Source organism: Sciurus vulgaris, assembly GCF_902686455.1.
Source record: "Sciurus vulgaris genome assembly, chromosome: 11".
Lineage (NCBI taxonomy): Eukaryota > Metazoa > Chordata > Mammalia > Rodentia > Sciuridae > Sciurus > Sciurus vulgaris.
The window spans coordinates 23,475,934-23,612,861 of NC_136472.1; the positions used below are offsets into that span (position 1 = coordinate 23,475,934).

Consider the following 136,928-nt stretch of genomic DNA (forward strand, 5'->3'; position numbering starts at 1 on the left):
AGCGCTACAGCTTTAGGCATATGCTGAGAAGGAGAAAGATCTGCAGCACAATTCTGACTCCAAACTTCTCACAGTTCTTTGATTCTTCAGTGAAGGCATAGTCGGGATCACATTGGGTCTGTGGAGTGGAGTATAAAAAGATGTGTAATACATTGTTCAGTATGTTTCCTTGTAAATAAATACACAAATATTCCACAAAGGATAGAGGAAACAAACATGAATTGTAACTATATTGAAATTAAAAGAGAAGATATGGCTGTGTTTTTTCCTGTTTTTTCCCTATAATTTTTAGAAGAACAATTGATATAGAGAGGTAAATTGGTTTATTTAATGTGAAGATCAACATATAACTGATTTAGAGAACTTATCTTCTAACTAATAGAAGAGGAAACCACCTCTAATTATTTTTCATGTAGTTCATGACAACAAGGTGTCATGGATTCTCCAGGATCTGGGTCCCCAAAGTTGAGTAGTTAGATACAAAACAAGCAATTTGTTCATGGAAAACAAATCCAATGATTGTTTCTTTTCAAAGGCATTTCTATGCTCCTTTAAAATAATGTTGAACGATTGGATAAAAGTCAAGGATGGGATTCTTTACTGAATTCTATTTTACAAGACTCACTCATTGCTTTTAAAGGAATGCAAAAATTTAGAGAAATGTTGTAATTTAGAGGATGATTGTGCATCAGCTTATTAACATTACCTAGGAAGCCAGCAATTTAAAAGCATATATCAAGAAAATCTGGGGCTTGGTGAGTTGCTTCTATACTGGGCCTTTTTTATTCTTCTTGTATGGGGTATTTTAAAATTGAGAAAAAAATGTGTGATAAGAAAAACTATGTGGATCGAGGGAGAGGAAGTCTACAACGTTCAGCTACAAAAGGGGCCGAACTCTACTCTGATTTTCCTACCATCATTTTACTGGTTATAGAACTATGCCCTTTAACATGTGAGATATGAGAGGTTTTTAATGAAATATTATATGTAAACTTTGTCTTCTTTATATTAATAAATTCAGGAAAAAGAAAGTACCATGCACAAACATGACTATGCAGATAAAATGGCAAAATGTGCCAAGTATTTGATAAATAGTGTAATAACACACATGCAAAATAAATAGGAGCCAGAAAAATTTTGATATTTTGATAACTCTTAATTCAAGCCAGAAAACAAAACAAAACAAAAAAACAACAGTGAGGTTTGGATAACCAGAAATGTTTTCTTGGGAAAGCTACTTAGAGATCTTGTTATTGCAGGAGGACATGTTATAAAATACTAGAGGAAATTTGGGGCCATTTTTGAGGATTAGAGGAAATAACTATTTTTATAGAGTAAAATTTTCAAACAATAATATGATTTAAGCATTATATTTAGTGACAAATTAATATATTTAATACTTCCCGAGGATATCATAGAGACCCACATAGTACAGTATCCATTTCATGCTTTTGAGATGAAAAGCTGTCAATGACAACTAAGCTGTTGGGTTCAAGGTTAAAGTATAGCTGGGATGGATTTTCATGGGTCACAAATACCCTTGTAGCTAAATGACAGATGTTCACAATAGAAGTGAATAAGGTGAAACACTTACAAATTTCTCTGCTTTTCACTTTTTCCTGACTGAATTTACTGTAGGCACAACATGAGATCATGAATGAATGAGCAGAAAGCACTAGACATTGATTAGGAACTTTGGGAAATTAAGATTAATACATGACTGGATTGAGGAATGAGTGGACAGTTGAGGCTCAAACTGGACATCAAGTCAGTTACAACTAAAGACTACAGAATGTAAATTCTCTAGAACATTTATTTTTTCGTATATAATGCCCTAGACATAATTATATATATTATCCCAGTAATTAATATATATTATCCCAGGAATCCTTCAAGAACTCAGCTTAGTTAGCTGCAAGGAACACCTAACTGCTTTCACAGAATTATCACCATGGTGATAGTTTAGCAATGATGGTGCCCTTTGTTTTTATGTACTTGATCATTTTATAAACAAATAAATACATAGTGCACACCTTGCACTCCAAACAATTGTGAGATGACAACCTTTATGTCTTCTGGAATCCTTTCACATATTTATGCCCCTGTACTTATTAAACTAAATCACATGATTTAGACAATACAGGTATTCTTCCAAAGTAGAAATGACACAACATTTTGAAAAGGTTTCACACATTTTCAACATCATACTCGGATGTAGAACACTAGAATGATCACTTATGATCAGTAAGAATAAGGGAAACTGAAATTATAGTGAAGGATTCTGGGTAGACAGAGAGTGTCAAATTAAGGCAAGATGGGTGTCAAGTATACCTCCAGGTATAATGGAAGGCCATGCAGGCAGCAATGGGAGACCAGAGGACATTCACAAGGCACCAAATGTAATAATAATGCACAATCCTCAATTTTGACCTCAAAATTCAAAGTGTATATGCTTGGGGTTTGTGTTGTACCAGTAAATCATTGAATAATTGTGCTGTTGCAGTGAATTGAGTTAATTTCACATAATTAACCACAAGTAGTTCTAAGTCATTAGGTATATAGCAAATGACAACAGTTTCCTGATTTCAACCCATCCAGACTTGGGTAGAATGCTTCATGCTGACACCTTTTTAGGAAGGTTAATTATGCACCAAGAGTATTGAGTGAACTTATGAACAATTTTTTTTTAATCATTGTGAAAGATAAATGACAGAAAAGCATAAACAAATGTAGATGTATCCTGAGGAAATAGCAGAAGGACCATTAAAACATATAGAAAGTCTCTACTATGAAAAAGAGTGAATCAAATTTTTCTCCTTTTTTAATTTACTAGACTGAAACATAATTATTAGAGTCTAAAAACAGAAATGTCATTATTGACATTGACACATTAAGATAAATATTTAAATAGAGAATTGACTTTGATGATTAGGCACATGGTTTTCTTCAATTATAAGGTTTTGAAGAAGGATCACTAGATGTGAGCTCAAGAGCTTCTACGTAAGGAAAGGACAAAAGTAATATTGCTAAGAACATCTGCAAAAAAAATGCAGAAAGAATTAGGTTTTTTCTGCTTTTAAACTGTTCCACATCTTATTCTGATATGGGCAAATGAATTTTTGGAAAGGTCACTTAATTTAACTAAAGTCAGCATTTCACAAGTTTCCTTGCTATCTTAGTAGATTGTGTCCCCAAAGTCTTCACGTGCATAATTGTAGTGAAACAAATGTAATTTCTGTGACTAAACATAAAGACAAGCCTTTTGTGTTAACACATGAGATCAAATGAATATGGTTCACCAAGGTCCACTAGATGTTGTGTGCAATGGACGTTGTAGTGGTAGAGTTGATGATCCGCTGGGATGAGTAGCAGCAGATGCAGTGTAATAACTGAGGTTCTCAGCTATTACAGACTGGAAAAATAATTGTCAGAGTTCAGATAAGCACAAGGTAGCTCTATCATATTTTATGGTTCTCCACATTCATTTCAAAATTAACGTTTTATTTAAATTGTATCATGTGAAATTTCAAATATTCATACACCTACAGATCACAATATTTTTTCTATTTTTCAACTTTTTATGTAGTTTTTCCATGGCTACCACAACAAAGTTTGCCTTCAGGACAAAAGGACTTTTGGTTTTGTTTTGTTTTGTATGAGAGACTGATTTTTAGTAGCATCTTTTTTGTACTTTTTAGTTGCTGATAAATAGTGGATGTCTATTACTGTTTTATAGGTTATGTACTAAAAACAAACTGTGTAAGTTACGTGAAAAATTTGAAAAGGTTAATATATTCAGATGTTTCCTTAGGATATTACTTGATATATTGAATTCATGATCATATAAAAGATTATATGCTGGTGATAATTCTACTGAACATAGCTATCAGCAGAATTTGTTTATATGCAGTGCTGAGGGTGGAACCCAGGGCCTCATAGGTACCAGGGAAGTGTTCCCACTAAGCCACTTGTCAAGTCAACCAGTGGAATGTTTTTGTTGTTGTTCAGACCATTTAAAGATGCTCTTGGATGTTTTATGAACCTTTGATAATAGAATATGCCTTGAAAAAGTAAAATTTCAATGAATCAATATACAATTTTGAGTGTCTGGAAAATACATTTCATACTATTTGGTGGTTTGTTTGTTTGTATGTTTTAACTGCTGTTTGTTTCAGAAATGAGGTCTTGCTATCTTGCCATGGTAGGTCTTGCAATCATGAGCTCTAGTGATTCTCCTTCCAAACACTTCAGTTTGTCTGAGTATTCCTCTGTGATTGCTTACAAATAAGTTTTTATTTTTTAAATCCTAACTTCTTCTTCTAAAAGGATATGCCCTTCCATTACCTGATAACTGGTACAATCTGCCCAATGAGTCCCTGAGTTTGCTCTCTGCCTTTTTTCTTTTACCTAATTATATTTATATTTATCATGAACATTCTAAGAATCACATACATTTACAAATATTTGTAGGAAATAATAATGTTAATAGGTACTACAGTGTTTGGTGGAAAACTATAATGCTGAAGGATAAAACTGATTTTCTCTTATAAAGAGTCAATGAGCATTCTAATAAGAATCCCAAGCAAAGCAGAACCACTTATGAGGGTGAACTGACCACATTTGTTTACACTGGTTTATACTGAGCATGTACAGAACTTCTCCCTCTGGGAATTCTCAAGTTCTGATGCTCAATTTTATTCTCTCTCTCTCTCTCTCTCTCTCTCTCTCTCCATCTTCACAAAGGATCATGGTACACGTGGTACATGACACAGGAAACAAGAGCTCTGTGTCCACATTCATCCTGATGGGATTCTCAGAATTCCCACACTTTCAGGCACCCCTTTTCCTGCTGTTCCTCACCATCTACACAGTCACTCTGGTGGGGAACATGGGCATAATCCTAGTGAGAAGAATAAATCCCCAAATGCATACACCCATGTACTTTTTCCTCAGCCACCTCTCATTTCTGGACATTTGCTACTCCAGTGTATTTACGCCCAAGCTGTTAGAGATCTTGGTTGTGGAAGACAGAACGATCTCCTTCAATGGATGCATGACACAGTTTTTCTTCGGCTGTGCATGTGTGATTACAGAAATGTTTATGTTGGCAGTGATGGCCTATGACCGGTTTGTGGCCGTGTGTAACCCCTTGCTCTACACAGTTGCTATGTCTCACAAGCTCTGTGCCTTCCTAGTGACTGGAACTTACACATGGGGTGGCCTCTGTTCCTTGATAATCACATATTCCCTTGTGCAACTATCCTACTGTGGATCAGGCCTCATGAACCACTTTGGCTGTGAGTACTCTGCCATCATCTCTGTCTCCTGCTCTGATTCCTCCTTCAGCCAGATGGCGTGTTTAGCCATTTCTATATTTAGTGAGGCATGTAGCTTCCTGATCACCCTTGCCTCCTACGTCTTCATTGTTGCCATTGTCATCAGGATGCCTTCCAAGGGTGGTCTCCGCAAAGCCTTCTCCACCTGTACCTCTCACCTGACTGCCATCAGCATCTTCCATGGGATCATCCTGCTTCTCTACTGTGTGCCCCACTCCAGAAACTCCTGGCTCCTGGTTAAAGTGGCAACTGCACTTTATGCTGTCATGATCCCCATGCTGAATCCCCTGATCTACAGCCTCAGGAACAAAGATGTCAAAGAGACACTGAGGAGGCTGATAAACTCCAAACTGCATTCTTATCCAGTATAATTTTTAAAAAGCTTATTTATGTTCTAACCATATTAATTTTTTCATATACTTATTGATGATACTTTAACTTGAAGTTAATACATGGTTATAATTTAGGTCAATTGAATATTAAATACAGAGTGGTTTTCAGTGTGAAAATTGAGCTAGTATTTTCTCTGTTTTCACACCAATATAATGCACTCATCTCTACTTTATCTGAAGATATTCTGAACAGTCATGCTTCATCATTTCCTCACTGAACACTAGGGAAGGAAAAATGAAGATATATTTATATTGGTGTTTGCACCTTATGTCATGGCATAACTTTAAGCTGTTCTTAAAATAAAGAACAAACAGATTATAAAAGTCCTCACTTGGAGGTATTCTCCAATCCTTGAAACTCATACTTTTGACTAAAGTTTTATAAAACATGACTTTTAATTTCCTCTTATACTATTTCAACTAAGATAGGAACCCCTGGTTTATATTACGAAATGATTATCTGATTTAAGAAAACATGTAGAAAATATTAGATACTATCTATTTGTCACTCTTTTTTCTCAAGTATAAATGTAATGTATAATGTAATATATTGAGGTTCAATAAATGTTGAGGTATTGATATCAAGAAATAAGTCCAATTCACTTTTTTTTGGCTATTATTTTTTTTTATTTTTAGATATACATGACCATAGAGTGTATTTTGACATACTACACACACATGGAGCATAACTTATTCTAATTATGATCCCATTCTTGTGGTTGTACATGATGTGGGGTTTCATTGGCCATTATTCATATATGAACATAGGAAAGTTATATCTGTCTTTCCCAATTGATTGTTCTTTATCCATTTAATCACTGAACACTGATGGCCAAACAATATCTATAGGGTTTCTACATACATGTATAGGAATAACCAGAGAGGTTTCTTACCTCAGGCTTATGATGAAGTTAAAAGGATTTGCAGAAATGGTTAAAAAGTCTCTCTCTATAAAGAAAACTACATAATGATCTTTCTATAATCTATATATCTATATCTATGTCTAGGTTTAGGGCTAGGCCTAGATCTTGATGTCAGTTTCCAGTTTCTATTCTCTTAAAAATTATTGTTTTCTCCAAATTATGTGAACCTGTTCTATTTAGACCTTCTTTAAGTATTTCTTATTATTCTACTTTGGGATGAAATATTTATTTCACACAATAAGGCCATTAATACTGAGGTAACCCTAAATCAGAATAATCCATGAGGTCATCATAGTGGTCAGAGTTGGCCATGACTGATTTGTTCTCAACAGTTCTCATACAATAGACAACTATAAACTAGAAAAATAAATGAGGCAACATTGTCAGATGTTGAACAAAAAGTACTGAAATGCTGCAATCTCTGACAGAATTAAAATTGCCCAGTAAATTCCACTTGTGTCACGACTCTCTGTACAGAGACAGCTTCCTGACCACAGCATAGAGAGAAAGAGTGCAGGTGGAGTAAGGCAGTCCTTTTTTTAAAAAAACTGATAAAGACTCTGGGGAATAACTTTACGTGGATATTTTTCCTCCAGTATATGGATAGATATAGATAGATTATTAGACATAAAAACTCTCTACAAAACATTATCAAGCCAAATCCAGAAATACAGGGTATTTCAGTACCAATTCCTGTTTATCTCATGAATGCAAGGTTGGTTCAACAATCAAACATCAACATAAACTATTATATTTGAAGAATATTAGTTGAAACCATTGTAATTTAAAACTACCTTTGTAATAAAGGCCTTATTGTGTGAAATAAGCCTTCTATTCCCAATTCATTCCTAATACTATTCATATCCATTTTTCAGTAATACTAAATGATAATTTTTAAAATTCTACCTTTGATTACACATTCTCACCATCAACTCATCTACTCTTTAAATATAAATGATATCCCCATCTAATTAATTATTTAAACCATGTGAAAAATGTTAACTATCCCCTAGGGTAGTTTTGATTTGCATTTCTTTTATTAGTAGAGATGTTGAACATTTTGTCATATATCTGTTGATTGCTTGTAGATCTTCTGTGAAGTGTCAGTTCATGTCCTTAGCCCATGTATTGATTGGGTTATTTGTATTCTTGATGTAAACTTTTTGAGTTCTTTATAAATTCTGGAGATTAGTGCTTTATCTGAAGTGTGTGTGGCAAAGATTTTCTCCCACTCTGTAGGGCCTCTCTTCACATTGCTGATAGTTTCCTTTGCTGATTAAAAAAAAAAGCTTTTTAGTTTGAATCTATCCCAATTATTGATTCCTGCTTTTATTTCTTGTGCTTTGGGAGTCATGCTAAGGAAGTCTGGCCTTAAGCCCACATGGTGAATATTTGGGCCTACTTTTTCTTCTATTAGGTACAGGTTCTCTGGTTTAATCCCTAGGTCCTTGATCCATTTTGAGTTGAGTTTTGTGCAGGATGAGAGATAGGGGTTTAGTTTCATTTTGCAGCATATTGATTTTCAGCTTTCACAGCACCATTTGTTGAAGAGGCTATCTTTTCTCCATTGTATGTTTTTGGCATTTTTGTCTAGTATGAGGTAAATGTATTTATGTGGGTTTGTCTCTGTGTCTTCTATTCTGTACCATTCATTTGCATGTATACTTTGGTGCCAACACCATGCCATTTTTGCTACTATTGTCTGGTAATGTGATACCACCTGTTTTGCTCTTCCTGCTAAGAATTGCCTTAGCTATTTTGGATCTCTTATTCTTCCAAATGAATTTCAAGATCACTTTCTCTATTTCTTTAGGTACATCATTGCATTTTAATTGGAATTGCATAGAATTTGTATAGCACTTTTGGTAGTATGGTCATCTTCACAATATTAATTCTTCATATCTAACAACATAGGAGATCTTTCCATCTTCTAAGATTTTCTTTAATTTCTTTCTTTAATGTTCTGTAGTTCTCATTGTAGACATCTTTTACCTTCATCTCACCCCAATTAGAATGTCTATTATCAAGAATACACACAACAGTAAGTGTTGGTGAGGATGTGGGGAAAAAGGTACACTCATACATTGCTGGTGGGGTTGCAAATTGGTGCTGCCTTTCTGGAAAGCAGTGTGGAGATTCCTTAGAAAACTTGAAATGGAACCACCATTTGAACTAGCTATCCCGCTCCTACAGCAACACATACTACATCAACACAGCTACATCAATGTTTATAGCAGCTCAGTTCACAATAGCTAGATTGTGGAATCAACCTCGATGCCCTTCAGTACATGAATGGATAAAGAAACTGTGGTATATATACACAGTGGAACATTATTCAGCCATAAAGAAGAATAAAATTATGGCAGTTGCAGGTAAGTGGATGGAGTTAGAGTATATCATGCTAAGTGAAATAAGCCAATAAAAACCAAAGGCCAAATAATTTCTTTGATAAGTGGATGATGACACATAATGGGGGTGGGAGGGAGGAAAGAATGGAGAAAGGACAACTTGTATAGAGGAAAATGAGGGTGTGGGGAAGGAAAAATAATAGAATAAGACAAACATCATTACCCTATGTTCATGTATGATTACACAAATGGTATGACTCTACTTTGTGTACTACTAGAGACACGATAGATCATACACAATTTTTGTAAAATGATCAAAATAAAATAAATATAATAAACATCTACATAGTTATTTTAAGTATTTTAAAATAACAATATTTTAATGTGCTGTGATATTTAAAGTTTTCTAATTTTGAACACAGGTTGTGTCCATGTTTTTGCTCTTATGAATAATACTACTCCAAATGCCTTCATTCATCTTTTTGCTTTTGTTAATTCCTTGTAAACCTCCAAAATCTTGAATAAGGAATATGAGCAGTGTTATCAAAAAAAGTTTACTATTCCTACCCACCCTCTACATATCTGCCAATAAGTCATATTGTTTATATCTATAAAATTGGAAATTTCTTCACTTTTCAGTTCTCGAAACCATCATAATAATGCATTTGACTTACAGTAGTTAATATAAAACTTCCCTACCTTCCTTTTCATAATTAATCATAGATTACCCATTGTTTTGGAGAACATAGTTTGTTTATTTCATTTTCCTAAATGATTAGAATTATCTAAACTTTTTCTATTTTAAAATGAAAATCTGTCTCTTTGAAAACATGGCATTTGCCTCTCTTGTATCAGTAATTAAAATTTAATACATACAGAAGTGCATTTTTAAGGAAATATTGTGTAACTCCCAAACAGATCAGAGTAATACTATTTTCAGTGCTATAAAAATCAATGTCCAGCTATTTCTCCCCACTTGTGCATTAGCCAAAATTAAGACTTTCACAATAAAGATGCACTTGTTATAGAGATTCACTATCTAAAGATATCTCCCTCAAAATAGTAAATGATATTTCCTGTTCAAAAACTTTATAATGATATATTGTTTATTTCATGTATCATACTTTATGTACTCTATGACTTTATAAATCATTCAAGATTTTGCATATATTTCTTTTCTTTTTCTTTTTTAATTTTCTTTTTAATTATTAAAGACTGCACTTTGATTCATTGTACACAAATGGGGTAGATCTTTTCCTTTCTATGTTTGTGCACGATGTAGATTCATTCCATTCATGTAATTATGCATGTACATAGAATAATGATGTCTGTCTCATTCCACCATTTTTCATACACCCTCTCATTTCCCTCTATGTAATCTATAGTTACTCCATTCTTCTCTCCCCTCCTACCCCCCACCCCCATTATAGATCATCATTCACTTATTAGAGAAAATATTCAGCCTTTGGTTTTTGGGGTTGGCTTATTTCACTTAGTATGATATTCTCCAATTTCAGCCATTTATCTGCAAATGCCGTAATATTATTCTTCTTTGTGGTATCTATACCAGAGTTTCTTTATCCATTCATCTGTTGAAGGGCATCTAGGTTGGTTCCACAATCAAGCTATAGTGAATTGAGCTGCTATAAACATTGATGTGGCTGTTTTAACTTTTTAGCATAAAAATACTGTTTTGTTTTGTTTTTTTTTTTTCTGTAACTCGGTCTATTATGAAGTTCATTTGGGATTTTCAGTATGAGTACCGGAACACTGCTACGATGTTCAGAAATATTCATTTATTTATTCATTTATTTTTAATTTTGTATTTGTTCTAAGTAGTTGTAATATGACAGTAGAATGCATTTATACATTTGATAGATCATGCACAAATAGTGCAATCTCTCACTTTTCTGATTATACATATCGCAGGATCACATTAATCATGGGGTCATTCACGTACATGAGGTAATAATATCTTTTTCACCCTACTATCATTCCTTCCCCCACACCCCTTCCCCTCCCTTCACTTTCCTCTACCTAATGTAAAGTTACTCTATTTTTCCCTATTGCCCCCCCCCTTCTTCTTGTGATATAGTGTCTGCATATTAGAGGATATATTTGGCCTTTGGTTTTGAGGTTTGGCTTATTTCACTTAGCACGATATTCTCTAACTCCATCCATTCACCAGCAAATGCCAGAATTTCATTCTTCTGTAAAGTTGAGTAATATTCCATTGTGTATGTATATATAGCTCACATTTTCTCTATCCATTCATCTGATGATAGGCATCTAGGTTGGTTCCATCATTTATCTATTGTGAATTGAGCTGATAGAAATACTGATATGGCTACATCACTGTAGTATATTGATTTTAAGTCCTTTAGGACTTAAAACCAGGAGTGGGATAACTGGGTCAAACGGTGGTTCCATTCCAAGTTTTCTGAGGAAACTCCATGAGAATGAGATTTATAACTACAAGTATTGTGCACATATATGAAGCTCCACTTATTCAAAAAGGTTATATCAATTCATAATAAATCGCAATGTCTGAATATTCCAAAGTCATAAACTACTCCATCAGCCCTCAGTATTTTCAGACCTGTGGAAGTTTAATAACTTGCTCATTGTAGATAATGATTAAATATTTGTAATTACTGAGGTTGGGCATATTTTAATATTTCCATGGATATATTTATTTTCCAAATTGTCTTTGTATGCCATGTTACCAACCCTTTGAATTATTTTCCATTTGTCATTGTTTTATGTGTATTGTGGATATTATTTATTTTTCAGTTTATAACATTAAACATTTTCATATTTTGCTTTATTTTTCAATAATTAATATCCTTTGAAAAGGAGAAAGTTAAATTTTAACTTAAAATTAAATTTAATTAAAATTAAAATTTTAACTTAGAATTAAAAAAAAAAAAACTTGTTTTAAATAATAGTTTTATAATTGTTTAAGACCATACTCATCTTCCCTTGAAGTCCCGGAGAATTTCTACTCTACTATATTCAAGAGTGTATTAAATTCTCTATATTTTGCTCTATGAATTTTCTCACATTCATTTTGTGGCATATGTGAGGTTTGGGTACAGGAGAATGATATAGTCACCATTATTATTTGCTCTGTTGTCTGCATTCATCCTGCAGGTAGACAGAATAATTCCATATGACTCGCCCTAGACAATGTGAAGTTAGTGAATGTGTTGTAAGCTACTGCACAGAAGGGGCCTTAAATGTCTCTTCCTGGTTCTATTCTTTCCTCCTGGGGTGGATGTCTTCCACCTACAGATAAGCACAACACAAAGAATGAGCATTCCTTCAACCCAGGTTCTGGAATGAGCATTTACAGGAAGCTAACCAAGGATAGTGAACACCAACAAAGCAGAGATATAGTCAGCATCAATACTCCTTAGCTCCTTCATTTTTTCCCAGATGCATATTCCATTGTCACATGCTGTTCACTGAATAAAATATTGTTTATGTCTTGTGCTCTAAAGATGCCAAAGAATGTCATAAAGGAAGCATCTAAGTCTATGATTCTCAGGATCGCTCTAAGCTACTGCCTCAGCAACTCTTTAAAACCATTCCACAGTCAATAACTAAAGAGTCCAATTAATTATTTTTCTAGAGACTGTGGGCAACCTGATGTGGGTCTTCTGTGTGCTATGTAGTTTAGAAAAGCCTTGCTTTGTAACACATTGCTGCTGAGTATGGGTTTGCTCTGTCATCTCTCATCATCTTTAGAATAGCTGGCTATCTATGGACTGTGGTTTAGAAGTGAGGTGTCCCCCAAGAGGTCATGTGAGAGACAATGCAAGAAATTTTAGAGGTGAAATTATTGGTCTACAGGAGTCTTAATCTAATCAATGCATTAATCCCCTGATAGTGATTACCTGAGTGATAACCCTAGGCAGGTTGGGTGTGGCTGGAGGAGGTGGGTCTTTGGGGGCAATCCACATTTTTGTCCATGGTGTAGGATCTCTCCTCGCTCTCGCTCTCTCTCTCTCTCTCTCTCTCTCTCTCTCTCTCTCTCTCTCTCTCTCTCTCTCTCTCTTCTTCTTCCTATTATCCTGAGCTGCTTTCCATTGCCGTACTTCTGCCATGGATATTCTGACTCACCTTAGGCTCAGAACAATAGAGTTGGCCATTTGAGGACTGAGACCTCTGAAACTGTAAGGCCCCAAATAAACTTTTCTCCTCTAAAATTGTTCTTGTTAGGTCTTTTGGTCACAGCATTGGAAAAAGTATCTAAAAAAGTAATGGAGGTGTCAGAAAATAATAGATCAAAAGGCAATATTCATGGTCTTCTAAGCCTAAACTGTTTTCAAATGTCAGTCTCAGCAACTCAGTGAGTACATCTAAAAAAACCATTAGAAATGTGGTTCTAATGGTAGGAAAGTGCCCTTGGGTTCAAAAAAAACAAATCCTCAGCTCATATTTCAATTGTTTTTGGTAGTTTGCATGCTATGTATATTGTAGAATTTGCCATACTTCTTACTTTTTAAGTTTGAAACAGGGTCTTGCTAGGTTAATCTTGCTAGGTTAATCTTGCTGGCCTTAAACTCATAATCCTCCCACTCAGCTCCACAAATCATAGGAATTATAGGAGTGCACCACCAAATCTGGATTTGCCACCCTTCTAAAGGAGACTAATATTGCTGGGTATGGTGGGGCATTATGTGTTCCCATTTTCTCAGGAGGCTGAGGCAGGAGGAATGCAAATTTGAGGCCAGCCTCAGCAATTTAGCGAGGCCCCAAGCAACTTCGCTAGACTCTGCCTCAAATAAGAAAAAGAGACTTAGTATTTTTATATACCTGAAACATTTTTGAAGTATATGATGTAGTATGTTTTCTACCCAATTACAGCTACCATGTCCAGTCAGTAGAAAAATGAATTTATATAATTCAAGGTAGAATGTACAGTAGGCCAATTTTGACAATAAGCCAGGATCCCAGAAAGATGAGCCAGATACCTGCACCTACATTTCCCTGGAAACCAGTCACTGAACGTATGAGCTACAAGTTTTGGGTCACATGGACACATATAGGGAAAGGGTTAAATTTTAATGGTAACCAAAGTTGAAAGAGATCCAGATTGAGACCCTGAACTGATGCCACAGGTATAAATATGATCATGTGATAGACCACACTTACTGAGATGTGACTCATTTCAGTGACCAGAAAATGATAGGCCTGGAGGTTGGGTGAAAGAGTACTGCAAAGCCTGTGCTCTAAGTAACTTAGAAGGAGAGACATTTTGGTCCTGATTAGATGCTTTGAGACCTCAAGTTATCTTTACACCTGAGTTTTGAACATAATGTTCAATGCTTAATCAAAGTTTGCAAAGTACATTAAAAGGTAGGAGAAGGGCAGTCTCTACCTCTGGAGATGGCCTGCATTCTTATTTGAGTGTATTTTTTGCTTCACCCCAATAGTTTCTTTCTCTGAAGACGGCACTGGTTCTTTCTTAAATGTGTATTTCTTGTTTTACTTCAAAGATGTGTTCTCTCTTGAGAAAGCCTGCATTCTCCCTTGAATATGTATCTATCTGTGGTACATGAATATGTGTCTCTGGAAAGAGAGAGAGAGAGAGAGAGAGAGAGAGAGAGGAGAGAGAGAAATGTAAAGAAGCCTGTGAAATAATGTACAATATTATATACAAAATAGTATACAATACCTTTAGAATTCATCAAAACTTCTTCAAAACATTTCAAAGATCAACTACACATTCCATGAATAAGAACATTATTTTAGTCAACTTTTTAATCACTGTGCCCAAAAGATCTGACCAGAACAATTTTAGAGGAGGAAAAATTCATTTGAGGCTCATGGTTTCAGAGGTCTGAGTCCACAGATGGCCAACTCCTTTACTCTGGGCCTGAGGTGAGACAGATGTCATGGTGGAGAGTGTAGTAGAGGAAAGCAGCTCAGGACTTGAGAGTCTGAAAGCAGAGAGAAACTTCTGCTCACCAGAGACAAAATATATACCCAAAAGCACATCCCGGGTGAAGCACCTCATTCAGTCACACCCTAGGTGCCTATAGTTATTCCCAGCTAGTCCTTGTAGGTGGATTAATGCATTGTTAGTTTAAGGCTCTCATAACCCAATCATTTCACCTCTGAAGTTCTTGCATTATCTCACACATGAGCTTTTGAGGGAAGCCTAATATTTAAACCATAAAAAAGAAACAAAATCAAAAATTTAAAATGTTTAGGACACTATAAGCTGAGATAAATAAAAAGAGTGTTTTTCTTAAAAAAAAAAAAAAAACTAAATAGAAACAGAATAAAAATATAGTAACCAGTGTTAAAAATTCAAATGGGGGCTGGGGTTGTAGTTCAGTGGGGGAACACTTACCTAGCATGTTTGAGGCACAGGATTTGATCCTCAGCATCACATAAAAATAAATAAATACACTAAAGCTATAAAAAAGAGTTTAGTTTTGAAAAAAAGAATCCAAATGGAAATTTAAATACTGAAATAAGTAGTTGATGAGAGAAATAATCTTTGAGATTTATCAGAGAGGAAAATAGAAACAATGAAAATATTTACAAACTTTAAATCTAATGAGAGGTAAACATCCAAAATATATAAGGAATAAGGAACTCCTACAACTCAATAACAAATAATGAATTAATATCACAATTTATATTGGATTAAGAGCTTGAATATATGTGCAGAAAAGACATACAAATGGCCTAAATTTCTAAGAAAAAAAATGCTCTGTACTATTAATTATCAGGGAAATGCAAATCAAAATGGCAGTGGGATATTATTTTTAGCTATGGACAAGCGGTGAAGTCTGTTTTTTCTTCAGTGAATGAACTTTTATTATTTCATTAATTCAATACCCAAAAGCAGTTAATGGAATAAATACTGTAATATAATCATCCCTAGTGCTTCAGAAGAAAACAGCTATCACAATGATGCAAAACTGTTTCAACTAATTGTATGTTTTTGCAGCCCACTCCAATTCCTTGATGCCGCTATCTCCACAGTCTGGGGACATGAATAAGACCTGGAGTTTGGCAGAGTTTAGACTACGTGTTCCACTTTCAGGTGTTTCTTTGTAAAATGCCATTTTACTGTTATTTTACTGTCCACTTTTGTAACAAAAGTGGAGCATATTGCTCTGTGAAGTAATATTTACTCACCGTGGACAGAAATACCTGACCTTCATTAATCTTAAGAAGAAATTCTTAGTGAATTAATCAAAAACTTCAGGTTTCAGGTCAGTTCATTTATTTTTGGTCTTTCAATGCAGGTGGAAAACAGGGATGCAGTTCACATAGATTTCTATAAAATTAAACAGGTCTCTTTCTATGTCCAGGGATGCCTTGATTTTCACTCACAGTGCATAAAGTGTTTCTCAGAATTAAACTGTGTACTACAGAAACTGGCAGCAGTAGTACTACCAGGGATCAATGGAGAAAGTCACAGAAAGTTTGTGGGATGTTTGTTGATTGTGAGCTCCCCTAGATCTAGTTCTGATTTGAGTATAAGCCTAATCCTGAACCATTTATGCTTAAAAAATCCATTGGAAATTGCTAGGACTTAAGTACCAAGACTTTTTCTGAGTATCTTTTTGTTATTGACCTAAAAAATATGCTATGTATCAAGAATAGTAGTAGCAGACTTTACTAGTATATTCAAATTTTGAAGGAAAATTTATGTATTAGAACTGTCTAAAAAATAATGTATATTCCAAGTCTGCCCACCCAGGGCCACTTGCTATGGGAAAAACCTGCTCCTAATAGATGTTCTGTGTTGAGTTGCTGTCATGTAAGAGTAGGAACTCATGGGGTCAAATCTGCATTGAGATACTCATTCCATGTAAAGCCGAAAAAATGGAATACAATCTAGAGATGTATTTCTGCTGTTGCCTTCTGTCTCTATCTTTTTTCATTTTTTCTTCTTTCATATCAAGACCACTCAGTAAATTGCCCATTGCTTATACTTCATACTGTCCTCCAAGTTTGCCTCATCTTAAAGAAAGGGTTGTTTTTTTGGTTAAATACATGTGCAGTTTTTATTACACAATTTTCATTGTATCATAGAATATATTTTGTATGGAAATATTGTTGGTGACTGTAAGATGTTTCTGTTCTATGTATATTTTATAAATATACATAGATATAGAAATACAGATGTATGTATATATATTTCATTAATATTTTAAGTGAAATAACTGTTTATTAATGTGCTTTAGGTCAGTTTTTTAGGTTATCTGTATATGTATATATGTAATCAGTTATATTAAATATTAAATATATATACCTGACTTAAAGCATATTAGTAAAGTTATTGAAAATTTAATTGAAAACCTCTAATAAAATAATAAATGTTGATTCAATGTCTCAATAAAAGAAACATAAAAATACCCAAGGAGACAGCGTGCATTGATGAAGTTAGAATGGAGACAGTGTGAACATGTCATAGATGAAATTCTGTAGCAAATTCTACAAAATCAAGTAGAATGGAATCTACACTGCATCATGGAATCTATACAATCCAATGACTAAATTCTATGGTCATTTGATTTTGTGTCATGCCTAGAAAGGTATAAAATGCAAAAGCAATTAACACTAACTTATCTGGGTTGTCAATAGTGATGTTGAGCCATCTCTGTGATCCTTAGTGTCATTACTCAAATCATAACAAGGGGCTCTTTGCTACTGTTCTGCTTCTTTTGCTTCAATTTTTGTGATTACTTTGTGCCATAAGTTTATATTTTAGCTGCACAAAAACAATACTAACAAAGGTGGACTTTTAAAGAAGTTATTATCAAATATTTCTCACATTTTATTGCAGGTAGAAATCCTCTGGAGGTTTGGTAGAATCACAAAGTGTGGACACCATCCCAGGGTTTTTGAATCAGAAGGTTGATAGGGTTGGGGAATTCCTATCTCAAGAAATTGCCAGGGGCAGCTGCTACTACTGTTCATTGGGTACCAGTCTTCTTAAGTCACTATTTACACATGCCTCCTCTTTATTCCCTCCATTTTTTTCCTATTAATTCTGTTTTTCAGGAATAACTTGTGTGTTTTCTTTTTTTAAGCCAACAGAATTTATGGCATCTTCTGAAAGAAATCGAAGCAGCAGACCCACTTCCATTCTGTTGGGTTTCTCACAATACCCAGGTCTCCAGGTTCCACTCTTCCTGGTTTTCATGTCCATTTATGCAGTCACTGTAGTAGGAAATTGGGGATGATAATAATCATCAAGGTCAACCCCAAACTCCATATGATCATGTACTTTTTCCTTAGCCACCTTTCCTTTGTAGATTGCTGTTATTCCACTGTAGTTACACCTAAATTGCTGGAGAAACTGGTTGTGAAAGAGAAAAGCATCTCTTTCTCTGGTTGTATCATGCAATTTTCTTTTGCTTGCATTTTCACAGTGACAGAAACTTTCATGCTAGCAGCCATGGCCTATGACTGTTTTGTGGCAGTTTGGAACCCTTTGCTATATACCACTGTAATGTCTCAGAAGCTTTGTGTTCTTCTGGAGGCTGGGTCTTACACTTGGGGGATGGTATGCTCCCTGACACTCACATATTTTCTTTTTGCCCTGTCATATGGGGAATCTAACATCATAAATAACTTCATCTGTGACCACCCAGTAATTGTTTCTGTCTCCTGCTCAGACCCCCATATCAGCCAAATGCTATGTTTCATTATTGCAGTATTCAATGGGGTGAGCAGCCTGATCATTATCACTGTGTCCTATGTGTTCATTTTCATCACTGTTATGAGGATGCCTTCTGCAAGTGGTCATCAGAGATCCTTCTCTACCTGTGCCTCCCACCTGATCACCATCACCATCTTTCATGGAACCATCCTGTTCCTCTACTGTGCTCCTAGTCCCAAGACTTCTTGGCTCTCAGTTAAAGTAGCCTCTGTGTTTTATACAGTGGTGATTTCCATACTGAACCCATTGATCTACAGCCTTAGGAACAGAGATGTGAAGGACACTTTCAGAAAATTAGTTGTCACCAAATCTCTTTGGCACTCAATATAATATTCTTATGTTAATTATTCTATATTTGAAAAAAATAAATGACTAAAATTCAGACTCTCCAGTTAGAAAAGAACAAATAATTGAGTGCAAGTGAAATTCTACATAATAGTGAGCAACTGGAATGCTCATACATTTCAGATGAGGTTAAAAGACAAAATGACTTTGAAGACAGTTGTAAAATGCTATCTGAAGTTATAGAAAAATTTCTCAAAGAATCTAGCAATTTCTTTTCTTGGCATTTGTCCATGAGAAGTGAGATTCAATATTTCAGGATAAAATTCTTCTCCATGACTCCTTCAATAATATAGGGAAAAGAGAAGGGAGACTAGTAGGAGGAGATATTGATGAGATTTTCTTGACCCAATTCCTTTAAAAAGTGATATTCTTGGAAAATGCAACTTTTCTTTCATGAAGAACTTTTGCTGTAGACCTATTAAGAATAAATGGGCAAAAACAGAAAAAATACTGACGCATCTTATCCTTTTATCCTAGAGAAACTTATGATAGAAAGTTAGAAATTACTTATTTAATAATATATACTGCATGTAATTACATATAACTTAAGTAAGCCCATATAGATATGTATATATATATATTACAACATATCATCATAATTATGTACATTTCACATATGGTACAACATACAAGTATTTGGTATTGTGTGTAATCCTTTACCTGCACTGCGCTTTTTGTGACCTCTTCATAGTAACCACATACCTACACCTTGAAGAAATTGACTGATGAGGGATAATTGTCCTCCCATGTAATTTCCTATTGAGATTAAAGTTAAGAAGTGTAATTTGTTCATAAAGAATGGTTTGTCCATTGCTGTTAATTGTGGTAAAGATAGATTTTGTATTAGCCAATGTTTTATCAGGACAAGAAAATAACTACTTTTTTGTTGTTAAACCTAGGGGATTTAGAATAGGAATTTATCCTAAAAGTGTTGGAAACACTGCTGGAGTTAAAAAGGGAAGCGAGGTCTTCCATGGAGCACTAAGGATGCCATCAAAATAGAGGAACAAAAGTTTTCATGACTCAGTCATCCCATAATTTATTTACATGTCTTAGGGATGGCTCTCCTGGGGTTTTCACTGAGTTCTGACAGGTGTGTGCCTTCCTCAGATCTGAAAAGCTGATATAGACAGATCTCTTCTACTCATAATAACCAAGTTATTATGCCTAAATCCCCATTAATGGAAAAATAAGTAAAGAAAACATGCCTATACACAGGATGGAGTACTATTTCACCACAAAGAATAACAAAACCATGTCATTTGAAGGAAAATGCATGGAACAGGAGGTCATGTTAAGTGAAATAAGTCAGACTCAAAAAAACAAGTACTGTATTTTTTTTTTTTTTCATTTCACATGTGGAATCTAAAATATAGCAACAGTAACAAAAACATAACATGAACATACAAGGGGACTTTTTACTGAAGAGGAAAGGGGCTTTCAGGAAGGGTGGATACAATCAAAGGATGTTACATGCATGATACATGCATACCAAGGTTTTTAGCACCACAATTCACAATGCCCAAATTATGGAACCAGCCTAGGCATCCATCCATCAATGGTTGGGTGTATAAAGTAAATGTGGTATATATACACAATGGAAGAGCCCTAAAGATAAATAAAGTTATGTGATTTGCAGGAAAATGGATGGAACTAGAGATGATTGTGTTAAGTGAAGTAAGTCAAACTCAGAAGGTCCAGGGTCATATGTTTTACTTCATATGCAGAAGATAGAGAGGAAAAAGGAAAAGAAAGATGGGGAGGCAGGGATCTCATGAGAAGCAAAGGGAAGTGAGCAGAGGAAAGGGTCCAGGGTGTGTGAGGTAGGGTGGGGAGGAAGTGCTGGGGAGAGATACTGGCCAAATTATACTGCCGTACTGTTTATTATGTGCATGTATGAGTATGTAATAACAAATCCCATCATTATGTAGAACTATAATGCACCAATAAAAATGTGAAAAGAAAAAGTACACATTGTGTAATGATTACCACAGTCAAGATAATTAACATCCCCTCATATCATCACAAATTTTTGGATGGTGAGATCCCTGATATTGCTCTGCTAGCAAATATTTAAAACAAGCTGCATTCTTGAAGGAACATTGGATTGTACAGAGGGGAAGGAGGGTAGGGGAGGGAGCCGGTGGGGTTGGGAAGGATGGTAGAATGAGTCAGATATTATTACACTATATACATGTATGAAAAATCTAAAAAATATATTTATCACTGTCAAAAAAGTTAATGAAAAAAACAAACAAAAATAAGCTACATTCTTATTAACTATTGTCCCCATGTTTTACATGCAGTTCCTAGTTACCTCATAACTGAAGGCTTGTTTCAATTGACCATTTTCTACTGTTTTTCCCCTAAACCCCAGCTCTTCATAGCTATGGTTCTATTCTCCATTACAAGTTTGACTTTTAAAATTGTTTTAGATTCTACATGTAAATGAGATCATGTTATGTCTAGCTTAATTTGCTTAGCAAGATTCATGTGCTTCAGGCGTTTCCATATTGTTACAAATAGTAGGGTCTCCTTCTTTTAAAAGGGTGAATAATCATTAAGGAGAAAATTGGAGAATGTATATCGTGGCATTTCTAAATAACAAGTAGGTCTGTTACTAATTTATTCAGTAAGCACTACATGTTTTCCACAATAAATGCGTCATGTCACTTTCCCATCAAGAGTGTATGAGGGTTCCCTGCCATCCACCTCTTTAACTTTGATTCTTTGTGATAGCCAGATTGACAAGCCTGAGGTGATATCGCATTGTGGTTTTGATCTGCCTTTCCCTGGTGATTAGTTTTGTTAAGCATGTTTTCATATGCCTGTTGCCTAATTGCAAGTCTTCTTTGGAAAAATGTCAAGTTAAGGTTTTGCCTGCTTTTTTAAAATTGTCTTGTTTATTTGCTTCAAGTGATAAACTTTCACTGGATAGTATGGTTACTACTCTTAAAAGATGTATAGTTTACAAATATTTTCTCCCTTTCCACAGATTGCCTCTCCATTTTGTTGATTATTTCCTCTTATGTCAGAAATCTTTTGGTTTAATATATTCCCCATTATTTAATTATGCTTTTTGTTGCTTGTGTTTTTGATATAAAATCCAAAACATCATTACTGACTTCAACATCAAGGAGCTTATTTCCTATGTTTTCTCCTATACATTTCGCATTTTGCATTTAAGTCTTTCAAACATTTTGAATTTATTTTGTGTGTGTGGTGTAAGAAAATGGTTGCATTATTCTTAAACATGTAGGAAATATTTTCTAGTAAAAATCACAAGTTAATCCACAAAATAAGTAAAAAAATCATAAATATTGAAATATATTCATTATCTTTTCTATCCAAAAGTGTATGAAACTATATCAGTAACAGGAGAAAAAGTGTTATATCAAAACAAATGTGTGGTAATTAAATTGCACATTGCTAAACAACCAATGGATCAAAGGAGAAAGTGAAAGGGAAATTAAAAAGAAATACATTGAGTCAACGGAAATGGAAATACAACATACCAAAACTTATAGGATTCTGCAAAAGCAGTTTTAAGAGGGAAGTTTTCAAATGATAAGTACCTACCTTAAAAAAGAAGAGGTTTCAATTTAAAAACCTAAGTTTATATCTAAAGGGATGAAGGAAAGAAATAAAGGAAACAAATCAAGAAAGGAAAGAAAAGAAAGAAAGATGAGCTACATTTTGGCTCCTTAAGTTTTTATTTTATAAATATAGTTTTGTATATATTCACAATGCATTGCTGAGTTTTGTTGTTATCCTAGTCAACCCTTTGAAAGCACCAAACCAGAATTCCTGCCTGCTAAAAAAAAATCACAAAATATGTGGGATGGAGCAAAATGCTAGCCAGCTCATCAGTGAACGTCTCAAACTTATTTAGAAACTTAATTATCTATTTCTATTTGCTTCCAACTTATCTTAAAATGTGATTTTTGCAATTTTCCTTTGTACAAACTGACAAATATTAATTGTATATCCTTAAGGTGTACAATATGATGTTCAGGTGTATGCTTACACTATGAAATGATTGAATCAGACTGATTAATGTTATCATCACATCAATTACCTACCTTTGTTTTTAGTGAAGAGATTTTTCAATGCTATTTAAAGGAATTGTAATTAGTATGTGGAAGAGATATTGATTCTCCTGTGGTCTTTTCAGCATTTTTTATAATAGCCAAGGTAAAGAAACCACCTAAGTGTCCATTGAGAAATGAGACCGTGTGGTTTATGTATGTAATATCATAATATGCAGGCTGGAAAAAGAAATTGTCATGTGAGATACCATCGATGAACTGTTATCTTCCACATTCTACCTGAGTTAGAAGACTGTGGCTGACCCTCTAGTGACAGACTAGAAGGTAGAAGGCAAGGATTAACATTTTTCAGTTGGTGAAGAAAATAGGTAGAATTTCATTCCTATATCTAAGAAATAACCTTCTAAAATAAAGTTTCAGAACATAAAACTATAAAATTATGTCTTTGGTGGAATTATAGTAGAAAAAATTGTAAGTTCATCTAACAGAAGGAAAGCAGATGAATCTTGAAGATAGCTGTAGTCTATGGCAAATTCAACCAAGTAGTAGGAAGTAGTAGGTCCTAAGATGATGAATAAGGCTTAAGATATACAGCATGTAGTCATCTGAATTGACAAAATGAATGTTTTCTTAATTTTAATAGGAAATTAGAAATAGTTCACATTCCCATGAGAGAGAGAAAAAGCATTTATAAAACATTTTGCATAGGGTTATGTTAACTCCTCAGCTCTTTTTCATAAGGTAATTTGAAGACATCTGAACCACCTGAACATGACACCAACCTATTACATTGATAGCATCAGAGTCATTAAACTTGATTGAAATGGGAAGTTATTATGTTAGAGTCTTAGACACAGGATAGAACAGACTCAGGACCTGACATTTTAATGAAGTGTTCATACATGAAATCATTTAAGGCATTGAAACAATCCTTTCATGTTGGGAGGGCCTGTGGAGAGGGAGATGGAGTGAGAAGCAAAAAGAGTTTTCTTGGATCTAAAAGTGGCTGCTGACCCATGACTAGCAAGAAAAGGTGGCATTAGCTCCTGTAATAGTCAGTTGTGCATTACTACAACAAAATGCCTGAGGCAGCTCACTTTTTATGAGAAAAATTTTCATTTAATTCACATTGTTGGATGTTCAAAGGCTAAGATTAGTGACCCCATTTTCTTGGCTTCTGGTGAGTGTAGTGAATGGAGAACCATGGTGGGGGTCCATAAGCAGAAGCAAGTGGTCGCATCTCCAACAGGAACAGAAAGAAGTAGATGGGAACAAACTCAGGTTTTATAATAACCTTCTTGGAACTATCAAGGAGTCATGAGAAATGCTTCATGCCCTCAATGACTTAGGACGTCCCTCCAGGCCCCACTTCTTGACGGTCACACCACATCCCAGTGGGGCCACCCATGGGATCAGCTTTTAATTTTAATGGGCTCTGGGTGACATTCACCATATTCAAACCATAGAGGTTCAGCATCTTCAAGAACACAAACTCCGTCAATAACTCAAAGAGCATGGAAGAAGATCTTTCCCTGGTCTCACCTCTGATTCAGACTCTAGCCTCAAATACCAATACCCAGCTTAGCTGTGACATGACTTCTACCCCACAGAAGGTGTGAAATTAAACAAATGCATTAGTTAAAGCCACTGAGCAGTGAGCAGTTTGCCATGATGCATAAAAATACCTCTATACAAATGATACGGAAGGCTGTCATTGTTTTCTTTTTTGCAGAAGTCGACTTCACAGTGAATGCAGGGAGCAGAGGTGCCAGGTGCTGTTCCCTTAAGAGATAACTCTGGAACTCTGGAACAATGCTGAGTCATTCATAATAAAAAGTCTTTATGTCCTGTGATTAATAATCCCTGTTTACTTCAAACTTCTGGTATGTTTACCAACTACTTAATATTTCAAGTAACTTTTAAGAAAGTGTGGGCATGAATATATCTAACTCATTGTACTGTATAAGCTTGGAAGCATAGTGTGGTTATATTTGAAAGAAAACATAAATTCATTGTAATAATGTGAATCAGTGTTTCCAAGGACACGGATGATTATTTTATCTTAAATGAAAAAGTCAGAAGTCATATTCTGTCATGTATACATCCAAGGACACACATGACATGTAGAAAATGAGAAAAATAATATAGCAATTGCTAAGAGCAGTTAATTCTTAATCATTGTGCGGGGGCACCTGGCAACCCAACCAGTGCTTGACAAGGATCCACTGAGGGAATGATGTTTGCAAGGACTCATTGTCCCGGCAGATGCCAGATGCTTGCCTCCGGGCTCTGGTGCTTTTTCTGCATTATGTTTCTAATATTATATTACTCATCTCTTCCTTGGTAGTAATCACTGAGGGTGAAGGGAATACTACAGAATTTCCCAAGAATATTAATAAAACATTGGGGACTATAACTCCTTCTCAGCCACAAGTAGTAAAAAGTCTTTTACCACTGTGTGATGTGTCTTCTTCCTTGGGTGCTTGTTATGAACATGTAATGCAGTACATAAATTTGGCCACGGAACTGTCTGTCTTTCCAACCATGAGTATGCAAAAAGCACCTCCCACAGTAGCTACTAGATATGGACTAGCTTATTTTATCAATGGCAAGCCCTGGTACCCCCCTAAAGGCAATATCTATATCTACCTTAAAGAAGATAGATATAGATCTCCCCCTGTCTCCTACAGGGTGGTTTAATCCAGATGATGGTTTTGTTTATGTGGTAAGGTAAAAGAATAAGGTTTCACAACATTCCTTCCTTCCTACAAAGAATATGTCACCTCTATAATAAACATTGGTACACAATGCCCTGTTCTGGGAAAAAGAGCTACATAAGACAATGTAATCTATTCAGTAAGAAAACTTGGCCACCAGAACCATTGGGATCACTGCCCTCCTGTAACCCTTAACTCAGTAATTTAGATATTAACCAGAAGGACCTAGTAGAGATGGTCACATGACATTATTTGTTTATCGCTTTAACCGCAAGAATAATAATAATCTTAGGTCACATAGAGTTTAGATATTAAGGATATAAACACTGTATTAGATCATTGACTTAGTTTAAATAATTGTAATCTGAACGATTACTGTTTTCTCATAATCTTTCGGTAAAAACAATTTCTGCCTATGCTTTGGAAACTTCTTTGATTTTATTAATCACAAGCCTGTCATCATAGACTGAAGAAAAATGTATATAAACCCAGCCTTCCCCAGAATAAAGTGGGATTGATTGCACCAGAACTAGAGTCTGTGTCTTTCATTCTCCATCCATTGCCGACGCTGTCTCCCGCATCCCGTTTACCAGTGTGGAACCCGTGGACTCCTGCTAGGGCTGGACCCTGGCATTATTGCATTACCATTTATTTACATTTTCTTTTATAACTTATTATAGCTATTATTTTTTTCCAAGCCAGTTTATACATTTTCCACAGTTAAAAGTTGTAAAATAAATTATTGGAGTAGGTTTAATGAGGCATTGTCTCAAGTGACTAGAAGAAATTACATTCTTGCTCAATGCCACCTAAGACATTTAATCTAATTTATGTGTTCAAAATAATTTAGTAAAAATTCTCTATGGTCTAAATCCCTTATGTCATAGAGGTATTAGTAAGTCCTTCATTTTATTTTCTGCCTAGAAGTCAGAATAAGCTTCTAAATATCTGTTTTTTCCTGTCTCTCTTTTTTCTCCTCCTTTCTATCCCTTTTCTCCCTGAATTTTTCTGAAACATATTCCTAGAAAATTTAACTAAAATTCATTGTGGATGCCTGATGTATTTCATAAATTCTTAATATTTAAATAATATTTGAGTATTGAGTAAGAATTCCCTGGATTCCTTGCAGTCTATCAAAAAATAAGAACAAGATCTTCAGGTGAGTTGTTTTCAGATTGACCATGTGTCATTTGCTATTTTATACTATTTAGGAGTCACTGAAGTTCTGTACCTTTTAAAGCAGGGAATGCTCCTATTCCAAAGACCATCCTACCTAGTTCATCTTCTCAGGGCTCAGATATTTAAGTTCTAATCTCTGCTTCTTTCTTTTGAGTATCAATCCTGTTTTGTTTTTGTTTTGTGCTCTCAGAATATCCACCATGTGCCTAGTAGTCACACAGCAAATTTTTGAAAAAATGTCATAAAATCTAGAAATACTCTCAATATTTCAAAATCTTGTAGAAATAAGAGTATGCTCTGTGTAAGTAATAGCGAACAGACATCTCATGACATTGCATTCCCTGATGGTAACACCTGTAGGTACACTAAGAAGCTATTAGTGGAGTAAAAAGGGAACACCTCTTTGTGATAGTGATTTTCATCTAAGACCTTATGTATTATAAATGCTGCATCAGTTGACCAAGGAAATAGTATAGTTAGGTAAAAGTGAAAGAAAATTAAATAAACCAAGGAATAAACTGAGGATATTGGCATGATTAAAGAAGGTTGAACACTGGGGGATAGTTAGGTATACTCTTAAGTCAAATTAAAATGATAAATTTAAATTGAATAAACTAAGTGATAGAGAGGAATTGAAATGTTTGAAGCTGTAGCTTGTTAAGAACCACAGGAATCCAGGGATGAGGAAAGGTGCTCTCACAGGCAGGTGGAAGCACTACAGGGAGGAGACTGAGCCTCTGCTCCCATAATCCACCAGGGAACGTTGCAGTTTGGTAAATCTTCCCCAGGCAAAACCCGAGATGAGAAGTGGAGAACCAAAAAGAGTCAGATTGTCATGAGAAAACAAAGGGGAAGTCAGAAAATGTTATTTCAGGATAGTTGTGAATTAGTAGGTGAGAGAGACCCAGGAATGAGAGTTGAACAGTTGAACTTACCTTTGAAGTACTAAACTGCACCACGTGTTCATTGCTGCCCTCATTGATGTTTGCTCTGTTTCTTCAGCATTTTATAATAATATGAAGTTTGAAAAAGAGCTCATTTCATCACTGAACTAAAACTTAAAATGGGAAAGTCTGAGGGAACCTCCATTTCCTGGGGTGCATAATTGTTAGACATTAAATAAACATATTAACATCATTTCCTAATTTAACGCTTACATTCAAAATAGGTATTATCTTTCATTACTAGTCTTGCTTTATCCATAAGGAAGGAAAATCTGAGTGAGTTACAAGAGATAACACAGCAAATACCAAAGCCTAAAATTGATTTTAAATCTCCATCTCTGAAGTCTGGGCTTCTCTAGTGGTGCTGTTCTGTGTTGAGCTGTTTGCACTCTCCTGATGATTTCTTTTTCCTCATGGAAGAAGTTCATTTTGAGTGTTAAAAATAGCCCTTAGCTATAAAGGAGGTGCAAGGTCTTTTCACCTTGAGCTGGTAGTACAAAACTAAAACTAGAGTCTTCTGCTTATGGGATTCATACTAATTATCTTGTGTTCACTTGAACATTTCAGAGTTGTGCTTATTATTGGCTCAATTTGTTTTTTATATGACGATGAAATGAATAGGGAATTTTGTGATTATGAACTCCCTGCAAACAGAGCACATTTTTGCTTTCTGAAAATAACATACACAAACATAACAATGATTGCATCACTCAAAACTCTTAAGATGATCACTGATGTATCTTCAATCAAACTCTTCTTCAATATGTAGAGTGAAAATGTTCCTGTCACCAGACAGGGTGAGGGTAGTTAGTTACTATTACCATATTTTCCAGCCTATTCTGAAGAACACAGATGACTTAGGGAAAATGCATTTTATTTTTATTTCAAATTCTGAGATTCTGCAAATATTTAATAACATAATGGGACTAGTAAAGTTGTAAGATTGAAAGTTAATGAAAAGTTTAAAAAAATAAAAATGGATCTGGATGAGCACATTAGAAGCATCAGGGCCTATGAGAAAACCTGTGAGGAGGAGAACAAAAAATGGTGAAGCAATGCATGAAAAATATGTCCTCCTCTTTTTACCAGTTGCTACCTTATTCTAGAACACTGAGGCACGTGTCGTGACACAGGAGGGATCAACAAAGAGCTGGTTTTCTTTAATGTCCACCTGTTTTATGCCTCATAGTTTGCTGGGGCAACTCCTAAAGACTTAGGACCTCAGACAGGGCATCCTGGTCTGATTGGCCCCTCTCTGCTTTTCCTCTCCAATACTTCCTTTACACATTTTAGCATTAAATGTGCAGTCATTGCTGCATTCATGCTGTTAAATTTAATGAGGAACTCTGGAACATGTTTTCTATAACACCACAGAAAAGTTTTCTCTCTTCTAAAGGAAATGGCTTCACTTAACTTCTGCCACTGAGGATCTGCTCCAAAACCCAGTTCATAGGTGTTAAGCTGTCTAAATGTAAACGAGTGCCACATTTTGTATATGTCCCATCTTTCTCATATGTATGTGGAGCTACTTTTTTATAATTCATTGTTTCATTTGGAGAGCTAGATAAATGTTTTTAATGTTTTGAAACATTGCCTTTTATGTGGTAAATATTCTATGACTACTAGATCATTATCATTATTACTTTTATTCTTACTTTAGATTTTTCTTCCACAACAGTCATGCTGTTGGCTGAGGCGAATCAGACTTCTGAAGTCACCTTCATCCTCCTGGGCTTCTCGGAGTTCCCAGACCTTCAGGTGCCCCTGTTCCTGGTGTTCCTGACCATCTATACAGTCACAGTTGTAGGAAATCCGAGCATGACCCTGATCATCAGAATCGATCCCAAACTTCACACCCCTATGTACTTTTTTCTTAGCCACTTGTCCTTTATTGATTTCTGTTATTCCACTACAGTGACCCCCAAATTTCTGGAGAACCTGGTTATGGAAGACAGACCATCTCCTTTACAGGATGCATCACACAATTCTTCTTGGATTGCATATTTGTAGTGGCGGAAACCTTCATGTTGGCAGTGATGTCCTATGACTGCTTTGTGGCAGTTTGTCACCCTCTCCTCTACATAGTCATCATGTCCCAGAAGCTGTGTGCATCATTAGTGGCTGGAACCTACACATGGGGTATAGTCTCCTCCCTGACACTCACCTATTTCGTCTTGGCATTATCCTTCTGTGGGTCTAATGTCATCAATAATTTTGTCTGTGAGCACTCTGCCATTGTCTTTGTCTCCTGCTCAGACCCCTCTATCAGTCAAATGCTTTGTTTCATTATCGCCATATTTGATGAGATGAGCAGCCTCTTCATCATCCTCAGTACTTATATATCCATCTTTGTCACAGTCGTGAAAATGCCCGCCACTGGTGGACGCCAGAAAGCCTTCTCAACCTGCACCTCCCATCTGACAGTGATCACCATTTTTCATGGGACTGTCTTGTTCTTTTGTTGTGTCCCCAACTCCAAAAACTCATGGCTCATTGTCAAAGCAGGTTCTGTCTTTTACATAGTGGTCATCCCCATGCTAAACCCTTTGATCTACAGCCTCAGGAACAAAGATGTGAAGGAAAGCTTTAGGAAGCTGATGAATCACCCCACACTATTCTGTTGAAGATTTAGATTTCCAAAGGAATTTGATTTACCATTCTGAATTTTTTCAGTGGTTCTCACACTGATTTGAATGATTTATTTAGTTCACTACTCAGAGTTTCAAATCTATGTTTTAAGACAATTATTTGATCACTTGGTTTTTGTTCATTTCAATGTTTAGCAAAATAGCTCTGTGAATTAATGTGTTACAAGTTGAATAGTGTCCCCTAAAATATCCACTCAGAACCACTGAAGTGACCATATTTGGGAAATAGCATCTTTGCAGTTATAATTCAGGTAAGGATCAAAATGAGATCACAGAGGATTGGGGAACATAAATCCAGCAAGATTGTTCTTGTAAGAGATAATAAAGGAAAATACAGATACATGAGGAAGAGGGCCATGTGAAGAAGGAACCAGATTGGCATTTTAGCCACCAGCCAATGAGTAAAGAGGGATTCTTTAAATCCATTTTAGTGATGACAATGTCAGAGTTACAGTGGAAATCCACACAAACAGAGCAGTCAGAGTTGAATAGGAATGTGTATATAGAAGAATGTGTGTACTAATAAGCAGCTTGAACACATTGTCTTAAAATTCTACCAAATTCTTTCCTTTCTTTTCAACAGCCTGCTGTACTTTGTTATGCTGCAGGAAGTAATGTTAGACTTAACTTTCACTATCAACTGAAATGTTGATTTAGGCTGAGGATGAAGCTCAGTAGTAGCTTGCACTGTAAAATCAGTCAATAAATAAAATATTGAGTTTATTTGAAGTTCCTGAGAAATGACCAAGAGAGGGAAAAAGCAGAAACTATTAATCTTAAAAAGCGAGTGTCAAAGTTGATTGTGTAAATTCTAATTAATAATAGAGCAGATAGTACAATAAAGTTAAGATCTTCATGGAATGACTTTGTTTGCTAGATAATTATGGCATGATTGCAACTGTTTTTATTCAAATATCCTCTGAACCAATTATTCACAGGTTTGGTTTAAACCAGAGATTTTCTGACTCTGAAAAAAGATCAAAATTTGATCTCTCTATTCCCTTACTAATTACACTTTGTGTTGCCAAGATCTCTCAGGATATGTCCTGTGCACACATCTGATATGTTACTCTGCAGAATCTTAATGATTAAATATTAATTATATTCCTAGAGTAAACTCTATTCATGGCAAATAAAACCTTTAACTTCATTTTGCTATAAATATATATCACCAAACCTTTTATATGATAGTAGATCATTTTAAAGCATAAACCTAATAGGCACATCACTTGTATTTTAGTTGTAATGCAGAGGTCACATACACATCACCATGATTCTGGGCAATTACTGTTATACTGTGTTACACATTCTCCAGATAATGCAACTGAAGATTGGTTCACTCTGGGAAACAAAATGGAAAACTTCAGTCTTAATTCCACTACTAAACCCTGTGCTTCTGTGTGTGTGACAGAGTTGGGGGTTTGACATTTTGTTATTGAAGATTGAGAAACATGATTTTCCTCTTCTGGCACATTTATGACAGATTGAGCATTATTAATGAATATCCTTGACAATAAACTAGTTTATTAAGTCTTTGGCATGTATGTGGAGAGAGGATGAATTTCTTTGGATCTTGGGGTTGTGAATATAATAAGAAAGAAGATGATAAAGGACAACATAGAAAAAAAAGTCAGAATAAAACTGAGTGTGATTATTTATTAATAGCACAATTTCTTACCAAATCAGCAGAAAGTCTGTCAGACATAAGGTAATCAAAATCAGTAATTGTCAATTAAATTATTATATATATTAAAATATTTTCTATAGTTTGAAAGTACATAAATTAGGTAAGAGAATAACAATTTGTTAGATTTTCAGAGAAGGATTCTGTAAAAAGGCGACATTTGAATAGAAATATACAGAATTTCACAAAAAATATATTTACTCAAATCGTATGTAGTGCTAAAATGTTTTGGAGTTTACTAACTTCTGTGCAGACTATCTCAAATTTTCATACCTCTTGTTAAATGTGTGTGAATTCAACATGGGTATAAGCACTCAGAGACTCCACTGCGCCCTGGGAGGAGGTGTCTTAGGGACTGAATTGAAAATGAAAGTGAAGAAGCAATGGCTGGGAGCTTCTTTAATTCAACAAAATTGGTTCAAGTAAAAAATCTGAAGTTATTTGGATGAGGTTAACAATGTCCAAAAGGTGAAGAGAATATTTATATCAAATATATAACATGCTGGACACAAAATAGACAATGAATAAAAGAATAAATATCAGGAAACAGACCACAGGCCTAGATGTGCTGTTTGGTGTAGCATGGCAACTGTATAAGCATTTTCTTTTAATTAAACTTCTAAAAGGTAGAAGTTAGTAAATGTTAGTAAATAGAAGCACTAATCAAGACATTGATGATCCCACTAACTGCAGAGAATAAAGTAAGAACAGAAGCCAATCTAAGGTAACCTGAATGACATGAAGAGTGTCTGCTCCTACCACTCCATGACAGGATTTTAAAAATAGTTCTCCACTACTTTGTCTGACCTCCACCTGGGAAAAACATGAAGAAAGTGGAGAATGGCCTCTTGAAGAGGTGTGGAGCAAGTCCCTGTTCCTGTGAAGAGCACCAGGCGGTAGTTATGCCAGAGAGGAGTCATCAGACCATGACAGAAAACTGGCAGAGAAGTCTAATTGCTCAATTAATATCATCAATCAGAAAAAGCTTCAAACTTTGTTTGACATGTAAAATAAATATGGTTGAATATTATTCAAAGCATACAAGTAATTAAAAAATAACAGAAACAAATAGAGAGCAAGATAAGTTTTCATTGAGCAGGCAAAAAGAATTTTTTTGAGCTGCATGCAAAGTAAAATGTATTAGCTCTTGGATATATTGTGCAAATTAGATGAAAGAATAAATAACAGGGAGTTCATCTATGAAGGTAGTGATAACTAATATTGTGTTATTTTCTGATTCCACTAGGATGGAAAGGAACTATGAATGGTTCCATTACTCAAGACCCTACTAACACAAAGGGCTTGATTTGAGTTCTTTTATGTTTTGCTTGGTTTAAATACTTTCCTCTCTCTCTCTCTCTCCCTGCCTTCACAAACACGCACACACACACACACACACACACACACACACACATATCCCTGGCCAAATATTATTTATGAAAATACAACCACATCAGTACACACATTGGATGTGTTAAAGGTATAAGTTATTAGGTACTTGTTTATCTCCGTTTTATAAAATTATATCTTAGTTTTCCATAATTTTCTAATGACAAGAAATGGTTTACATAGTCTTCTTTACATTCTCATTACTGTTTCTCAGTCTGTATACTTGAATATGTAAATGTGCATGTGTGAGTGTGTGGGTACACGTGGTCATCCAATGCACTTGATGCTTTTGAAATCTGCCTCATGAACATTACTATTTTTTTAAACCAATGAATTCATTGAAATGTACCTTAGCATATATTTTAATTCTGTTTAACTTTAATGATACATTTATTCAACCTAATATTTGTAAAATATTATGTCAACATAAAATCAGAAAATAAATTTGCAACATTTTACATTACCTTTTCCTTACTAAGTTTTTGAAAGCAAGTATGCAGTGCCTGAGTTCAGAGTTGTTACATTACAAGATATCAAAAGCCACCTGTGATAAGTGGCCACTATATTGCACAGAGTAAACTTAAGATTTTCCCCCTGTGACCTCTCCTGCTTTCCTCCTTCATATCCAGTGGATGGCCTGCTTCTTTTTTTCTTTCTCTGGGGCAGTCACACTTTTGTGAAAGTCCTCTAATAAATAAATTTCAGTTATTATTTGATGAGGGGAAAAAATAAACAGAACTCAGTAACTAAAAAGTATTTCTTGCATTCCGTAAGCTGACAGGTTAGATCTTCCGCCAGCACCACTAGGACGCCTGCACACTGCTGCACTTATGGGAACACAGCCTGTGCTCACACTGTGTCACCCCAAGATGGCATCTGCTCATGTCAGGTGAACTGGTGCTGGCTGTTGGCGGTGCTGCTTCTGTTCTCTTCAGCAGCCACTTATCTGCTTGTAAGTTCCACTGGCCTCCTTATATGGCGCTCTCAGAGTTTAAAGAGAGTGAAAGTAGAAGCCACAAGACATCCTGCTGCTTCCCTCCGGAATCTGCAAGGTACTCCTACCACACTTTCTTGGTCAAGAAAGTCACAATTCTGATTTAATGCTTCCATCACTTACTGTGTTCCCAGCAGGAGCATATCCTTGGAGAGAAGAGACCTCCTAACTACTGGAATTCATGGCTTCACTCACAGGAAGCAAGTTTTCAGCAGCTGGATCATCAATAGGTAGAAGAGCCACTTCCTTTACACTCCGGGCTCATATATCCTGGTCTCATAAAATACAGAAACCACAACGCATTTTGGTGGCAGAGTCCATATGTGAGCCTGTAGAGTACATTCCAGAGAATAGTATTCCGGAGTTTTTCATTCCATCCTTCTAAAATATTGCCATGGAACTTGTCTGAGCCAAATTTGAAAAGATGATCCCCATTTTAAATTTCTGCTTCTTAAGGTAAGTATTTTTTCTTCCACTGCTGTCCTTCAGGACCATCCCAGAGCAGGATGATGGTGCTGCAGCAATCCACCTTTATGTTGCACCAGCGTATATTATGGGGAATCATCTGAAAAGCTCTCAATGCTTCATTCATGATCAAGTTGTTAAGGGAGTGAGTTCATGGACTCTTGAGCTAAGGAGTTCAGGCTGAGCAGAAGGAAGCAAGAGTATTAACCCTGGATATTGGTTCCACCTTAATTGTGACTTCAGGGAAAGGAGCTCAGTTGACTGCTGCCCATAACTAATATGATGGATTGGAAGGGTCACCAACACCCTGTACAAAATGGGAAGTGCAGGTTGCACGGTAACTTGGAGACCACTTGCAATCACTGTTTCTAGCACAATCTGTTAAAATGACAAATGCTGTTTCTATTTTTTTAAAAAAATAGGTATCTTTTATTTATTTATTTTGTGGATCAGGTTTTTTTAAATTTTTTTTTTTTTTATTTTTACAGACTGCATTTTGATTCATTGTACACAAATGGGGTACAACTTTCCGTTACTATGGTTGTGCACAATGTAGATGCATACTATTTGGGTAATCATACATATACATAGGGTATTGATGTCTGTCTCATTCCACCAAATGCTGTTTCTTAAAAGGTGACTGTCACTGTTTTGCCTTAACATTCTTAAAGTCTGATCTGTAATTGATTATGTGGCCTGTGCAACATACTGATAACATCTATCTGCCATGAACCCTTCAAGGACAATCATATACACTGGCTTATGTGGCCCAAATAACTCAACAGCCAGCATGGTGGACTGAACTTGTTACAGAGTTTTCTCTTGTTATGGGACCCACTCAAAAGGGACCACATTTTGGTGAGTTTTGTAGGTTGGTTAGAATAACCTGCCTGAATCTACTATATGCTTCCCTCCAAATCTAAAGACATACATTCATTTTTATGTTTCATCTTTATTTTAATTTGTTAATTACAGAGGGCATTTTAATTATATATAAGCAAATTATCATAGTTAACATCATGACGCAATATTTCTGTGTAATTTCAAGAAAAGTCCAGTTATTCAGGATGGTATAAGAGAGCTGACATTTACATTATTTGACTCTTTGGATACTTATATGGGATAATTTGCTGTTGATTCTCTAGAGTAACAGTCCCCAGAGTTACAGAGTTAGATATAAGATCTTTGGTGTCCCAGTTATATTCAGCCTACAGCGAAACAGGAGGGCAGTCTCATGTTTCTCTGTGGCAGGTAAATTTATAAAGGTTTCTTAGAAAATTGGGAAAATATTATTTTCCTAATATTGTAACTGGGATTTTTTTTTTTTACTTTTTCTTTTTATTCTAAGTTGATATCAATGTAATTCAATTCTGATCCATAAAAAAATGTGAAACTCATGTAAATATTTGGTTTCAGGTCCATTTACAACTATTTCAGAAAGAAAAGAAAAAACTTGCTATACTCTTCTCATATGTACCATGAGTTGGTATATAGATTTTTATAAGAATGAAAATTAGTTAATTTTGAGAGCTCTCTTACTGAATATATCTTGAGGTGTTTACAAAATACTCTTTGGTGTCTAAGCTAAAATGGAAGGTAACACCTAGGTCATAGGCCCTAATACAGCCTATTCTCCACTTGGGTCAAAAGTAGGCCATTCCTTTTGAAGATGAAAGGCTAGAGGGAGGCTGCATTCCTTGTTTCTCTATAACTTGGGTTTCCACCAGAGGAAACTCTGTTTCGCTGTGAGGCAGTCTTTGCTGCTTATGGATCCCCTACCGTTTACCCCATTTGTCCACTAAGATCACCTGCTGTCTAGCAGCATATTGCTTACTTTGTGAGTGAGTGCAGATTGCTCACCGACTGATGCCTATCATCTGCCATTGGTCCGTCTAACTGCCTCTTGCCTGCCCATTGCTTGACTTTCACCTAACCATCATCAATTACCTGAGACCCACCTGCCAATCCTCCGCCAGTAGCCTGCAGACTACAAGCAAAGCACCAGTGGATGGCCTTCTGTCCATTGTTGCCTGGAAGCCCATTGTCACATTACCAAAGGTTTTTGTTACACATGACTGCTGCCATTTTTGGACAACAGCCAGGACCTGCCAGACCCCTGGTCTGATCAACCACCCTCTGCCACCAGGACTCCCTGCCCAACCAATGGCACAGGACATCAACTCCACACCTACACCTTGCCCTGCAGCTTCTCATTGGCCAACAGATTTGGAAGCCAGTAAAGCTGTCTTGAGTTATCCTGGAAGCCAAAGCTGCCATCTTTAGGTGGAGCAAATCCCATCCTGAGAAGCCTCCTGGAGACTGGAAGCTCATTGTCAGGAACCTCTTATGCATCAAGCTACTGAAGACTGGTATGTTTGAATAGTCTATGACTGTAGATTTTTTTCTCCTTTCTGAAAATTTTGAAGTTTTTATTTCTTTTTCTTTCTTGCTCTATTTTCCTTTTGTTTACTAGTTTCCTCACAGTCTCTTTCTTTCTTTCCCCATGTTCACAACCAACTTCTTTTGATTCTGTTTTCATTCTTCCTATGATCTAGTACTTCTATAAACTCTTTGCTTATCTCATTAATAGTTACATCCTACACCCCTCTCCATTCTCTTTGTTCTCTATTAGAAACTGTAGACCTCATTGCAAACCTACTGGTTATACCGTAGATAAAAATCAAACTCTCTATATTTATTATAAAACTGTTAATGTGTTCATAGGGACGATACCAGGTGCTGCTAATATTGACCTCCCCCTTAAAAAAGAGGTTTTGGAAACCTGAAGAGTCACTATAAACCTATAGAGGGGAAACTGCAATACTCCAGACCCACACTGCTACATATGAGAACAACATGAAAAAACAAGGGAAGAAAATGTTCCAAAAAAACAAGATTCTGTATTAATTGAAACCAATGACGGCATAGTAGAAGAAACTTCAGAAAGGAGTTCAGAATACAAATAATTGAAATGATTCATGAAGCAAACGATGAGATGAGAGCAAATGCAGAAATGAACCACACTCCAATAAAGAATTGAAAGAACAACTTTATGAAGCAAAACATTGTTTCAACAAAGAGATGGAGATTCTAAATGAAGGAAACAATGAACTAAATAAAAACTCAAAGGAAAGCATCACCAACAGTCTAGATTACTTGGAAGACACAACCTTAGTCAATGAAGAGAAAACATTTAGTCTTGAAAACAAAGTTGACCAAACAGAAGATGGTAAGAAATCATGAATGGAAGCTCCAAGAACCATTGGATATCATGAAAAGATCAAATTTAAGAGTTATCGGGATTGAGGCAGGCACAGAGATACAAACCAAAGGAATGAACAACCTATTCAATGAAATAATATCAGAAAATTTCCCATATCTGAAGAATGAAATGGAAAATCAACTACAAAAGGTGTACAGAACTCAAATGTACAAAATTACAACAGAACCACATCAAGGCACATTATACTGAAAATGCCTAACATCAAAAATAAAAATAGAATTTAATGACTGTGAGAGAAAAGCATCAGATTACATATAGGGAGAAACCAATAGGGATATCAGCAGATTTCTCAGCCCAGACCCTAAAAAGTAGAAGTCTCTGGAACAACATATTTCAAGCTCTGAAAGAACATGAAAGTCAAACAGGAATCTTATACCTCACAAAAGTAAACTTCAGATTTGAAAATGAAATAACTCCTTCTATGATAAACAAAAGTTAAGAGAATTTACAAGTAGAAAGCCTGCATTAGAGAACATTCTCAGCAAAATATTCTACGAGGAGGAAATAAAAAACAACAATGTAAGTGAGCAAAGTGAGGAACTACCCTAAAGGAAAAGACAATCAAAGGAGAAACCAAATCAAGATTCAAACCAAAAAATAAGCCAAAATGACTGGGAATGAAAATCAGATCTCAATAATAACCTGAATGTTAATGGCCTAAACTCATCAATTAAAAAGATTAAACTCATTGGATTAAAAAGAAAGACCCAAGATTATGTTTCCTTCAAGAGACTTATCTCAGAGAAAAAGACATCCACAGATTAAAAGTGAAAGGATGGGAAAAAGCATTACACACATAGACTTAGTAAAAAAGCAAGGTTTTCCATCCTTATATCAGATAAAGTGGACTTCAAGCCAAAGTTAGTAAGAAAGGATAAAGAAGGACATTTCATACTGCTTAAGGAAACCATAAATCAGGAAGACATAAAAATTGTAAATATTTATGCCCCAAACAATGGGGCATAAATATTTTTGTGTGTCAAACAAATCTTCTCAATTCCAGGACCAAATGGACCAGAGAACACAATAATCCTGGGTAACTGTAACACACCACTGTCACCACTAGATAGATCTTCCAAACAAAAAATAAACAAAGAAACCATAGAACTCAAAAATATAATCAATAATTTAGATTTAATAGACATATATAGAATATTCCATCCATCAATGATTAAATATGCTTTCTTCTCAACAGCATATGAATCCTCCTCTAAAATAGACCATATTTTATACCCTAAAGAAATCTTAGTAAATATTAAAAAATAGAGACACTACCTTGTATTCTATTGATCATAATGTAATAATATTAGAAATCAATGATAAAATAAAAAACAGAAACTACTCCAACACCTGGAGATTAATAATATGCTATTGAATGAAGCATGGATGACAGAAAACATCAGGGAGGAGATAAAAAATTTTTAGAGGTAAATGAGAATGATGATACAACATATCAAAATCTCTGGGACACTATGAAAGCAGTACTAAGAGGGAAAATTTATTGCATGGAGTCCATTCAAGAAAAGAATAAAAAGTCAAGAACTAAATGACCTAACGATACATTTCAAAGCCCTAGAAAAAGAAGAAAAAGATCAACACCAAAAGTCATAGAAGACAGGAATAATTAAAATCAGAGCTGAATACAATATAATTGAAACAAAAAAAACAATTCAAAAACTGACAAAATAAAAAGTTGGTTATTTGAAAAAGTATATAAAATTGATGAACCCTTAGCCACAGTAACAAAGAGAAGGAGAGAAAAACTCAAATTTCTAAAATTTGTGATGGAAAAAGGAAATATCATGACAGACACCATTGAAATACATAACATAATTAGAAGCAACTTGAAAATCTATATTCCGACTACATAGAAAATCTAGAAGACACCGACAGGTTTCTAGAGACATATGTTCCACCCAAACTGAATCAGAAGGACATACAAAATCTAAAAAGATAATTTCAAGCAATGAAATAGAAGAAGACATCAAAGCCTACCAAACAAGAAAAGCCTGGAACCAGGTGGATTCTCAGTTGAGTTCTACAAGACCTTCAAAGAAGAACTAATATCAACTCCTCAAAATATTCCATGAAATAGAAAAGGAGGGAAACTTCCAAACTCATTCTATGAAGCTAATATCACTCTGATACCAAAGCCAGACAGACATATCAAGGAAAGAAAACTTTAGACCAATATCCCTGATGAACATAGATGCAAAAAATTCTTAACAAAATTCTGGCAAATTGCTTACAAAAACATATTAAGAAGATAGTGCACCATGATCAAGTGAGTTCGTCCAAGGATGCAAGGTTGGTTCAGTATCCAGAAATCAATAAAGGTAATTCATCACATCAATAGACTTAAGGTTAAGAATCATATGATTATTTCAATAGATGCCGAGAAAGCATTTGACAAAACAGCTCTTCATGCTCAAAACACTAGAAAAAGTAGGGATAGTAGGAACATACCTCAACATTGTAAAGGCTATTTATGCTAAGCCCAAGGCCAACATCATTTTTTTTTAAATGTAAACAATTGGGACACATCTTGTTTCTCTGTTTGTATATGAAGTAGAGGCATACCATTTGTGTAATCATACGTTTACGTAGGGTAATGGTGTTTGATTCATTCTGTTATTTTTTCCTCCCCCCTCCCACCCTTCTTTTTCCTCTATACAGTCCCTCCTTTCTTCATTCTTGCCTCCCTCCCACCTCCCATTATGTATCATCATCCGCTTATCAGGGAGATCTTTCATCCTTTGTTTTTTTGAGATTGGCTTATCTCAGGTAGCATGATATTCTCCAATTTTATCCATTTGCCTACAAATGCCATAATTTTATTATTCTTTATGGCTGAGTAATATTCCATTGTTACCCAACATCATTCTTAATGGAGAAAAACTAAAAGCATTTCCTCTAAAACTGGAACAAGACAGGGATGCCCTCTTTCACCACTTCTATTCAACATCATGCTTGAAATACTAGCCAGAGCAATTAGACAGACAAAACAAATTAAAAGAATATTAATTGGAAGAAATCAAGCTATCACTATCTGCTGATGACATGATTCTAAATTTAGAGGATCTGAAAAACTCCAGAAAACTTATAGAACAAATAAATGAATTCAGTAATGTAGCAGGATATAAAATCAACACACATAATTCTAATGCATTTCTATTCATAAGTGATAAATCCTCTGAAAGAGAAATTAGGAAAACCACTGCATTCACAATAGCATCAAAGAAAATAAAATACTTGGGAATCAATCTAACAAAAGTGGTGAAAGACTTCTACAGTGAAAACTACAGAACACTAAAGAAAGAAATTAATGAAAACCTTAGAAGATGGAAAGATCTCCCATGTTCTTGGACAGGCAAATTAATATTATCAAAATGAACATACTTTCAAAGTGCTATACAGATTTAACACAATTCCAATTAAAATCTCAATAACATTTTTCATAGATAGAGACAACAATCATGAAATTTATCCAGAGGAACAAAACACCCAGAATAGCCAAAGCAATCCTTGGCAGGAAGAATGATGCAGGAGGTATCGCAATACCGGATCTTAAACTTTACTATAGAGAAATAGTAATAAAAATGACCTGGTATTGACACCAAAATAAATAGGTAGACCAATGATAAGAATAGAAGACACAGAGACAAACCCATAAAAATAAAGTTATCTCATACTAGACAAAGGTGCCTAAAACATACAATGGAGGAAAGTTAGCCTCTTCAACAAATGGTGATGGGAAAACTGGAAATCCATATGCAGCTAAATGAAATTAAACCCCTATCTCTCACCCTGTACAAACTCAACTCAAAATCTAGGAATTAGTCCTGAGACCCTTCACCAAATAGAAGAAAAAGTAGACCCAAATCTTCATCATGTTGGCTTAGGACCAGACTTCCTTAACGAGATCCCAATAGCGCAAGAAATAAAAACAAGAATCAATAAGTGGGATGGATTCAAACTACAAAACTTTTTCTCAGCAAAAGAAACAATCAATAATGTGAAAAGAGAGCCTACAGAGTAGGAGAAATCCTTTTCTACACACACTTCAGGCAGAACATTAATCTCCAAAATTTAAAAAGAACTGGAAAAACTTTACACCAAAAATACAGAGAACTCAACCAATAAATGGGTTAAGGAACTGGGCAGGACACTTCACAGAAGACATAAAGGTGATCAATAAATATAAGAAAAGTTCTCATCATCTCTTGTAATTAGAAAAAGTTTTCTTTCACTTTGACTGGCCTGTAGAAATATTCAAAAGTTCTCTTTGTGAATTCTCTTCCTTCTGCCCTCTACTTTGCCATAGCTCTGGTAGATTTGACTCTATCCCACTTACATGAAAGTTCATATTTATTATTTAAATAATTATTCACGGTACACTTTGTGCTAGTTATGAGTCTACCAATTTATATCACTGAACTCAACAGTAAATTTCTCACTTCCCAGAAAATTTATCTAAGCAAGGGAAACAAACAATATATTAAAAATACATTACAAATAAATTTAATAAATGTATTTTTCTGTGATAAACACTTTAAATGTAATATTGGGGAATAGGGTAATCCCCTCAGGATAATAGTGTGTTCATATAGGATTTCACAAAAAATAATATATAAGCAGAAATTTAAAGACAAGAATTCTAATCAGAGGAGTATAAAGCCAATAATGAAGGAGTGTGGCTTTTTATTTTAATAAACAATGAGGAGGTCAGTATATCTGCAGGGAACATATGGTGTATTAGTTTTTAGTCACTGTCATCTGACAAAAACAACTTACAGGAGGAAAAGTTTATTATGCTGTGGTTTCAGAGGATCAGTCCATGGTTGGCCAACTCTGTAGCTGAAGCCGGAGTTAAGGCAAGAGATCATGGTGGTAGGGTATGGTGAAGGGAAGGAGCTGAGAACAAGGCACCCAGGGAACAGAGAGCTCTGCTCACCTATGACAAAATATAACTCCCAGGAACACCCCCTGACTTCTTTCCTCTTGCCACACTATACATGTTCACTCTTAATGCCCAGTGAATCCATATGGGTGAAATGAACCACCATTTTAAATCACATCTCCCCATAATCTATTCATTCCACCTTTGAAAAGTTTGGCATTGTCTTACACACGACCTTTTGCGGACACTCACATCTGAACCATAACACTTGGGGAAAGGAATAACAAACAGGGTCAAGATTTAACAAGGACTCTGATCATTTATGCATTTTGAATGTTGACCTTTGTACGAACTTCCTGGATTAACTTTCAATAAAGCATTGCAACCTGAAAAGCTGAATGTTCTCACTTTTCCAATATGAACAAATTCTTTAATATAGTAGAAAAGCATTATGCCTAGCAAATATTAGGAAATCAGTTTGATAATGATGACTCACATATTTCATACAATGAATCATATAGAGCATAAAACTTAGAATTTATGGGCCATATCGCAGTGATGAGTGGTATGGGAAAGGTGAATTTAATATATGTCACATGTGAAATGCTCCTGTTGCTGCTACATTTTACTCTCAACTTTCTCCAGATATTAGGAATTGCGTTCAAATTGAGGTGATTAATTTTAATTGTTTATGTGTGACCATCAGAGATTGAAGCAGTTGATAGTCTCTAGGGTTCTTATCTCCAAGATTAACTGTAGATAAAAGTAGTTCATCACCCCAACCAGGAGAGCTCTGCTTAGCCATCAGCAGGTTTGTTTTAACATTCAAAAGACAGATGGATTTATACATTTCATTATGGGAAACTGACCTCATAAAACTAGAAATTTCTAGTTTTAAAAAAAAACTAGAAATTTCTTGGGAAACAGCTGTGAGTGAGCCAGGAACAGTAAGTACACTCTTTCTACAAGGTTCATATTAGAGGGCCAGCTCAACTAAGCCCCTCTATAGTATCACAAAAAAAGTACCAGAGAGGGGAGAACAACCTCTGAGGATTTTGGTGTTAGGTATTATCTCATTTTTGCAAATTCTGAAGGAGCTGTTAAGATAGAATGTTTAATTAAAATGAAATAGATATGAATAGACTATTAAAAGCAACCCTATTGATTAACATTACATGAGTGTAACACTGATAGCAAAAATAACAATCTATAATTTTGAAAAAATAATAGGAGGGATATTTCAGCTATCATTTTTGCCTGGACTAAAAGTTTAAAATAAAAAAAAAATTACCAGGAATTTAATAATAGCATTTGTGATGATAGAGTAATCTGCATTAAATGTAAGAGTAGATTTAAATAAAATTTAAAATTCTTTGCATAAATAAAATGTGATAGTAAGAAAAACAGGGTAATAACTAGAATGTCTGATTTGTGGGTTGTTTGGGATTTTTCTTTAATAGGTAAATTCATAAGGATAGTAACAGATATATTCATTGAATGTCAGTGTTGCATATGATTGGACATCCTTATTGATGAACTATGTGAGAACTATTTCTTACATTGTGTGACTAGAGATAACTTTTCCTGAAATAACAGAGGAAGTTTGCAAGCATGGATAGGCATGAGAGGTTTGGGGCAGCAACAACTGAAATATGTTTTTGTTTTTCTTTACCCTCTCTCTGCCCCCCATAAAATGTCTTCATGGTACACTACTACATGGAATCGTTAGTTCTTCCCTTTCACAGGTAAAATAGGCACAGAATGAAAATACTGGATATCATAAAGAAAGAGAAAGACAGAGAAAAAGAGAGAGAGAGCATGATACCCAGGAAAGGGATGGATCTATCAGTTTTATTACAGTCAGTTACTCCTAAGAAAAGTACCTACTTCCATTCTAATATGTTTCATCTTGATACTGATTTTTGATATATTTCTGTGATATATGGATGTCACAGAATTACTTTCCATATGATTAGAATCTCCAGTTTGCTCACTAGTTGAAACCTTGACTACTAATAAAAAAAATCATGCCAGTATCTAAATCTAGAATCAGGACCAGAAACCGATATTTCAGAAATGAATCCATCATGTAGGCCTGAGGATCTGGGCTTCAGTCACAGATTAGAAGAGGGTTCTTTGTGTGCATGTAATTTGGAAAGTCAAGGATTCTTTGGCACTAGAATAAAAAGGTAAACTAAAATACTTTTATAAATTGTTCTACTTATTTGTTTTTTCCTTCATATATTGGTCAAAGATTGATAATAGAACTACTAAGTCAAAGAGAATACCCACTGAAAATTTAAGGCAGATTTATTTTGATATGACAGCTGTTACAGAGAAGCAGATTTAAGTGATGTGTGGAATTAAAAACAAATTCACAAGGTTAAGCATTAGCAAGCCACTTTGTAAATAGACATTTATAAAAATTAACTTATTTCAAAATTCCTTATTTTTTTTAACTAAAGGGCTGAGGTAATCATCATCACTTGATAATTAGTTTTATCTTGTATGAATTTACAATTTTCAATGACAGTTGAAAGTTTTATCTGAAGATTTATTAAAATGGCCATTAGTATGTTCATCTCTAATTCTTGTATTTGTAAGTATTGAAATTATGTTTTAGAACTCATAATTTAATTCAGTAATCATATGTTTTTAATATTAAAAATGTTGTGATACTTTTAAATTGTGTACATGCTGTCGGTTTCTTATAAATACCCAGATTCTGAAAGATGTACTTTATGAACTTGGAAAGGGCAGTTAAAGCCACTGCAACTATTCTCACTCATCTTAACATTTTGTTTTCAGGATTAACTCTCAGATTTCAACCGAAAGAAACATGGTATTCACAGACAGAAATAAAAGTGGGGCCACGTTCACCCTCCAGGGTTTCTCAGATTATCCAGAATTAAAAGTCCCACTGTTCATGGTTTTTTTGACTATCTACAGTGTCACGGTGGTAGGGAATATTGGGATGATGGCCATAATCAAAATTAATCCCAAACTGCACACCCCCATGTACTTTTTCCTCAGCCACCTCTCTTTTGTGGATTTCTGCTATTCCTCCACTATTGCCCCAAATATGCTGGTGAACCTTGTTGCAGAAGACAGAAGCATCTCTTTTTCTGAATGTGTGATACAATTTTTTTTCTTTTGTACCTTTGTCGTAACCGAGTCCTTTCTGCTGGCAGTGATGGCCTATGACCGCTTTGTGGCCATCTACAACCCTCTGCTCTACACAGTGGCCATGTCCCAGAAACTCTGTGCTGTGCTGGTGGCGGGATCCTATGCATGGGGGGCGGGCCTGTTCCCTGATACTAACATGCTCTGCTCTACAACTGTCTTTTCATGGCTCCAACACAATCGATCACTTCTTCTGTGAGTTCTCCTCCCTGCTCTCCCTCTCATGCTCAGATTCCCACATCAACTCTTTGCTACTCTTTGTTTTTGCCACATTCAATGAAGTCAGCACCCTGCTCATCATCCTCACGTCTTACGTGCTCATCCTGGTTACCATCCTCAAGATGCCATCAGCCAGGGGGCGTCACAAGGCCTTCTCCACCTGTGCCTCTCACCTGACGGCCATCTCCATCTTCCATGGCACCATCCTGTTCCTCTACTGTGTGCCCAACTCCAAGAACTCCAGGCACACGGTCAAAGTGGCCTCTGTGTTTTACACAGTGGTGATCCCCATGCTGAACCCCCTGATCTACAGCCTGAGAAATAAGGATGTCAAGGACACTGTCAGCAAAGTATTGGGCAGTAAAGTCTCTTCTTTTTAGCATCATACTATCATGACATTTGTTCCTAATGTTTAAATTTGTTCTTGAAGTTTGTTTTTAAGGATAATTAAAATTAATAGAATCATATTGTACAAGAGAATAGAAATGGATTTTTCTTTCAAGGAAATAAACTTAGACTCTCTTTTTGTAAAAAATCACCAATCTCTCTTCATCATTATTTCATCACAAATTTTGATAGCACAATATAGTTTCTAATCTGATTGTGAAGTTTAAAAGACAACATGCATGCCATCTCTGATACCTATGTATAATTCAATATTAGTTTCATCCCCCTTTTTATAAGATATGTATTGTATACAAGCCTATTAATAAACATAGGAATTTTACTTACAACATAGAAATAATAGTTACAATGAGGCATAGTACAGCAATGAGGTATATTATCAATGCATAATGGTGGAAATGATAAGAACCATAAAGGTTATCATGAAGAGAAAGCTAAATGCATGAAGGTTTTTAGAAGTGTGTTTTCATAAACTAGGTGTAATTTGAAACTTGACCTTGGAAAAGAGAATGGGTAGAGTTTTGCTGATTCTTTTCAGTGAAACAAGACATTTTTTAAAAATTTTCAATTAATTTTATTTAGTTTTTTAATTTTTCACAGACTGCATTCTGATTCATTGTACACAAAAGGAGTTACATAATTTCATTTCTATGGTTGTACACAATGCAGATTCATACCATTCATGTAATCATGCATGTACATAGGGCAATGATGTCTATATTAAAGGGAAAATAGCATAAATAAATTCTGGTTGGAAAAAAAATACTGAATTTATGAACCAACAAATATTTTATTGAGCTAATGTGATATAACTTGCATGTATGAGTATATGTGTGTGCATCTCCTGCGTAGTGCATACAGGTTACTGAGAATGAAATTTCAGAAAATCTGGTCTACATGCTAACTGTATTTTTGAAGATGCCACCAGTGTGGCTGTGTGACATCCATCTTACACTTCACCAGAGGTTTAAGACCCCACAGCTTGAATATGAGAAGATCTTACCTGCAAAGCAATGGTGATACACACCTGGCCAACTTGTTATTCATGGTTTCTTTCTGTGTGTGAAGATGTCAGATTTATCATCAATGCTTTGGCACTTTTTTGTTGAGAAACAGCATAATTCTTGATTCCTTCTCAACAGAATTCTCATTCACCTTGAAACAAAATTATTTGGACTTCGCTTAAATGTTGAAAGATAACTAGTATCAATATATACTTTTTCAAAATAAAATTTAAAAATCCATATCCTATTCATCATGCAGATTAAAAATACCAAATCTCTACTTTAATAAAATTACTTTTGCTAGAATAACGTGTGTACCATTTTTCTCCTCTTCACTGAATATGCTTAGATAAAATTCTGAACAATTATTAATAGGGTGAAAAAATCAATTTGCATTTATTTTAGGGAGGGAAAAATATAATTTGGTGCACAATTTTATATGGGTTGAAAAAAGTATTTCCTCTGATCATATTATTTTGGCTCTTACAATGTTTGTTTTTGATGTTTTTTAATAAAAATCACACCACAAATTAAAATATAAGAACACTATACTTTTTTTTTTTTTGAACAAATGGGATACATGTTGTTTCTCTCTTTGTACATGGAGTCAAGGCATACCATTTGTCTAATCATAAATTTACATAGGGCAATTGTTGTTTGATTCATTCTGTTATTTTTTCCCTTCCCCCCACCCCTCCCACCCCTCTTTTCCCTCTATACAGTCCTTCCTTCCTCCATTCTTACCACCCTCCTTATCCCTAACCCTAAAACCTAACCCTAACCCTAACGCTAACCCCTCCTACTCCCTATTATATGTCCTCATTCCGCTTATCAGTGAGATCATTCGTCACAAAGTGTCTTCATTATGGCTGAGTAATACTCCATTTTATATATATACCCCATTTTCTTTATCTGTTCGTCTGTCAAAGGGCACCTAGTTTGGTTCTATAGCTTGGGCTACTGTGAATTGTGATACTATAAACATTGATGTGATTGTGTCTCTGCAGTATGCTGATTTTAAATCCTTTGGAAATATACCAAAGAGTGGAATAGCTGGGTCAAAAGGTGGTCCCCTTACTAGTTTTTTTTTTTTTTTTTTTTTTGAGAAATCTTCTGCTTCCCAAAATGTTTATACTAATTGATAGTTATACCAACAACATAGAAGTGTACTTTTATCCCCAAATCCTCACCAGCATTTATTATTTGTATTCTTGATAATTGTCATTTTGCCCTGAGTGAGATGAAATCTCAATGTGGTTTTGATTTGCACTTTCCTGCTTGCTAGAAATGTTGATTTTTTTTTCATGTATTTGTTGACCATTTGTATTTTCTCTTTTGAGATGTGTGTATTTAGTACTTTTGCCCATTTATTAATTGAATTATTTTCTGGTTTTGTGTTGTTTATTTTTAGTACTTTATATATTCTATATATTAACCTCTTGCATATCGGGTGCTAAAGATTTTCTCCCATTCTACAGTTTCTCTCTTTCCATGCTCTTACTTGTTTTCTACAGTCTCTCTCTTTCCATGCTCTACTTGTTTTCCTTGCTGTGAGAAGGATTTTGGTATTCATTCCATTCCATTTATTGAGTGTTGGTTTTCTATCATGCACTTTAGGAGTCTTGTTAAAGAAGTTGATGCTTGTTTGAATATGATGGAGTGTTGAACCTACCTTTCTCTTGCAGAAATAAAAATCTACTAACTTTTACAAATGCCCCAGAAATCTTTAAGTATAAGATGAATTGAAAAGCAAATAGCTTTCTGCATGGCGTTTGCTGGATGACATTCATCATGGACAACCATGTTCTTTGCAAATACTCTTTTAGCCTTTGCTGTCATGGGATCTTCTCTTCAATAGTATTTCATCTTGGGACAAAAGTTGTATGGTTTACACCTAGCACACTGAATTAGTATTAAACAAATATGCCCATCAGTCTACTTTATATCTGATTTCAAATATTCCTCCATGGACTATAATATATGTAAAATGTTCTTTTCCATGAAAATACATTTGTATATACCAGAGAAATAAGAATTGATTGGTCTTGATGAAAAAGACTCCAGGACTCGTGGATAACATTTAAAGTTGTCCTTTTGCCATAGGTTTGGAGTGTTGGTTTTGTTTTTTTTCCTGATTAGAGTAATTCCAGAGAAAATTTGAATGGATAAGAGAAAGTCCTTGAATTCGAAGAAATGGTGAAAAGGCATGTGGGAATGCTAGTTGTAAAATGAAACCCAAGATTCCTTAAATTCAGAAACTCTTTAGATAACCTAGGAAGTTTTTTGAGAATTTAGGAATGGTTTATCTTCAACTATTTACTTCTATGAAACTTTAAATGTTTGCTGTATCTAGGGGCACACAGACTGTGGTTTGAACACTGAGTTCATGTCAAAGTTCAGTAGTCAGGAAAGGAGCAGACATGAGCAATGTTGAGACATCCCAGTACAAAGGGCTCCAGCTTTGCACAGGGACTCTGACCTCCCAGGGACCTTGCAACTATGCTCTTTCCATAGTCATGTGGTGGTGCAAACTGAAAAGCAGCATGTGTCCCACCTCCAACAGGGATTCTCTGTGTTACTTTGGGCAAATTATACCTGTCTATGCCCCAGTAACCTCATTGTAAAGGACATAAAATTATTTATATCAGTATTTTGTAAAGAGGAAATATGTTATAGTTGGATTTAGAAAAGTACATAGCACATAATAATGTGCCAATAAATGTGAGCAATGGCTATTATTCTCACTATAGGACGTTCACTGTCCCCACTCTGTGGAAAATAATGTGTCTTTAGACCCTATACTTTGCTGGAAGGAGCTGTTGCATATAAAGCAGACAAACTTAAAAGATGCATCCATATATTTTATAATGGCAATATGAGAATCCAAAGACAAACTTATTGGATGTAGCTTTCCACTGTATCAAATTCATCATAAACTCTGAATGAATGGAGTTCTAGCTTAAAATAACCTATGCATAAAAGAGAAATATAAAGTGTACCTACTGCATTATTTATTTTCCCCAGTTCATATCCCATAGTGAAGATAGTTGTTTCCCATAGTGAAAATAGTGGTTGAATCCCAAGAGTTTTCTTGATATTTTGTTGAGTGTCCCACAGAGATCAGTAATTGTTTTTGAGTAGCTTAGGGAACATAGATCCTAGAGAAACATCCACAAATATAAAGTCTATGACATTTTTCATCACAACAATTTCAGAAACAAGGAAAGGAATTGAGTACCCTACTCCATAGGTGGGTTGAAATACATGCTTATTATTTTGGGGGGGGGGAGTTTGGATATGAATAATATTTTTGGGAACTGGAAACTTGAATTCTTTCCATGTTTGAAATCTCTTGTAGTCATAAGTGAGAGAAGAATGAGTGGTGTAAAAGAGGGAAATAGTATTACAGATTAAAAAAAAATTCTGAGTAGTATTCCTCTCAGAGAATTCTTTGAGAAATGCCAAGATTTAAGCCACTGCTTTAGCAAATATACTTCTCCCTTTTGAAGTAAAGGACATTCTCAATAGGAAATGGGACAATTTTATCTGCAGAAGCACATATCTCATAAGACAATACTAGCAATGAGAGGAAAATCAACCAAGAACAATTGGGATAAATGTATTTTCAGTTCTTCTTTTACATCTCTCTCTCACAACAACTCCATCTGTGCAACCTGTCAAGCCTGCATGGAAAGCTCCGTATGGTCACCCCAATGCTGAGGGTGGCAATGAGGACACCCATGAGAATTCCATGGAGGGACCAAACATCGTGAACCATCTCTGAAGTAGAAAAGGAGGGATTGCTTTAGCTCTGTGCAAAGCACTTTAGAATGTCAATTGGAAGCAGGTTTCTCAGCAACTTACAGTATCATCCTGGTGGAGTTTGGCTCTGTTGGAGGTGAGGGTGAGGGAGAGGGATGGTAGAGTTTTAGCAGAATCCTTACTAGATGTAATAAGTAACACACCTACCATGGTGACCACCAAAAATATCACTGACAAATGTCACATAGTGGTCATATTCAACTCCTGGTAAAGGAGCAGTGCTCTGTGAACCACCTGACCACCTGATTTTTTTTTCAGACTTGAAAACAGGAAAAAAAGTTCAAAATTTGTATTACTTTGAACTCAGAGGAGGACAACTCATTTTTTCCTAGTCATTTTAGAGAAAGAAAATAATATAATTACATAAGGATACTATTTTACCTGTCCCTCAGCTTTTATTGTTCACTGTCTCATTTTATCAGCATCAATTTTAATATCTTTAAAATATTTGTCATGATATTTTAAAGAGAAGCATATTTTCCTTCATAATACTTTGAACATTTTTATCATCTTGAACTTAAAAACTAATTTTTGAACATTTCCTGTGATACTTCCATTTCTAAATTTTTTATCATAAATAATGCTGTGAAGTTAAGTGGTTATTTTTCTCAATAATATCCTATGTACATCTTTGATTAGCTTTTGAGATAGAATCAGAGAAGTAAATTAATTGTCATGTAGATCATCCAAAATTAAAAATGTTGTAAATATAGGAAGGCTGTTCTCAAGAGTACTAATTACCTAACTGTGGCAAATATTAGGCACTTTAGTAAACTGAAAAACTAGGTTAATTTTATAGAAGAAATGGTGATATGGAGTATAATAACTACTTTCCCATCTAAAATACATCAACAAAACCTAAACACTTGTGGGACAGTAATTATAAATAAGCCTATCTCAACAGTTTTCAGAATGGAAAACTCAGAAAATTTTACCATATGTTTTAAAATTTATTTCCTTTGATCACAATATTTGGAATATTGATTATAGAGTCAAGTGAGTAAAATGGCTTTGAAAGTTATACAGAAATTTTGCTACTCAAATAACATGATGACATCACGCCTCATGATTCAATGCCAAACTTGCAATTTTGAAAACCTAATCAAACATACAGAAAAGTTTTTATAAATATTAATGATTTCATGTGATCTCTGAAGTCAACTAAAGGCTTTATGCATCTCCATTATGATATGCCTTAATTTTTGGTAAATTGAATAGCACAGATAACAATTCTTTATGGATAAATTAACTAACTTATTGATTCTGTTGTTTTTTATTTATTTTTAAGTTTTTAAATTTTTTTATCCAGTAAAAACTAAATTTCATCACATAATGAAGAATAGCTTTTAATTTTTGGTCCCCCCACCCCCCAGCCACATGTAAAGTGGGTTTACATGGATGAGGAAAACTGTTCCACTCTGACTGAGTTCATTCTCCTGGGATTGTCAGATGTCGCCGAGCTGAGTCCCTCTCTTCCTGGTGTTCCTTCTCATCTATGGAGTCACTGTTCTGGCCAACCTGGGCATGGTCACACTGATCCAGCTCTCAGCTCTCACCTGCACGCTCCCATGTATTTTTTTCCTCAGCCACTTGTCCTTTGTGGACTCTGCTACTCCTCAATCATAGTGCCCAAAATGCTGGCCAACATCTTTACCAAGAACAAAGCCATCTCCCAGTCTGCATGGTACAATTCTATTTGTTTTGCACTTGTGTGATCACGGAGGTCTTCCTGCTGGCAGTGATGGCCTATGACTGCTTTGTGGCCATCTGCAACCCATTGCTGTACATGGTCATCATGTCCCAGAAGCTCTGTGCAGAGCTGGTCTCTGGTTGTTACCTTTTAGCATCAGTGTCTGCTCTCATTCATTTGTGCTTGGCCCTTGAGATCCCATTCTACAGGTCAAATGTGATCAACCACTTCTTCTGTGACCTACACCCTCTCCTAAGTCTTGGCTGCTCTGATGTCAGTGTGAATGAGGTGCTGCTGTTCATCATGGCTACTTCCAATGAATCTATGACCATTGTGATCATCCTCACTTCCTACCTGTTCATCCTCATCACCATCCTGAAGATGCGCTCTGCAGAGGGGAGGCGCAAAGTTTTTTCCACCTGTGCCTCCCACCTCATAGCCATTGTGGTCTTTCATGGAAGGATCCTTTCCATTTATTTGCAGACCCCCTTCCGGTAATGTTGGAGATGCTGACCAAAGTGGCCATGCTGTTTACACAATGTGCTCATCTCCATGCTGAACCCCTTGATCTATAACCTGAGGAACTAGATGTAAAAGAAGCTTTCAGAAAAGCTCTCAGGTTCTAAACACATTCTTAGAGAATATGTGCTTGCCAGGACTTAGGGTCGCCAAAGTTGACGCAGGTAGAGGCGTTGATAGGTGGGCCTGCAGTGTTGGAGCCACAGGAATAGGAACAAGCTAAGTAGTCATGACGTGAGCTTTTCCATTCACTTATATTTGTATCTTTTTCAATTTACAACTGTGGGATTAAACATCTTTCAAAAATATCAAACTATAATTTTAAAGTAATTTAGTGATATTTAAATGAATATGGTTAATGGTACTTCTAAGACACACATATTTGGTTTGAAATGAAACATTTGCAAGTTAAAGAAGAACATAAGGATCACATGTCATATTAGTCTCCCTGATCCTGAAAGTAAGATTCATTTTTTAAAAATTTATTTTATTGTAAACAAATGGGATACATGTTGTTTCTGTTTCTACATCGAGTAACATCATACCATTTGCGTAATCATACATTTACGTAGGGTAATGTAGTTTGATTCATTCTGTTATTTTTTCCTTCCCCCCAACCCTCCCACTCCTCTTTTCCGTCTATACATCCTCTATACAGTCCCTCCTTCCTCCTCCATTCTTGCCCCCCTCTCACCCCCCATTTTGTGTCATCATCTGCTTATCAGTGAGATCATTCACATTTTGCATTTTTGAGACTGGCTTATTTCACTTAGCATGATATTCTCCAATTTCATCCATTTGCCTGCGAATGCCATAATTTTTATTCTTTATAGCTGAGTAATATTCGATTGTATATATATACCATAGTTTCTTTATTCATTCATCAACTGAAGGACATCTAGGTTGGTTCCACAGTCTGGCTATTGTGAATTGAGCAGCTATGAACATTGATGAGACTGTATCTCTGTAGTATGCTGATTTTAAGTCCTTTGGGTATAGGCCAAGGAGTGGGATAGCTGGGTCAAATGGTGGGTCCATTCCAAGTTTCCTAAGGAATCTCCACACTGCTTTCCAGAGTGGCTGCACTAATTTGCAGCCCCACCAGCAATGTATGAGTGTACCTTTCTCCCCACATCCTCTCTAAAACCTATTGTTGCTTGTATTCTTGATAATCACCATTCTAATTAGGGTGAGATGGAATCTTAGGGTAGTTTTGATTTGCATTTCTCTTATTTCTAAAGATGGTGAACATTTTTTCATATGTTTGTTGATTGCTCGTAGATATTCTTCTGTGAAGCGTCTGTTCATATCCTTAGCCCATTTGTTGATTGGGTTATTTGTATTCTTGGTGTAGGGTTTTTGAGTTCTTTATATATTCTGGAAATTAGTCCTCTAGCTGAAGTATGAGTGGCAAAGAATTTTTCCCACTCTGTAGGCTCTCTCTTCTCATTGCTGATAGTTTTCTTTGCTGAGAGAAATCTATTTAGTTTGAATCTCTCCAAGTTGTTGATTCTTGCTTTTATTTCTTGTGCTATGGGAGTCCTGTTAAGGAAGTCTGATCCTAAGCCAATAAGGTGAAGATTTGGACCTAGTTTTTCTTCTATAAGATGCAGCATCTCTGGTCTGATTTCAAGGTCCTTGATCCAATGTGAGTTGAGTTTTGTGCAGGGTGAGATAGGGGTTTAGTTTCATTCTGTTGCATATGGATTTCAGTTTTCCCAGCACCATTTGTTGAAGATGCTATCTTTTCTCCATTGCATATTTTTGCCACCTTTGTCTAGTATGAGAAAATTGTATTTATTTGGGTTTGTGTCCGCATCCTCTATTCTGTACCATTGATCTACCTGTCTATTTTGGTGCCAATACCATGCTGTTTTTGTTACTATTGGTTTGTAGTATAGTTGAAGTTCTGGTATTGTGATACCCCCTGCTTCATTCTTCCTGCTAAGGATTATTTTAGCTATTATGGGTTTCTTATTCTTCCAAATGAATTTCATGATTCCTTGCTCTATTTCTGTAAGGTACATTATTGGGATTTTAATTGGAATTGCATTGAATCTGTATAGCACTTTTGGTAGTATGGACATTTTGATAATATTAATTCTTCCTATCCAAGAACATGAGAGATCTTTCCATCTTCTAAGGTCTTCCTCAACTTCTTTCTTCAATGTTTTGTAGTTTCCATTGTAGAGATCTTTTATCTCTTTGGTTTGATTGATGCCCAAATATTTTATTTTATTTTTTTTTGAGGCAATTGCAAATGGAGTTGTTTTCCTCATTTCACTTTCAGTTTTTCGTCGCTTGCATATAAAAATACTTTAGATTTATTCGTGTTGATTTTGTAGCCTGCTATTTTGCTGAATTCATTGATGAGGTCTAGAAGTTTTCTGGAAGAGTTTTTGGGTCTTCTGAATATAAAATCATGTCATCAGCAAATAGTCACATCTTAAGTTCCTCTTTTCCTATCCCCTTAATTTCTTTGGTCTGCCTAGTTGCTCTGGCTAGAGTTTCGAGGACAATGTTGAATAGAAGTGGTGAAAGAGGACATCCCTGTCTTGTTCCTGTTTTAAAGGGAATGGTTTCAGCTTTTCTCCATTAAGAATGATGTCGGCCATGGGCTTAGCGTAAATAGCCTTTACAATGTTCAGGTATGTTCCTACTATCCCTATTTTTTCTAGTGTTCTGAGCATGAAGGGGTGTTGTATTTTTTCAAACACTTTTTCTGCATCAATTGAAATAACCATATGATTCTTATCCTTAAGTCTATTGACATGATGGATTACGTTTATTGATTTATGGATGTTAAACCATCCTTGCATTCCAGAATGAACCCCACTTGATCCTTGTGCACGATTTTCTTAATATGCTTTTGGATACGGTTTCTCAATATTTTGTTAGGGATCTTTGCATCTATATTCATCAAGGATATTGGTCTAAATTTTTCTTTCCTTGATGTGTCTTTTCCTGGTCTGGGTATGAAGGTGATATTAGCTTCATAGAATGAGTTTGGTAGGGTACCCTCTTTTTCTATTTCCTGGAATACTTTGCGAAGTATTGGAATGAGATCTTCTTTGAAGATCTTGTAGAATGCGGCTAAGAATCCGTCTGGTCCTGGGCTTTTCTTGGATGGTGTATTTTTAATGGCTTCTTCTATTTCATTGCTTGATATTGATCTGTTTCCATAGTGTATGTTCTCCTGGTTCAGTTTGGGAGGAGCATATGTCTCCAGAAATTTGTCAATGTCTTTGGTAGATTCTATTTTGTTGGAATACAGATTTTCAAAGTAGCTTCTAATTATATTTATATCTCAGTGGTGTCTGTTGTGATATTTACTTTTGCATCATGTATTTTAGTAATTTGAGTTTTCTCTCCCTCTTTGTAGTGTGCCTAAGGGTTTGTTTATTTTGTTTACTTTCTCAGAGAACCAACTTTTTGTTTTGTCAATTTTTTGAATTATTTCTTTTGTTTCAATTTCATTGATTTCAGCTCTGATTTTAATGATTTCCTGTCTTCTACTACTTTTGCTGTTATTCTGTTCTTCTTTTTCTAGGGCTTTGAGCTGTAATGTTAGGTCATTTAGTTGTTGACTTTTCATTCTTTTCTGGAATGGGCTCCATGCAATGAATTCTCCTCTTAGTACTGCTTTCATAGTGTCCCAGAGATTTTAATATGTTGTATCACCATTCTCATTGACCTCTAAAAATTTTTTATCTCCTCCCTGATGTTTTCTGGTATCCATGTTTCATTCAATAGCATATTATTAAGTCTCCAGGTGTTGGAATAATTTCTGTTTTTTATTTTGTCATTGAGTTCTACTCTCAGTCCATTATGATCTGATAGAACACAAGGCAGTATTTCTATTTTTTTGCCTTTCCTAAGGACTGCTTTGTGGCATAACATATGGTCTATTTTTGAGAATGTTCCATGTGCTGCTGATAAGAAAGTGAATCCGCTTGTTGATGAATGGCATAATTTATATGTCTATTAAGTCTAGGTTTTTGATTTTGTTATTGAGTTCTATGGTTTCCTTTTTTTGGTTTTTGTTTGGAAGATCTATCTAGTGATGACAGCGGTGTGTTAAAGTTAAACAGAATTATTGTGTTGTGGTCTATGTGATTCCTGAAATTGAGAAGGATTTGTTTGATGTACAGGGATGCACCATTGTTTGGGGCATAAATATTTACTATTGTTATATCTTCAGATTTATGGTTCCCTTAAGCAGCGTGAAATGTCCTTCTTTATCCCTTCTGACTAACTTTGGCTTGAAGTCCACTTTATCTGATATAAGAATGGAAACCCCTGCTTTTTTACTGAGTCCATGTGTGTGGTAGGTTTTTTCCCATCCTTTCACCTTTAGTCTGTGGATGTCTTTTTCTAAGAGATGAGTCTCTTGCAGGCAGCATATTGTTGGGTCTTTCTTTTTAATCCATTCTGCCAGTCTATGTCTTTTGATTGATGAGTTTAGGCCATCAATGTTTATGGTTATTATTGAGATATGATTTGTATTCCCAGTCTTTTGGGCTTATTTTTGGTTTTTAAGTTGGCTTGGTTGCTCCTTTGAGTGGTTTTTCGCTAAGGTAGTTCCTCCCTTTGCTGACCTCCATTGTTGTTTTTCATTTCAACCTTATGGAATATTTTGTTGAGAACATTCTGTAGTGCAGGCTTTTTATTTGTAAATTCTTTTAACTTTTGTTTATCTTGGAAGGATTTTATTTCATCTTCAAATCTGCAGGTTATTTTGCTGGGTATAGGATTCTTGGTTGGTAACCATGTTCTTTCAGAGCTTGAAATATGTTGTTCCAGGCCTTCTAGCTTTTAGTCTGGGTTGAGAAGTGGGCTGCTGTGTCCATATTGGTCTCCCCCTATATGTAATCTGATGCTTTTCCCTTGTGGCCTTCAAAATCCTATCTTTAGTTTGAATGTTAGGCATTTTCATTATAATGTGCCTTGGTGTGGATCTGTTGTGATTTTGTGCATTTGGTGTTCTGTAAGCCTCTTGTATTTGATTTTCCATTTCATTCTTCAGGTTTGGGAAATTTTCTGATGTTATTTCATTGAATACGTTGTTCATACCTTTGGTTTGTTTCTCTGTGCCTTCCTCAATCCCAATAATTCTAAAATTTGGTCTTTTCATGATGTCCCATAGTTCTTGGAGATTCTGTTCATGATTTCTTACCATCTTCTCTGTTTGGGCAACTTTATTTCCAGATTAAATATTTTGCCTTTATTGTCTGAGGTTCTGTCTTCCAAGTGGTCTAGTCTTTTGGTGATGTTTTCCATTGAGTTTTTTATTCAGTTATTGTTTCCTTCATTTCAAGGATTTCCTTTTTTTTTTTTTTTTTTTTTTTTGAGAATCTCTATCTCTTTGTTGAAATGATATTTTGCTTCCTGCAGGTGCTCTTTCAGCTTATTGGTATTATCTTTCATTGCCTGCATTTGCTCTCTTATCTCATCCTTTGCTTCATGAATCATCTTAATCATGTATAATCTGAAATCCTTTTCTGACATTTCTTCTAACATACTGTCCATTGGATTCTATTAATATAGAATCTAGATTTGTTTGGATCACTTTCTCCCTTGTTTTTTCATGTTGTTCATGTATCTTCCCCTCTAGCAGTGCAGATCTGTGGTATTGCAGATTTCCCCCTATAGGCTTATAGTGGCCCTATAGGTTTCCAAAGCCCTTTCTTTAAGGGGAGATCAATATTAGCAGTGCCCAATTCAGACACTATGCAATCCTAGACCAAATAGCCCCTGACAATGAGCTTCAAGCCCCCTCAGGCGTCTCATGATGGTATTTGCTCCACCTAATTATCGGAGCTCCAGCTTCCAGGATTATCCAAGATGGCCACTGTGGCTTCGAAATGTGTTGCCAAATGGGGAGCTGCCACTCTTGGTGTGGATGTGGTCAGCTGGAGGTCCTGGAGGCGGGATATGGTTGATCAGGCTGGGGTCCTGGAGGTCCAGTGTGTTTGGTGTGGTTGTGGGATCTTTCCCTTTCCACAGATTGCCTCTCCATTTTGTTGATTATTTCCTCTTATGTCAGAAATCTTTTGGTTTAATATATTCCCCATTATTTAATTATGCTTTTTGTTGCTTGTGTTTTTGATATAAAATCCAAAACATCATTACTGACTTCAACATCAAGGAGCTTATTTCCTATGTTTTCTCCTATACATTTCGCATTTTGCATTTAAGTCTTTCAAACATTTTGAATTTATTTTGTGTGTGTGGTGTAAGAAAATGGTTGCATTATTCTTAAACATGTAGGAAATATTTTCTAGTAAAAATCACAAGTTAATCCACAAAATAAGTAAAAAAATCATAAATATTGAAATATATTCATTATCTTTTCTATCCAAAAGTGTATGAAACTATATCAGTAACAGGAGAAAAAGTGTTATATCAAAACAAATGTGTGGTAATTAAATTGCACATTGCTAAACAACCAATGGATCAAAGGAGAAAGTGAAAGGGAAATTAAAAAGAAATACATTGAGTCAACGGAAATGGAAATACAACATACCAAAACTTATAGGATTCTGCAAAAGCAGTTTTAAGAGGGAAGTTTCAAATGATAAGTACCTACCTTAAAAAAGAAGAGGTTTCAATTTAAAACCTAAGTTTATATCTAAAGGGATGAAGGAAAGAAATAAAGGAAACAAATCAAGAAAGGAAAGAAAGAAAGAAAGATGAGCTACATTTTGGCTCCTTAAGTTTTTATTTTATAAATATAGTTTTGTATATATTCACAATGCATTGCTGAGTTTGTTGTTATCCTAGTCAACCCTTTGAAAGCACCAAACCAGAATTCCTGCCTGCTAAAAAAAATCACAAAATATGTGGGATGGAGCAAAATGCTAGCCAGCTCATCAGTGAACGTCTCAAACTTATTTAGAAACTTAATTATCTATTTCTATTTGCTTCCAACTTATCTTAAAATGTGATTTTTGCAATTTTCCTTGTACAAACTGAAATATTAATTGTATCTTAAGGTGTACAATATGATGTTCAGGTGTATGCTTACACTATGAAATGATTGAATCAGACTGATTAATGTTATCATCACATCAATTACCTACCTTTGTTTTTAGTGAAGAGATTTTTCAATGCTATTTAAAGGAATTGTAATTAGTATGTGGAAGAGATATTGATTCTCCTGTGGTCTTTTCAGCATTTTTTATAATAGCCAAGGTAAAGAAACCACCTAAGTGTCCATTGAAATGAGACCGTGTGGTTTATGTATGTAATATCAATATGCAGGCTGGAAAAAGAAATTGTCATGTGAGATACCATCGATGAACTGTTATCTTCCACATTCTACCTGAGTTAGAAGACTGTGGCTGACCCTCTAGTGACAGACTAGAAGGTAGAAGGCAAGGATTAACATTTCAGTTGGTGAAGAAAATAGGTAGAATTTCATTCCTATATCTAAGAAATAACCTTCTAAAATAAAGTTTCAGAACATAAACTATAAAATTATGTCTTTGGTGGAATTATAGTAGAAAAAATTGTAAGTTCATCTAACAGAAGGAAAGCAGATGAATCTTGAAGATAGCTGTAGTCTATGGCAAATTCAACCAAGTAGTAGGAAGTAGTAGGTCCTAAGATGATGAATAAGGCTTAAGATATACAGCATGTAGTCATCTGAATTGACAAAATGAATGTTTTCTTAATTTTAATAGGAAATTAGAAATAGTTCACATTCCCATGAGAGAGAGAAAAGCATTTATAAAACATTTTGCATAGGGTTATGTTAACTCCTCAGCTCTTTTCATAAGGTAATTTGAAGACATCTGAACCACCTGAACATGACACCAACCTATTACATTGATAGCATCAGAGTCATTAAACTTGATTGAAATGGGAAGTTATTATGTTAGAGTCTTAGACACAGGATAGAACAGACTCAGGACCTGACATTTTAATGAAGTGTTCATACATGAAATCATTTAAGGCATTGAAACAATCCTTTCATGTTGGGAGGGCCTGTGGAGAGGGAGATGGAGTGAGAAGCAAAAAGAGTTTTCTTGGATCTAAAAGTGGCTGCTGACCCATGACTAGCAAGAAAAGGTGGCATTAGCTCCTGTAATAGTCAGTTGTGCATTACTACAACAAAATGCCTGAGGCAGCTCACTTTTTATGAGAAAAATTTTCATTTAATTCACATTGTTGGATGTTCAAAGGCTAAGATTAGTGACCCCATTTTCTTGGCTCTGGTGAGTGTAGTGAATGGAGAACCATGGTGGGGGTCCATAAGCAGAAGCAAGTGGTCGCATCTCCAACAGGAACAGAAAGAAGTAGATGGGAACAAACTCAGGTTTTATAATAACCTTCTTGGAACTATCAAGGAGTCATGAGAAATGCTTCATGCCCTCAATGACTTAGGACGTCCCTCCAGGCCCCACTTCTTGACGGTCACACACATCCCAGTGGGGCCACCCATGGGATCAGCTTTTAATTTTAATGGGCTCTGGGTGACATTCACCATATTCAAACCATAGAGGTTCAGCATCTTCAAGAACACAAACTCCGTCAATAACTCAAAGAGCATGGAAGAAGATCTTTCCCTGGTCTCACCTCTGATTCAGACTCTAGCCTCAAATACCAATACCCAGCTTAGCTGTGACATGACTTCTACCCCACAGAAGGTGTGAAATTAAACAAATGCATTAGTTAAAGCCACTGAGCAGTGAGCAGTTTGCCATGATGCATAAAAATACCTCTATAAAATGATACGGAAGGCTGTCATTGTTTTCTTTTTTGCAGAAGTCGACTTCACAGTGAATGCAGGGAGCAGAGGTGCCAGGTGCTGTTCCCTTAAGAGATAACTCTGGAACTCTGGAACAATGCTGAGTCATTCATAATAAAAAGTCTTTATGTCCTGTGATTAATAATCCCTGTTTACTTCAAACTTCTGGTATGTTTACCAACTACTTAATATTTCAAGTAACTTTTAAGAAAGTGTGGGCATGAATATATCTAACTCATTGTACTGTATAAGCTTGGAAGCATAGTGTGGTTATATTTGAAAGAAAACATAAATTCATTGTAATAATGTGAATCAGTGTTTCCAAGGACACGGATGATTATTTTATCTTAAATGAAAAAGTCAGAAGTCATATTCTGTCATGTATACATCCAAGGACACACATGACATGTAGAAAATGAGAAAAATATATAGCAATTGCTAAGAGCAGTTAATTCTTAATCATTGTGCGGGGGCACCTGGCAACCCAACCAGTGCTTGACAAGGATCCACTGAGGGAATGATGTTTGCAAGGACTCATTGTCCCGGCAGATGCCAGATGCTTGCCTCCGGGCTCTGGTGCTTTTTCTGCATTATGTTTCTAATATTATATTACTCATCTCTTCCTTGGTAGTAATCACTGAGGGTGAAGGGAATACTACAGAATTTCCCAAGAATATTAATAAAACATTGGGGACATAACTCCTTCTCAGCCACAAGTAGTAAAAAGTCTTTTACCACTGTGTGATGTGTCTTCTTCCGGGTGCTTGTTATGAACATGTAATGCAGTACATAAATTTGGCCACGGAACTGTCTGTCTTTCCAACCATGAGTATGCAAAAAGCACCTCCCACAGTAGCTACTAGATATGGACTAGCTTATTTATCAATGGCAAGCCCTGGTACCCCCCTAAAGGCAATATCTATATCTACCTTAAAGAAGATAGATATAGATCTCCCCCTGTCTCCTACAGGGTGGTTTAATCCAGATGATGGTTTTGTTTATGTGGTAAGGTAAAAGAATAAGGTTTCACAACATTCCTTCCTTCCTACAAAGAATATGTCACCTCTATAATAAACATTGGTACACAATGCCCTGTTCTGGGAAAAAGAGCTACATAAGACAATGTAATCTATTCAGTAAGAAAACTTGGCCACCAGAACCATTGGGATCACTGCCCTCCTGTACCCTTAACTCAGTAATTTAGATATTAACCAGAAGGACCTAGTAGAGATGGTCACATGACATTATTTGTTTATCGCTTTAACCGCAAGAATAATAATAATCTTAGGTCACATAGAGTTTAGATATTAAGGATATAAACACTGTATTAGATCATTGACTTAGTTTAAATAATTGTAATCTGAACGATTACTGTTTTCTCATAATCTTTCGGTAAAAACAATTTCTGCCTATGCTTTGGAAACTTCTTTGATTTTATTAATCACAAGCCTGTCATCATAGACTGAAGAAAAATGTATAAAACCCAGCCTTCCCCAGAATAAAGTGGGATTGATTGCACCAGAACTAGAGTCTGTGTCTTTCATTCTCCATCCATTGCCGACGCTGTCTCCCCATCCCTTTACCAGTGTGGAACCGTGGACTCCTGCTAGGGCTGGACCCTGGCATTATTGCATTACCATTTATTTACATTTTCTTTTATAACTTATTATAGCTATTATTTTTTCCAAGCCAGTTTATACATTTTCCACAGTTAAAAGTTGTAAAATAAATTATTGGAGTAGGTTTAATGAGGCATTGTCTCAAGTGACTAGAAGAAATTACATTCTTGCTCAATGCCACCTAAGACATTTAATCTAATTTATGTGTTCAAAATAATTTAGTAAAAATTCTCTATGGTCTAAATCCCTTATGTCATAGAGGTATTAGTAAGTCCTTCATTTTATTTTCTGCCTAGAAGTCAGATAAGCTTCTAAATATCTTTTTTTCCTGTCTCTCTTTTTTCTCCTCCTTTCTATCCCTTTTCTCCCTGAATTTTTCTGAAACATATTCCTAGAAAATTTAACTAAAATTCATTGTGGATGCCTGATGTATTTCATAAATTCTTAATATTTAAATAATATTTGAGTATGAGTAAGAATTCCCTGGATTCCTGCAGTCTATCAAAAAATAAGAACAAGATCTCAGGTGAGTTGTTTTCAGATTGACCATGTGTCATTTGCTATTTTATACTATTTAGGAGTCACTGAAGTTCTGTACCTTTTAAAGCAGGGACTCCTATTCCAAAGACCATCCTACCTAGTTCATCTTCTCAGGGCTCAGATATTTAAGTTCTAATCTCTGCTTCTTCTTTTGAGTATCAATCCTGTTTTGTTTTTGTTTTGTGCTCTCAGAATATCCCATGTGCCTAGTAGTCACACAGCAATTTTTGAAAAAATGTCATAAAATCTAGAATACTCTCAATATTTCAAAATCTTGTAGAAATAAGAGTATGCTCTGTGTAAGTAATAGCGAACAGACATCTCATGACATTGCATTCCCTGATGGTAACACCTGTAGGTACACTAAGAAGCTATTAGTGGAGTAAAAAGGGAACACCTCTTTGTGATAGTGATTTTCATCTAAGACCTTATGTATTAAAATGCTGCATCAGTTGACCAAGGAAATAGTATAGTTAGGTAAAAGTGAAAGAAAATTAAATAAACCAAGGAATAAACTGAGGATATTGGCATGATTAAAGAAGGTTGAACACTGGGGATAGTTAGGTATACTCTTAAGTCAAATTAAAATGATAAATTTAAATTGAATAAACTAAGTGATAGAGAGGAATTGAAATGTTTGAAGCTGTAGCTTGTTAAGAACCACAGGAATCCAGGGATGAGGAAAGGTGCTCTCACAGGCAGGTGGAAGCACTACAGGGAGGAGACTGAGCCTCTGCTCCCATAATCCACCAGGGAACGTTGCAGTTTGTAAATCTTCCCCAGGCAAAACCCGAGATGAGAAGTGGACCAAAAAGAGTCAGATTGTCATGAGAAAACAAAGGGGAAGTCAGAAAATGTTATTTCAGGATAGTTGTGAATTAGTAGGTGAGAGAGACCCAGGAATGAGAGTTGAACAGTTGAACTTACCTTTGAAGTACTAAACTGCACCACGTGTTCATTGCTGCTGCCTGCCCTCATGATGTTGCTCTGTTTCTTCAGCATTTTAATAATATGAAGTTTGAAAAAGAGCTCATTTCATCACTGAACTAAAACTTAAAATGGGAAAGTCTGAGGGAACCTCCATTTCCTGGGTGCATAATTGTTAGACATTAAATAAACATATTAACATCATTTCCTAATTTAACGCTTACATTCAAAATAGGTATTATCTTTCATTACTAGTCTTGCTTTATCCATAAGGAAGGAAAATCTGAGTGAGTTACAAGAGATAACACAGCAAATACCAAAGCCTCAAATTGATTTTAAATCTCCATCTGAAGTCTGGGCTTCTCTAGTGGTGCTGTTCTGTGTGAGCTGTTTGCACTCTCCTGATGATTTCTTTTTCCTCATGAAGAAGTTCATTTTGAGTGTAAAAATAGCCGTTAGCTATAAAGGAGGTGCAAGTCTTTTCACCTTGAGCTGGTAGTACAAAACTAAAACTAGAGTCTTCTGCTTATGGGATTCATACTAATTATCTTGTGTTCACTTGAACATTTCAGAGTTGTGCTTATTATTGGCTCAATTTGTTTTTTATATATGACGATGAAATGAATAGGGAATTTTGTGATTATGAACTCCCTGCAAACAGAGCACATTTTTGCCCTCTGAAAATAACATACACAAATAACAATGATTGCATCACTCAAACTCCTAAGATGATCACTGATGTATCTTCAATCAAACCCTTCTTCAATATGTAGAGTGAAAATGTTCCTGTCACCAGACAGGGTGAGGGTAGTTAGTTACTATTACCATATTTTCCAGCCTGTTCTGAAGAACACAGATGACTTAGGGAAAATGCATTTTATTTTATTTCAAATTCTGAGATTCTGCAAATATTTAATAACATAATGGGACTAGTAAAGTTGTAAGATTGAAAGTTAATGAAAAGTTTAAAAAAAAAAATGGATCTGGATGAGCACATTAGAAGCATCAGGGCCTATGAGAAAACCTGTGAGGAGGAAAAAAAAATGGTGAAGCAATGCATGAAAAATATGTCCTCCTCTTTTTACCAGTTGCTACCTTATTCTAGAACACTGAGGCACGTGTCGTGACACAGGAGGGATCAACAAGAGCTGGTTTTCTTTAATGTCCACCTGTTTTTGCTCATAGTTTGCTGGGGCAACTCCTAAAGACTTAGGACTAGGACCTCAACGGGCATCCTGGTCTGATTGGCCCCTCTCTGCTTTCCTCTCCCAATACTTCCTTTACACATTTTAGCATTAAATGTGCAGTCATTGCTGCATTCATGCTGTTAAATTTAATGAGGAACTCTGGAACATGTTTTCTATAACACCATGAAAAGTTTTCTCTTCTAAAGGAAATGGCTTCACTTAACTTCTGCCCACTTAGGATCTGCTCCAAAACCCAGTTCATCAAGGTGTTAAGCTGTCTAAATGTAAACGAGTGCCACATTTTGTATATGTCCCATCTTTTCTCATATGTATGTGGAGCTACTTTTTTATAATTCATTGTTTCATTTGGAGAGCTAGATAAATGTTTTTAATGTTTTGGAACATTGCCTTTTATGTGGTAAATATCTATGACTACTAGATCATTATCATTATTATTACTTTTATTCTTTTGATTTTTCTCCACAACAGTCATGCTGTTGGCTGAGGCGAATCAGACTTCTGAAGTCACCTTCATCCTCCTGGGCTTCTCGGAGTTCCCAGACCTTCAGTGCGGTGCCCCTGTTCCTGGTGTTCCTGACCATCTATACAGTCACAGTTGTAGGAAATCCGAGCATGACCCTGATCATCAGAATCGATCCCAAACTTCACACCCCTATGTACTTTTTTCTTAGCCACTTGTTTGTCCTTATTGATTTCTGTTATTCCACTACAGTGACCACCAAATTTCTGGAGAACCTGGTTATGGAAGACAGACCATCTCCTTTACAGGATGCATCACACAATTCTTCTTGGATTGCATATTGTAGTGGCGGAAACCTTCATGTTGCAGTGATGTCCTATGACTGCTTTGGGCAGTTTGTCACCCTCTCCTCTACATAGCATCTGTCCCAGAAGCTGTGTGCATCATTAGTGGCTGGAACCTACACATGGGGTATAGTCTCCTCCCTGACACTCACCTATTTCGTCTTGGCATTATCCTTCTGTGGGTCTAATGTCATCAATAATTTTGTCTGTGAGCACTCTGCCATTGTCTTTGTCTCCTGCTCAGCCCCCTCTATCAGTCAAATGCTTTGTTTCATTATCGCCATATTTGATGAGATGAGCAGCCTCTTCATCATCCTCAGTACTTATATATCCATCTTGTCACAGTCGTGGAAAATGCCCGCCACTTGGTGGACGCCAAGAAGCCTTCCTCAACCTGCACCTCCCATCTGACAGTGATCACCATTTTTCATGGGACTGTCTTGTTCTTTTGTTGTGTCCCCAACTCCAAAAACTCATGGCTCATTGTCAAAGCAGGTTCTGTCTTTTACATAGTGGTCATCCCCATGCTAAACCCTTTGATCTACAGCCTCAGGAACCAAGATGTGAAGGAAAGCTTTAGGAAGCTGATGAATCACCCCACACTATTCTGTTGAAGATTTAGATTTCCAAAGGAATTTGATTTACCATTCTGAATTTTTTCAGTGGTTCTCACACTGATTTGAATGATTTATTTAGTTCACTACTCAGAGTTTCAAATCTATGTTTTAAGACAATTATTTGATCACTTGGTTTTTGTTCATTTCAATGTTTAGCAAAATAGCTCTGTGAATTAATGTGTTTACAAGTGAATAGTGTCCCCTAAAATATCCACTCAGAACCACTGAAGTGACCATATTTGGGAAATAGCATCTTTGCAGTTATAATTCAGGTAAGGATCAAAATGAGATCACAGAGGATTGGGAACATAAATCCAGCAAGATTGTTCTTGTAAGAGATAATAAAGGAAAATACAGATACATGAGGAAGAGGGCCATGTGAAGAAGGAACCAGATTGGCATTTTAGCCACCAGCCAATGAGTAAAGAGGGATTCTTTAAATCCATTTTAGTGATGACAATGTCAGAGTTACAGTGGAAATCCACACAAACAGAGCAGTCAGAGTTGAATAGGAATGTGTATATAGAAGAATGTGTGTACTAATAAGCAGCTTGAACACATTGTCTTAAAATTCTACCAAATTCTTTCCTTTCTTTTTCAACAGCCTGCTGTACTTTGTTATGCTGCAGGAAGTAATGTTAGACTTAACTTTCACTATCACTGAAATGTTGATTTAGGCTGAGGATGAAGCTCAGTAGTAGCTTGCACTGTAAAATCAGTCAATAAATAAAATATTGAGTTTATTTGAAGTTCCTGAGAAATGACCAAGAGAGGGAAAAAGCAGAAACTATTAATCTTAAAAAGCGAGTGTCAAAGTTGATTGTGTAAATTCTAATTAATAATAGAGCAGATAGTACAATAAAGTTAAGATCTTCATGGAATGACTTTGTTTGCTAGATAATTATGGCATGATTGCAACTGTTTTTATTCAAATATCCTCTGAACCAATTATTCACAGGTTTGGTTTAAACCAGAGATTTTCTGACTCTGAAAAAAGATCAAAATTTGATCTCTCTATTCCCTACTAATTACACTTTGTGTTGCCAAGATCTCTCAGGATATGTCCTGTGCACACATCTGATATGTTACTCTGCAGAATCTTAATGATTAAATATTAATTATATTCCTAGAGTAAACTCTATTCATGGCAATAAAACCTTTAACTTCATTTTGCTATAAATATATATCACCAAACCTTTTATATGATAGTAGATCATTTTAAAGCATAAACCTAATAGCACATCACTTGTATTTTAGTTGTAATGCAGAGGTCACATACACATCACATGATTCTGGGCAATTACTGTTATACTGTGTTACACATTCTCCAGATAATGCAACTGAAGATTGGTTCACTCTGGGAAACAAAATGGAAAACTTCAGTCTTAATTCCACTACTAAAACCCTGTGCTTCTGTGTGTGTGACAGAGTTGGGGGTTTGACATTTGTTATTGAAGATTGAGAAACATGATTTTCCTCTTCTGGCACATTTATGACAGATTGAGCATTATTAATGAATATCCTTGACAATAAACTAGTTTATTAAGTCTTTGGCATGTATGTGGAGAGAGGATGAATTTCTTTGGATCTTGGGGTTGTGAATATAATAAGAAAGAAGATGATAAAGGACAACATAGAAAAAAAAGTCAGAATAAAACTGAGTGTGATTATTTATTAATAGCACAATTTCTTACCAAATCAGCAGAAAGTCTGTCAGACATAAGGTAATCAAAATCAGTAATTGTCAATTAAATTATTATATATATTACAATATTTTCTATAGTTTGAAAGTACATAAATTAGGTAAGAGAATAACAATTTGTTAGATTTTCAGAGAAGGATTCTGTAAAAAGGCTACATTGGAATAGAAATATACAGAATTTCACAAAAAATATATTTACTCAAATCGTATGTAGTGCTAAAATGTTTTGGAGTTTACTAACTTCTGTGCAGACTATCTCAAATTTTCATACCTCTTGTTAAATGTGTGTGAATTCAACATGGGTATAAGCACTCAGAGACTCCACTGCGCCCTGGGAGGAGGTGTCTTAGGGACTGAATTGAAAATGAAAGTGAAGAAGCAATGGCTGGGAGCTTCTTAATTCAACCAAAATTGGTTCAAGTAAAAAATCTGAAGTTATTTGGATGAGGTTAACAATGTCCAAAAGGTGAAGAGAATATTTATATCAAATATATAACATGCTGGACACAAATAGACAATGAATAAAAGAATAAATATCAGGAAACAGACCACAGGCCTAGATGTGCTGTTTGGTGTTAGCATGGCAACTGTATAAGCATTTTCTTTTAATTAAACTTCTAAAAGGTAGAAGTTAGTAAATGTTAGTAAATAGAAGCACTAATCAAGACATTGATGAATCCCACTAACTGCAGAGAATAAAGTAAGAACAGAAGCCCAATCTAAGGTAACCTGAATACATGAAGAGTGTCTGCTCCTACCCACTCCATGACAGGATTTTAAAAATAGTTCTCCACTACTTTGTCTGACCTCCACCTGGGAAAAACATGAAGAAAGTGGAGAATGGCCTCTTGAAGAGGTGTGGAGCAAGTCCCTGTTCCTGTGAAGAGCACCAGGGCGGGTAGTTATGCCAGAGAGGAGTCATCAGACCATGACAGAAAACTGGCAGAGAAGTCTAATTTGCTCAATTAATATCATCAATCAGAAAAAGCTTCAAACTTTGTTTGACATGTAAAATAAATATGGTTGAATATTATTCAAAGCATACAAGTAATTAAAAAATAACAGAAACAAATAGAGAGCAAGATAAGTTTTCATTGAGCAGGCAAAAAAGAATTTTTTTGAGCTGCATGCAAAGTAAAATGTATAGCTCTTGGATATATTGTGCAAATTAGATGAAAGAATAAATAACAGGGAGTTCATCTATGAAGGTAGTGATAACTAATATTGTGTTATTTTCTGATTCCACTAGGATGGAAAGGAACTATGAATGGTTCCATTACTCAAGACCCTACTAACACAAAGGGCTTGATTTGAGTTCTTTTATGTTTTGCTTGGTTTAAATACTTTCCTCTCTCTCTCTCTACTCCCTGCCTTCACAAACACGCACACACACACACACACACACACACACACACATATCCCTGGCCAAATATTATTTATGAAAATACAACCACATCAGTACACACATTGGATGTGTTAAAGGTATAAGTTATTAGGGTACTTGTTTATCTCCGTTTTATAAAATTATATCTTAGTTTTCCATAATTTTCTAATGACAAGAAATGGTTTACATAGTCTTCTTTACATTCTCATTACTGTTTCTCAGTCTGTATACTTGAATATGTAAATGTGCATGTGTGAGTGTGTGGTACACGTGGTCATCCAATGCACTTGATGCTTTTGAAATCTGCCTCATGAACATTACTATTTTTTAAACCAATGAATTCATTGAAATGTACCTTAGCATATATTTTTAATTCTGTTTAACTTTAATGATACATTTATTCAACCTAATATTTGTAAAATATTATGTCAACATAAAATCAGAAAATAAATTTGCAACATTTTTACATTACCTTTCCTTACTAAGTTTTTGAAAGCAAGTATGCAGTGCCTGAGTTCAGAGTTGTTACATTACAAGATATCAAAAGCCACCTGTGATAAGTGGCCACTATATTGCACAGAGGTAAACTTAAGATTTTCCCCCTGTGACCTCTCCTGCTTCCTCCTCCTTCATATCCAGTGGATGGCCTGCTTCTTTTTTCTTTCTCTGGGGCAGTCACACTTTTGTGAAGTCCTCTAATAAATAAATTTCAGTTATTATTTGATGAGGGGAAAAAATAAACAGACTCAGTAACTAAAAAGTATTTCTTGCATTCCGTAAGCTGACAGGTTAGATCTTCCGCCAGCACCACTAGGACGCCTGCACACTGCTGCACTTATGGGAACACAGCCTGTGCTCACACTGTGTCACCCCAAGATGGCATCTGCTCATGTCAGGTGAAACTGGTGGCTGGCTGTTGGCGGTGCTGCTTCTGTTCTCTTCAGCAGCCACTTATCTGCTTGTAAGTTCCACTGGCCTCCTTATATGGCGCTCTCAGAGTTTAAAGAGAGTGAAAGTAGAAGCCACAAGACATCCTGCTGCTTCCCTCCGGAATCTGCAAGGTACTCCTACCACACTTTCTGGTCAAGAAAGTCACAATTCTGATTTAATGCTTCCATCACTTACTGTGTTCCCAGCAGGAGCATATCCTTGGAGAGAAGAGACCTCCTAACTACTGGAATTCATGGCTTCACTCACAGGAAGCAAGTTTTCAGCAGCTGGATCATCAATAGGTAGAAGAGCCACTTCCTTTACACTCCGGGCTCATATATCCTGGTCTCATAAAATACAGAAACCACAACGCATTTTGGTGGCAGAGTCCATATGTGAGCCTGTAGAGTACATTCCAGAGAATAGTATTCCGGAGTTTTTCATTCCATCCTTCTAAAATATTGCCATGGAACTTGTCTGAGCCAAATTTGAAAAGATGATCCCCATTTTAAATTTCTGCTTCTTAAGGTAAGTATTTTTTCTTCCACTGCTGTCCTTCAGGACCATCCCAGAGCAGGATGATGGTGCTGCAGCAATCCACCTTTATGTTGCACCAGCGTATATTATGGGGAATCATCTGAAAAGCTCTCAATGCTTCATTCATGATCAAGTTGTTAAGGGAGTGAGTTCATGGACTCTTGAGCTAAGGAGTTCAGGCTGAGCAGAAGGAAGCAAGAGTATTAACCCTGGATATTGGTTCCACCTTAATTGTGACTTCAGGGAAAGGAGCTCAGTTGACTGCTGCCCATAACTAATATGATGGATTGGAAGGGTCACCAACACCCTGTACAAAATGGGAAGTGCAGGTTTGCACGGTAACTTGGAGACCACTTGCAATCACTGTTTCTAGCACAATCTGTTAAAATGACAAATGCTGTTTCTATTTTTTTAAAAAATAGGTATCTTTTATTTATTTATTTTGTGGATCAGGTTTTTTTTAAATTTTTTTTTTTTTATTTTTACAGACTGCATTTTGATTCATTGTACACAAATGGGGTACAACTTTCCGTTACTATGGTTGTGCACAATGTAGATGCATACTATTTGGGTAATCATACATATACATAGGGTATTGATGTCTGTCTCATTCCACCAAATGCTGTTTCTTAAAAGGTGACTGTCACTGTTTTGCCTTAACATTCTTAAAGTCTGATCTGTAATTGATTATGTGGCCTGTGCAACATACTGATAACATCTATCTGCCATGAACCCTTCAAGGACAATCATATACACTGGCTTATGTGGCCCAAATAACTCAACAGCCAGCATGGTGGACTGAACTTGTTACAGAGTTTTCTCTTGTTATGGGACCCACTCAAAAGGGACCACATTTGGTGAGTTTTGTAGGTTGGTTAGAATAACCTGCCTGAATCTACTATATGCTTCCCTCCAAATCTAAAGACATACATTCATTTTATGTTTCATCTTTATTTTAATTTGTTAATTACAGAGGGCATTTTAATTATATATAAGCAAATTATCATAGTTAACATCATGACGCAATATTTCTGTGTAATTTCAAGAAAAGTCCAGTTATTCAGGATGGTATAAGAGAGCTGACATTTACATTATTTGACTCTTTGGATACTTATATGGGATAATTTGCTGTTGATTCTCTAGAGTAACAGTCCCCAGAGTTACAGAGTTAGATATAAGATCTTTGGTGTCCCAGTTATATTCAGCCTACAGCGAAACAGGAGGGCAGTCTCATGTTTCTCTGTGGCAGGTAAATTTATAAAGGTTTCTTAGAAAATTGGGAAAATATTATTTTCCTAATATTGTAACTGGGATTTTTTTTTTTACTTTTTCTTTTTATTCTAAGTTGATATCAATGTAATTCAATTCTGATCCATAAAAAAATGTGAAACTCATGTAAATATTTGGTTTCAGGTCCATTTACAAACTATTTCAGAAAGAAAAGAAAAAACTTGCTATACTCTTCTCATATGTACCATGAGTTGGTATATAGATTTTTATAAGAATGAAAATTAGTTAATTTTGAGAGCTCTCTTACTGAATATATCTTGAGGTGTTTACAAAATACTCTTTGGTGTCTAAGCTAAAATGGAAGGTAACACCTAGGTCATAGGCCCTAATACAGCCTATTCTCCACTTGGTCAAAAGTAGGCCATTCCTTTTGAAGATGAAAGGCTAGAGGGAGGCTGCATTCCTTGTTTCTCTATAACTTGGGTTTCCACCAGAGGAAACTCTGTTTCGCTGTGAGGCAGTCTTTGCTGCTTATGGATCCCCTACCGTTTACCCCATTTGTCCACTAAGATCACCTGCTGTCTAGCAGCATATTGCTTACTTTGTGAGTGAGTGCAGATTGCTCACCGACTGATGCCTATCATCTGCCATTGGTCCGTCTAACTGCCTCTTGCCTGCCCATTGCTTGACTTTCACCTAACCATCATCAATTACCTGAGACCCACCTGCCAATCCTCCGCCAGTAGCCTGCAGACTACAAGCAAAGCACCAGTGGATGGCCTTCTGTCCATTGTTGCCTGGAAGCCCATTGTCACATTACCAAAGGTTTTGTTACACATGACTGCTGCCATTTTTGGACAACAGCCAGGACCTGCCAGACCCCTGGTCTGATCAACCACCCTCTGCCACCAGGACTCCCTGCCCAACCAATGGCACAGGACATCAACTCCACACCTACACCTTGCCCTGCAGCTTCTCATTGGCCAACAGATTTGGAAGCCAGTAAAGCTGTCTTGAGTTATCCTGGAAGCCAAAGCTGCCATCTTTAGGTGGAGCAAATCCCATCCTGAGAAGCCTCCTGGAGACTGGAAGCTCATTGTCAGGAACCTCTTATGCATCAAGCTACTGAAGACTGGTATGTTTGAATAGTCTATGACTGTAGATTTTTTTCTCCTTTCTGAAAATTTTGAAGTTTTTATTTCTTTTTCTTTCTTGCTCTATTTTCCTTTTGTTTACTAGTTTCCTCACAGTCTCTTTCTTTCTTTCCCCATGTTCACAACCAACTTCTTTTGATTCTGTTTTCATTCTTCCTATGATCTAGTACTTCTATAAACTCTTTGCTTATCTCATTAATAGTTACATCCTACACCCCTCTCCATTCTCTTTGTTCTCTATTAGAAACTGTAGACCTCATTGCAAACCTACTGGTTATACCGTAGATAAAAATCAAACTCTCTATATTTATTATAAAACTGTTAATGTGTTCATAGGGACGATACCAGGTGCTGCTAATATTGACCTCCCCCTTAAAAAAGAGGTTTTGGAAACCTGAAGAGTCACTATAAACCTATAGAGGGGAAACTGCAATACTCCAGACCCACACTGCTACATATGAGAACAACATGAAAAAACAAGGGAAGAAAATGTTCCAAAAAAACAAGATTCTGTATTAATTGAAACCAATGACGGCATAGTAGAAGAAACTTACAGAAAGGAGTTCAGAATACAAATAATTGAAATGATTCATGAAGCAAACGATGAGATGAGAGCAAATGCAGAAATGAACCACACTCCAATAAAGAATTGAAAGAACAACTTTATGAAGCAAAACATTGTTTCAACAAAGAGATGGAGATTCTAAATGAAGGAAACAATGAACTAAATAAAAACTCAAGGAAAGCATCACCAACAGTCTAGATTACTTGGAAGACACAACCTTAGTCAATGAAGAGAAAACATTTAGTCTTGAAAACAAAGTTGACCAAACAGAAGATGGTAAGAAATCATGAATGGAAGCTCCAAGAACCATTGGATATCATGAAAAGATCAAATTTAAGAGTTATCGGGATTGAGGCAGGCACAGAGATACAAACCAAAGGAATGAACAACCTATTCAATGAAATAATATCAGAAAATTTCCCATATCTGAAGAATGAAATGGAAATCAACTACAAAAGGTGTACAGAACTCAAATGTACAAAATTACAACAGAACCACATCAAGGCACATTATACTGAAAATGCCTAACATCAAAAATAAAAATAGAATTTAATGACTGTGAGAGAAAAGCATCAGATTACATATAGGGAGAAACCAATAGGGATATCAGCAGATTTCTCAGCCCAGACCCTAAAAAGTAGAAGTCTCTGGAACAACATATTTCAAGCTCTTGAAAGAACATGAAAGTCAAACAGGAATCTTATACCTCACAAAAGTAAACTTCAGATTTGAAAATGAAATAACTCCTTCTATGATAAACAAAAGTTAAGAGAATTTACAAGTAGAAAGCCTGCATTAGAGAACATTCTCAGCAAAATATTCTACGAGGAGGAAATAAAAACAACAATGTAAGTGAGCAAAGTGAGGAACTACCCTAAAGGAAAAGACAATCAAAGGAGAAACCAAATCAAGATTCAAACCAAAAAATAAGCCAAAATGACTGGGAATGAAAATCAGATCTCAATAATAACCTGAATGTTAATGGCCTAAACTCATCAATTAAAAAGATTAAACTCATTGGATTAAAAAGAAAGACCCAAGATTATGTTTCCTTCAAGAGACTTATCTCAGAGAAAAAGACATCCACAGATTAAAAGTGAAAGGATGGGAAAAAGCATTACACACATAGACTTAGTAAAAAAGCAAGGTTTTCCATCCTTATATCAGATAAGTGGACTTCAAGCCAAAGTTAGTAAGAAAGGATAAGAAGGACATTTCATACTGCTTAAGGAAACCATAAATCAGGAAGACATAAAAATTGTAAATATTTATGCCCCAAACAATGGGGCATAAATATTTTTGTGTGTCAAACAAATCTTCTCAATTCCAGGACCAAATGGACCAGAGAACACAATAATCCTGGGTAACTGTAACACACCACTGTCACCACTAGATAGATCTTCCAAACAAAAAATAAACAAAGAAACCATAGAACTCAAAAATATAATCAATAATTTAGATTTAATAGACATATATAGAATATTCCATCCATCAATGATTAAATATGCTTTCTTCTCAACAGCATATGAATCCTCCTCTAAAATAGACCATATTTTATACCCTAAAGAAATCTTAGTAAATATTAAAAAATAGAGACACTACCTTGTATTCTATTGATCATAATGTAATAATATTAGAAATCAATGATAAAATAAAAAACAGAAACTACTCCAACACCTGGAGATTAATAATATGCTATTGAATGAAGCATGGATGACAGAAAACATCAGGGAGGAGATAAAAAATTTTTAGAGGTAAATGAGAATGATGATACAACATATCAAAATCTCTGGGACACTATGAAAGCAGTACTAAGAGGAAAATTTATTGCATGGAGTCCATTCAAGAAAAGAATAAAAAGTCAAGAACTAAATGACCTAACGATACATTTCAAAGCCCTAGAAAAAGAAGAAAAGATCAACACCAAAAGTCATAGAAGACAGGAATAATTAAAATCAGAGCTGAATACAATATAATTGAAACAAAAAAAACAATTCAAAAAACTGACAAAATAAAAAGTTGGTTATTTGAAAAAGTATATAAAATTGATGAACCCTTAGCCACAGTAACAAAGAGAAGGAGAGAAAAAACTCAAATTTCTAAAATTTGTGATGGAAAAAGGAAATATCATGACAGACACCATTGAAATACATAACATAATTAGAAGCAACTTGAAAATCTATATTCCGACTACATAGAAAATCTAGAAGACACCGACAGGTTTCTAGAGACATATGTTCCACCCAAACTGAATCAGAAGGACATACAAAATCTAAAAAGATAATTTCAAGCAATGAAATAGAAGAAGACATCAAAAGCCTACCAAACAAGAAAAGCCTGGAACCAGGTGGATTCTCAGTTGAGTTCTACAAGACCTTCAAAGAAGAACTAATATCAACTCCTCAAAATATTCCATGAAATAGAAAAGGAGGGAAACTTCCAAACTCATTCTATGAAGCTAATATCACTCTGATACCAAAGCCAGACAGACATATCAAGGAAAGAAAACTTTAGACCAATATCCCTGATGAACATAGATGCAAAAAATTCTTAACAAAATTCTGGCAAATTGCTTACAAAAACATATTAAGAAGATAGTGCACCATGATCAAGTGAGTTCGTCCAGGATGCAAGGTTGGTTCAGTATCCAGAAATCAATAAAGGTAATTCATCACATCAATAGACTTAAGGTTAAGAATCATATGATTATTTCAATAGATGCCGAGAAAGCATTTGACAAAACAGCTCTTCATGCTCAAAACACTAGAAAAAGTAGGGATAGTAGGAACATACCTCAACATTGTAAAGGCTATTTATGCTAAGCCCAAGGCCAACATCATTTTTTTTTAAATTGTAAACAATTGGGACACATCTTGTTTCTCTGTTTGTATATGAAGTAGAGGCATACCATTTGTGTAATCATACGTTTACGTAGGGTAATGGTGTTTGATTCATTCTGTTATTTTTTCCTCCCCCCTCCCACCCTTCTTTTTCCTCTATACAGTCCCTCCTTTCTTCATTCTTGCCTCCCTCCCACCTCCCATTATGTATCATCATCCGCTTATCAGGGAGATCTTTCATCCTTTGTTTTTTGAGATTGGCTTATCTCAGGTAGCATGATATTCTCCAATTTTATCCATTTGCCTACAAATGCCATAATTTTATTATTCTTTATGGCTGAGTAATATTCCATTGTTACCCAACATCATTCTTAATGGAGAAAAACTAAAAGCATTTCCTCTAAAAACTGGAACAAGACAGGGATGCCCTCTTTCACCACTTCTATTCAACATCATGCTTGAAATACTAGCCAGAGCAATTAGACAGACAAAACAAATTAAAAGAATATTAATTGGAAGAAATCAAGCTATCACTATCTGCTGATGACATGATTCTAAATTTAGAGGATCTGAAAAACTCCAGAAAACTTATAGAACAAATAAATGAATTCAGTAATGTAGCAGGATATAAAATCAACACACATAATTCTAATGCATTTCTATTCATAAGTGATAAATCCTCTGAAAGAGAAATTAGGAAAACCACTGCATTCACAATAGCATCAAAGAAAATAAAATACTTGGGAATCAATCTAACAAAAGTGGTGAAAGACTTCTACAGTGAAAACTACAGAACACTAAAGAAAGAAATTAATGAAAACCTTAGAAGATGGAAAGATCTCCCATGTTCTTGGACAGGCAAATTAATATTATCAAAATGAACATACTTTCAAAGTGCTATACAGATTTAACACAATTCCAATTAAAATCTCAATAACATTTTTCATAGATAGAGACAACAATCATGAAATTTATCCAGAGGAACAAACACCCAGAATAGCCAAAGCAATCCTTGGCAGGAAGAATGATGCAGGAGGTATCGCAATACCGGATCTTAAACTTTACTATAGAGAAATAGTAATAAAAATGACCTGGTATTGACACCAAAATAAATAGGTAGACCAATGATAAGAATAGAAGACACAGAGACAAACCCATAAAAATAAAGTTATCTCATACTAGACAAAGGTGCCTAAAACATACAATGGAGGAAAGTTAGCCTCTTCAACAAATGGTGATGGGAAACTGGAAATCCATATGCAGCTAAATGAAATTAAACCCCTATCTCTCACCCTGTACAAACTCAACTCAAAATCTAGGAATTAGTCCTGAGACCCTTCACCAAATAGAAGAAAAAGTAGACCCAAATCTTCATCATGTTGGCTTAGGACCAGACTTCCTTAACGAGATCCCAATAGCGCAAGAAATAAAAACAAGAATCAATAAGTGGGATGGATTCAAACTACAAAACTTTTTCTCAGCAAAAGAAACAATCAATAATGTGAAAAGAGAGCCTACAGAGTAGGAGAAATCCTTTTCTACACACACTTCAGGCAGAACATTAATCTCCAAAATTTAAAAAGAACTGGAAAAACTTTACACCAAAAATACAGAGAACTCAACCAATAAATGGGTTAAGGAACTGGGCAGACACTTCACAGAAGACATAAAGGTGATCAATAAATATAAGAAAAGTTCTCATCATCTCTTGTAATTAGAAAAAGTTTTCTTTCACTTTGACTGGCCATGTAGAAATATTCAAAAGTTCTCTTTGTGAATTCTCTTCCTTCTGCCCTCTACTTTGCCATAGCTCTGGTAGATTTGACTCTATCCCACTTACATGAAAGTTCATATTTATTATTTAATAATTATTCACGGTACACTTTGTGCTAGTTATGAGTCTACCAATTTATATCACTGAACTCAACAGTAAATTTCTCACTTTCCCAGAAAATTTATCTAAGCAAGGGAAACAAACAATATATTAAAAATACATTACAAAATAATTTAATAAATGTATTTTTCTGTGATAAACACTTTAAATGTAATATTGGGGAATAGGGTAATCCCCTCAGGATAATAGTGTGTTCATATAGGATTTCACAAAAAATAATATATAAGCAGAAATTTAAAGACAAGAATTCTAATCAGAGGAGTATAAAAGCCAATAATGAAGGAGTGTGCTTTTATTTTAATAAACAATGAGGAGGTCAGTATATCTGCAGGGAACATATGGTGTATTAGTTTTTAGTCACTGTCATCTGACAAAAACAACTTACAGGAGGAAAAGTTTATTATGCTGTGGTTTCAGAGGATCAGTCCATGGTTGGCCAACTCTGCAGCTGAAGCCGGAGTTAAGGCAAGAGATCATGGTGGTAGGGTATGGTGAAGGGAAGGAGCTGAGAACAAGGCACCCAGGGAACAGAGAGCTCTGCTCACCTATGACAAAATATAAACTCCCAGGGAACACCCCCTGACTTCTTTCCTCTTGCCACACTATACATGTTCACTCTTAATGCCCAGTGAATCCATATGGGTGAATGAACCACCATTTAAATCACATCTCCCATAATCTATTCATTCCACCTTTGAAAAGTTTGGCATTGTCTTACACACGACCTTTTGCGGACACTCCACATCTGAACCATAACACTTGGGGAAAGGAATAACAAACAGGGTCAAGATTTAACAAGGACTTGATCATTTATGCATTTGAATGTTGACCTTTGTACGACTTCCTGGATTAACTTTCAATAAAGCATTGCAACCTGAAAAGCTGAATGTTCTCACTTTTCCAATATGAACAAATTCTTTAATATAGTAGAAAAGCATTATGCCTAGCAAATATTAGGAAATCAGTTTGATAATGATGACTCACATATTTTCATAAATGAATCATATAGAGCATAAAATTTATGAAATTTATGGGCCATATCGCAGTGATGAGGGTATGGGAAAGGTGAATTTAATATATGTCACATGTGAAATGCTCCTGTTGCTGCTACATTTTACTCTCAACTTTCTCAGATATTAGAATTGCGTCAAATTGAGGTGATTAATTTTAATTGTTTATGTGTGACCTCAAGAGATTGAAGCAGTTGATAGTCTCTAGGGTTCTTATCTCCAAGATTAACTGTAGATAAAAGTAGTTCATCACCCCAACCAGGAGAGCTCCTGCTTAGCCATCAGCAGGTTTGTTTTAACATTCAAAAGACAGATGGATTTAAATTTCATTATGGGAAACTGACCTCATAAAACTAGAAATTTCTAGTTTTAAAAAAAAACTAGAAATTTCTTGGGAAACAGCTGTGAGTGAGCCAGGAACAGTAAGTACACTCTTTCTACAAAGGTTCATATTAGAGGGCCAGCTCAACTAAGCCCCTCTATAGTATCACAAAAAAAGTTACCAGAGAGGGGAGAACAACCTCTGAGGATTTTGGTGTTAGGTATTATCTCATTTTTGCAAATTCTGAAGGAGCTGTTAAGATAGAATGTTTAATTAAAATGAAATAGATATTGAATAGACTATTAAAAGCAACCCTATTTGATTAACATTACATGAGTGTAAACACTGATAGCAAAAATAACAATTATAATTTTGAAAAAATAATAGGAGGGATATTTCAGCTATCATTTTTGCCTGGACTAAAAGTTAAAATAAAAAAAAAAATTACCAGGAATTTAATAATAGCATTTGTGATGATAGAGTAATTGCATTAAATGTAAGAGTAGATTTAAATAAAATTTAAAATTCTTTGCATAAATAAAATGTGATAGTAAGAAAAACAGGTAATAACTAGAATGTCTGATTTGTGGGTTGTTTGGGATTTTTCTTTAATAGGTAAATTCATAAGGATAGTAACAGATATATTCATTGAATGTCAGTGTTGCATATGATTGGACATCCTTATTGATGAACTATGTGAGAACTATTTCTTACATTGTGTGACTAGAGATAACTTTTCCTGAAATAACAGAGGAAGTTTGCAAGCATGGATAGGCATGAGAGGTTTGGGGCAGCAACAACTGAAATATGTTTTTGTTTTTCTTTACCCTCTCTCTGCCCCCCATAAAATGTCTTCATGGTACACTACTACATGGAATCGTTAGTTCTTCCCTTTCACAGGTAAAATAGGCACAGAATGAAAATACTGGATATCATAAAGAAAGAGAAAGACAGAGAAAAGAGAGAGAGAGCATGATACCCAGGAAAGGGATGGATCTATCAGTTTTATTACAGTCAGTTACTCCTAAGAAAAGTACCTACTTCCATTCTAATATGTTTCATCTTGATACTGATTTTTGATATATTTCTGTGATATATGGATGTCACAGAATTACTTTCCATATGATTAGAATCTCCAGTTTGCTCACTAGTTGAAACCTTGACTACTAATAAAAAAAAATCATGCCAGTATCTAAATCTAGAATCAGGACCAGAAACCGATATTTCAGAAATGAATCCATCATGTAAGCCTGAGGATCTGGGCTTCAGTCACAGATTAGAAGAGGGTTCTTTGTGTGCATGTAATTTGGAAAGTCAAGGATTCTTTGGCACTAGAATAAAAAGGTAAACTAAAATACTTTTATAAATTGTTCTACTTATTTGTTTTTTCCTTCATATATTGGTCAAAGATTGATAATAGAACTACTAAGTCAAAGAGAATACCCACTGAAAATTTAAGGCAGATTTATTTTGATATGACAGCTGTTACAGAGAAGCAGATTTAAGTGATGTGTGGAATTAAAAACAAATTCACAAGGTTAAGCATTAGCAAGCCACTTTGTAAATAGACATTTATAAAAATTAACTTATTTCAAAATTCCTTATTTTTTTTAACTAAAGGGCTGAGGTAATCATCATCACTTGATAATTAGTTTTATCTTGTATGAATTTACAATTTTCAATGACAGTTGAAAGTTTTATCTGAAGATTTATTAAAATGGCCATTAGTATGTTCATCTCTAATTCTTGTATTTGTAAGTATTGAATTATGTTTTAGAACTCATAATTTAATTCAGTAATCATATGTTTTTAATATTAAAAATGTTGTGATACTTTTAAATTGTGTACATGCTGTCGGTTTCTTATAAATACCCAGATTCTGAAAGATGTACTTTATGAACTTGGAAAGGGCAGTTAAAGCCACTGCAACTATTCTCACTCATCTTAACATTTTGTTTTCAGGATTAACTCTCAGATTTCAACCGAAAGAAACATGGTATTCACAGACAGAAATAAAAGTGGGGCCACGTTCACCCTCCAGGGTTTCTCAGATTATCCAGAATTAAAAGTCCCACTGTTCATGGTTTTTTTGACTATCTACAGTGTCACGGTGGTAGGGAATATTGGGATGATGGCCATAATCAAAATTAATCCCAAACTGCACACCCCCATGTACTTTTCCTCAGCCACCTCTCTTTTGTGGATTTCTGCTATTCCTCCACTATTGCCCCAAATATGCTGGTGAACCTTGTTGCAGAAGACAGAAGCATCTCTTTTTCTGAATGTGTGATACAATTTTTTTTCTTTTGTACCTTTGTCGTAACCGAGTCCTTTCTGCTGGCAGTGATGGCCTATGACCGCTTTGTGGCCATCTACAACCCTCTGCTCTACACAGTGGCCATGTCCCAGAAACTCTGTGCTGTGCTGGTGGCGGGATCCTATGCATGGGGGGCGGCCTGTTCCCTGATACTAACATGCTCTGCTCTACAACTGTCTTTTCATGGCTCCAACACAATCGATCACTTCTTCTGTGAGTTCTCCTCCCTGCTCTCCCTCTCATGCTCAGATTCCCACATCAACTCTTTGCTACTCTTTGTTTTTGCCACATTCAATGAAGTCAGCACCCTGCTCATCATCCTCACGTCTTACGTGCTCATCCTGGTTACCATCCTCAAGATGCCATCAGCCAGGGGGCGTCACAAGGCCTTCTCCACCTGTGCCTCTCACCTGACGGCCATCTCCATCTTCCATGGCACCATCCTGTTCCTCTACTGTGTGCCCAACTCCAAGAACTCCAGGCACACGGTCAAAGTGGCCTCTGTGTTTTACACAGTGGTGATCCCCATGCTGAACCCCCTGATCTACAGCCTGAGAAATAAGGATGTCAAGGACACTGTCAGCAAAGTATTGGGCAGTAAAGTCTCTTCTTTTTAGCATCATACTATCATGACATTTGTTCCTAATGTTTAAATTTTGTTCTTGAAGTTTGTTTTTAAGGATAATTAAAATTAATAGAATCATATTGTACAAGAGAATAGAAATGGATTTTTCTTTCAAGGAAATAAACTTAGACTCTCTTTTTGTAAAAAATCACCAATCTCTCTTATCATTATTTCATCACAAATTTTGATAGCACAATATAGTTTCTAATCTGATTGTGAAGTTTAAAAGACAACATGCATGCCATCTCTGATACCTATGTATAATTCAATATTAGTTTCATCCCCCTTTTTATAAGATATGTATTGTATACAAGCCTATTAATAAACATAGGAATTTTACTTACAACATAGAAATAATAGTTACAATGAGGCATAGTACAGCAATGAGGTATATTATCAATGCATAATGGTGGAAATGATAAGAACCATAAAGGTTATCATGAAGAGAAAGCTAAAATGCATGAAGGTTTTTAGAAGTGTGTTTTCATAAACTAGGTGTAATTTGAACTTGACCTTGGAAAAGAGAATGGGTAGAGTTTTGCTGATTCTTTTCAGTGAAACAAGACATTTTTTAAAAATTTTCAATTAATTTTATTTAGTTTTTAATTTTTCACAGACTGCATTCTGATTCATTGTACACAAAAGGAGTACATAATTTCATTTCTATGGTTGTACACAATGCAGATTCATACCATTCATGTAATCATGCATGTACATAGGGCAATGATGTCTATTAAAGGGAAAATAGCATAAATAAATTCTGGTTGGAAAAAAAATACTGAATTTATGAACCAACAAATATTTTATTGAGCTAATGTGATATAACTTGCATGTATGAGTATATGTGTGTGCATCTCCTGCGTAGTGCATACAGGTTACTGAGAATGAAATTTCAGAAAATCTGGTCTACATGCTAACTGTATTTTTGAAGATGCACCAGTGTGGCTGTGTGACATCCATCTTACACTTCACCAGAGGTTTAAGACCCACAGCTTGAATATGAGAAGATCTTACCTGCAAAGCAATGGTGATACACACCTGGCCAACTTGTTATTCATGGTTTCTTTCTGTGTGTGAAGATGTCAGATTTATCATCAATGCTTTGGCACTTTTTTGTTGAGAAACAGCATAATTCTTGATTCCTTCTCAACAGAATTCTCATTCACCTTGAAACAAAATTATTTGGACTTCGCTTAAATGTTGAAAGATAACTAGTATCAATATATACTTTTTCAAAATAAAATTTAAAAATCCATATCCTATTCATCATGCAGATTAAAAATACCAAATCTCTACTTTAATAAAATTACTTTTGCTAGAATAACGTGTGTACCATTTTTCTCCTCTTCACTGAATATGCTTAGATAAAATTCTGAACAATTATTAATAGGGTGAAAAAAATCAATTTGCATTTATTTTAGGGAGGGAAAAATATAATTTGGTGCACAATTTTATATGGGTTGAAAAAAGTATTTCCTCTGATCATATTATTTTGGCTCTTACAATGTTTGTTTTTGATGTTTTTAATAAAAATCACACCACAAATTAAAATATAAGAACACTATACTTTTTTTTTTTTTGAACAAATGGGATACATGTTGTTTCTCTCTTTGTACATGGAGTCAAGGCATACCATTTGTCTAATCATAAATTTACATAGGGCAATGTTGTTTGATTCATTCTGTTATTTTTTCCCTTCCCCCCACCCCTCCCACCCCTCTTTTCCCTCTATACAGTCCTTCCTTCCTCCATTCTTACCACCCTCCTTATCCCTAACCCTAAACCTAACCCTAACCCTAACGCTAACCCCTCCTACTCCCCATTATATGTCCTCATCCGCTTATCAGTGAGATCATTCGTCACAAAGTGTCTTCATTATGGCTGAGTAATACTCCATTTTATATATATACCCCATTTTCTTTATCTGTTCGTCTGTCAAAGGGCACCTAGTTTGGTTCTATAGCTTGGCTACTGTGAATTGTGATACTATAAACATTGATGTGATTGTGTCTCTGCAGTATGCTGATTTTAAATCCTTTGGAAATATACCAAAGAGTGGAATAGCTGGGTCAAAAGGTGGTCCCCTTACTAGTTTTTTTTTTTTTTTTTTTGAGAAATCTTCTGCTTCCCAAAATGTTTATACTAATTGATAGTTATACCAACAACATAGAAGTGTACTTTTATCCCCAAATCCTCACCAGCATTTATTATTTGTATTCTTGATAATTGTCATTTTGCCCTGAGTGAGATGAAATCTCAATGTGGTTTTGATTTGCACTTTCCTGCTTGCTAGAAATGTTGATTTTTTTTTCATGTATTTGTTGACCATTTGTATTTTCTCTTTTGAGATGTGTGTATTTAGTACTTTTGCCCATTTATTAATTGAATTATTTTCTGGTTTTGTGTTGTTTATTTTTAGTACTTTATATATTCTATATATTAACCTCTTGCATATCGGGTGCTAAAGATTTTCTCCCATTCTACAGTTTCTCTCTTTCCATGCTCTTACTTGTTTTCTACAGTCTCTCTCTTTCCATGCTCTTACTTGTTTTCCTTGCTGTGAAGAAGGATTTTGGTTTCATTCCATTCCATTTATTGAGTGTTGGTTTTCTATCATGCACTTTAGGAGTCTTGTTAAAGAAGTTGATGCTTGTTTGAATATGATGGAGTGTTGAACCTACCTTTCTCTTGCAGAAATAAAAATCTACTAACTTTTACAAATGCCCCAGAAATCTTTAAGTATAAGATGAATTGAAAAGCAAATAGCTTTCTGCATGGCGTTTGCTGGATGACATTCATCATGGACAACCATGTTCTTTGCAAATACTCTTTTAGCTTTGCTGTCATGGGATCTTCTCTTCAATAGTATTTCATCTTGGGACAAAAGTTGTATGGTTTACACCTAGCACACTGAATTAGTATTAAACAAATATGCCCATCAGTCTACTTTATATCTGATTTCAAAATATTCCTCCATGGACTATAATATATGTAAAATGTTCTTTTCCATGAAAATACATTTGTATATACCAGAGAAAATAAGAATTGATTGGTCTTGATGAAAAAGACTCCAGGACTCGTGGATAACATTTAAAGTTGTCCTTTTGCCATAGGTTTTGGATGTTGGTTTTGTTTTTTTCCTGATTAGAGTAATTCACAGAGAAAATTTGAATGGATAAGAGAAAGTCCTTGAATTCGAAGAAATGGTGAAAAGGCATGTGGGAATGCTAGTTGTAAAATGAAACCCAAGATTCCTTAAATTCAGAAACTCTTTAGATAAACCTAGGAAGTTTTTTGAGAATTTAGGAATGGTTTATCTTCAACTATTTACTTCTATGAAACTTTAAAATGTTTGCTGTATCTAGGGGCACACAGACTGTGGTTTGAACACTGAGTTCATGTCAAAGTTCAGTAGTCAGGAAAGGAGCAGACATGGAGCAATGTTGAGACATCCCAGTACAAAGGGCTCCAGCTTTGCACAGGGACTCTGACCTCCCAGGGACCTTGCAACTATGCTCTTTCCATAGTCATGTGGTGGTGCAAACTGAAAAGCAGCATGTGTCCCACCTCCAACAGGGATTCTCTGTGTTACTTTGGGCAAATTATACCTGTCTATGCCCCAGTAACCTCATTTGTAAAGGACATAAAATTATTTATATCAGTTATTTTTGTAAAGAGGAAATATGTTATAGTTGGATTTAGAAAAGTACATAGCACATAATAAGTGCCCAATAAATGTGAGCAATGGCTATTATTCTCACTATAGGACGTTCACTGTCCCCACTCTGTGGAAAATAATGTGTCTTTAGACCCTATACTTTGCTGGAAGGAGCTGTTGCATATAAAGCAGACAAACTTAAAAGATGCATCCATATATTTTATAATGGCAATATGAGAATCCAAAGACAAAATTATTGGATGTAGCTTTCCATGTATCAAATTCATCATAAACTCTGAATGAATGGAGTTAGCTTAAAATAACCTATGCATAAAAGAGAAATATAAAGTGTACCTACTGCATTATTTATTTTCCCCAGTTCATATCCCATAGTGAAGATAGTTGTTTCCCATAGTGAAAATAGTGGTTTGAATCCCAAGAGTTTTCTTGATATTTTGTTGATGTCCCACAGAGATCAGTAATTGTTTTGAGTAGCTTAGGGAACATAGATCCTAGAGAAACATCCACAAATATAAAGTCTATGACATTTTTCATCACAACAATTTCAGAAACAAGGAAAGGAATTGAGTACCTACTCCATAGGTGGGTTGAAATACATGCTTATTATTTGGGGGGGGGGATGTTTGGATATGAATAATATTTTTTGGGAACTGGAAACTTGAATTCTTTTCCATGTTTGAAATCTCTTGTAGTCATAAGTGAGAGAAGAATGAGGTGTAAAAGAGGGAAATAGTACTACAGATTAAAAAAAAATTCTGAGTAGTATTCCTCTCAGAGAATTCTTTGAGAAATGCCAAGATTTAAGCACTGCTTTAAGAAAATATACTTCTCCTTTTGAAGTAAAGGACATTCTCAATAGGAAATGGGACAATTTTATCTGCAGAAGCACATATCTCATAAGAAATACTAGCATGAGAGGAAAATCAACAAGAACAATTGGGATAAATGTATTTTCAGTTCTTCTTTTACATCTCTCTCTCACAACAACTCCATCTGTGCAACCTGGTCAAGCCTGCATGGAAAAGCTCCGTATGGTCACCCCAATGCTGAGGGTGGCAATGAGACACCCATGAGAATTTCCATGGAGGGACCAAAACACGTGAACCATCTCTGAAGTAGAAAAGGGAGGGATTGCTTTAGCTCTGTGCAAAGCACTTTAGAATGTCAATTGGAAGCAGGTTTCTCAGCAACTTACAGTATCATCCTGGTGGAGTTTGGCTCTGTTGGAGGTGAGGGTGAGGGAGAGGGATGGTAGAGTTTTAGCAGCATCCTTACTAGATGTAATAAGTACACACACCTACCATGGTGACCACCAAAAATATCACTGACAAATGTCACATAGTGGTCATATTCAACTCCTGGTAAAGGAGCAGTGCTCTGTGAACCACTGACCACCTGATTTTTTTTCAGACTTGAAAACAGGAAAAAAAGTTCAAAATTTTGTATTACTTTGAACTCAGAGGAGGACAACTCATTTTTCCTAGTCATTTAGAGAAAGAAAATAATATAATTACATAAGGATACTATTTTACCTGTCCCTCAGCTTTATTGTTCACTGTCTCATTTTATCAGCATCAATTTTAATATCTTTAAAATTATTTGTCATGATATTTTAAAGAGAAGCATATTTTCCTTCATAATACTTTTGAACATTTTTATCATCTTGAACTTAAAAACTAATTTTGAACATTTCCTGTGATACTTCCATTTCTAAATTTTTTATCATAAATAATGCTGTGAAGTTAAGTGGTTATTTTTCTCAATAATATCCTATGTACATCTTTGATTAGCTTTTGAGATAGAATCAGAGAAGTAAATTAATTGTCATGTAGATCATCCAAAATTAAAAATGTTGTAAATATAGGAAGGCTGTTCTCAAGAGTACTAATTACCTAACTGTGGCAAATATTAGGCACTTTAGTAAACTGAAAAACTAGGTTAATTTTATAGAAGAAATGGTGATATGGAGTATAATAACTACTTTCCCATCTAAAATACATCAACAAAACCTAAACACTTGTGGGACAGTAATTATAAATAAGCCTATCTCAACAGTTTTCAGAATGGAAAACTCAGAAAATTTTACCATATGTTTTAAAATTTATTTCCTTTGATCACAATATTTGGAATATTGATTATAGACTCAAGTAGGTAAAATGGTTTTGAAAGTAATACAGAAATTTCGCTACTCAAATAACATGATGACATCACGCCTCATGATTCAATGCCAAACTTGCAATTTTGAAAACCTAATCAAACATACAGAAAAGTTTTTATAAATATTAATGATTTCATGTGATCTCTGAAGTAAACTAAAGGCTTTATGCATCTCCATTATGATATGCCTTAATTTTTGGTAAATTGAATAGCACAGATAACAATTCTTTATGGATAAAATTAACTAACTTATTGATTCTGTTGTTTTTTATTTATTTTTAAGTTTTTAAATTTTTTATCCAGTAAAAACTAAATTTCATCACATAATGAAGAATAGCTTTTAATTTTTGTCCCCCACCCCCCAGCCACATGTAAAGTGGGTACATGGATGAGGAAAACTGTTCCACTCTGACTGAGTTCATTCTCCTGGGATTGTCAGATGTCGCCGAGCTGAGTCCCTCTCTTCCTGGTGTTCCTTCTCATCTATGGAGTCACTGTTCTGGCCAACCTGGGCATGGTCACACTGATCCAGCTCAGCTCTCACCTGCACGCTCCCATGTATTTTTTTCCTCAGCCACTTGTCCTTTGTGGACTTCTGCTACTCCTCAATCATAGTGCCCAAAATGCTGGCCAACATCTTTACCAAGAACAAAGCCATCTCCATCCCAGTCTGCATGGTACAATTCTATTTGTTTTGCACTTGTGTGATCACGGAGGTCTTCCTGCTGGCAGTGATGGCCTATGACTGCTTTGTGGCCATCTGCAACCCATTGCTGTACATGGTCATCATGTCCCAGAAGCTCTGTGCAGAGCTGGTCTCTGGTTGTTACCTTTTAGCATCAGTGTCTGCTCTCATTCATTTGTGCTTGGCCCTTGAGATCCCATTCTACAGGTCAAATGTGATCAACCACTTCTTCTGTGACCTACACCCTCTCCTAAGTCTTGGCTGCTCTGATGTCAGTGTGAATGAGGTGCTGCTGTTCATCATGGCTACTTCCAATGAATCTATGACCATTGTGATCATCCTCACTTCCTACCTGTTCATCCTCATCACCATCCTGAAGATGCGCTCTGCAGAGGGGAGGCGCAAAGTTTTTTCCACCTGTGCCTCCCACCTCATAGCCATTGTGGTCTTTCATGGAAGGATCCTTTCCATTTATTGCAGACCCCCTTCAGGTAATGTTGGAGATGCTGACAAAGTGGCCATGCTGTTACACAATGTGCTCATCTCCATGCTGAACCCCTTGATCTATAACCTGAGGAACTAGATGTAAAAGAAGCTTTCAGAAAAGCTCTCAGTTCTAAACACATTCTTAGAGAATATGTGCTTGCCAGGACTTAGGTCGCAAAGTTGACGCAGGTAGAGGCGTTGATAGGTGGGCTGCAGTGTTGGAGCACAGGGAATAGGAACAAGCTAAGTAGTCATGAGTGAGCTTTTCAATTCACTTATATTTGTATCTTTTCAATTTACAACTGTGGGATTAAACATCTTTCAAAAATATCAAAACTATAATTTTAAAGTAATTAGTGATATTTAAATGAATATGGTTAATGGTACTTCTAAGACACACATATTTGGTTTGAAATGAAACATTTGCAAGTTAAAGAAGAACATAAGGATCACATTTCATATTAGTCTCCCTGATCCATGAAAGTAAGATTCATTTTTTAAAAATTTATTTTATTGTAAACAAATGGGATACATGTTGTTTCTGTTTCTACATCGAGTAACATCATACCATTTGCGTAATCATACATTTACGTAGGGTAATGTAGTTTGATTCATTCTGTTATTTTTTCCTTCCCCCCAACCCTCCCACTCCTCTTTTCCGTCTATACATCCTCTATACAGTCCCTCTTTCCTCCATTCTTGCCCCCCTCTCACCCCCCATTTTGTGTCATCATCTGCTTATCAGTGAGATCATTCACATTTTGCATTTTTGAGACTGGCTTATTTCACTTAGCATGATATTCTCCAATTTCATCCATTTGCCTGCGAATGCCATAATTTTATTATTCTTTATAGCTGAGTAATATTCGATTGTATATATATATACCATAGTTTCTTTATTCATTCATCAACTGAAGGACATCTAGGTTGGTTCCACAGTCTGGCTATTGTGAATTGAGCAGCTATGAACATTGATGAGACTGTATCTCTGTAGTATGCTGATTTTAAGTCCTTTGGGTATAGGCCAAGGAGTGGGATAACTGGGTCAAATGGTGGGTCCATTCCAAGTTTCCTAAGGAATCTCCACACTGCTTTCCAGAGTGGCTGCACTAATTTGCAGCCCCACCAGCAATGTATGAGTGTACCTTTCTCCCCACATCCTCTCTAAAACCTATTGTTGCTTGTATTCTTGATAATCACCATTCTAATTAGGGTGAGATGGAATCTTAGGGTAGTTTTGATTTGCATTTCTCTTATTTCTAAAGATGGTGAACATTTTTTCATATGTTTGTTGATTGCTCGTAGATATTCTTCTGTGAAGCGTCTGTTCATATCCTTAGCCCATTTGTTGATTGGGTTATTTGTATTCTTGGTGTAGGGTTTTTGAGTTCTTTATATATTCTGGAAATTAGTCCTCTAGCTGAAGTATGAGTGGCAAAGAATTTTTCCCACTCTGTAGGCTCTCTCTTCTCATTGCTGATAGTTTTCTTTGCTGAGAGAAATCTATTTAGTTTGAATCTCTCCAAGTTGTTGATTCTTGCTTTTATTTCTTGTGCTATGGGAGTCCTGTTAAGGAAGTCTGATCCTAAGCCAATAAGGTGAAGATTTGGACCTAGTTTTTCTTCTATAAGATGCAGCATCTCTGGTCTGATTTCAAGGTCCTTGATCCAATGTGAGTTGAGTTTTGTGCAGGGTGAGAGATAGGGGTTTAGTTTCATTCTGTTGCATATGGATTTCCAGTTTTCCCAGCACCATTTGTTGAAGATGCTATCTTTTCTCCATTGCATATTTTTGCCACCTTTGTCTAGTATGAGAAAATTGTATTTATTTGGGTTTGTGTCCGCATCCTCTATTCTGTACCATTGATCTACCTGTCTATTTTGGTGCCAATACCATGCTGTTTTTGTTACTATTGGTTTGTAGTATAGTTGAAGTTCTGGTATTGTGATACCCCCTGCTTCATTCTTCCTGCTAAGGATTATTTTAGCTATTATGGGTTTCTTATTCTTCCAAATGAATTTCATGATTCCTTGCTCTATTTCTGTAAGGTACATTATTGGGATTTTAATTGGAATTGCATTGAATCTGTATAGCACTTTTGGTAGTATGGACATTTTGATAATATTAATTCTTCCTATCCAAGAACATGAGAGATCTTTCCATCTTCTAAGGTCTTCCTCAACTTCTTTCTTCAATGTTTTGTAGTTTCCATTGTAGAGATCTTTTATCTCTTTGGTTTGATTGATGCCCAAATATTTTATTTTATTTTTTTTTGAGGCAATTGCAAATGGAGTTGTTTTCATCATTTCACTTTCAGTTTTTCGTCGCTTGCATATAAAAATACTTTAGATTTATTCGTGTTGATTTTGTAGCCTGCTATTTTGCTGAATTCATTGATGAGGTCTAGAAGTTTTCTGGAAGAGTTTTTGGGTCTTCTGAATATAAAATCATGTCATCAGCAAATAGTCACATCTTAAGTTCCTCTTTTCCTATCCCCTTAATTTCTTTGGTCTGCCTAGTTGCTCTGGCTAGAGTTTCGAGGACAATGTTGAATAGAAGTGGTGAAAGAGGACATCCCTGTCTTGTTCCTGTTTTAAAGGGAATGGTTTCAGCTTTTCTCCATTAAGAATGATGTCGGCCATGGGCTTAGCGTAAATAGCCTTTACAATGTTCAGGTATGTTCCTACTATCCCTATTTTTTCTAGTGTTCTGAGCATGAAGGGGTGTTGTATTTTTTCAAACACTTTTTCTGCATCAATTGAAATAACCATATGATTCTTATCCTTAAGTCTATTGACATGATGGATTACGTTTATTGATTTATGGATGTTAAACCATCCTTGCATTCCAGAAATGAACCCCACTTGATCCTTGTGCACGATTTTCTTAATATGCTTTTGGATACGGTTTTCTCAATATTTTGTTAGGGATCTTTGCATCTATATTCATCAAGGATATTGGTCTAAATTTTTCTTTCCTTGATGTGTCTTTTCCTGGTCTGGGTATGAAGGTGATATTAGCTTCATAGAATGAGTTTGGTAGGGTACCCTCTTTTTCTATTTCCTGGAATACTTTGCGAAGTATTGGAATGAGATCTTCTTTGAAGATCTTGTAGAATGCGGCTAAGAATCCGTCTGGTCCTGGGCTTTTCTTGGATGGTGTATTTTTAATGGCTTCTTCTATTTCATTGCTTGATATTGATCTGTTTCCATAGTGTATGTTCTCCTGGTTCAGTTTGGGAGGAGCATATGTCTCCAGAAATTTGTCAATGTCTTTGGTAGATTCTATTTTGTTGGAATACAGATTTTCAAAGTAGCTTCTAATTATATTTATATCTCAGTGGTGTCTGTTGTGATATTTACTTTTGCATCATGTATTTTAGTAATTTGAGTTTTCTCTCTCCTCTTTGTAGTGTGCCTAAGGGTTTGTTTATTTTGTTTACTTTCTCAGAGAACCAACTTTTTGTTTTGTCAATTTTTTGAATTATTTCTTTTGTTTCAATTTCATTGATTTCAGCTCTGATTTTAATGATTTCCTGTCTTCTACTACTTTTGCTGTTATTCTGTTCTTCTTTTTCTAGGGCTTTGAGCTGTAATGTTAGGTCATTTAGTTGTTGACTTTTCATTCTTTTCTGGAATGGGCTCCATGCAATGAATTTTCCTCTTAGAACTGCTTTCATAGTGTCCCAGAGATTTTGATATGTTGTATCATCATTCTCATTGACCTCTAAGAATTTTTTTATCTCCTCCCTGATGTTTTCTGTTAGCCATGTTTCATTCAATAGCATATTATTTAGTCTCCAGGTGTTGGAATAATTTCTGTTTTTTATTTTGTCATTGATTTCTACTCTCAGTCCATTATGATCTGACAAAACACAAGGCAGTATTTCTATTTTTTTGCCTTTCCTAAGGACTGCTTTGTGGCATAACATATGGTCTATTTTTGAGAATGTTCCATGTGCTGCTGATAAGAAAGTGAATCCGCTTGTTGATGAATGGCATAATTTATATATGTCTATTAAGTCTAGGTTTTTGATTTTGTTATTGAGTTCTATGGTTTCCTTTTTTGGTTTTTGTTTGGAAGATCTATCTAGTGATGACAGCGGTGTGTTAAAGTTAAACAGAATTATTGTGTTGTGGTCTATGTGATTCCTGAAATTGAGAAGGATTTGTTTGATGTACAGGGATGCACCATTGTTTGGGGCATAAATATTTACTATTGTTATATCTTCAGATTTATGGTTCCCTTAAGCAGCGTGAAATGTCCTTCTTTATCCCTTCTGACTAACTTTGGCTTGAAGTCCACTTTATCTGATATAAGAATGGAAACCCCTGCTTTTTTACTGAGTCCATGTGTGTGGTAGGTTTTTTCCCATCCTTTCACCTTTAGTCTGTGGATGTCTTTTTCTAAGAGATGAGTCTCTTGCAGGCAGCATATTGTTGGGTCTTTCTTTTTAATCCATTCTGCCAGTCTATGTCTTTTGATTGATGAGTTTAGGCCATCAATGTTTATGGTTATTATTGAGATATGATTTGTATTCCCAGTCTTTTGGGCTTATTTTTGGTTTTTAAGTTGGCTTGGTTGCTCCTTTGAGTGGTTTTTCGCTAAGGTAGTTCCTCCCTTTGCTGACCTCCATTGTTGTTTTTCATTTCAACCTTATGGAATATTTTGTTGAGAACATTCTGTAGTGCAGGCTTTTTATTTGTAAATTCTTTTAACTTTTGTTTATCTTGGAAGGATTTTATTTCATCTTCAAATCTGCAGGTTAGTTTTGCTGGGTATAGGATTCTTGGTTGGTAACCATGTTCTTTCAGAGCTTGAAATATGTTGTTCCAGGCCTTCTAGCTTTTAGTCTGGGTTGAGAAGTGGGCTGCTGTCCATATTGGTCTCCCCCTATATGTAATCTGATGCTTTTCCCTTGTGGCCTTCAAAATCCTATCTTTAGTTTGAATGTTAGGCATTTTCATTATAATGTGCCTTGGTGTGGATCTGTTGTGATTTTGTGCATTTGGTGTTCTGTAAGCCTCTTGTATTTGATTTTCCATTTCATTCTTCAGGTTTGGGAAATTTTCTGATGTTATTTCATTGAATACGTTGTTCATACCTTTGGTTTGTTTCTCTGTGCCTTCCTCAATCCCAATAATTCTAAAATTTGGTCTTTTCATGATGTCCCATAGTTCTTGGAGATTCTGTTCATGATTTCTTACCATCTTCTCTGTTTGGGCAACTTTATTTTCCAGATTAAATATTTTGCCTTTATTGTCTGAGGTTCTGTCTTCCAAGTGGTCTAGTCTTTTGGTGATGTTTTCCATTGAGTTTTTTATTCAGTTATTGTTTCCTTCATTTCAAGGATTTCCTTTTTTTTTTTTTTTTTTTTTTTTTGAGAATCTCTATCTCTTTGTTGAAATGATATTTTGCTTCCTGCAGGTGCTCTTTCAGCTTATTGGTATTATCTTTCATTGCCTGCATTTGCTCTCTTATCTCATCCTTTGCTTCATGAATCATCTTAATCATGTATAATCTGAAATCCTTTTCTGACATTTCTTCTAACATACTGTCCATTGGATTCTATTAATATAGAATCTAGATTTGTTTGGATCACTTTCTCCCTTGTTTTTTCATGTTGTTCATGTATCTTCCCCTCTAGCAGTGCAGATCTGTGGTATTGCAGATTTCCCCCTATAGGCTTATAGTGGCCCTATAGGTTTCCAAAGCCCTTTCTTTAAGGGGAGATCAATATTAGCAGTGCCCAATTCAGACACTATGCAATCCTAGACCAAATAGCCCCTGACAATGAGCTTCAAGCCCCCTCAGGCGTCTCATGATGGTATTTGCTCCACCTAATTATCGGAGCTCCAGCTTCCAGGATTATCCAAGATGGCCACTGTGGCTTCGAAATGTGTTGCCAAATGGGGAGCTGCCACTCTTGGTGTGGATGTGGTCAGCTGGAGGTCCTGGAGGCGGGATATGGTTGATCAGGCTGGGGTCCTGGAGGTCCAGTGTGTTTGGTGTGGTTGTGGGATCCTGGAGGCCATGTGCAATCAGTCAGTCTGTGGTCCTGGTCATAGGGCACAGTCAGTTGGTCTGGGGGTCTTGTCGGCAGGGGGCAGTCAGTTGATGTGAGGGCCCCAGAGGCAGGGAGTGATCAGTCAGGCTGAAGGATCCTGGAGATAGGGCTCAGTCAGTCCAGCCAGTGGTTCTACAGGGCTTGGCTGTTGTCTCAAAATGGCAGCAGCCACATATAATCAAACCTGCAGGTACTGTGGCAGTGAACTTCCAGGCAACAGCAGGCAGCTGGTGCTCCACTGGTGGTCAGTGATCAGTTTGCTGACTGTTGTCGGAAGATCAGGAGGTGAACCTCATGCATTGGGTGATGGATAGGTGTAAGGCAGGTGATGGGCTGGCCAGAGGCAGGCAAATGGCCAATGATAGGCACCTGACAGTGAGCAATCTGCACTCAAAAAAGGCATCAATATGCTCGCAGACTGCAGGTCATCACAGCAGACAAATGGGGTAAACACCAGGGAATCAATAAGCAGCAAAAACTGCCTCACCAAGAAACAGATATCCTCTGCTTGAAACCATAGTTATGGAGCAACAAGGAAGGCAGTCTCCTTCTCGTCCGCCATCTTGGATCTCTCTAAGGCTTGTCATAGTAGAATCTCTGTAATTTCATAATGAAGATCACACAATTGACACTGTGTCCACAGAATGATAAATCTATTTGTCACCATATACTTCTATGATTTTATTTTTTGTTACTTTATATATGTTACTTACTATTTTTTTTTCCATTTTTTCAGCAGTTGTCCTAGTGCCCGGTGCTTGAAATTTGGATAATACCTCATTTCATGTATAATATGATAGTAATTTCACAGTTACGTTAGAAATATTGAGTTACAGAACTTGAAAGCATCAGCTTAGACTGATCCCTAGTAGTTTATTATTACCTCATGTCTGCCTCTCTCTCTCTGCTCCTTATATATACTTGTACCCATTTACAAAAATATTATTAGGGGTAACAATTTCTGAAGTGTCTCTTTTTTCACTTTTTTTTTCCTTCTTATTTTCACGCTAACACTTCAGTTAACTATACGTGAAATGATTAATGAAACATGTATAATTTCTAAGCTCTGTTCATGTTCTTTGCATGCATCTTGGTGTCTTATCTAAATCATATGTCTTCATTCATTCCTGTTTGATGTACATCACTGGCACTTTGAGGCTGCATTATTATTTCAGTTTCTGAAATGCATTCACATGTTTAAATGAAGTGTATCCTTGTGTGTAATAATGTTTGAAAAACAATGGACTTGATTTCATGAAAGCCTGAACTGGTACTTTGACTCTGACTTTATCATTTTGGAAGATTTTAACTCCTTCAATCCTCTGTTTCCTTCATCTTAATGTAGACTATCTTTACTAACCTTACAATACTTCATTAAAACTAAACTTTGAGATTTGTATTACTCACTAAATTCAGAAAAGTGTATCATTGCAGGTATAGATGTATTACTGGGGCTATTTAACTTTTTATCTATTTCACTATCATTTGTTTAAGATGACATCATTAAGAATTAAAATAACTCAAAATAGTTCTAAGAACAATATTTGAAACTCTCCCTCTTTGGACCCACAGGATTTTACACATGGGCATATATATGGTTTCATCAGAGCTTCTCTTTTCTTTTGTAAAGTGTGAAAAATAATATTTATATGTTTCTTCAGCCTTCTGTGAAGTTCCTGGAGGATCATTTTAGAACTATTCTGATAGTGGGAATTTAATTTATCTGAAATAACCTTTTGAACATGTGCATGTTGTATAGTCATGGTGTACACAAGCAATACACAGAGGCAGGCACAACCCTTGCCTACATTGACATTATGAGGTTGAAGTGCAGGCCTACAAAAAATGGGTAATGTGGCTCCCACATGATGCCTTCTGGTACTGGACATTCATTCATGAAAATGGCATCACCTGTTGTCCTGTATCATCCATAAACACCAAGTCTCTGGATGCCTCCTTTCTGTTCCCAAAACATCTAACCAAGTAAAGGGAACATTGAGAGCAAGCCTGGACCAGAAAGTGTAGACTCGCGCTGGCTTTCACTTAGGCACACGGGGAAGAAGGGCAAGTTAGTGTTGTCTGCAGAAATCAACTTTTTGGCAAGTACAAGACAGTTGCTTCTTTATTGGGAGCAGCTAATTAATTACAGGTTTTTTGAACCATCCCAAGGCGGAGGTGATGCCCTTCTGAGAACTCTCAGTGGTATCTCACCAGTTTGAGACTGCTCAGTCACTGGTGATGCTCTGCCCATGGAAGATTCTGTGCCACACAGAATGTACTGGCTTTGGGTTCAAATGCCATTGTTTGCTGTCTTCGGGTAGAAGAGTGTACCCAATGTCCTTGAGATGCCAAGCTGCCTGGAGCTATGAGAGATATGGGCACTAACTCATGAGCTTTTAATTGGGCTGTTCCTGCTCACAAGCTTTCCTATATTGCTTGTTTGTCTTTCTTTCCTTTATTACTTTTATTTCTCATGCTCTCACCTGCCCTAGAGTTTGGGACCAAAGTTGTGCTGGTTCATGACACTCCTTCAACTGCTGGTCAGACAAGCGGACCAAGCAAAGGAATGATGATAACGTCATTGCACCTGCAGCCCAACTTACAGAGACCCTCTCTGAGTGGAAAGGATGCATGCCACTCATCCCGGTAGCTGCCACTGGACAAAACTCCCACAGGGACAGGAGGCACTGCCTGACAAGGGACAAGAGGGATGGAGGTGCTGTCTGCTGTTACCACTGAATTCTTCCTGGAGCAGTCAGTGATCTCCTGTAAGCTTTTCCCAACATACTATGTGTCTCCCATGCTGTCTCCAGGCACTTTCTTTGACCTCTCTGCATCCAAACCCACTCCTTTGGCACAGTTGGGCTGGATCAGATAAGTCTTAACACTGGCTCTGGGACTGGGGATATAGTTCACTTTGTTGAGTGCCTGCCTTGCAAGCACAAGTTCCTGGGTTCAATCCCCAGCACTGAAAAAAAAAAAAAAAAAAAAAAACACTGGCTCTGAATCTCTGCTTTTCTCCATACAGTCATGTAGGTGGGAAAAACAGGAATCTGTGGCCTTCTCCAGCAGCTTACTTCAAGGTTGTTCAAATTACGACTGATTGTGCTTCCATCACCGTCTTTGCAAGTCGTGCATGAAAACAAAATTGTCTCTTGACTGGTTATTAGGAAAATTAAAAAAGAAAATGTTTAGATAAGATTTAGATAGATTCTAACACACAATGTGTGCCCAATAAATGTGTCCCACCATTAGCGCTATCTGGCCAGCAGATTCATTACCTTTACTGTATTTGAAGAAGCTCCAGTGTGATTCTACACAGTCTGCCCTCCTGGAAGCTGAGGGATTTTGTAATCTTATGAGAAAGGGAAAGTTCATCAGAAATTTTCATGGTAATTTCAAATGGCAATACAAGCTGTGCTTCACATATCTGATACTAGGATGCAGAAGTGGACTTACCCAAAAATTCTGGAAGTAGGTAAATTTGGATTTAAACAATTTTTTTTCCCAATGTAGAATTTTTTTTTCTTTTTCATTGGCACATAGTACTCATACTTACTTATAGGGCACAGTGTGCTGTTTCTGTATGTGTACATGATGCTGATATAATCAGGGTAATTTGTATAACTATCACCTCAAACATTCATCATGTTAATTTTTTGTGGTAAAAACATTGAAAATTGTTTCTTCTGACCATTTAAAGTGTACAGTGCATTATTGTTAACTATGTTTACCCCACTCTGCAATAGAATACCAAGTTACAGTGTTTCTAAAAACATTTTCTGATCACATTCCACAGAGATTATTTTTAAACTTTCTATGACATCAATTTCTACTTCAATTTTTTCCTCACTTTGTTATGCCATAGAGATTAATATTTTTTTAGCTAAGGCATTCATTTCCCAGGGGCATAATTTATAATATAAAGTCTTTTATTTCATTTAATTCACATCTAACACCTTCAGTTCAATTCCAGGGAAGAAAAGTCCATACCACAAGTTTGTTCACTACAACTCGACTCTAGGTACTTGAAAAATGAAATGTATTTTTTGAGGAAAAAATAGTATGTCTAACTCATCTGTCTTTGACTTAGAGAATGTTTATGATAATACTTATCTCATGCCCTTACTTTTCAAAATTTTTTATTTTAAGAGACAGGGAAGAGATTACAACTATTTCCTCTGCATCATCAAATACCAATGCATATAAAAAATACAAAGTAAAAATGTTAAACTTTCTCTTTTCTCTTTCTTCCCCACTTTTGCCACATCAGCAGTCTTCGTGAGATCTACAGTGACCACAGATGAGCTGGTGATTTCCACTGCTACCCCAGTCTTGGTGTTGTGTGAGTTCTGAGGTGGTTATGAATGTCCTCTGCTCAGTGTAGGAGGATACTTGGTTGGGTTTTCTTTGGATTTATCATAGACTAGTTCCCTGTTAGCATAGAATATTGGGAACAAATTGTTCAAAGAGGATTTTCCTCTTTTATCCAGGCAAGAGTCTTAGCTTTTTAAAATGGTCTTGAATTCACGAGAATAGTTTGTTTTTATTACTTTAAAACTGACTCATAATACAGAGAAACCATCAGGCTGTTTGGGTCCAGACAGTCTTCACTCAGTTTTCATTACAATATGTTAATAAAGTAAGTATCTGTTCTTACAATTTAGAGAGTGCAGAGAGTAAAACTACTTAAATTCCATTGGCTTCTTCATTAAGGGAAATATCTGGGTGGTATTTTCCACTTTCATGAAATATACAATTTACCCTCTGTACACAAATAAAACTTTGAGGGATCTTACAAAATTTTCACTTACCTTTTTAAATGGGAATAAACTACTTATATATAAGGGTCATAGCCAAATTAAATTGATGACATATGGGGAGTCTATCTGTTTTCATATTTCTACATATATACCCTCACTTACAACTAAAAGTTTGCATCCTATGTACTGCTAGTGTCTCCTTTTTAAATTTTTTAAAAACAATTTGAAAGTAAATTTCCACAGTAAATATGATGAACCACAGGTTGATAATTCTTTCATTTTGAATATTATCAAAACAGTAATAAACAATATTGAGAATTGAAGATAGCTTTTCATAATTTTTCAATGTAATCGTTTGTTATATTACTGTGAATAATATCTGTAGTTTAAAAATCATTCAGTTTTCATTGTTGTCAGTGTTAAGATTTTCAATAAATGTTGTCTAATTGCTTTTACAAAAAGCAAGAAAAATGTGTTTTTCTTTTGGTGTCATTAAAAGACTTCATAATTACCATTATAATGAAATAAATAATCAATAATTTTACAAAACCTATTATGCCTTTAACTGTATGCATTCATTTTCCTTTTTGGTTCTCAATGACTCCAATTTGAAAGAGTCTTCATGAAACACTATTTTTAAGGAAAATGTTCACGCACCCCAACAATAGAATGAGACAGATATCATGACCCTATGTACATGTATGGTTACCCGAATTGTATGAATCTACATCATGCACAACCATAGAAACAAACGATGTACCCCATTTCTGTACAATGAATCAAAATGCAGTCTGTAAAAAAGGAAAATTATAAATAAAAGAGAAAATTTAGATAACTTGTATGAGAAAATTTACAGTTATTGATATATTTAGTAATAACAGTAAAATGTGCACAGTAACTTTTATATTTATTGTAATAAATTATTAAAATTTTTGTGACTAGAAGTTAATTTCCATGTAAATTTAAGGCATATCTTAGAATCTATTTCAAAGTCAAACAAACCACCTAATTCTATATGTGATATGAAATGTACAAGGTAATAATGACTGAGAATCATTCAAGATTATTGATTAGGTTGAAATTAATTTTCATTTGTGAGCTCTATGAAGAAATATAGGTTAGAATATTATTAAAATTATTGAACATTTTGTAAATTTGATAGTTATGTTCCTCTTAGAATTCATGCATATGTTTCATACTGTTATTTTTTCCCTAATATTAATAACCTAATATTAATTAACCACCTCTCACTTTCTTTTTGATGTCTTCCCAGAAGTAAACCAAAACTTGCCATATGTAAGTTAACCTGACATCTGTTGACAATGACTGCAGAAAACTGTACTACTGTGACAGAGTTCATTCTCCTGGGATTGTCAGATGTCCCTGAGCTGAGAGTCCCGCTCTTCCTGGTGTTCCTTCTCATCTACAGTCACAATTCTGGCCAACCTGGGCATGGTCGCACTGATCTAGCTCAGCTCTCACCTGCAAACTCCCATGTACTTTTTCCTCAGCCACTTGTCCTTTGTGGACTTCTGCTACTCCTCATAGTGCCCAAAATGCTGGCCAACATCTTTACCAAGGACAAAGCCATCTCCTTTCCAGCCTGCATGGTACAATTCTATTTGTTTTGCACTTGTGTGATCACGGAGATCTTTCTGCTGGCAGTGATGGCCTATGACCACTTTGTGGCCATCTGCAACCCATTGCTGTATGTGGTCATCATGTCCCAGAAGCTCTGTGCAGAGCTGGTCTCTGGCTGTTACCTTTTAGCATCAGTGTGTGCTCTCATTCACTTGTGCTTAACTCTTGAGATCCCATTCTACAGGTCAAATGTGATCAACCACTTCTTCTGTGACCTACCCCCTCTCCTAAGTCTTGGCTGCTCTGATGTCAGTGTGAATGAGGTGCTGCTCTTCATTGTGGCTACTTTCAATGAATCTATGACCATTGTGATCATCCTCACCTCCTACCTGTCCATCCTCATCACCATCCTGAAGATGTGCTCTGCAGAGGGGAGGTGCAAAGCCTTTTCCACCTGAGCCTCCCACCTCACAGCCATTGTTGTCTTCCATGGAACAATCCTGTTCATTTATTGTCAGCCCAGTTCTGGCACTAGTCTGGACATTGACAAATTGACCACAGTCTTCTACACTGTGGTGATCCCCATGCTGAACCCCCTGATCTACAGCCTGAGGAACAAGGATGTGAAAGAAGCTCTCAGAAAAGTGGTGGATTCCAAAATATTATCCCAGAGAAATTGATATTAGCATAATTTGTTTTAAGGTTGAATAGGTTGGGGGAAGAGTTGGAGATCTAAGGATGATGAGGAAGTAGGCAGGTATTAGAGAGTAATTTTGTTCTCTAATCTTTGTATGTCTTCAATTTGTAATGATAGGATTTAGCATTTTCCAAAGTTGCAAATCATACATATGTTTTTCTTCAATTTGTAATATTAAAATTCATGTGTAGTAGCACTGTTATGACATATGTTTGTTTTAATCTATGACATTTATTAATTTAAAATTCATAGGAGTCACTTGTTTCATCAAAATTTAGGGAGAACATAATATTTTTCAAAATTGAATTTCTGACATTTATAATGAAAAACAGCCTCTTGTCAATTAGTTTATGCAAGCATGAGAATTCCATATTTGCACATCTATTGTTGACTGTTATTTTTTTCTTTTTGTTTCCTTTATTGCTGTGGTATTTGTTGCAATGATCACTATTTTCAAAACTCCTCACATCATTTTATTTGAAAAATGTAGAGTATTAATAATGATTTCACAAGAATTTTAGAAGAAATAAATTATAAGTCAGTTGCAAGCATTTACTAAAACCACTTACATTATTCACTTTTATCTCCTCCTCTCTACATTCTGTATCATCTCTCCTCATCATTATTAGTCATTGAATAACCATTATTATAAGTAGTCTTCTTTTTTACTTTTTCATAACTTCTGACTTTCATGATACCTCTTCAATTCTCTGTGGATGAAATCCTTACTCTACATTGTCATTTCTAAGCTTCGATTCTGTTCTTTGTCTTAGTATTTGTATTTCATAAAGAGATTTTTGGTGGCTGTTTTCTGTGCACCAAGGTAACATTTCTTTTTCTTTTCTTTTTTAAAGATTATTTACTTATTTATTTATTTTTATAGACTGCATTTTGATTCATTGTACTCAAATGGAGTACATCATTTTGTTTCTATGATTGTACATTATGTAAATTCACACCATTCATGTAATCATACATGTACATAGGGTAATGATGTCTGTCTCATTTCACTATCTTTCATAACCCGCCTCACTTCCTTCTACATAATCTAAAGTTCCTCCATTCTTCTCTTACTCCCCACCCCCACCCCCATTATATATCATCATCCACTTCTTAATTCATTCCTGACTCAAGTGCATCATTGAATCTTCCTTTATGAATCCATTATAATTTATATGAATTTATACTTTGTACTAACTTATTTTAATGAAACTTCTGCTACCCATAAAGCATTAGAAAATCACAAATCCAGTTCATAAAAACTAGGATTGATTTTTCGACCTTGATTATTTAATTTGGAAGTTAATTTCTTCAGTCTTCAATTTCTTGTATTTTAATACTGGCTAATTCTGTTAACCTCAAAATATTTTATTGAGATTAAAATTTGACACAGTGTATTTTACATGCTCAAAGGAAATAAATGTTGTTAATTAATAATTTGAAAACCCTATCATTTATTTTCTTTTAATTGTAAGTAAATTCAACCATAGAGATTTTATAGAGTAAATATGATTGGGATTTAATTGTCATTATTGTCCTAAAATTGTATCAAGAGAAAGAACAACAATTGATTCAACTTATTGTTATCACTTATTTTATACTGAATTTTCATATTTAGTCCAAGACTTTCCAGTTCACGACTCTTAGATCCTTATACCAAAAACCTAAGGTTAATAAAGTGTAAGAAAAATCAAGAAGAGTAGAAGACTGGTTTGTGATCCAGAGTGGCTTTGCAAGTAATAAAGGACCTTCAACTGTGGGCACATTTTCATTCCCACCAAGGTGAAGATCAGAGTGAGAAATGAAGGGAATAAAGAAGAGTGTTCATTCCAGATGAAGGGAATAAGGGCAAGTGTCCTGCTTGATATTTTCCTATGTAAGTGTCTATTCCTGAGAGGACATGGGAATGTGTGAGGAGGACAACAGTTCAGGGAAAACCCTTTCTGATCACAAGGAGGGAAACAGATAGGGAAAACCCTTTCTGATCACCAGAAACCAGGTTTTGCTTTGAGAGTAAACCATGCTGATGAATCTAAGGTCTGAGTGGTCATTAAATAAGCACAAATTCAGGGAAATTGTGAATACTGGAGAATAATGAATGCAGTCTGGAGGAACCAGATCACATTGCATGGAAGGTTCTCCTGGTCCTGTTTTTTTCTTTTCTTTCTTTTTTTTTTTTTTTTTTTCTGTTCTCTTTCACATATCTGAATGAGACAGATCCACTCTGAGTCTCATTTTTTCTCTGAACAGTCATGTCATTTGGAAAATCCAGGAAACATTTTCCTTCTCCAGCAGCTCTCTTTGCTGTGTTCAAATTATAACTGATTGTGCCTCCATCACCTTTTTGGTAAGAAATGCATAGGAACAAAATTATCTCTTCACTTGTTGTTGAGACGATTACACAAGCTAACCCTTAGATAGATGTGATTTTGAGCTCCCTACAGTAAACCATGACTATAATCCCTGTGCTCAGCAGACTGAGGAAGAAGGATCACTATTTCAAATCCAGCCTCAGCAACTTAGTGAGACCTCCAGTAATTTAATGAGACCCCATCTCAAAATACAGAATAAGAATAATAAATAACAATAATAATAAAACACAGAAAATAGGCTGAGGATGTGGTTCCATATTTAAGAACCTCTGGGTTCACTCCATGGTACAAAAACAATTAGATCTTGTACATAATTATAGGGCACGGTGTGTTTTCTATGCATGTACGCATGATATGATGATCAAAGCAGGATGATTTGCATATGCATCACCTCAAAGATTTGTCATTTGATTTTTGTGGTGAAAAATTAAAAACATTAAAAATTTTTTCTTGCTATTTAAAATATGCAATGCATTAGTTTTAATTATGTTCACCCTACTGTGTAATAGAACACCAAGTTATGTTGGTTTTAAAACAGATTTTCTGATCACAATACACAGAGATTAATTATTTTGAGCCTTTTAGGATATTAATTTTTATTTATATTTTTATGCCACAGAGATCAGTATTTGTTTTAGGTAAGACATTCATTTCCATGGAGCATAATTTATAGTACAAAGTCTTTTATTGTATTTTATCCATGGAAGAAATACCCATACCACGGTTTTGTTCAAATACCTAGTCTTTAGGTATTTGAAAACTAAAGATATATATTTTCTGAGCAAATAATAATAATTATTGATTTGTCTGACTCATCTGTCTTTGACCTAGAGAATGTTTATGAGAACACATATCTGAAGTCCTTGTTTTCCAAATTTTTTTCTTTTATTTAAGAAACGAGAGAAATTGCAAGCATTTCTTCTGCCATATCAAATAGTAATATATATTAAAAATAGAATCTAAAAATGGTAGACTTTCTGTTTTTCTCTTTCTCCCCAACTTTTACTACACCAGCATCCTTTTTAAGATCTTTATGACAGAAGATGAGCTCCTGATTGCTTCCAATTTTAAGATTTTTTTCTTTTTAATTGACACATAATATTTATACTTACCTAGAGGGCAGAGTGCTGTTTCTATAGTGTGTATGATATGATGATAAAATCAAAGTGATTTGTATAACTATCACCTCAAACATTTGGTCAGTTTTTTAAAAAAAAATTCTTTTGTGGTGAAAACATTAAACATTCTTTTTTTCTGGCCACTGAAAATATAAGATACATTTTTGTTAACTATGTTCACTCTACTCTACAATAGAACACCAAGTTCTGATGGTTTAAAACAGAGTTTCTGATCACATTCCACAGAGATTAATTATTTGTGAACCATCTATGACATCAATTTTTATTTCCATTCCTTAAAATTTTCTTATGCCATGGAGAATAGTAATTGTTTTATGTAAGGGATCCATTTCCCAAGAGCTTAATTTATAATATAAAGTCTTTTATTGCATTCTATCGACATCTAACACCTTCAGTTCCAGGGAAGAAACATCTATACCACACTAAAACTAGACTCTATTTAAAAATGAAAAGACATGTATTTTTTGAGGAAAAAATAATTAATATGTCTAGCTCACTGTCTTTGACTTAGAGAATGTTTATGAGACCACTTATCTCATGCCCTTACTTTTCAAAAGTTTTTTTTTTTCTTTTATTTAAGAGACACGGAAGAGATTGCAACTATTTATTCTGCAACATCAAACACTAATGCATATACAAATTTCAAAGTAAAAATGGTAAACATTCACTTTTTCTCTTTCTCCCCCACTTTTGCCACAGCAACATTCTTCGAGATGTACAATGACCAAAGATGATCTGGTGACTGCCACGGCTACCCCAATCTTCAAGGTCTTGTGAAGGTGCCTGCAAGGTGGTCATGATGTCCTCTGCTCAGCATAGGAGGATACTTTTGAATTTTCTATGGATTTATCATAGACTTGTTCCTTTTACCATTAAACATTGGAAAGAGAATTTTGAAAGAGGATTTTTCATTTCCATTCCCACAAATATCTTTATTTTTTAAATAAATGAGACACAAGAAAACCATGAATTCAGAAGAACATTTTTTTTTCCATTTCATCAGAATTGATTCAAAATACAGAAAAAAATATCAGACTTTTTCTCTTCCAGACCATCTTCAGTCAATTTTTATTATGATGGTTTAATGAAGTAAGCATCTATTCCTACAAGGTAAGAAGGAAGGCAGAGAGTATGATCATTCAACTTCCATAGGCCTCTTCCTTAAGGGAAAGATCTGAGGGTAGTTTCCACTTACATTAAATACACAATTTTACCCCTTTACCCAAATAACTCTGTGGGGACCTGAGAAAGTTTTCACTTACTTATTTTTTAATGTGGTTAAAATATTTTAATATCAGGGTTATAGCCAAATAAAGTAGATGACACATGGTGTTTCTGTTTGTATTCCCCACATACATTCTCATTTACAAATAAAGCCTCACACTCTATGCATTACTGGTGTCTGTTCTTTAAAATTGATCATTTTAAAACATAATTTAAAAGTACATTTCTACCAATGATATGATGAATCATAGTTTAAACAACTTTAGTTTTGACTATTGTTAAAATAGTCACAAACAATAACATACCATTGAACATAGCTTTTTGTTGTTTTTTCAATATAATTAGTTCTGATATCATCTTACCAGGAAGCTAGGAACTAGCTTTTTGTTGCTTTTTCAATATAATTAGTTCTGATATCATCTTACTAGGAATAGGTAGTTAATATACAAGTGTTTCTTCTTTCTGAGACATTATAGTACTTCATAACTATTATAACAATGAAATCATAGCTTCACTAATTTGGTAAACTATGTATCTTTGAATATAAATGTTAAGCCTCCTTTTTCATTCTGAATTATTACAATTTTAAAGGGGCTTCATGAACCACAAGTTTCATAGAAACTACATTTCCCAACAATAGAATTTAAATAACTTTATGGTATAAATTTATGCTACTGATAGATTTTTAAAAAATAATAAAAAGTGTATGGTATCTTTTACACTACTAGGACATAACTTTTAACATTTTTGTAAGTTGAAGTAAATTTCCATGTAGCTAAGAGCACGTCATTGAATCTCTTTCACAGTCTGCCAAACCACCGAATTCAAAGGATCATCAGAACTGTACAGGGTAGTTAATGACTAAGAATCATTTAATATTACTCCTGATGGTCAAATTAATTTCAATGGTGAACTCTACTGAGATATGCAATTTAGATTATTTGCATAATTATGTAATATTTTCAAATTTGGCAGTTATGTTTCTTTCACAATCCATAAATACATGTGTTTAAGAGTAGGATAATTTCTTTTTGTTCTCTTCCCTGAATAGCAAAAAATTACCATGTTTTTCTCAACCTGATTTCAGGTAAAATGGCCAAGGAAAACTGTTCCACTGTGACAGAGTTCATTCTCCTGGGATTGTCAGATGTCCCCGAGCTGAGAGTCCCGCTCTTCCTGGTGTTCCTTCTCATCTACGGAGTCACAGTTCTGGCCAACCTGGGCATGGTCGCACTGATCCAGCTCAGCTCTCACCTGCACACTCCTATGTACTTTTTCCTTAGCCACTTGTCCTTTGTGGACTTCTGCTACTCCTCAATCATAGTGCCCAAAATGCTGGCCAACATCTTTACCAAGGACAAAGCCATTTCTTTCCAGGGCTGCATGGTGCAACTCTATTTATTTTGTACTTATGCAATCACAGAGGTCTTCCTGCTGGCAGTGATGGCCTATGACCGCTTCGTGGCCATCTGCAACCCACTGCTATACATGGTCATCATGTCCCAGAAGCTCTGTGCAGAACTGGTTTCTGGTTGTTATCTCTATGCATCTATTTGCTCTTTGATTCACCTGTGCTTTACTCTTGAGATCCCAGGCTACAAGTCAAATGTGATCAACCACTTCTTCTGTGACCTACCCCCACTCTTGAATCTTGCTTGCTCTGATGTCACTGTGAATGAAGTGCTGCTGTTCATTGTGGTCAATTTCAATGAGGTCATTACCATCACCATCATCCTCACCTCCTACCTGTTCATCCTCATCACCATCCTGAAGATGCGCTCTGCAGAGGGGAGGCGCAAAGCTTTTTCCACCTGTGCCTCCCACCTCACAGCCATCGTCATCTTCCATGGAACGATCCTGTTCATTTATTGCCAGCCCAGTTCTGGCACTAGTCTGGACATTGACAAAGTGACCACAGTCTTCTACACTGTGGTGATCCCCATGCTGAACCCCCTGATCTATAGCCTGAGGAACAAGGATGTGAAAGAAGCTCTCAGAAAACTGGTGGACTCCAAAATATTACGCAAGGCAATTTAATAAAACATAATTTGTAATAAGGGTGAATAGATGGGCACAGGAGTTGGAAAGCAGAGGATGAGAAGGAGGTAGGCAGGTATGAGAGAATCTCTTGTTCTCTAATCTTTGTGCATTTTCAATTCATAAATACAGGGTTCAGCATTTTCAAAAGTTGCAGATTATTGATATGTTTTTCTTCAGTTTGTAATGCTGTAAAGTGATATGAGCAGTAGCACTCTTAGGACATGAATGTTTAACTTGTTTTAATCTATCATGTGTTTTAATGAAGAACTCACAAGAGTCATTTGTTTCAGTAATCTTTAGGAAAAACATAATACTTTTAAAACTTGAATTCCCGATATCTATAATGAAGAACAGCTTCTTGTCAATTACTTTATGCAAGCATGAGAATTCCATACATGCACGTATATTGTTAATTGTTATTTTTTTCTTCTTATTTCCTTTATTGCCATGGTAGTAGTTGCAATGTCCATTATTTTTAGAACTTCACACATTATTTTATTTGATAAATGGAGACAATATTCATTTTATAAGAATCTTAGAATAAATAAATTACATGACTGGTGCAAGCATTTATTATAACTCCTTATATATAATTCATTCTATCTCTTTCTCTATGGATTCTGCCTCATCTCTCTTCCTCATTATTAGTCACTGACTCACCATTATTATGAGCAGGTGCATCTATTACTTAGGCTTCTTTTTTACTTTTTCTTACCTTCTGATTTTCATGCTACCTCTTCAATACCTTGTGGATAAAATATGTATTGCACCTTGTAAGTGCATTTCTAAATTTTGTTTCTGTTTCCTCCATGTGTATTTATTCTTCATATAATGATCTTTCATCACTATTTTCTGTGTACCTAAGCAGCATTTCTTAATTCATACTTGATTCATATGCAGCATTGAATCTTCCTTTATAAATCCATTATAATTTACTTAAATTTGTACTTTGCACTCACTTGTTTAAATTAACTCTTCTGTAGGGAACATTCCTCAAGCTTATCTGACAGCAGTCACTGACACCATGGTCTAAATAAATCAAACAGTCTGAACAGAGAAACTGAGGTAATGGTAAAGACTTGCCATGGAATGAAGGTCTTTGCAGCTGTTGAGGCTGAGTTTGAGCTGAGGGGATGCCTCGTTCTGTCATGCATCCCAGAAAGTTGTGATGTGAGCTCGCCTGCCCTGCGCTACCTTGCCTCATGCTGTGTGCTGGAGCTTGCCATTCCCCCAGTCCTTTGTCTCAGACCTGTTGCTGGGCAGAATTGCTTAGGCATGCTTGGTTTGTTTGCACTGCCTGGATCCTCGACGACGTACAGTTCACCTATAGGCTAACTCTGTTATACTTTAACAAGCGTGTTAACCTGATTGGATAATGTGCCTATATATGTCCTGTACAATCCTAAATAAAATTAGATCCATGCCTTCAGAGCTCGATCTCTGATGCCTGGGTAAGCGTGCTGGGTAAGGCTAGGTAGGGTAGGCAATGTTCATTCTCACCTTCAGCAAACCCATCTCTGAACATCTACATTCTTCCAGTCGTAAAACATTAGAAAGTCACAAGATCCAATTCATAAAAACTAGGATTGGTTTTTCAACCTTAATTATTCAACTTGGAACTTAATTTCTTCAATTCTTGGTTTCTTACATTTTAACAATAACTAATTCTGCCAAACTCACAGAATTTTATTGATATTAAATATTTTCATTTTTTTTAATTGTTGATGGGCCTTTATTTTGTTTATTTATATGTGCTGTTGAAACTGAAACCCTCTGTCTCACATGCTAGGAAATGAGCTACAATGTGAGCCGCTACTGACATTAAATTTTAACATGTATTTAGTGGTGTTCACATGGTCACAAGAAATACATTTTGCTAATTAATAATTAGAAATCAGAGTGATTACTATTATTTATAAGATACAGTCTACCATAGAGGTTTTTAAACAAATGAAACTGTCTTAAACTAGATTAAATTCAGTAGAGATTCCAATATCAGTGCTCTTATTTAAAATCTCTTCAGAAGGAAGAGCAGCAAATGAGTCCACATTATCATCCATTTTATACTGAATGTTCACATTTCACCCAAGACTTGATGATTCACAACTATTAAATCTTCACACTAAAAACCTAAGGCCAACACAGGGTAAGCAACACCAAAAAGAGTAAAGATAAGGTTTGTGATCTAGAGTGACTTTGGCAATTAATAAATGAACTTTAACTGTGTGCACATCCTTATTCCTGACAAGGCAGAGATCAGAGCAGAGCAAACATTGCAGACGAAGGGAATGAAGACAAGTGTTCTGCTTGAAACTTTGCTATGTTTAAGTGTCCCTTCTAGAGAGGACATGGGAATGTGTGAGGAGGGCAACAGGTCAGGGGAAACCCTTTCTGATCACCAGAAATCTACACTTTCACTGGGAGGCAAAACCATGCTGATATATATATATATGAATAACTAAGTTACACTGAGATGCTAACATCAGTTAAACAAGAGCTAATTAACAGAAATTGAGACTATTACATAATAATGAACATGTTCTGGAGGAATCAGGAAACATTGCATGGAAGGTTCCTCGGGTTCCACTTTTTTATTTTCATTCTTTTTTTTTTTTCTTTCTTATTCTGCCATATATTCCAAATACCTGCATGAGACAGGTTCTAACACTGGCTCTGAGTCTGTTCTTTGCTCCATATAGTCACATGGTTGGGGAAAAAATAGGAAGCAGTTGCCTTCTCCAGCAACTCTTTGCCTTGTTCAAAGTACAACAGATAGACATGATTTAGAGCTGGGTGTGGTAGCCCACGTCTGTAATTCCTGTGGCTCAGGAGTCTGAGGTTGGAGGATTGAAAATTTAAAGCCAGCCTCAGCAACTTAGCGAGGCCCTAAGCAACTCAGTGAGACCTTGTCTCGAAATTAATAAATAAAACACAGAGCATGGGCTTGGCATTTGATTAGGTAGTTAAGCACCCTGGGTTCAATACCTGATCCTTCCCCCGACAAAAAAAAAAAGAAAGAAAGAAAATATTTATGTAGATTCTGACACACAATGCCTGCCCAATAAGTGTGTCCTATGATTAGAACGATCTGGCCAGCAGATCCATTACCTTTACTGTATGGGAAGAAACTCCAGTGTAGATGTACACAGTCTGCCCTCCTGGAATCTGAGGGATGTTGTAATCTTATGAGAAAGGGAAAGTTCCTCAGAAATATTCATCGTAATTCCAATGGCAATACAAGCTGTGCCTCACATATCAGATACTAGGATACAGAATTCCAATCACCCATAAAGTCTACAAAAAAGAAGGTTTGGTGTCAAATTATTTTTTCCCCATTCAGGATATTTTTTTCTCTTTAATTGGCCCAAAATTGTGCATATTTATAAGACACAGTATGCTGCTTCTATGCATGTATACATGATGCAATGATCATATCAGGGCAATTATATATCTTTGACCACAAACATTTGTCATTATGTTGTAATGAAAACATTGAACATTCTCTTTTCTGGCCATTTAAAATATACAATGCATTATTGTTAACTAGGTTCACCCTACTCTGTAATATAGCACCAGGTATGGTGGTTTTAAACCAGATTTTCTGATCACATTCCACAGAGATTTATTACTTTTGAACCTTTGGTGACATCAATTTTTACTTCGATTTTTATTTATTTTCTTGTGCCATAGAGATCAGTAATTGTTTTAAGTAAGGGATCCATTTCCCAGGAGTTTAATTTATAGTATAATAGCATTCTATACACATCTAACACATTCAGTTCCAGTGAGGAAACATATATATCACAGGTTTGTTCTCTAAAACTAGACTCTAGGTACTTGAAAATGAAAAGACATATATTTCCTGAGCAACCAATCATAATTAATGATATGTCTAACTCATTTGTCTTAGACTTAAAGAATTTGTTTAAGAACACTTATCTTATGTCCTTAATTTTTAAATATTTGTTTCTTGTATTTAAGAGACAGGAGAGAAATTAGAACCATTTCTTCTGCCACATAAAACATCAATGCATATAAAAATACAAACTAAAAAATGGTAGACTTTCTCTTTTCCTCTTATTTTCCTAACTTTTGCCACACCAGCATCCTTCATAAGGTGTTCAATGATCAAAGATGAGCTCATGATTACCACTGCCACCCTAATATTGAAGGTTTTGTTAATATTCCTGCAAGCTGGTAATGAACTACCTCTGCTTAGCAGAGGATACTTTTAGATTTTCTGTGGAGTTGACATAGTTTAGTTCCCTCTTACCACAGAACATTGAAATAGAATTTTTAAAGAGGATTTTTCATTTGCATTCAGGCAAATATCTTAACTTTCTTTTCTTTTCCTTTCTTTTCTTTTCTGTTCTCTTTCTCATTCTCCTTCTTCTTTATTTAATGTTTAACACACAAGAAAAACATGGTTTCAGGAGAATAATTTATTGCCATTTCATCAAAATTGATTAAAGATACAGAGAAAACATCAGGCTGTTTCTCTTCCATACCATCTTCAGTCAATTTTGACTACAATGGCGTAGCAAAGTCTCCATTTCTACAAGGTAAGAAGGAAGGCATAAAGTAAGACCTTTCAACTTCCATAGGCCTCTTTCTTAAGGGAAAGGTCTGTATGGTAGTTTCCACTTACATGAAATATAAAAATTTACCCCTTTACCAAATAACTCTTTGAGGGACCTTAGAAAGTTTTCACTTACCTCTATTTTAATGTGATTAAAATATTTTATATTGGGGTTGTAGTCAAATTAATTTGATGACATATGGTGTATCTACCTGTATTAACTTCTACACATAATTCTCATTTACAAGTAAAACCTTGCACTCTAGGTATTACTGGTGTCTGTTCTTTAAAATTTATCATTTTAAAACAATTTGAAAGTACATTTCTACCATAGATATGATAAAGCATAGTTTAAACAACTTTATTTTTGAATATGGTCAAAACAGTCACAAACAATAATGTACCATTGAGCATAACTTTCCATAACTTTTCAATATAATCATTTCTGATACTGTTTTACTAAGAATAAAATATCTAATTAAAATAACAACTTTTACTATTTGAAATGTTAAGACTTTCAATAAGTGTTGCTTAATTTATTAAAAAAATATGCAAATGTTTTTTTCTGTGACATTATAGAACTTCATAATTATGGTCACAATGAAAGCATAACTTTGCTAATTTGATTATAAAAACTATTGTGTCTTTGAGTGCATGTGTTAAGGCCCTTTTTCATGAGTAATTCCAATTATAGAGAGTATTCATGAACTACGAGTTTCAAAAAAATGTTCAGACACTACAATAGAATTTTAGGTAAATTGTACGTGCAGATTTAGGTTGCTGAAAGATTTAAAACCTCAACAAAAAAACTATACCAAAACTTTTACAATTCATGACCATAACTTCTTAGTGAATCCAAATTAATTTCTAGGCAGCATTAAAGTATGTCTTTGAATCTATTTCAAAATCTGCCAAATCACCAAATTCAATGAATCATCTTAACTGTACAGGGTCGTAGTTAATTGAGAATTATTCAAGATTGTTGCTCATGCTTAAATTAATTTACGCTAGTGAGATCTACGAAGATACATATTTTATATTATTCATAAAACTTGAACATTTTGAAAACGTGAAAGTTATGTTTCTCTTACAATCCATAAATGTGTTTAATATTAATATATTTTCTCTTTGATCTCCTCCCTGAACTAGCTCAAAACTTCTCATATGTATTCCTTAACTTGACTTGTCGTGACAATAACTGAGAAATACTTTACCACTGTGACAGAGTTCATTCTCCTGGGATTGTCATGTGTTCCCCAGCTGAGAGTCCCGCTCTTCCTGGTGTTCCTTCTCATCTATGGAGTCACGGTTCTGGCCAACGTGGGCATGGTCGCACTGATCCAGCTCAGCTCTCACCTGCACACTCCCATGTACTTTTTCCTTAGCCACTTGTCCTTTGTGGACTTCTGCTACTCCTCAATCATAGTGCCCGAAATGCTGGCCAAGGACAAAGCCATTACCAAGGACAAAGGACCAAATCTTTACCAAGGACAAAGCCATTTCTTTCCAGGGCTGCATGGTACAACTCTATTTATTTTGTACTTGTGCAATCACAGAGGTCTTCCTGCTGGCAGTGATGGCCTATGACCGCTTTGTGGCCATCTGCAACCCACTGCTGTACATGGTCATCATGTCCCAAAAGCTCTGTGCAGAGCTGGTCTCTGGCTGTTACCTCTTAGCATCAGTGTGTGCTCTCATTCATCTCTGCTTAACTCTTGAGATCCCAGGCTACAAGTCAAATGTGATCAACCACTTCTTCTGTGATCTACCCCCACTCTTGAATCTTGTTTGTTCTGATGTCACTGTGAATGAATTGCTGCTCTTCATTGTGGTCAAGTTCAATGAGGTCACTACCATCACCATCATCCTCACCTCCTACCTGTTCATCCTCAAAACCATCCTGAAGATGCGCTCTGCAGAAGGGAGGTGCAAAGCTTTTTCCACCTGTTCCTCCCACCTCACAGCCATCGTCGTCTTCCACGGAACGATCCTGTTCATTTATTGCCATCCTAGTTCTGGCACTAGTCTGGACCTTGACAAAGTGACCACAGTCTTCCACACTGTGGTGATCCCCATGCTGAACCCCCTGATCTATAGCCTGAGGAACAAGGATGTGAAAGAAACTCTCAGAAAAGTGGTGGATTCCAAAATATTATCCAGGGTGTTAACATAATTTGGGTTAAGGGATGAAAAATGTGTATCATAATTTCATAAAAGTCTTAGGAGAAAATTTACATGTCATGGGTAAACACTTTTTATAACCACTTATTTATAATTCATTCTATAGCTGTCTCTATGGATTCTGTATCTGTTCTTATTCATCACTGTTAGTCAGGTAAATGCCATTATTATGAGTACCAGACTTCTGCTTTTACCATGTCCGAACTTCTTTTATTCATATTACATCTACAGTACACTGAGGATAAAATACTTTCACTTGTAAGTAGATTTCTAACCTTCATCTTGCATGTGTATTTATTCTTCATAAGATAATCTTTATCACTTTTTGTGTTTCTCAGAAACATTTCTTGATTCAGCCTTTTCGCCTATGGAACATTGAATCTTCCTTTGTAAATAAACTATGAATTATGACCATTTCTACTTTGTACTTGCTTTTAAAATCAAGTTTCTACCTTGTATTTATAAAAAGTTAGAAAATCAATAGACCCAATTCAAAAAAACTAGGATTGGTGTTTCAACCTTCATTTTTCTATTTGGAAATTTTATCTTCACTTTTTCAGTCCTTGGTTTCCTACATTTCAACACTGACTCATTGTTCTAACCTCCCAAGATCTTGTTGATCAAGGTATATTCAGTACTGTTCACATGCTCACAAGAAATAAACTTTGATAATTAATGATCTGAGATTACAATGATATCTTTACTATTAATTGTAAAATATCTTCAACTATAGAGATTTCATAAGAGATGAAACTGTCTTAGAAGAGATAAATTCTGGTACAGATTCAAGTTATCAATGTTCTTATGTAGAATTTTGTCAGGAGAAAGAATTTGAGTCCATATTAAGTCCATATTAACACTCTCTTTATACTGAATTTTCACATTTCACTCATACTTTCCAGTTCATCACTATTTATACCATAATACCAAAAACCTAAGGGTACTATTGGGTAAGATAAACCTAGAAGAGTAGAAGATAAGTTTTGTGATCCTGAGTAGCTTTAACTATTAATAAATTAACTTTGGGCACATTTTTATTCCTAACAAGGTGAGAACAGAGTGAGAGTAAATATTCCAGATGAAGGGAATAAAGACAAGTGTCCTGCTTGATACTTTTCCTCTGTAATGTCCAGTCTTGAGAGACCATGTGGATATCTAAGGACAGACACAGAGGAAACCCTTTCTGATCACCAGAAATCCACATTTTCGTTGGAGAGAAAACCACACCAATGTATATATAGACAACCACACCTCACCAAGGTCTGAGAGATGGTTAAGTATAGGTTAATTCAACAGAAATTGTGAAAATATGAATAAAATGAATGTAGTCAGGAGGAATCATAAAATGTCACATAGAAGTTTCCCTACCTCAGTAATATTTTGATGTATAAATATCATAAATGATATTCTAAAGATAGGTGAGATATCTCACAGATCTGTTTGACAGATACACATTAACAGTAGATAGATATACAAATAGTTACTGATAGTTACAGGAAATAAATTTTGTGAATAAAATTCAGATATACTAAATTCACTGGGACAGACATGGGGAGCCAGTATTAGGATCTTAAACATGCACTCAGATTTACTAACTGGAGAATAAATTGGTCTGTATATAATGTATTCACTGATTTATTTTGATTTAGTTTGAACATATTTATTTTGGCAACAAGTGATATGATTGCATTTTCCATTCCCTCTTTTCTCAGCCATGTGAAAAAAAAGTATATCCATCCAATGATACTTATGTACATCCAAAAGTATATATGTTGCTTTTTTTAAAGAGTGATTGAAGGACAGCATCTTAGGCATATATGAAAACACATATATGATAGAAAAGTAACAAAAGCATAATCAAAACAAATATCACTGGAGATGGAAAAAAGAATCAAGAATTTTGACTTTTGTAAATATTTGGGATTGCAGTATTCAGGATAAATTTCTGAAAGTCATGTTCTAAATCAGAAGCAAAGAAGAAATCATTCTATGAATAATAGCATATATTTTATAGGATATTGAGATATTGTAATAACATTAGACATCAGGAGATACTGGTTCTAGTCATATTTAGCTCCTGGGACAGGAAGAAACAAATTCCAAGTATTTTCAGTCTTATACTGAGTATATATGAAGAATGTTATCCACATAGTATCTCTGGCAAGAACGTAACCAAGTAGTCAATGGCAGAATCTACCTACTGCTGGTTAGAGTAATAAAAGGGCACTGAGACTTTGCAAAGAACAGAGGCATAGCAGAAATGTAAGAGACAACTGTTGAATAATAAAAAGTATAATCTCTGCTCTACTTTGTCATTCTAAAAAATATTGTGGAGTGGGAGAATAATCATGGAGCAGAGGGAGATGGTATTCAACTGAGTTAACTTCCACATAAAATGTTTCTAAAGCTGCTGTTGACTTCATTTACATTTTCCATGAAACAATAATTACATCAGAAATGAGTCCTTAATGTTAATTGCTGTTTTGAGGCCCCTGGAGAGTAAGGCAACCAATTTCCTCTAGGACAAGATGCCAAAGGGAGATGGAATAGAAATAAGCGTACCGTGTCTCCCCAAATGAGCTCTCTCAAGACCGGCGGGGCTGCCTTTGCCACTAGGAGGCAAGTTCACAGGTCTGAGAAAGTTCAGATGGTGTTTTCCAAGGAAGGTTTTTAGAAGATGACCTAGATTTTGTCAGATTTTCATGGGAAAATCATTTCCGGAAATTTTGAGCCACTGTACACATTATGTATGGAGTTACTGAGGGTATAGGAAACGTGCTCTTTCTCCAGAGCTTTGTTTGGAGAAATTCGCCTTGAAGAAGTACACTGTGAGTGGGAGAAGTTAGGCCACTGTGAGTTTTCAGGAATATATATCTCCTTCTGTGTGGTAGAATTTAAAGGAGTTTGCAAAAGAAATAGATATTTAAATGAAATGTATTTGAAAGAACTAAGTGAACCTTCTAAGGAAATATAGCAAAGAGAACATGATCTAAATATGTTTTTAGAGCATGGACATAAAGCTGATTTATGAGGGACAAAACAAGAACTATCAGAAAAAATTATAAGAAATATTTTTAAATATCACATTTACCCATATTTAAAGAAAATACAAACTGTTCCATCTGTAAAATACTATCATTTTAGGGAAAAGGAATCTTGATATGGAAATTGTACATTAGAGTGAAGTAGCAATCAGAAGAAACACAAAAAGCTACCCAAATCAAGGAAATAAAGAAATAGTTCTTTACTGAAGATTATGAATCTTTCTTCTTCAATTAAGTCTAGAGATTTTCGTTTTTCACAAATGGGTGGATTCAGCAAGACTTTTCTAGTGAACCGAGGCCAGAGAATCTGTTGTACCTGGTACAATTCACAAGTTAGCTTCCTATTACACAGAATAATCCAGCACGGAAGATAAGTCCTACTGAAGTTTAGAATTATCTGAGACTCAAATTTAACTAGGGTTCTCTAATTTTTCTGACAATGATACCTGAGCACCAATCAGAGAAAGCCCTACAATCTCTCTGTGTCAATAACCCTTTGCTCCTGGATGTCTTCTCAACATCTTAACATTAGTGACAACATCTTAACATTTTCTTCCAATTTTTTGGGGGGGGTTGGAGGAGACAGGTAGTAGAGGGGCAGAATGAGTGTTTCAGATGATTTAATGGGATGAAGAAGAGAGGAGCTGAGAAAGAGAAACTGTCTTTGTGGGTGATTATGGATTTTCATCATGCTTATTCCTTTCTAAGTGAGACATTTCTGTGATCTCCAGTCTGTATGTTTCAGCTTAGTGCCAACATTCAAAATATCTCTGAGACTCTCATCACTTTCTTTCCCGTTTGACATTCTAAAGATTCTCTAAACGGTAAGCAAAATAGTTAGAGCAGTTTAGGAGTCTGAGACAGGAGGATCATGAATTCAAAGATGGCCTCAGCAAAAGCAAGGCACCAAGCAACTCAGTGAGACCCTGTCTCTAAATAAAACACAAAATAGGGGTGGGGATGTGGCTCAGTGGTCAATTGCCTCTGAGTTCAATTCCCAGTCTCCCCCCCAAAATAATAATAATTAGAAAAAATAAGAATGAAAATGTGATATTTATAAATTAAAATGTTAAATTTTCTATCTCCAATGCAAATCAAAATGACAGTGGAGACCCAATAAGTATTTGATAGGGATTCAAGAAAACTGGGTTCATTGATGATCTAATATCGGTAAGTTTTTGGTCAAGACGTGGTGGGATTTATGTGTGGAGGGTGGGTGGTACTAGGGATGGAACCCATGGGCTTGTGCATGCAAGGTTAGTGCTCTGCCACTGAGTTACATCTCCATGGCCTGTATTTATTTATTTATTTTAAAAATATGAGACAGTGTCTATAAGTTACTGAGGCTAGGGTCAAACTTGCAATACTCCTGCCTCAGCTAATTATGGCTTCTTCAAGCTTCACTTTGTTCATCCAGAGAGCAGAGCAGTTTAACAGATAATCTTTGATATTAAAAAAAGGAAATTACAGACTCCTATGTCTGACATATTTAGTTAAGGGAGAATAATTATTAAGATGCTAAATTAATAATTAAACCATGGATATAAATGAAAATTAGATGGACTATTCTTTTTGAGTGTCATAATCTAAGCAAAAATCATTATCAGATAAACTAGTTATAGAATCTATTTCAAATGCTTGCACTTTTCATGAGTAATCACAGGACCAACATAACCATTTCGTTTTGCTAGACATTATTCTTGAAGAATAAATGAAGCTCATTGAGATTTGAATATTGTACATGAGGAATTGATCAAATTTTTCTGTTCAAACTGCTGAGCTAATAATGATTATCTTTGCATATTTTCAAACTACATTGTAGAGTATGAGAATAATTAGTAGTAGAGTTTCTGAGAAAGTAAAATTCACTCATCATATTTCTGAAACTTCAATTCTTTCTGTCTTGCTACTGGATAATTTTGGGGGTCATAAAAGAGATTTATCTTGTTTCACCTTGTATTCTGCTGAGGGGGCGATTAAGCATGATTTTGGAGTCAATCACTTTTCTTATTTTATTTCCAAGATGATTTTCAGATCTCACTGAAAAAAACATGTTTCTGAAAGAGAGAAATAAAACTTCCCATGCCACCTTCACCCTCTGGGGCTTCTCGGATTACCCAGAACTGCAGGTTCCCCTCTTCTTGGTATTTCTGGCAGTCTACACCTTCAGTGTGGTAGGGAACCTTGGGATGATTGTGATCATTAGAATTAATCCAAAATTGCACACTCCCATGTATTTTTTCCTCAGCCATCTCTCAATTGCAGATTTCTGCTATTCCTCTATCATCACTCCCAAGATGCTGGTGAATCTACTGGTAGAAGTCCAAACCATTTCATTTCAGGGTGCATGGTGCAGTTCTTTTTCTTTTGCACCTTTGTAGTTACTGAATTGATTCTATTTGCTGTGATGGCCTATGACCACTTTGTGGCCATTTGTAACCCACTGCTCTACACAGTGGTCATGTCCCAGAGACTCTGTGCCATGCTGGTGTTTGGATCTTATGCATGGGGAGTTGCGTGTTCCTTGACCCTTACATGTTCTGCTTTAAAATTATATTTTCAGGGCTTCAATGTAATCAATCACTTCTTCTGTGAGTTATCCTCCCTCATATCCCTCTCTTGCTCTGATTCTTATCTCAGTCAGTTGCTTCTTTTCACTGTTGCCACTTTTAATGAGATAGGCACATTGCTCATCATTCTTACCTCTTACATGTTTATTATCACCACTGCCTTGAAGATGCCATCAACCAGTGGGCATCGCAAAGTCTTCTCCACCTGTGCCTCTCACCTGACGGCCATCTCCATCTTCCACGGCACCATCCTCTTCCTCTCCTGTGTGCCCAACTCCAAGAACTCCAGGCACACAGTCAAAGTGGCCTCTCTGTTTTACACAGTGGTGATCCCCATGTTGAACCCCTTGATCTATAGTCTGAGAAATAAGGATGTCAAGGACACAGTCAATAAATTAATGCACACCACACTTTTTAAATATTAACTATATATATTTAATATGGTTATCACATCACAATATTTTGAATGAACTCTGGGTCAAGTTTCTTTTTTTTTAAATCACTTTAGATTTCAAAAGGAGAAAACATTTTGCAACTGAAAACATTTTAATATGAACTTTAAATCAGGGAGACTATACTTGGTTTGGCTTGTGTAAACCAGATAAAACTAATTGTTCTTGACTTCTGTCTTTGTCTACAAAATTATATAATGTCATTTGGTTCACAAGTTGATTATGTGTGGCAAATGAAAATGTACATGATGTATCTCCCATATTATTATGTGTAGCTCAGGCTAATGCTGCCCTTCTCTCATTCCTGGTGACTCCTAGAGTTAAAATGCTAAATTACCAGTTGCTTTTGTAAAATTAGTGAAATAAATAAAAGGGAAAGGTTGTTGAACCTTCCAAGGAACTCAAAATCCATTCATGGAGATAAATACAGTAAGTGAGTTTGTGGTGATATCCTTTTCAAATTCATCTGATAAACGATGATGATGTTGTATTTCCTTGCTATTTACCTTGACCTTGAAAGATGGGTATATTTTTAAGAGAAACAAAAAAGCAAGACAGACATTTTATTCTGGAGTTAAGTCTTATTCATCCACTGCTTCATGAAGGCATGAAGTTTTATTCAGGAGCAAGAAAAATGTTCAGGAGGTGATTATAAGTATGGCATTGAAATAATAAATATTTTGAGCTATTATTTTATGCCATCTGCATACAAATTATGTTGTAAGTTAATCCAACGAAGACACATTTGAATAAGATGTGGGTGGTGTTCTAAATTATTTCAGAAAAGGGTTTCACTGCAAAGAATAAAAGGACGTAAGAGGCTTTTAGCATTGCTACTTAGAATAGGGAAAATGCAGAAATGATGTGCTCATTTTCAATATCTATGCCTCTTTTCTATGACTGACTATTCAGGATAAATATTCACGGAAAACTTGAACAAGGGTGTTTGAGAATTCTCTTCATCTTGACTGTTTAGATAGTCTTTATAAAATGCTTCATTGTAGATGTAAATATTGAGAGATAATTACCTTGGTTGGACTTGAATGTAACATTAAATTCACTGTCACTTTTAATTGTAGCCTAGATAAACAAATGAAGACCAAGCCTATTGTGTGTATTAGGAAAGTTGGATATTCCTCTAATAATTGTAATGTTAATTATAGGAAGTTCTCACAGAGATGGTTACCTAATTTGGAAATCTTACATTTATCTTCTGTCATGAATTTTACTTGTCTTATATAATCTTGTGTTCTATACATTTTGTTTGGATAAAATTCCAAATAGGTTGGAAAATTATTAATAGAAGAAATTCTGGGTCTTTTGGGGTACCTAAAGTGAAAAATGAGCTTATGTCCATTCAATGAAATAGAAGTAATTTTTACAGTAGCTATATAATTGTAAACTTATCATGATAAATTAAAAATCACTTTTTTCTAGTTAATATTGCATTGTTAATGTTAATGAACTAGTCTCTGGAATGCATTGTTATCTTCATTTTTATTTGTTTGTTTATTTTTGCTAGACTTGGGATCAATCCATGATCTTACATGAGTTAGGCAAACACTCTACCACTGAGATTCACCTTCAGCTCCATGGTTGGTTTTGATCTCTTCCCTAGAACAATGGTGAGAAAGTACCATAAAAGTTATATTAATCTTTCTTGAAACCATGAATAATGAATATAGTGATGAATAATTCACTTTCAAAGAGCAAACCCTTATATTTCTTTCCTTACTTGGTAAATGGCAATAATATTCTTGTTCAGTTAGAGACACTATCTCATTAACCTTTAATATGAGGAAGTGGAAATACATATTATTTAATGCTCTTATCAATGATTTAAAATATTAGAGTCATAAAATAAAGATAAAATTTGGTGATTCAACCAGAGGCACAATCCTTTCAATGAATATTGAAGTAAAATTGTGCATTTGCCATTGTATTTTAACTTAGGATTTCAAAGTGTCTCTGGTAGATGTGATATCTGTTATAAGGAACAAGATTTATGTTTATGTTTTATAATTTTTTATTCATGTGCCTTTTAAAATATTCAGTTCTGAAAATATATAAAATTTTAGAACTTTTATACAATTTTAAAAATTATTCATTATGAATTTAAATAGAAAACAAATGAGTTATAATTTACATTGCGTTATCATATGTCATATGTCCATCATAATTAATCTGAAATGGACAAATGTTTCATTTCTCTTGCTCCTGAACTCACATTAAAATTGTACAAATTCTTCACAACAGTGTATCTTATCAACATATGAGTATATAACTTTGTCACCTAAAAAATGTCTGTTAATTGACCTTTTATTTCCTGTGGTAATAAAGTTCTGTTTGAGTTTTACTCACAAATAATCAATATGATAATTACTACACTACTTCTTGGTATAACTTATATTGCACATTTTTTGGTAAAATATTCAGAGAAACTGTACTATGTCACTGGAATTACACCTCTTAATTATATTATTAAAAAGAATTGTATTTTAAAATGATTTAATTATTAAAAATATCTATAGGTGCTGTTTCCATTATTAGAACAATAAAGCTCTTAGCATCCTTAAACTGGATCACATTGAAACAAAAATGGAAAGAGAAGTGCATTTTAATTTTTTTGACTAGCAATGTTAATATTTTTTAACATCACCAACACAATGTGTCAAAATACTCATGAGTGCTTGCCATCAATAATTAATAGTTGATTATGATTATATTATTCTAATTATTAATGAAAACAAAACTGGTAATTTTCTTATTTTCCAAAAGAATTATGGAAAACTACTAGAAAATTTCACTTTCTTAGTTTCTGAGCTTATTTTAGAAGTTTGTAGGATGATTTATTAAATGACAAACTGTTTGATTTTCTTTATTGAATCTTTTTTTAACCCAATGTTATCATAATACTGGCTTCATTTAAGACTTAGAAACTCAGATTGGTGTCAGTATTATGACAAAAAAAATTGTTCTCGAATTAGATATTCTAAAAATGCATAACTTTTCTACAACTTGTCACTGGGAAGTCAGTTAACAAAGCTTTAAGTAACCAGTAACAGTATTACACAACTGGTGGGGGACAATCCAGAAAGATCTTTTCTAAAAAATGGTACAAATGGGAAAAGCTAAGCTTAAATTGGATGAGGCAGTAAAATTGTTGGCAACACAACCCCACCATAAACACAAAGGAACAGGAGAATGATTTGTAACTTGTAGCACATTGATGTATGAGAAAAATTGTGGATGAAAAGCAGCTGCCAAAAGCAGAAAATGCTGAGAGATTAAAGTGGCAAACCAATCCAGGATTACACGAAGTGCAGTTTACTAGGGTTTAGAGAGAGAGGCAGCATATCTTTGGTAGCAGAAAGACAGGAGGATTCCTATAAACCTATGCAGAATAAAGGGGTTAATGTGCTCCATTAAACAAAGGTGACCTGAGGCCAACTGGAGTATACTTAAGCTCCCCCCTCAAAAAAGCTATTAATAAATCAAATAGTCCTCCTCAGAGGCTAGCATGAAATATTATCATCCTATAGGATCCTATGTGATCACCAAATAGGTAGGATGACACTTATCAAGATGGTTATTGTCATATTGAGGAGGATCCTTACATTCTACTCCTTGAAATTTCTCTTAAAATCCTACAGCCTTCCCTTGTGCAATATGCCCTGAGCCTGTGAGGGTTTATCATTTTGTTGGTGGTATCCTACAAAGCCATCTGTCTATACTGCTAACAGGTTCTAAAGCAGCAGTTGAGGCACATGAAGGAAAAGAAAGAACAGTAAACTAACAAGGATAACAATTAATGTTTTTTCACCAAGAGATCTAGGATTGAGGATAACAATTAATGTTTTTTCAACAAGAGATCTGGGACTGAAATGCAAAAAATTAGCATTTCTCCCAAAGATGACAGAGACAGAAAGGGTGGTGATTGGGTTCTTATGTGACATGATTGTTGTGATGAGGTTTGTACACACTGTCTTTTGTTTTGATAATAGCACACCTTCCCCTCGTTCTGTTATTAAATCAAGGGCCATGTGATTTTATTTTAAAACAGGTAAACAGCAAATGTATGTAGCCATGAGTAAAAAAAAGAAAAATCAATATAGAAATGCTGCACCTTCCAGCAAAACAATAATTACAAGTGGCACCATATTTGCTAGACCATGGGGCAGTAGCAGCTGATGCACAGAGCAAACTGCACATATTAATTGATGGTATGGTGTCCATTAATAAATCCTAAAACTAGGAATAAAAAGGCATGCTCCATCAAGAAGCTGACATTAGTACCCTACATTTGCTTAGACTACCCAGGGCTCAAAGCCATGACGAGGGACCAGAATCCAACAGGATGAACATGGCAAACATGAACCAATTCAGATGGGCCAGAAACACCACACACCAGGATAAGCAATATCCAAAACACCGTGGGGGAACAGACCATTTGAGTTCTCATCTAAGAGTCTCCTCCCTTGGGTTTAGCATTTGTATGTTTGTAAAATTATCACTCTGTTAGTCTATCACCTTGGACAAAATCTGGATGCATAGATTAGAAAACTGTGGCAGGTAACAATGTCCCCAGGTACTCATAAGGGGAAGGCACATCAGCCTTATGAATGTGAAATTTTCTTTTTTGCTTTTTTTTTTTTTTGGTGGGAAGGGGTATTGGTACTGGGAATTCTTTACTACTGAGCCACATTCCCAAGCCTTTTTAATTATTATTATTTTTTATTTTTATATAGGGCCCCACGGTGTTCCTTAGGGTTTTGCTAAGTTGCTCAGAATGGTCTTGAATTTACCATCTTCCTGCTTCAGTCTCCTGAGTCGCTGGGAATTCAGGCATGTGCCAACATGCTGGATTGGAAGTCAAAATTTTCTGAGGATTCAGTCAATCAATGTGAGCATCTATTAGGGGCCATATCTGTTGCTAAGACATTTATTCTCTCCACTAATCCCGTTGCTTGGAAGTTATAATTCAGATGTAAGTAGTATAATACATCATTCATTTGAGCCTAATCATGAACAGTACATCTTGTAAAATGGGTGCCTTAGTTGTTATTATTCATGGATTGAGTATACCCATGCATCACATTTAAGTTCAAGATTATTATTATTATTATTATTATTTTGGTACGGTGGGGGTTGAACTCAGGGGCACTCAACCTCTGAGCCACATTTTGCATTTTATTTAGAGACAGGGTCTCACTGAGTTGCTTAGCCCCTCACTTTTGCAGAGGCTGACTTTGAATTCTCAATCCTTCTGTCTCAGCCTCCTGAGTTGCTGGGATTATAGACTTGTGTTGCTACCTGGCTTATGTTCAAGACTTTGATGGTGGCAGTTTGGTTAGCTTTCTAGCTAGGAAAGTTTTGTGTGAGGCCAGTAACTGTTACACAAGTTACAGTGTACTTAGGTCCCTTAATGACTTGCATGACACCAGTGTAATCAATTTGGAGTCCTGAGGAGGTTGAACAACTCAGTTTATTTGTTCTTGAATGTGGATAAGAAAGTGGGGTGGTGGGGTGAACCCACCTAACAAAGGTTCTCAAATTGCCACCAAGTCACAATATTTCAGTTGTGAACATGCTTCCTTAGTTGTGTTCCACTCTACATAAGTCCACTCTTTCTACACAAGTCCACTCTTTCTTTATGATCACAAGGCCATTTCAGTTATCTGGGTTACACCAGAACCCACACCTTAGTGAAAGTATTTGCCTCCATATTTCAGGGGAAGAGCATTTAACATGGTGGATACCCAACATGCAGCCAATTTTGTCTCCCTGGTTCATGCCGCTGTCCACACATGCTGCTGTCCACATATGCTGCTGTCCACATATGCCGCCACACCATGACTCCACAGTGATGCTTTCCCAGTATGAACAATTGCTCCAACTGTGATTGTACCATCTACATTTTAAGGATAGCACACTGCCCAGTAGTTCAGCTCAAACAAGTCATGGTTCTGAGATCCTGTCAATCATACTGCCCTTAGTTCTGCCCATTCACTGCACTGATTTTCCCCCGCCTGAAACCAGAGAGTATCCTGGTTGGGTTCTAATGCTGCAGCAATACGGATTCTTGGGCTCCACCTGCTGAATCCATCTGTATGCCCAGAATTTTTTAGTGTGGGAGCCAACCCCTTCAGCACCTGTTGCATTACAGGCACTGGTACAATAGCATGGGGGATGAGTTGATTTTTATAATTAACCAGACTCAACAAAGTCTGCAGCTTGGAGGTCGATAAGTTGTTAGAATGCTTTGCTGTTGTAAATATATGTGCTGTTGATTCAAGGTAGGGGTCAGTGTTGTGGAGGACTGAGATTGTTTTAACAGATCATCTACCTGCTTTTAGAAGTGAAGCCAATGTGCACTGTGATTGGAAGAGTCTTGGTTGGTGGTTTCACCAGTACTAGGGCATTTTGTATTGCTAGGACTGCCATTTGAAAGGGATTTAATTTCAGCTTCCTTTAAAAAAATGTTTAAAAAAATGCACAAGTGTAACTTTTGTCCTTGTCACTCTTGTAAGACAGCTGCTTCAGACCATCTTTCATATTGAAATCTAGTCGTATTAGCATACCTGGTAGATGGATACTGTAGGCTTATACTTGTGTTGTCAAGATGTTTGCCTTTTTGAATTCTGGGAGACAATACAGACCTATAAAATCCCCTTTATAATTAACTAATATAGAGGATATAGGCATTGAGATAAATAGTGAATGAAAGTTTGTCAGTCAAACAGAGCCCTACAAAAGTGTAGGCATACTTTACTGCATGAGGTATAGGAAAAATCTGACTTCATTGAATAGTGTCCCAGGCATTGAATTAGCTTAATCTGCTCAGATTACCCCAGGGAAATTTACAAATAGTGTGATCTCCTATATTTTAGAGGGATAATGACTCAACTTCTTACCTGGAGGTTGGTACAAATGTGATCTACTGTCTTCTGTAAGACAGCATGATCATCTCAGAAAAATGTAATCAGTATAATGAAAGTAGACATGATCAGTAGGAAATGATGGTGAGGGCAAGACTGTGGATTGAACCAAGGGGCACTCTAACACTAAGCTGCATTCTCAACTCTTTATTTTGAGACAGTCTCTCTACATCACCACACCTGGGCTTGAGCTTATGATTCTCCTGCTTGAGCTTCCCAAATAAAATTACAGGCAATCACCAGTGCATCTGGCATTCAAAGTGAGGTTTAGAGCCAACATGCAATGATGTTCTCCACAGAAACAGGAAAAGCTCTCATGAATTCACTCAGAAAAACTGGAGGTCCAGAATAGCCAAAGCAATCCTTAGTAACAAAAGTGAAGCAGGAGGCATCTAAGTATCAGAATTATACTACAGACCTAGAGTAGTAACCAAAAAAAGTATGATTTTGGTATCAAAGCAGACATGAAGAACAATGGAACAGAATAAAAGACACAGAGGCAAAACCAAATAAATATATTTATCTCATACTAGAAAAAGGTGCCATAAACATACCTTGGACAAAAGATAACCTCTTCAACAAATGGTGCTGGGAAAACTGGAAATCCACATGTAGCTGAATGAAATTTAATTTTGTTGCATTCTCTGGATATTTTGCACTACCTTGTACACACTTCCCACCTAGGGCATGGGGTTGATAGGACCCCACTTTGCTTTTCTCTTCGACACAACCAGACCATTCTGATTTAAGCCAAAATTCTCCCACAGATTTTTTTCAGTGTTTTCCCAAACAAAATAGCTATTCCAGGGATATTTTCAAGGGTTTCCTAGAATGAATGTAGGAGCATCTGATACAGTGCCAAGGGTGCTTAATGCAGTGATACTTGCTTCTCCTTCATAGTTTTGTCCTCATCATATCTTTAGTGATTGTCCCTGGCCCTGGAAGACATGGATTGAGTGCATGGATTTGAGTGCATTTATTAGAGCAACAGTTTCCTCTCTATTTTGGTGGACAAGCATAAAGTGAATTCTGTATGAGACCTCAAGTTTACCTCTATTTCCCTCACCCTGGTGCAACTTGGATCCCACTCCTAGTTTCAGAATTTCAAGGGATTCATCCAAAATGACCTGCATTGACTGAATGTTCAGGCTAATTGTCTCTGTGGGAAGAGCAGATAAGAAAGGGCGCAGTTGCTTTATGCCTTTCCATAGAGCTACCAGCAAGTCACTAGGTGGGGTTGATTACCTATCTGAAACATCAGTGAGTGTGAAGATTATGCAACACTTGTTTGCAGACTGGTCCCTTTTTTTCCCTCTTTTACCCAGACATGTTTGTTCTATCCACTTAAATATGTTTAGTAAGTAGACACTATTAGCTCTATTAGAGCCACTTTACCTCTGAAACTGCTATGGCTTCCTCAGCATCATACAAAGACTATTCTATAACTACAATAGGAGAGAGAGGGAGAAGGGTACCATATCAAAATCAAAAGGCTAAAGAAACCGAAGGGAACCACACAATTCTCAAGGAACTAGGAGAGAGAAAGGGGAAATGCCCTTTTCCAGGGGCTTCAAAGAATGACCCTGTTTCCTCAAAACAGGATCAGTACATGAGCCATCAGGCAACTGGAGGTAGAAATATCAAACATCAAAGACACAGAGATGAAAGCTCTTTACTCCTCAAGAAGTGAATATCCATGTATTTGTAGATTAATTACCTTAGTATACATAAGCATTTTATATACTTTCTTAAAACAATTGCCTGGGTGTGTATGTTTCACAAACCATAACCTCAGTTAATTTTGCTTTTTTAACATTTAGTAAGCACTCAAAAATGTATGCTTTATGGTCTCTTACTTTATTTTCTTTGTTTTTCCACTTTGTACCTGAGGTGTGTAGTGATACTCCAGGCTAGTCAATGTAAAGAGGAGCAAAAGTCCTTTGAGTCCAGCAAACTCCTCAGGACAAAATGTGCTCTCTTTGAATGGTTTAGAGATGCTCTGCAACTCCTCTGTCCTTGAGGCCTGGAGACATTCTCTTATTATAATAACCGTTGGTGGTAGTGGACTCTGAGAAGCAAGGAAGTTATGTGATCTGCACATGCCCAAAGCTAATGGCACTATGTAACCTAATGTAGCTTCATATGACACTGGAATAGAGAATAAACTGGATGGGCTTTTCCATGGAAGCCACTTCTTGCTGTTCACTGTCCTGTGTGCTTGCCTTTTTATTGCTCTTCACTTAACCTTTATATCTGGACCACAATTAACCTTGACATGGGGGAGAGGCTTCTGCTTTGTAAACCAGGTTGGAAGCTCAGCACTTGATCAAAGTATGCTTGCATTCTTGTATTGGAGATATTGCTTTAGATATAGAGCAACACTGAGTAATCACCTAAGAGGTTCATTGTGAAAATGGAAGAGAAGAATTTAATCAGGGCCAAATACAGGGAAAAAGCAAAGAAATATTTCCTGGAGGAAGTGATGGGGACATGATTGCTGACAATTCTAGCACACACATGTGCTTTTACTTGTCAAGGCTCTTTTACATACCGACCTGTTTAGTTGGTATATAAATCTCCAGTGTTATAGATTCACATGCCTGAAAAATTTCCTAGTGTCAAACCCTGCACTAGAAACCCTTCCAGTCCACACTTCTTCTTTGTTCTGGGACTGAATAACACCATAAGGAAGACTATCTCCTTCCCCCTGAATTTACATATTCTCTTTTAGAATATATCTCACTATATTTTTATTTATTGTCTGAAGTCATTATGAATTATTTCTATGCTCAGTTAATTAATGTCTGCTACTTCTACAAAAATATCAGTCACTTGTAAATAAACTACTGAAATCACAAAAGCATGCAAAGTGCTTACATGTGCCAAAAGTCAATTAGCAAAAACATTTTCTAAATCTTTGTAAAATTGAATTTGAATAAAAAATTGATCATATGAAATGTTGGAAATTGAAAGGCTCAGAAACTATATACAAAGATGGGACACCAATTATTGATTCAACAGCAATAATGAAACAAGGCACATGGAGATCTGCAACATTTTTTTATAATCATACCTTAATACTAGTGCACATTTTATTAAATTAATTATGCAATATAATTTTGTTTCTTGCATATCATGAAATACAATTTTGCAAAAACAACCACTTTAAATAAATATGCATATGTATAGATAGTACAATTATTTAAAACCACCCTTTGCTTCTAAGTTTTTGCAGGGCCTCTTTCACATCCTTGTTACCTAAACTATAAATCAGAGGGTTCAATACAGGAATCACAAGCATGAAGAACAGTGAGCTCGTTTTATCTTGATCTAGAGAGTAGGAAGAACTTGGCCAGAAATACATGAAGATCACAGTGCCCTGGAATACTGCAACTGCAGTTAGGTGGGAGGCACAGGTGGAGAAAGCTTTGAGCCTCCCCTCAGTAGAGCGGATCTCTGGATGTAGCAATGGATGTAGCAAAGATGGATGAGATGACGTAGCAATAAGAGAGCAGGACTCTGGAGATGGTACTCTGTCCAATGAATCCAAAAATGGTGAATAATACCAGCTCATTGACTTGTGTGTCAGAACAGGAAAGTAGATAAAGTGGAGATAAATCACAGAAGAAATGATTAATATCATTAGACCTACAGAAACATAAGTAGAATATTAACATGTGTATCAAAGCATCTGCCAGTCCTATGAGGTAAACCCCAGCCATGAGCAGTGAACACACCTTAGTGGACATGTACACTGCATAGCGCAAGGGGTTGCTGATGGCCTTGTAGCGCTCAAAGGCCATCACTGCCAGCAGCAAACACTCGGCATCTGCAAAGATACAGAAGGTCAAGAAATGCAGAGCACAACGAAGGAAGGGAATTGATTTGTTCTTGGAGAATATGTGGACCAGCATCTTGGGACCAACTGCTGTGGAATAGCAGAGGTCACAGAAGGAGAGGTGGCTGAGGAAAAAGTGCATGGGTGTTTGAAGCTGGGGATCCAGTCTAATTAAGAAGATCATTCCAAGGTTTGCCAGAAGATTAATGAGGTAAATCAGGAGAAACATGATGAAAAGTGTCACTCTGAGGTCAGCATTACTGGTAATTCCCAAGAAAACAAATTCACTCAAGGATGAACAATTTTCCCTGTCCATTCTTTTCCTTTCTTGTATAAACTTTCAAAGAATAAAAAATACATATTTGATTACTTTTTACTACCAGAACACAAATAGGACAGAACACAATTTGTATCTGTAATTTTTTTAATCCTAAGAAAAATTTGGTCATGTGTTCTACTCTACAAAAATATATTGTATGCTTTTGACAGGAAGACATAAGTAGATAGTAGGTAAGAAATTTTGAATTCATGAGGTACTTGACTTTCTACATCTTTAATATCTCTGGATCTTACCTTTCATTTGTTATGAAATAAGTTTCGATACACTAAAATTTCAGTAAATCCTTAAAATAATATTTAATAAATAGTCAGATTTCTTAGATTGGGCAGGTATATAAAAGATTAAAGATTTGCTATGTTTGAAAACATTCATCTGGTTATAAAATAATTTAGCAATTTTTACAAATCAAAAAATAGCCTCACATATGCTAGGCAAGTGCTCTATCTCTGAGCTACAACCCCAACCCAAGTAAGGTTTCTTGCACGGTGGTTGTTCCAGGCTAAGCTGACTGCTGTCTAAACTTTTGTCTTCCATTGTAATCACAGTTGCGATGAAAAGTTTGCTTCATAAGACAGGAAATCTTCTTAGTCCAATCTTTCCTGTTCCCAGAAATTCCATTTTTTGGTATCTCACTCAGGTCAAGAGAGGTCAAGAGACAGTAGCTCTCACTTGTTTCTTCTATTGTTTTCCCTTCTGGCCTGAAAAATCCACAAGTTAACAGCTCTAACTTAGAATTTTGTTCTTCTACTTTTTCTCTGCAGTTGGAGGACAGAAGGTAGGTGGAACAATGCACATCTCTTTGTAGATGCAATTCCTCTTCCATCCATTTTATTCTGGCCTCTGCAGCCAGTTTTGCATCAGTAACAAACCATTCAATAGTGACACAAATTACAGCCCTTCCTCATCACAGTGGATTAGACAAATTTCTGTCAACAGTTGCTCCAAACACAGCCACAATTTCAGAGTGTCCCTGTACTCATATGG

The 136,928-nt window shown here is 35.6% G+C and overlaps 4 protein-coding genes and 6 pseudogenes across 10 annotated transcripts; 9 read left to right on the forward strand and 1 right to left on the reverse strand.

Annotated features, from left to right (window-relative positions):
- Positions 1 to 4,747: 4,747 nt before the first annotated feature.
- Positions 4,748 to 5,707, forward strand: LOC306639788 (olfactory receptor 1165-like; the record flags this gene model as incomplete). The annotated part of the gene is made up of 1 exon (XM_079103522.1): positions 4,748 to 5,707. One exon carries the CDS (start codon positions 4,748 to 4,750, stop codon positions 5,705 to 5,707), a length of 960 nt encoding a protein of 319 aa, XP_078959648.1.
- Positions 5,708 to 18,076: 12,369 nt separating this feature from the next.
- On the forward strand, positions 18,077 to 19,026 carry LOC306638939 (olfactory receptor 5D13-like; annotated as a pseudogene). The gene has a single exon. The product of its transcript is annotated as an olfactory receptor 5D13-like (transcript).
- Positions 19,027 to 29,610: 10,584 nt separating this feature from the next.
- Positions 29,611 to 30,554, forward strand: LOC306639789 (olfactory receptor 5D13-like; annotated as a pseudogene). The gene has a single exon. The product of its transcript is annotated as an olfactory receptor 5D13-like (transcript).
- A 15,578-nt stretch (positions 30,555 to 46,132) lies between these two features.
- Positions 46,133 to 47,075, forward strand: LOC306638961 (olfactory receptor 5D18-like; the record flags this gene model as incomplete). Its single annotated transcript, XM_079102411.1, is given in 2 exon segments — positions 46,133 to 46,594; positions 46,596 to 47,075. Coding segments are annotated over 2 exon segments (942 nt in total).
- Positions 47,076 to 53,320: 6,245 nt separating this feature from the next.
- LOC306639790 (olfactory receptor 5L1-like) lies at positions 53,321 to 68,599 on the forward strand (annotated as a pseudogene). The gene is made up of 2 exons: positions 53,321 to 54,134; positions 68,478 to 68,599. The product of its transcript is annotated as an olfactory receptor 5L1-like (transcript).
- A 15,564-nt stretch (positions 68,600 to 84,163) lies between these two features.
- LOC306638955 (olfactory receptor 5D18-like) lies at positions 84,164 to 85,104 on the forward strand (annotated as a pseudogene). Its single transcript has one exon. The product of its transcript is annotated as an olfactory receptor 5D18-like (transcript).
- A 6,228-nt stretch (positions 85,105 to 91,332) lies between these two features.
- LOC306639791 (olfactory receptor 5L1-like) lies at positions 91,333 to 105,210 on the forward strand (annotated as a pseudogene). The gene is made up of 2 exons: positions 91,333 to 92,075; positions 105,010 to 105,210. The product of its transcript is annotated as an olfactory receptor 5L1-like (transcript).
- A 5,844-nt stretch (positions 105,211 to 111,054) lies between these two features.
- Positions 111,055 to 118,754, forward strand: LOC306639792 (uncharacterized protein; the record flags this gene model as incomplete). The annotated part of the gene is given in 3 exon segments (XM_079103523.1): positions 111,055 to 111,990; positions 117,785 to 118,062; positions 118,064 to 118,754. Coding segments are annotated over 3 exon segments (1,905 nt in total).
- Positions 118,755 to 123,857: 5,103 nt separating this feature from the next.
- LOC306639793 (olfactory receptor 5D16-like) lies at positions 123,858 to 124,801 on the forward strand (the record flags this gene model as incomplete). Its single annotated transcript, XM_079103524.1, is given in 2 exon segments — positions 123,858 to 124,143; positions 124,146 to 124,801. Coding segments are annotated over 2 exon segments (942 nt in total).
- A 10,167-nt stretch (positions 124,802 to 134,968) lies between these two features.
- LOC306638933 (olfactory receptor 5W2-like) lies at positions 134,969 to 135,920 on the reverse strand (annotated as a pseudogene). Its single transcript has one exon. The product of its transcript is annotated as an olfactory receptor 5W2-like (transcript).
- Positions 135,921 to 136,928: the final 1,008 nt, after the last annotated feature.